Source organism: Bos javanicus, chromosome 25 (assembly GCF_032452875.1).
Source record: "Bos javanicus breed banteng chromosome 25, ARS-OSU_banteng_1.0, whole genome shotgun sequence".
Taxonomy (NCBI): domain Eukaryota; kingdom Metazoa; phylum Chordata; class Mammalia; order Artiodactyla; family Bovidae; genus Bos; species Bos javanicus.
This window is the reverse complement of record NC_083892.1, coordinates 16,418,152-16,562,330: the sequence shown is the minus strand read 5'-3', so window position 1 is coordinate 16,562,330 and position 144,179 is coordinate 16,418,152. Positions and strand designations below refer to the sequence as shown.

General features: G+C 39.2%; 3 protein-coding genes across 7 annotated transcripts in view; all 3 read left to right on the top strand.

The window, feature by feature from the left end:
• The first annotated feature begins 27,288 nt into the window (after positions 1–27,288).
• SMG1 (SMG1 nonsense mediated mRNA decay associated PI3K related kinase) lies at positions 27,289–126,260 on the top strand. Of its 3 annotated transcripts, XM_061401249.1 has the most exons (64): positions 27,289–27,378; positions 50,515–50,573; positions 53,978–54,141; positions 54,654–54,809; positions 56,995–57,131; positions 58,219–58,277; positions 59,492–59,705; positions 61,919–62,044; positions 62,441–62,513; positions 63,583–63,680; positions 64,937–65,110; positions 66,869–67,093; positions 70,345–70,446; positions 71,048–71,317; positions 73,138–73,268; positions 73,453–73,614; positions 74,037–74,155; positions 74,635–74,722; positions 74,817–74,918; positions 75,410–75,550; positions 76,131–76,330; positions 77,917–78,113; positions 78,284–78,445; positions 79,465–79,619; positions 81,032–81,174; positions 81,329–81,530; positions 83,974–84,083; positions 84,813–84,960; positions 85,340–85,499; positions 86,228–86,348; positions 89,154–89,402; positions 89,690–89,974; positions 91,298–91,442; positions 91,561–91,699; positions 92,567–92,797; positions 92,907–93,084; positions 93,747–93,908; positions 94,487–94,704; positions 95,007–95,161; positions 96,665–96,887; positions 100,079–100,325; positions 100,714–100,943; positions 101,798–102,046; positions 102,537–102,675; positions 102,758–102,867; positions 102,991–103,209; positions 103,907–104,097; positions 104,795–104,967; positions 105,103–105,382; positions 106,113–106,385; positions 106,616–106,850; positions 107,013–107,239; positions 109,705–109,855; positions 109,959–110,148; positions 110,328–110,797; positions 113,189–113,326; positions 114,592–114,744; positions 115,459–115,638; positions 116,417–116,644; positions 117,395–117,606; positions 117,766–117,872; positions 119,262–119,441; positions 119,529–119,635; positions 121,668–126,260. In XM_061401249.1, the coding sequence occupies exons 2-64, from the start codon at positions 50,524–50,526 to the stop codon at positions 121,743–121,745; spliced, it is 10,941 nt and encodes a 3,646-aa protein (XP_061257233.1). In that variant the 5' UTR covers positions 27,289–27,378; positions 50,515–50,523; the 3' UTR covers positions 121,746–126,260. The 3 variants fall into 3 exon arrangements, with proteins under 3 accessions (XP_061257233.1, XP_061257232.1, XP_061257234.1); XM_061401248.1 differs by lacking the exon at positions 50,515–50,573 and having other exon boundaries at positions 27,293–27,378; XM_061401250.1 differs by lacking the exons at positions 27,289–27,378; positions 50,515–50,573; positions 53,978–54,141; ... (9 more) ...; positions 70,345–70,446; positions 71,048–71,317 and adding an exon at positions 72,889–72,948.
• Positions 126,261–128,463: 2,203 nt separating this feature from the next.
• On the top strand, positions 128,464–137,222 carry ARL6IP1 (ADP ribosylation factor like GTPase 6 interacting protein 1). Of its 2 annotated transcripts, XM_061401251.1 has the most exons (6): positions 128,464–128,748; positions 131,574–131,707; positions 132,163–132,282; positions 134,496–134,613; positions 135,196–135,280; positions 135,702–137,222. In XM_061401251.1, exons 1-6 carry the CDS (start codon positions 128,713–128,715, stop codon positions 135,818–135,820), a joined length of 612 nt encoding a protein of 203 aa, XP_061257235.1. In that variant the 5' UTR covers positions 128,464–128,712; the 3' UTR covers positions 135,821–137,222. The 2 variants fall into 2 exon arrangements, with proteins under 2 accessions (XP_061257235.1, XP_061257236.1); XM_061401252.1 differs by lacking the exon at positions 132,163–132,282 and having other exon boundaries at positions 128,609–128,748.
• Positions 137,223–139,931: 2,709 nt separating this feature from the next.
• The window catches only part of RPS15A (ribosomal protein S15a), a 7,274-nt gene continuing 3,026 nt past the window's right edge, over positions 139,932–144,179 (top strand). The window contains exons 1-2 of one of the 2 annotated variants that reach the window (XM_061401253.1): positions 142,379–142,540; positions 143,028–143,107. In XM_061401253.1, the coding sequence (XP_061257237.1) occupies positions 142,408–142,540; positions 143,028–143,107 (213 nt within the window). In that variant the 5' untranslated portion in view covers positions 142,379–142,407. Of the gene's footprint in view, positions 141,369–142,378; positions 142,541–143,027; positions 143,108–144,179 lie in introns of those variants that run through there. The other variant, XM_061401254.1, reaches the window with a different exon arrangement.

Genomic DNA, 144,179 nt, shown 5'->3' with positions numbered 1-144,179 from the left:
TAGCGACCCCATGGACTGTAGCCCACCAGGCTCCTCCGTCCATGGGATTTTCCAGGCAAAAGTGCTGGAGTGGGGTGCCATTGCCTTGAACCCTAGCTGCAGTCAAAAGAGCCCCACTCACAGACATAGGCCACCCTTTGGCTCAGGGGCCTTCAGTAGCTTCCTTCATTCTTCACCTTGGCCTTTGTGGTCTGGTCCAAGGTTCAACACACAACCGTATGGGTGATGGGATGAGAGGTTTATCCCAGGAAATAACTCTTACAGAGTGCTAGAAGGAGTGGGGAAAGGACAGTCCAGGAGGGAAGCCACAGGATCAGAGAAGGCACCAGCCAGTCCATTTGGGCAGCCAAGCACCAAAATAGGACAACCGAGGGAAGGCCCTCTGGCAAGCTGCGCCTCTGTGCGGTGCCCCTACCGAGCATCTGGTGGTACAGGGCTGGGGCAGAGCAGAGGCGAGCAAGGTCAAGTGGAACATCCGACGTCTCTGCATCTCATCGTCCACTGCCTCTGACCACAGTACTTTCAGCAATGGCGACTGCCACACTTGCACATTCAAGGTCAATGTTTAATACAGTATTTTGGAGGGGGGAAAAATCCTTTGCCTAATACATGGCTTCATTTTGCTATATAATTTATGGTCAACATACAGCAGAAAAACAAAAATATATATACATTACAGTAAGGCCCCTGCACACAAACAGGTTTCATTCCAAGAGCACATTCGTAAGTCCAGTTTGTTTGTTAAGTCCAACAAAGTTAGCCTAGGTACCCAACTAACACTATCGACTGCATAGTACTGTACTTTGGTGCTTATAATAGGTTTATAATACTTTTCATGCAAGTAATACATAAAAAACCAAACACAAAAAATAAAACGTTTTTAATCCTACAGTACATTGAAAAGTAAGTAGTACAGCACAACAGCTGACATCCAGGGGCTGGCATCAAGAGAACAGGCAGGAAGAGTTACTGACTGGAGGAGGGAGAGGAGGTAGGAGATGGCAGAACTGAAGAATTTTCAGCAAGAAGAGGCGGAGGGCAAGCTGCAGGTTCACTCACACCATGGTGCAGGTTCTGGTTCCTTGCTGGATTCAATTCTATCTACCCCCTTGGAAAAAAAAAAGCAGTGACTCACATTCACATCTTTGAAAGCTTACAACTCGAAGGTTCATATGTAGGGAACTTGCTGTATTTAAAGTTTCTGCCAGCAGGCAAAATAAGCCATCAGTTCAGTTCAGTTGCTCAGTCATGTCCGACTCTTTGTGACCCCATGAATCGCAGCACGCCAGGCCTCCCTGTCCATCACCAACTCCCGGAGTTCACTCAGACTCACGTCCATTGAGTCAGTGATGCCATCCAGCCATCTCATCCTCTGTCGTCCCCTTGTCCTCCTGCCCCCAATCCCTCCCAGCATCAGAGTCTTTTCCAATGAGTCAACTCTTCGCATGAGGTGGCCAAAGTACTGGAGTTTCAGCTTTAGCATCATTCCTTCCAAAGAAATCCCAGGGCTGATCTCCTTCAGAATGGACTGGTTGGATCTCCTTGCAGTCCAAGGGACTCTCAAGAGTCTTCTCCAACACCACAGTTCAAAAGCATCAATTCTTCGGCACTCAGCCTGCTTCACAGTCCAACTCTCACATCCAAAAATAAGCCATACCACCCCCTAATTCTGGGGGACCCCAAAGCCTTGAAAACCCATTAGAAGCAACTGCTAAAACTTTGTTTGTGATATCATTAAACAAGTAGCTCTCAGGACTTCCCTAGTCCAGTGGTTAAGACTCCATGTTTCCACTGCAGGGGGCACAGGTTCCATCCCTGATGGGGGAACTAAGATCTCGCAGGAAAACAAACAAACAAACAAAAACAAGCTCTCAGCAGCAATTTGAATGGTCACCATACAAGGTCCAGAAAGTTTTTGTGGCTTAATGGCCCACATAGATTCAGAGTTCTACATGCTTCTTTAATGTCTATGTTATTTTCTCTATGATAAAGAATGCTTTATCTTTAGTTTGCTTAAAAATTTTTTTCCAAAAAATTCCAGACAATTATAATTCCAGTGATAGCAGAGCTTTCTACTACAATACATGAGTTAATGAACACAAAAAGGTTTGTGGAATCCCTAAAACATAGTAGATGCTTAATAAATGATACTTTCCTTCCCACATCTCTAGGGCTATTTTCTTCTAAGGATTAAACAAACTTGCAATTAAGTAGTAAATAAAGCCAAGAGAGCTAATACATACTATAGTAAATATATACTATAAAGCATTGTATTATAATCACCAGACTAGCTGAGAGACTAGATCTTAAAAGGAAATGATAATTATGTGATGTGAAAGAGGTACTACAATAGCAATCTTATCAACATGTTGTACAATGTACAACGTACACAAAGTTATATATCATATATATTTGTGTTTTTTTTAAACTGCTAAGAATCTGCCTGCCAATGAAGGAGTGTGAATTCAATTCCTAGGCTGAAAAGATCCCCTAGAGAAGGAAATGGCAAGCCACTCCGGTATTCTTGCCTTGGAAATCCCATAGACAGAGGAGCCTGGGATCACATGGGGTGTGATCCCAGGCTCCCAAGTTCATGGGGTCACAAAGAGTCGTACACAACTTAGCAACTCAACACACACAGACTTAACTCAGACTGCTGACTATGAAAACATCCTTGAAAGAAAATACATAGGTAAGTAAAGGAATTTTCTTTGGGAAAGATAAAAGTGAATATTTTAAAAGAGCGGATCAGTCTTACCTCTGCTCTATCTTGAAGTTTGTTACAAATCTATAGCATGCTTCTTTCTTCCTTATTTTTTAATTTAAAAAGCTGGAGAAAACATTAAATATGGAAAATAACTCTTTGGATTTAGGAGCTCAGTGTTTTGGGGAGACAGTCCCGGTCATTGAACGTTCTTATCTGCTACCCATAAGAGAATTCTCTTTTGTTCCACCACATCTCAGCATTCTTGTGGTTATAAGCGAGGTCTTCCACTGTTTGCATAAGAACCAGGATCACTAAAGCATCTCTGTGAAATGGCATCATGGGCTTTTCCTGAGGCAAGGGCGGATGTTCTACCTCCGTCCAGACTCGGTGGGTGATCTGCAGCTTGTCCAAATGCAGCATTCATCCTCCCCAAGAGCATCACCTCTCTGAGGACAAGGCCACCACCCTCTATTCTAGAGGGGCTACTACTGGTCTGAACTGTGGCAAAATGGGTCATCAGCATGGAGTGGGAGAGCTGGCAAGTCTTGTGCCATAAAGTAGGGGCCATAGGCTGGCTGTAATTGGTGGTCAGTCCTTTCCAGGTGGTGAGAGGACAGTCAAGGCAACTTCCAAGCACCGGTAATTTATGCTTCTCTAGGTGCTTGCTTGAGTGAAGATTAATGCCTCCCCTTAGTGACATTGCTGTGTGTTCCTTCTCCTCTTCCCTAGCCCACAGATGGTGCCTCTCAAAGTGAAATCTTCAGACCAACAGCATCAAAAGCACTTTGTTAGATGGAGTATTACTCAGCCATTAAAAAGAGTGAAATAAGGCCATTTGCAGAAACATGAATGGACCTACTGACCATCATACTGAAAGAAGTAAGTCAGAGAAAGGAGGAGAAATGTTGTATGACATCCCTTATATGTGGAATCTAAAAATAAATGATACAAATGAACTTGCAAAACAGACTCATAGACTTTGAAAACAAGCTTATAGTTGCTGGGGGGAAGGGAAAGTTAGGGAGTTTGGGATATGTACACACTGCTGTATTTAAAATGAGTAACCAACAAGGACCTACTGTACAGCATATGGAACTCTGTTCAAAGTTACATGGCAGCCTGTATGGGAGGGGAATTTTGGGGAGAATGGATACATGTATATGTATGACTGAGTTCCTTCTCTGTTCACCTAAAACTATGACAACATTGGTTGTCAATCTGCTATACCCCAATACAAAATAAAAAGTTAAAAAAAATTAAAAAGCACTTCATTAGAAAAGCAGATTCTCTGTCCGGCCCCACCCAGACCCACTGAAACCATGCAGGGTGGGGTCCAGCAATCTGTATGACTTAACAAACCCTCCAGATGACCCTGATGCGCTTTAAAGTGTGAGAACTAACGGCTCTAGTCTAGGGCAGTGAGTCCCCAAATGTGCTTCATACTAGTACCTCTTGGGAAGCTTTGAAAATCCCAATCATGCCCAGGCTTCACCCACACTAATTCAGTCAGAAGCTGACCATAAGGCTTAGGCATCAGGAGTTCTTAAAGATCCTCCAGGTAATTCAAACGGGCAGGTGAGTTTGAAAACCACTGCTCTATCTGGGACCTCGCTGCTCAAGAGTGAGGTCTCCAGACTAGCCATCACAGGGTGGGGAGCTACGGGGGGGAGGCTTGTTAGAAATGCAAGGTCTCAGGCCCCAGTCCAGACCTGCTGAATCAGTCTGTGCTTTAGCAAGATCCCAAGTGACTCATAAGCATATTAAAATGTGACAAGCACTGGCCTGGGGTACAAAAAACACAATCTGAAGCGTGTGTCTGAAACTTTCTGACTTCTGGATCAATGATTTACTGAAACGGGTCCAGAGGTGATTTTGTTTTCTGGTTCTCGGGTGACACTCCCCTCCCCCAAGCCCCGCCCATTTCAATTAGGGAAAGGCTAGTGACCGGAGGAAAATAAATAAATTCAAAGAGCACCTCAAGGGGGCCCTACAGAGTGAGTAAGGGAGGAAGAAACATTTTAATTACCATCTGGATGTATTCTGGACAAATTCTGTTCATCGCGTTATTAGTTACCACCTTGTCTAACAGCTACTCCCAGGAGGCCTCACTAAAAACTAGCTGTTTCTTTCTCCCTCTCCACCCCACCCTCCAGTTTCTTTTCAAGATCTCACCAGACCCACTACTGAATGATTTAGAAAGTGAAACCAAGAATGACTCAGAATTGGAATAAATATGAACCTGGATTTACTATTTTCTTAAAGTGAAAGAGGCCCAGATTAAAATAGGCTGATTTTGTGACCAAAGGCAATAGAACTTTTATGCCTTGCAATGTTTGTAACATATAAGATCTTTTTTTATTAACCCAATCCACTTATTTAGCCTTTTTCCTCATCTCAAAAGGGAGGTGTGGCTGTACACTCATCTCTGTATACATGTGTTTGTGTGTAGTTATGAAAAATACGGGGGACTTCTTTGGTGGTCCAGTGGTTAAGACTCTATTCTTCCAAAGCAGGGGGCACAGGTTCGATCCCTGGTTGGGGAACTAAGATCCCACAGGCAACAGAGCCAAAAAAGAAAAAAAAAACTGGCTCTAGCTACATGACCAACTTCTGTCCAATGCAGTATAGGCAGAAATATTATGTGGCAATATCCAAGAACCATCCTTAAAAAATAATTGGTACATACTTTTAGCTTCTTTTTCTTCTCATTTATTCATTCTCCTGACTGGAACATGACGTGATGGCTGGAGCTGGAGCAGCCACCTCAGACCAGGAGGTAACCTTGGAAATGGAGGCCAAGCACAGCAGAGGGATAGAATAGACAGAGCCTGGATCACTGAGGACTTCATGGAGCAGAACTGGCATAAGAGTTCTGGATTACTTGCTTCTGAACTTCTACTTGAGAGAGAAATAAACTTTTATTTTGTTGAAGGCACGGTTATTTTGGATCATGTTACCAATATAATTCCAACTGATAGACTACTCTGGTTTAAGCAGCCCTCTTTCATGTTTATCTGCTTTTTTTCTTCAAAGCTCTTAGTGACTAAAATTATTTCATATATTTATTTATACTTTGATTTGTATTTTTATTATCTATCTTACCTCCTCTGAAATATAAATTCTTTGAGGCCATGGATTATTTGATATTCAGTGCTATATCCTTATCTCCTGCAAGAATGCCTAGCACATAATAGGTGCTTAATAAATATTTGTGCAGTGAATTGGTGAGTAAATACCTACTAGGTGCCAAGGAGAGAGATAAAAAATTATTAACATATGTTTCCTGCATCCTTGCCTGAAAAGCTCATTATCTAGTGGAAACTGACTCTGTTGAAAGTGCTCATCATCCTCACTGAGTTCATCTAACCATAGTTCTCAGCCAGGGGCAATTTTGCTCCCCAAGGGGCTTTTGTTGGACATATTTTTGATTGTTACAAGTTAGGGGATACCACTGGGATCTAGTGAGTAGAGGCCAGGAAAGTTGCTAAGCATCCTACAGTGCCCAGGACAGCACCCACAACAGGTAATTATCTAGCCCCAAATGCTAGCAGTGCTAACGTTGAGAAAACCTGACCAAGCCAAGGTCAGTGCCAACGACATTAGCCAGAGGCAAAGATGTTTGGGCTGTACAAGAGTAGAAGCCATTGAGTGTGGGGGACACATGCCATGTGGTCTCTTTGATCTTATTAGTGAGAGTCTTAAAATTAAGCCCCAAGTAGAGGTCTACTGAGTTTTCAGAGTCTGTAAAGGTCCCCATTGAGAGGCCAACTTCAGCCATTAACCTTCACTTGTCACAGGGCCCACTTTTGAGGACACTATGCATTTAGAACAGTAAACTTATGTCCAGAGCTCTAGAAATCAAGTCAGAGAAGTTCTTTGACAGGTATCATCATTAGTGTTAAGAACTCTAAGCTCACTTTGCTGGGTTTCCTCAGGAAGGCTAAGGGCTCAAGAAGCTCTCCTGCTCTTTGCTGTAATAAATCTCTCCTCTATTTCTGTTGGGTGAATGGAGTATATCTACCTTCATGACCCTCCCCCAAAATGTAATTTTCTCTTGCAGGTAAACAAATGAAGGATGAGGGTAGTCTAAGGTACAGGAAATTATGGAGATGATAGTTCTGGGCCGCTTCATATTTTGCCTTTTTTTTTTTTTAAAGCTTCCTAATTTGTTAGACACTGATGTGCTTGGTGACTTTGGCTATTGGCACATAATCTCTCTGAGCCTTAGTTTTCTCATTGGCAAACTCAAGGGGTTGAATCAGGCTTACTGATCTTCCACGCTAAATAAACATGATTTATCTATCACCTGTTAACCAGATAAATGATGGCAACAAATGCTTGTGTTTGAAGAAATAAATTTGAAAATAAAAGAGAGATTACAGTGATTCTTACCATCAGTATTCCTGCCTCCCACCCGCCCCTACCATTTTCAAAAACACAGCATCAGCACTAATCTTTGGGATAGTATTTCCTAAAAATATGTGTCTTAAAAAAAAATATGTGTCTTAGAACATAGTTCTCAAGATATGAAAATGGGACTCTACATCAAAAAAATTGGGGAGCGTACTAGATTCCCCTTTTGGAGAGTCACAATAAATCATTTTAACATTTTCTAAACCCAATGTGTCTCACCTACTTGACTAGAGAATTAATTCTTCATTGAATATTTATTAGCATCCTACAGAATTACAGAACTAGTGTTCCATGAAACTCACTTTTGGAGAACCTGACTTGTTATATAATGCCAATACCTTTTGCTCTGTATGTACTTGGAGAGGGAATGATGGAACCTGCTAAAAACTATCTCAAAGAAAATAGACAATGTGCTTTACAACTTCCCCGGGCTTCAGTAGACATATAGGAATTACCCAAACACCTGGTATCAGGCAACAACAACATGCTTGGACACACTATAAATAAAATCCTCTTATTGGCTTCAGTTTGTTGTTATACAGCTTATGGTGCAAAGATCGAAAAGTATTAAACATATGATTCTCTGCTGAATTTACTCTGACAATTCAGTTCACTAGGTGACTATTACAGGGATGGCAAATAGGTTTTTTTCTCTCATGACAGCTTTGATCGGTGGGTGGTAGCTGCCTAGAGTTCTGTATTAAAAAATAAGAAGAAGCCCTTGAATGGGCTTGGAGAGAATATATGCTATGATTGATTCTTAATGTTTGGTTATAGTGCCATAATTGATTGCTGATGTCTGTTGTGATGTTTACTAGGATGTCTACATCCTAGAAGAAGGCACAGGATGCTTGTTGGGTATTTTCTCACCACAAACTACCCACATTGGCTTGGTTGGGGAGTTAAGACTTAATACACTTAAGTGACAACAGGAGTGGTTAAGATCATTCTAGAGGGTCAGAAAAAGAGTTCCTTCAGGTCTTGAGGTAAAGATAAGTTGCATGCAAGAGGTGATTTGGACCATGGAGGTTAGAAAGGTTAGGTCCAGTGAGGAGACCCTGGGAGGTAATTCTCAGCAGAGACTGCAGATGAGCTGCCAAGGCCCCAGGGATAGCCTGTACATCTAGAGGTGCCCAGATATAGTGTCAGCATCCCTTAGACAATGCTCAATAAAAATACATTCTTATCCTTTGTCTAGCACAGTTCTGTCCAATAGAAATATAATTTGAGCCACATATATAATTTCAAATTTTCGAGTAGCCACATTTAAAAAGTAGAGAAAGAATTCTAGTGGTTAGGATTCCACAATTTCACTGCTCAGGGCCCAGGTTTGATCCCTGCTCCACAGGCGATAAAGAATTCGTGTGAACAAGAGATACAGGTTCTATCTTTGTGTTGGAAAGACTCCCTGGAGAAAGAAATGGCAACCCACTCCAGTATTCTTGCCTGGAAAATCTCATGGACAGAGGAGCCTGGTGGGCTACAGTCCATGGGGTCACAAAGAGTCAGAGGCAACTGAGCATGTACACACGCAAGGAACTAAGATCCCACAAGCTGCACAGCACATCCAAAACAAACAAACAGAAAACCAAAACAAACCCAAAAAAAGGTGTAAAGAGACATAAGTGAAATTAATTAAAAAAATAAAGTTTATTTAACCCAATATATCCAAACTACAATCACTTCTTATACTCAATGTAAAAATTATTAATGAGATAGTTTACACTCTCTTTTTGTAATAAGCCTTTGAAAACTGGTGTATATTTTATTTACATCATATATCAAGGGGAATCAGACACATTTCAAGTGCTCAATAGCCCCGAGTGGCTAACGGCTACCATAATGTCAGTACAAACTACCACTCTTATTCACGTGTTCTGTCTTCCAAAATCTCTGAAATTCTATTTTGATACAACTGGTGCTAACAATATTTTTTAATGTAAAAATTATTTCCATAAGTGGCACATAAGAAAAATTCCTTAATCCATTACTTTAAGAATAATTTAATTTTTTTTTAAGTGAGAGATTGTTACTTTTGCTTCCTGTTAATGTTAGGAAGACAGAATTATTAAGTACAGAACAGTAATATTTCCTATGTCTTGTTCTTTTTCTTTCTTTTTTTTTTTTTTTTTACCATTTTTAGCTTGAGATAAAATACACATAACATAAAATCCACCATTTACGTGCAGAGTTCTGTGTCATGAACTATATTCACACTGTTGTTCTACCATTACCACCATCAATTTCCAGAAACTTGTCATCCTCCCAAACTGAAACTTTGCACCCTTTAGAGAGTAACTCCCTGTTCTCCCCCTCCTCCCAGGCCCTGGCAACCACCCTTCTACTTTCTGTCCATACGAATTTGATTACTCTAAGTTCCTCATATAAGTAGAATCATCAGATCAGATCAAATCAGATCAGTCGCTCAGTCGTGTCCGACTCTTTGCGACCCCATGAACTGCAGCACGCCAGGCCTCCCTGTCCATCACCAACTCCCAGAGTTCACCCAGACTCATGTCCATCGAGTCAGTGATGCCATCCAGCCATCTCATCCTCTGTCGTCCCCTTCTCCTCCTGCCCCCAATCCCTCCCAGCATCAGAGTCTTTTCCAATGAGTCAACTCTTTGCATGAGGTGGCCAAAGTACTGGAGTTTCAGCTTTAGCATCATGCCTTCCAAAGAAATCCCAGGGCTGATCTCCTTCAGAATGGACTGGTTGGATCTCCTTGCAGTCCAAGGGACTCTCAAGAGTCTTCTCCAACACCACAGTTCAAAAGCATCAATTCTTCAGCGCTCACCCTTCTTCACAGTCCAACTCTCACATCCATACATGACCACAGGAAAAACCATAGCCTTGACTAGATGAATCTTTGTTGGCAAAGTAATGTCTCTGCTTTTGAATATGCTGTCTAGGTTGGTCATAACTTTCCTTCCAAGGAGTAAGTGTCTTTTAGTTTCATGGCTGCAGTCACCATCTGCAGTGATTTTGGAGCCCCCCAAAATAAAGTCTGACACTGTTTCCACTGTTTCCCCATCTATTTCCCATGAAGTGGTGGGACTGGATGCCATGATCTTCGTTTTCTGAATGTTGAGCTTTAAGCCAACTTTTTCACTCTCCACTTTTACTTTCATCAAGAGGCTTTTGAGTTCCTCTTCACTTTCGGCCATAAGGGTGGTGTCATCTGCATATCTGAGGTTATTGATATTTCTCCCGGCAATCTTGATTTCAGTTTGTGTTTCTTCCAGTCCAGCGTTTCTCATGATGTACTCTGCATATAAGTTAAATAAACAGGGTGACAATATACAGCCTTGACGAACTCCTTTTCCTATTTGGAACCAGTCTGTTGTTCCATGTCCAGTTCTAACTGTTGCTTCCTGACCTGCATACAAATTTCTCAAGAGGCAGATCAGGTGGTGTGGTATTCCCATCTCTCAGAATTTTCCACAATTTATTGTGATCCACACGGTCAAAGGCTTTGGCATCGTCAATAAAGCAGAAATAGATGTTTTTCTGGAACTCTCTTGCTTTTTCTATGATCCAGTGGATATTGGCAATTTGATCTCTGGTTCCTCTGCCTTTTCTAAAACCAGCTTGAGCATCAGGAAGTTCACGGTTCACATATTGCTGAAGCCTGGCTTGGAGAATTTTGAGCATTACTTTACTAGCGTGTGAGATGAGTGCAATTGTGCGGTAGTTTGAGCATTCTTTGGCATTGCCTTTCTTCGGGATTTATTTTTTTGTGTTAGTTTGTTTCATCTAGTATAATGTCTGCAAGCATCTATATTGTAGCATATGTCAGACTTTCTTTTTAAGGGTGAATAGTATTCCATTGTATGGATATACCACATTTTATTTATCCATTCATCCATCAATGGAAAGTTGGATTGCTTCTATCTTTGGCTGTGTGAGTAATGTTGCTATGAGCATGGGTGTGGAAAAACCTGTTTGAGTGCCTGCTTTCAATTCTTTGGGGCATGTACCCAGAAGTAGAATGGATGAATCATATGGTAATTTTATTTTTAAATTTTCTACAGAATTTCCATGCTGTTTTTCACAGTGACAGCACTATTTTACATGCCCACCAGCAACACACAAAGCTTCTATTTTCTCCACATCCTCACCAACACTTACTGGTTTCTGCTTGTTCATTTATAATGACTGTCTTAAAGGGTATACAGTGGTATCTTACTGTGGTTTTGTTTTGAACTTTCCCGACGATTAGTGATGTTGAGCACCTTTTCATGTGTTTATTGGCCATTTGTACATCTTCTTTGGAGAAATGTCTATTCAAGTCCTTTGCCCATTAAAAAAAATATATTTACTTATCTATTTTTGGCCGTGCTGGGTCTTCATTGCTGCACGAACTTTTCTCTCGTTGCAGTGACCAGGGGCTACTCTCTAGTTGCGGTGCATGGGCTTCTCATTGTGGTGGCTTCTCTTGTTGCAGAGCATGGGCTCTTGGGTACAGAGGCTGCAGTAGTTGTGGTTCTCGGGCTCTAGAGCACAGGCTCAATAGTTGTGGCACATGGGCTTAGTTGCACCATGGTATGTGGGATCTTCCTGGACCAGAGATCAAACCCATGTCTCCTGCATTGGCAGGCAGATTCTTTACCACTGAGCCACCAGGGAAGCCCCCTTTACCCATTTTTTAATTGACTAGTTTGTGTTGTTGTTGAGCTGTAGGAGATCTTTATATATTCTGGATTTTAACTCCATTTCAGATACATGATTCACAAATATTTCCTCCCTTTCACTCTGTTGATAGTGTCCTTTGAGGCACATTATTTTGGTACTTTATGGAATGGTCAGAAAAACATTCCCCCATTATACACCCCTCAAGTGGTTTTCAGGTACGGGGTATCTTTGACATCAGATAGCCCAGGATTCAAAACCAGGTTCTGCTATTTACCAGCTGAGTGGCAGGGGGCAAGTTACTCACTAAGCTTTCTGAGTACAGTTTCCTCCTATGTAAAAATCAGGATTTGATAATATTTATCTCCCAGTGTTTGAGGAATGGTGGCAGTTTGAAATAAATATAATTAAAATTCTCTGTAAGTAATCATTATTATTTTAACAAAATAGTGGAAAAGGTGGTTTCTGAGTTTCGGTTGGGGAGCTCAGGGCCAGACTTGGTCTTTTATTAACTCTCTTCCATCCCTGATATTTGCTAGGAATAAACACTTCCAAAACACTAGCTGATAATTTAAGATTAGGCTATTATTTTCCTACAATCCCATTATTTTCATGTTTCTGTTTCCCTTACCAGAGGTGATGTCATATTCGGCCATCTGCTTCCCCTGCATCCAAAAACCACCTCAAGTCATGCTTTTACTGAGAAGCTTCTTCCGGGCCCCAGCAGGAGGGTACCCTGAGAGGTGGTATGCCTGGGGGATGGTCCAAACACCCAGGCCAAGTTGAGTGACCTTCAAATCATTGTAACACAAAAGACCTTCCAGAAAAAGCCTTCATTTGCTCCTTGGCATGGGACGAAGGGATCGTTTCAGTTTCACTTACGACACATACAGCAGTCCACTAAAGAGGTCAAACAGTTCTATTTCAGCAAGAGCTCTGCAGGGAAATATTTATCCCTCCCTTACTTGGTAGGCTCAACTCTTTAACTATAGTAAATTAAATGTGCAATATCTGTTTGCTTTTTGAAAGATGGGTACTTATACAAATTGATACATTGATTTGATTGTTGGCTAAAGTAAATTATAGGGGGAGCATGGGGACAGGAATGTGAATTTAAGCTTCAGCTCTACTATATACTACCTGTGTCGCTTTGGGCAAGTATTGTCCACTGAAAGCCTCTGCTTCTTCATCTGTAAAATGGGAATAAGAAGAGCAACCAACCTCATCTTGAGAATTCCACGGACAATGAATTAGTTATTGTACAGCCTTAGCAGTGGCTTGGAGAGAAGTGAGAGATCAGTAAATGTCAGCTATTGTTATTACCAACTGTATCATCTTCATCACCACCATCATCATCAGACTTGGATGACTTCCAGGCAGTGATAACAGATACTAAAGGTGCCACTCTGCTTTGTCCCAAGTTAGCTTCCATCTGTATACTTCCTCTTCCAACCCTCCACCGCACATTAATATCCTTTCTCTTCAACCCAATCCTGGTGGGCCCTGACCTTAGGCAAAATGTTTGGAAGGCTGAACGTTGGTAAGAGACCAGGAAATGACAGGCGAAGCCATGGATTTAAAAATGAGGGAAAACCAAAGTCTATACTGGTAGGAGCTCCCACTAAAGGCCTGAGACAAAGGAGAATAAACTATCTCTAGCCAGACATTACTTGTCAATTAGCATTAGAAGTGACAAGTTTTGTTCCCTTACAGTCCAGTTCCTCCAAAAGGCATATATTAGATACAGGAGGGCCTTCCCAGGTGGTGCAGTGGTAAAGAATTCGCCTGCAATGCAGGAGTTGCAAGAAACTCAGGTTTGATCCCTGGGTTAGGAAGATCCCCTGGAGGAGGAAATGACAACCCTCTCCACTATTCTTGCCTGGGAAATGGGATGGACAAAGCAGCCCGGTGGACTATATATAGTCTATGTGGTCGCAAAGAGTCAGACATGATTGAGTATGCATGCAATGAGGAATGAGGTAGAGGAAGGAAATATACATAGGATATATATATATTTTTTAATTTAATTTTATTTTTTAACTTTACAATATTGTATTGGTTTTGCCATATATCGAAATGAATCCACCACAGGTATACATGTGTTCCCCATCCTGAACCCTCCTCCCTCCTCCCTCCCCATACCATCCCTCTGGGTCATCCCAGTGCACCAGCCCCAAGCATCCAGTATCATGCATCGAACCTGGACTGGAGACTCGTTTCATATATGATATTATGCATATTTCAATGCCATTCTCCCAAATCATCCCACCCTCTCCCTCTCCCACAGAGTCCAAAAGACTGTTCTATACATCAGTGTCTCTTTTGCTGTCTCGTATACAGGGTTATTGTTACCATTTAAAAGCTTCTGCACAACAAAGGAAACTATCAGCAAGGTGAAAAGACAGCCTTCAGAATGGGAGAAAATAATAGCAAATGAAGCAACTGACAAACAACTAATCTCAAAAATATACAAGCAACTCCTACAGCTCAACTCCAGAAAAATAAATGACCCAATCAAAAAATGGGCCAAAGAACTAAATAGACATTTCTCCAAAGAAGACATACAGATGGCTAACAAACACATGAAAAGATGCTCAACATCACTCATTATCACAGAAATGCAAATCAAAACCACTATGAGGTACCATTTCACGCCAGTCAGAATGGCTGCGATCCAAAAGTCTACAAGCAATAAATGCTGGAGAGGGTGTGGAGAAAAGGGAACCCTCTTACACTGTTGGTGGGAATGCAAACTAGTACAGCCACTATGGAGAACAGTGTGGAGATTCCTTAAAAAACTGGAAATAGAACTGCCTTATGATCCAGCAATCCCACTGCTGGGCATACACACTGAGGAAACCAGAAGGGAAAGAGACACGTGTACCCCAGTGTTCATCGCAGCACTGTTTATAATAGCCAGGACATGGAAGCAACCTAGATGTCCATCAGCAGATGAATGGATAAGAAAGCTGTGGTACATATACACAATGGAGTATTACTCAGCCATTAAAAAGAACACAGGATATATTTAAAATGTTAAAAGGTAACTGTCAAGGGCTTCCCAGGTGGCTCAGTGGTAAAGAATCTGCCTGCCAGTGCAGGAGATACAGATTCCATCCTTGGGCTGGGAAAATCTCACATGTCGCAGAGCAGCTAAGCCCATGCACCACATCTATTGAGCCCAGTGTGTTCTAGAGCCCAGAAACTGCAACTACTGAGCCCACATGCTGCAACTGCTGAAGCCCACTCACTCTAGAGCCTGTGTGCTGCAACAGGAAAAGCCACCGCAATGCGAAGCCTGCGCACTGCAGCTAGAGAAAAGCCCGCACAGCTACAAAGACCCAGCAGAGTCAAAGAAAAAAAAAAGATAACTGTCCAAAAAATGAATGGAAATGGCTTTCTGGGGATATTTTATTTGCATATCTGCATTTTATTTACATTTGTGCCTGTGTGCGTGTGTGCATGCTAACTTGCTTTAGTCATGTCCAACTCTTTGTGACCCTATGGACAGAAGGCAATGGCACCCCACTCCAGTACTCTTGTCTGGAAGATCCCATGGATGGAGGAGCCTGGTAGGCTGCAGACCATGGGGTCATGAAGAGTCAGACACGACTGAACGACTTCACTTTCACTTTTCCCTTTCATGCATTGGAGAAGGAAATGGCAACCCACTCCAGTGTTCTTTCCCGGAGAATCCCAGGGACAGGGGAGCCTGGTGGGCCACCATCTATGGGGTTGCACAGAGTCGGACACGACTGAAGCGACTTAGCAGCAGCAGCAGCAGCAGCAGGACTGTAGCCTACCAGGCTCTTTTGTCCATGGAATTTCCCAGGCAAGAATACTGGAGTGGGTTGCCATGTCCTCCTCCAGGGGATCTTTCCAACCCAAGGATGGAACCTGCCTCTCCTGCAACTCCTGCATTGCAGGCGGATTCTTTACCGCTGAGTGACCTTGGAAGCCCACATATGTGCCCATTATTGTTTAAATTCTAATAAGCAAAGGAGTTGGCTCCTTTAGAATCATCACATAAATTCCTGGGCACCTCAGAGCCAAGCATGTGGGAACCTCATCCTCATGTTTTCCGCACTTTACAAGTCACAAACAGCTTTAGATGGACATCACTGCCCTCCTATTTTATTGTTTGGAGTGTGTGCGAGTCACTGGGCAGCACGTCTTGTGCCCTGATTCATAGAAGCTTGGCTTTGCCTCAAGCTGAGGCAGCTTGAGTGGAGATTTCAAATGTGTCAAGAGGTTTTCCAGCCAAATTCCTTCAGCACCAACTTGAAAACTGGCTACAAAAATAGACCTTACTGAGGGAGCCTGACCTGTGACAAAGCTTTCCTAGCTGGAAGCAGGAATAAGAAGGTTGCTGCTTTTCTTTTTAAAAAATCTGCTTTAATGTCTTTATGATGTGGATTTGCTTTTAAGGCTGTGTTTTAAAAATCACTCTTGTACTCCTGTCTTCTATTTGAATATGAGGTCCCTCGATTTTTGAAGACAAATCAGAGTCAGTCCTGCACCAGGTCTGGGGATTATAGGAAACAAAAGAGAGTGCTTTATCTTTTGTTTACTCAGGATATAAATTTTAGTATCTGTCTAGGAAATCTTGAAGATCTGTCTAGGAAAATCCTAGTGCCTCTGTTCAAATTCTTATACCCTGTATTTCAGAAATTAAAGGTTCAGGTCAACTTACAGCTTTGGAGTTTCTGGGTGTGTTAAAAAAAAAAAGAAATAGCAAACAGGACACAAAATTTGTGGTACATTTTAAGAGCTTTCTTTTTCCATATGACTGTTTTTAATACTAGAGGAAGAAACTACAAGGCAACAGAATTCACCTATTTGCCAGTGAATAATGTAATGCAATTATAAAGGGTTACCTCCAGGTCTGTGGCTGGTAAAGGGACACAATTTTTAAAATCCAGGCTTCTTTCTCATCACTGTGTTTCTGGGACTCTGCGTATAACCTCACTAGGCAATAGCGTCAAGGGTCTAAATTTGAGGGCTTGACGAATGTAAAGTCGGGACCAAATGTCCCTTCTGTCCCTCTTAACGACAGTCCCCTGAGTGTTACCAGCTGGGTGATTTTGGGCACGCTGCTCAGTTACTCTTGGCATCAGAGATAATTACTGCAGAGCATGGTTTTGGAGAATTCTGTGAAGTAAATTAGTAAATTAGACATTAATAAATGCTCAATAAACATTAGCTAGAGTTGGTCACCGTTATTAGAGCTAAGACTCTATGCTTTGGCCAAAGGGTATTTAATTAGTCTATGTGGGTCACTGCCACAGTAGAGTATTCTTTCTTTGTTCATTCACTTAACACATATTTATCAAATGCTTTAGTTTTTTTAAATTGTGCTTTCAAATGCTACTTCTGTATTTTAATTAGAAAGTAGCATTTAGCAGGGGGAAAATCACCTATGATTCCACTTATCCCAGAACATCAATATTAAGTAAATTTAATGCATTTTCTTCTAATTGTTTTTTATATAAAACTGTTTTTAAACAGACTTGAGGTCATAGCACATGTTCATATTTGTATCTCATGCTCTTTTTAATTTATTTTTAATTTGATCTTTATTTTACATTGTAGTTGATTTACAATGTTGTGTTAGTTTCAGCTGTACAGCAAAGTGGTTCAGCTATACATATATTCAATGTTTTTTCCAGATTATTTTCTCATATGGATTATTACAGAATATTGAATAGAGTTCTCTGTGCTACACAGTAGGTCCTTGTTGATTATCTATTTTACATATGTGCTGTGCTTAGTTGCTCAGTCATGTCTGACTCTTTGTGACACCATGGACTGTATGTAGCCCACCAGGTTCCCCTGTCCATGGGGTTCTCCAGGCAAGAATACTGGAGTGGGTTGCCATGCCCTTCTCCAGGGGATCTTCCCAATCCAGGGATCGAATCTAGGTCTCCTGCATTGCAAGTGGATTCTTTACTGTCTGAGACACTAGGGAAGCCCAAGAATACTGCAGTGGGTAGCCTATCCCTTCTCCAGGGGATTGTCCCAACCTGGGAATCAAACCGGGACCTCCTGTATTGCAGGTGGATTCTTTACCAGCTGAGCTACCAGGGAAGCCCATTTTATATATAGTAGTGTGGGTATGTTAATCCCAAACTCCTAATTTATTCTTCCTCCTCGCCTTTCACTTCTGGTGACCATAAGTTTGTCTTCAAAGTCTACAAGTCTGTTTCTCTTTTGTAAATAAGTTCATTTGTATTACTTTTTAAAAGATTCCAAATATAAACAATATCATATGATATTTTCTTTCTCTGTCTGACTGACTTCACTTATCATGATAATCTCTATATCCATTCATGTTTCTGCAAATGGTATTATTTCATTTGTTTTTATGACTGAGTAGTATTGCAACGGGACCCCACTCCAGTACTCTTGCCTGGAAAATCCCATGGATGGAGGAGCCTGGTGGGCTGCAGTCCATGGGGTCACTAGGAGTCGGACACGACTGAGTGACTTCACTTTCACTTTTCACTTTCATGCATTGGAGAAGGAAATGGCAACCCACTCCAGTGTTCTTTCCTGGAGAATCCCAGGGACGGGGGAGCCTGGTGAGCTGCCGTCTATGGGGTCGCACAGAGTCGGACACGACTGAAGCGACTTAGCAGCAGCAGCAGCAGTATTGCATCATATATATGTACCACTTTTCGTTCTTCCTCTTCTTCTTTTTGGTTCTGCCACTTTATTTATTTTATTTACACATTTATCTATTATTTTTCCAATTCTTTTCCCATTTAGGTTGTTACATAGTTTTGAGGAGAGTTCCCTGTGCTATACAGTAGGTCCTTGTTGGTTATCAATTTTAACTATAGCAGTGTGTACATGTCAACCCCAAATTCCTAATTTATCCTTTCTCCTTGGGTAACCATAAATTTGTTCTCTAAGTCTGTGAATTTGTTTCCGTTTTGTAGATAAGTTCCTTTGTATCCCTCTTTTTTTTAGATTCCACATATAAGTGGTAGCATGTCACTTGTCTATCTCTGGTCTGACTTACTACCCTCAGTATGAAAATCTCCAGATCCATCCATGTTGCTGCAAATGGCATTAGTTAAATCTTTTTAATGGCTGAGTAATATTCTACATGTACCACATTTTCTTCATCCACTCCTCTGTTGATTGAGGTCGCTTTCATGTCTTATTGTAAACAGTGCTGCAGTGAACACTGGGGTGTGAGTATCTTTTTGAATTATGGTTTTCTCCAGATACATGCCCAGCACTAGGACTGCTGGATCACTAGTTTTAGTTTTTTAAGGAAATTCCACACTATTCTCCATAATGGTTATACCAGCTCACAGGTGGGCAAGCAAGTGTAGGTGGTTTCCCTTTTCTCCACACCCTTTCCAGCACATATTGTTTATAGGCCTTTTTTGGCTGTGCCATGGGACATGTGGGACCACAGTTTCCCTACCATGGATTGATTTAGTGCCTGTTGCAGTAGAAGCATAGGCTCTTAATCACTGGACCATCAGGGAAGCCCATGTTTGTTGGCTTTTTGATGATGGCCATTCTGACAGGTATGAGATGATACCTCATTTGATTTCCATTTCTCTAATTCATGTTCTTTTTAAAACATGTAAACATAATATTTTCCCAGTTCCATTAAAATGTTTCATAATTATAACTTCTAATGATCTGCAGAAAATTACAAGTACCAATGGGCTATCTCCTAATGCTCCCTGTTGTTGAACATTGAGATAATGCCTCAATTTTTTCTTTTTTTTTGCTTTTTATAAGTAAAACTGAGACCAATACTTTAAAAAATTAATTTTGGTCCATATCTTTACTTCTATTACCAGTCATATCCACAACTGGGCATTATTTTTGCTTTGGCTCCATTTCTTCATTCTTTCTGTAGCTATTTCTCCACTCTTCTCCAGTAGCATATTGGGCACCTACAGACCTGGGGAGTTCACCTTTCAGAGTCCTATCTTTTTGCCTTTTCATACTGTTCATGGGGTTCTCAAGGCAAGAATACTGAAAGGGTTTGTCATTCCCTTCTTTGCTGGATCATATTTTGTCTGAACTCTCCACCATGACCTGTCCATCCTGGGTGGCCCTACATGGCATGGCTTATAGTTTCATTGAGTTAGACAAAGCTGTGGTCCATGTATCACACGGTTTGGTTAGTTTTCTGTGACTGCGGTTTTCATTCTGTCTGCCCTCTGACAGATAAGGGTAAGAATGATCATTCTTACTTAAACTTAAAAAAAAAAAAGGATAAAAAAAGAAATGATATATACTAAAGACTGGCTGGCCGCACATGTACTTTTACTCATGTACAAAAGTTACTGTACACAAATTAGCAACATATATACAAACCACTACCAGTCAGCATGATAGATGGTAATTTGGGGGATCTCTCCTCACTGACACTGATCTACTTGGTTATTTTAACTTCCTGATAAAGTATCAACATGGTCACCAGCCACCAAACAAAAACTATTTAAATACCCCTTAGTCAATATGTTTGCTAATCTATGAAAGTCCCTGAGAGTCTGACTGATACTAAATGAGAGACTGAGAGAAGAAAAGAGGAGTGATGTATAGAACAGTCTTATGGACTCTATGGGAGAGGGAGAGGGTGGGAAGATTTGGGAGAATGGCATTGAAACATGTAAAATATCATGTATGAAATGAGATGCCAGTCCAGGTTCGATGCACGATATTGGATGCTTGGGGCTAGTGCACTGGGACGACCCAGAGGGATGGTATGGGGAGGGAGGAGGGTTCAGGATGGGGAACACATGTATACCTGTGGCGGATTCATTTTGATATTTGGCAAAACTAATACAATTATGTAAAGTTTAAAAATAAAATAAAATTAAAAAAAAAAAGAAAAGAGGAGGCAAAATGAGTCTTTTCCCCATATATCAAGGGGAAGTTATCTCAGGACTGAAAAGGAGAACTGCAACTTATAACTGAATTTTAAGATTAAATATCCAAATAAAAATGTTGGGGGAAAAATTAATCTGATATTACTACAGTAAAAGCACAGATACTATGTCACGTCTTGATTTTTTTTAATCTGCGTAGTGAAATATATTTAATAAACCTTCCATTTGAAAAGTTGGCAAGAATTTGTATTTCTCCACTAGCTGCATAGGAAAAAAAAAAGCATCTATGCTACCCATAATTAAATAATTAACCACAATGGTGTGATCACTCACACCACTCACACAGACATCCTGGAATGTGAAGTCAAGTGGGCCTTAGGAAGCATCACTACAAACAAACTAGAGAAAGTGATGGAATTTCAGCTGAGCTATTCAAATCCTAAAAGATGATGCTGTGAAAGTGCTGCACTCAGTATGCCAGCAAATATGGAAAACTCAGCAGTGGCCACAGGACTGGAAAAGGTCAGTTTTCATTTCAATCCCAGAGAAAGGCAATGCCAAAGAATGTTCAAACTACTGCACAATTGTACTCATCTCACACACTAGCAAGGTAATGCTCAAAATTCTCCAAGCTAGGCTTCAATAGTATATGAACTGAAAACTTTCAGATGTTCAAGCTGGATTTAGAAAAGGCAAAGGAATCAGAGATCAAATTGCCATCATCCATTGGATCACTGAAAGAGCAAAAGACTTCCAGAAAAACATCTACTTCTGCTTTACTGACTATGCCAAAGCCTTTGACTGTGTGGATCACAAGAAACTGTGTAAAATTCTTAAAGAGATGGGAATACTAGACCACTTTACCTGCCTCCTGAGAAATCTGTATGCAGCTCACAATGGAGTGGTTCCAAATTGGTAAGGAGTACGTCAGGGCTGTATATTGTCACCCTGCTTATTTAACTTATATGCAGAGTACATCATGGGAAATGCCGGGCTGGATGAAGCACAAGCTGGAATCAAGATTGCCAGGAGAAATATCAATAACTTCAGATATGGAAATGACACCACCCTTATGGCAGAAAGCGAAGAGGAACTAAAGAGCCTCTTGATGAAAGTAAAGAGGAGAGTGAAAAAGTTGGCTTAAAACTCAACATTCAAAAAACTAAGATCATAGCATCAGTCCCAAAGCATCATGGCAAATAGATGGGGGAACATTGGAAACAGTGAGAGACTTTATTTTTTGGGGCTCCAAAATCACTGCAGATGGTGACTGCATCCATGAAATTAAAAGACACTTGCTCCTTGGAAGAAAAGCTATAACAAATCTAGACAGCATATTAAAAAGCAGAGATGTTTCTTTGCCCCCAAAGGCCCATCTAGTCAAAGCTATGTTTTTTTCCAGTAGTCATGTATGGACATGAGAATTGGACCATAAAGAAAGCTGAGCACTGAAGAATTGATGCTTCTGAACTGTGGTGTTGGAGAAAACTCTTGAGAGTTCCTTGGATTGCAAGGAGATCTAACCAGTCAATCTTAAAATAAATCAACCCTGAGTATTCATTGGAAGGACTGATGCTGAAGCTGAAACTCCAATACCTTGGTCACCTGATGTGAAGAACTGACTCATGAGAAAAGACCCTGATGCTGTGAAAGGTCAACCTTTAAGTAGGAGGAGAAGTGGATGACAGAGGATGAGATGATTGGATGGCATCACTAACTCTATGCACATGAGTTTGAGGAAACTCCAGGAATTGGTGATGGACAGGGAAGTCTGGTGTGCTGCAGTCCGTAGGTTGCATGACTGAAGACATGCAGAGTCAGACATGACTGTGAGGCTGAACTGAATTTGGTCCATATCTTAGCTGATGTTCATTTCATTCCTTCCACTAACAACTATTTTTTTTAATTAATTTTATTTTATTTTTAAACTTTACAATATTGTATTAGTTTTGCCCAACATCGAAATGAATCCACCACAAGTATTCCCGTGCTCCCCATCCTGAACCCTCCTCCCTCCTCCATCCCCATACCCTCCCTCTGGGCCGTCCCAGTGCACCAGCCCCAAGCATCCAGCATCGTGCATCGAACCTGGACTGGCGATTCGTCTCATACATGATATTACACATGTTTCAATGCCATTCTCCACTAACAACTATTTTTTGAGCATTTATTTACTCTAAGCCAACTGCTGTGCTGTTGGCTGGGGATGGGGGAGGTAGAGGTGAGACAGGTATGAGCTTGAATCTCACCCAGTTTGTACCCTAAGGGTGAGACAGATAATAAATATGCAAAGAAACCCAATACTTGCAGATGGCGATGGGTGTTGCCAAGGAAAGAAATGGGGTGTGTGATAGAGCACACCTGGATAGGGTGCTGCTAAGTCACTTCAGTTGTGTCCAACTCTGTGCGACCCGTAGACGGCAGCCCACCAGGCTCCCCTGTCCCTGGGATTCTCCAGGCAAGAACTCTGGAGTGGGTTGCCATTTCCTTCTCCAATGCATGAAAGTGAAAAGTGAAAGTGAAGTCACTCAGTCGTGTCCGACTCTTAGCGACCCCATGGACTGCAGCCTACCAGGCTCCTCAGTCCATGGGATTTTCCAGGCAAGAGTACTGGAGTGGGGTGCCATTGCCTTCTCTGATACTGGCCTGCTTTTTCGAGGAGGGAGGTCAGGGAAAACCTCTCAAAAGAATTGAGATGGCCCAAGGAAAACAGGACTAGGGTGAGACAAAAGAGGTGCCTAGCTGCCCTGATTTAAGGAGGCACTTACTTGCAGGCCTGTGCCAAGTGCAGGGTTGCATTTGGACAGTCTCAAGAGTGAGTACCTCCTTAAATTCAGCACCAGAGGCACTCCACTCTTTACCTTAGTCCCAACTCTAATGGGAGCAAAGTTACGAAAGGCATTCCAGGGAGAGGCAACATCAAGTACAAAAACAAATAAGCAAAAAAAAAAAAACAAAAAAACCACAAAAAACCAGCTCTGGGACTGGAGAGGCTCAGTGTGTTTCAGGAACAGAAATGGTCTCTGTGTTCGGAGTGGAATTAAAAAGTGCTAATGGAACCAGAGAAGCTGAACCACCAAAAGAAGTGAGAAAAAATTTAAAGTTTTGAGCATTGATCATATTTGATGTATATGTATTTTTAAGTATCCACGTAGTCATCATGGGAAAACTGAGCTTTTAAGTCTTTCTTTCCCAGTGGTTTAGAATTTTTATAACCAACGTATATTGGGAGGTAAGGTGGAGGGTGGAGTCCCAAATAGCGTTTTCAGTTCTTAGGTGCTCAAAAATGGTGTTTCTCAGTCGTGTGTGCATATTAGAATCCTCTGGGGAAGTCTAAAAAATATTAATGCCTGAGTCTACATTTAGAGATTCTGATTTTTTAAACTGGGGTACAGCCTAGGTGAGAGGATTTTACTATGAAGAAATTTAGAACCATTATTAGGATCCTGTTCACGGGTATGTGCAGCCCTGGGATATTTACAATGCAGGATAAGCCAGTTTTTACAGACTCTTAGTAATGATGAGTCTAGATTTTATCTAGAGAATGGGAAGCCATTGATGTGTTTCAACCAGGATGGTCACATGATCTGATCTTTATTTGAAGAAAATAACTTTGCAGTGTCGCATATCTTCTTAGGATAGAGTCCTAGGAGAGGAATCTCCTAGGAGGAAAGGGAATTCATTTTAAGTCTTTGGATACACACTCTTAAATTGCTTTCCAGGAAGTGGCTGCTAAATGACACTCACTCACCTTCTGCGTCCTTAAACCTCCTCTGTATCAACACTGTTTTTGAGGGTTAATCATTTCTATGTAAACAGTAGGGGAAAAAACGATAAATAAAAAGCAATTGTTTGAGCAATTGGGAACAACCCCTGCCAGCTACTTTTTTTTTTTTCTCATTCTTCACTGGTCATATATTATCCAAATAGCCATGTGCTTCAGTGAAGTGGAGGATATGATTTTTAGCTAACATTTTTTGATTGCTTACCAAGTGGCAGGCACTGTGAAAAGCACTTTACATGCAAGATTGCTATTAGCCCTCTCAACATCCTGAAGAGGTCAGTCCTAATATTATCATCTATATTTTACAGATGAGAACCTGGGGCACTCAGCCTCCCCTCCTCCCCCGCCCCCCCCCCCCCCCCCGCACTCAGCCTCCCCTCCTCCCCCGCCCCCCCCCCACCCCAGCCCAAGATTTTACAGAGTTGGAATTTGATCCCAGAGCCCTTCCTTGAATTACTCTGCTGGTGTTATGTAATTTGAAAAGGTTAGAGGACTCCCGAAATTTTTCTCAGGGTTCTAAGGTACTGATTAGTCTTTTGGAAATCCTTTTGGAATTTGAACAACTGACATAATTTGGTCACTGAACCACTGTTGCAATCAACTGTTGAAGGAAATCAACATGATTAATTGGCTACATCAGCCATTTGCTCAGGGGTCTGAGAGTCCCATAGAGGAGGAGGGCAGGAACTCACCTGGAGCACAAAAAGAAAACAATCTGAGGAAAACACGTACAAGGAAGCCTCAAAATTTAGAATTAAGAAAAGGCTTTGGGCGAGGGGGCTTTTTTAGTCAGATTGTGAGACAGGCTTGCAGGATGTTGGAGAGAGGGAAGACTGAGCAAACATAGCAATTTTGCTGCTGCTGCTACTGCTGCTGCTAAGTCGCTTCAGTCGTGTCCGACTCTGTGCGACCCTATAGACGGCAGCCCACCAGGCTCCCCCGTCCCTGGGATTCTCCAGGCACGAACACTGGAATGGGTTGCTATTTCCTTCTCCAATGCATGAAAGTGAAAAGTGAAAGGGAAGTCACTCAGTCGTGTCCGACTCTTAGCGACCCCATGGACTGCAGCCTACCAGGCTCCTCCGTCCATGGGATTTTCCAGGCAAGAGTACTGGAGTGGGGTGCCATTGCCTTCTCCGATAGCAATTTTAGCTATTTCTAATAATATTGAATAGATTATCTCTCTGACCCCTACTTCCAGAATTTCTTGGACGGGGGTTGAGTAGGGCCCGCTTTTACAACAGTGGGATCGTTCCTCAAGTAAGTATGGGGGAACCCAGGGCAAATTTCCAGATGTATTTCTTTTCACACAGGTATTTTATTTAGAAAACAACAACAACAACAACATTTTTTTTTACGCATGTGGGTGACCATACTTAGGTCTGACCTAGTGGGAATTTCTGGGTTGAGTCAAACAGCCCCAGTTCAGAGGAGTTTCTTTTTTCCTGGATGGGTGGAGTGGGGGCGGGGGTGAGAAAGTGCATTTGAAAATCTAACTTTCCATCCTCTACAACTGGCAGGATCGTACCTTTATGAGGGGTTGGTGGGCATAAGGAAGGAGCGGAAAGAGGATGAGTAACATCTCATAATCTCAACTTTGTTTGGTAGCCATTTTTAATCACACAAGCAATATATAGACTTTCGTCTTGTAACATAGACTAGGTTAAGACCCTCTGTGCAGAGAGGGGTAAGATCCATTTGAATAACCTCCCCAAATGTAACTCCTGTTACCTGTCTGATGTGCACCTTGCTGAAATTTTATTGTACATGGCATTCGCATTACGTATCAAATGATTTACTGAAGGCTTTCGGAGGACTGTCGCAATGGGGGAGAGAGTGCTTAGGCTGTCCACCACCCCCACCACTCTCCAGTCTCTTTTTGGTGGGGAAAGTGGGCAAGTGTTACCGTGAGAAGATAGGGAATATTTCACGTTTCAGGGGATCGGGGTTGGTGCTCGTTAGTAATTAGCTTTTCCTACTTTTTTTTTCTTGCAATGAGAAGAAATGGTCAGGGTGTCATGACTCTATGGGCACATTTCAGGTAGAGGCAGGGTAGGTGGAGATCAACCCGTTTTAAAAAAATTTGCACTTTTTACCGTAGAAGGTGAGGAACGTGGACACACGTGAACCCTTAAGGCACGTGTGTGTGTGCGTGTGCGTGCACGCGCGCCCCCTAGCTCCCCCCACCCCCTCAAGGGCACCGCAGGTTCTTGACTGGTGGCCGGTTTACACCTGACTGCCTGGTCCTCAGGGGTGTCAGGTGCTTTCCCGGGCGTAAGTGGAGGGTGTGTGTGTGGGGGTGGTGGCGGAGATCCCCTCTCCCGTGATCCCCCGCGGCGGGGCTGGACTTCGGCGCGGTCCGCGGAGAGCTGCAACTAGCGCAGGAAGCCGGAGGACAGTCGGCTCGCCCCGCCGGCCCCGCCCTTCTGATCTGACCCCGCCCCTCTGCCCTGGCTTGGCGGGCGCCGGCACCGCCCCTCTCTCCCAGCATGCCGTGCGGCAGCGGCGGCGCGGCGGGCGGAGCCGGGAGGCGGGGAAGCAGTGGCTGTGTGAACGTGGGGCGCCGTCGCCACCGCCTCCTGCTCGCTGTCCTCCTCCTCCTCCTGGGCCCGGGCGTCGCGGGCCGCAGACGGCCCTGGAAGAGAAGTCGCCTCCCCCTCCTCCGCCTCCCTCGCGCAGCGGCACTCCCGCCTCCTCGTCCTGCGCTGCGGGCTCAGGCGGAACCCGGAACGGCCGTCCGCCTCCCCCGCCCTCCGCCGCCTCCTCCTCCTGCTGGTGCTCGGCTTCCTCCTCAGCCCCGGGCCGGAGCGGAGTGTCGGCGGCGGCCGGTTCGGGCGGCGACTCGCGCTTCTTCGGGCGGCGGCGCTTGGCCATGTCGTGTCGGGGAAGGTAATGAGCCGCAGAGCCCCGGGGTCTCGGCTGAGCAGCGGCGGCGGCGGCACCAAGTATCCGCGGAGCTGGAATGACTGGCAACCCAGGTAGGTGAGCCGGCGCCCAGCCCGCCGCCGCGACCCCGGGCCCCGCCTCGGGCGGGCCGAGGCCTAGGACCGCTGGGGTGGGAGGCGCGGCCTAGGCTCTCCACACCCCCCCCGCCCCCCCACTGAAAACCGGGCGCGGCTTCCTGGGTCCCCTCCCGCCCCGGCCGGGGGAGGAAGGCCGCTGGGAGGCGAGGCCTAAATGCCTCCCCTTTCCCTGCGCTTGAGTTCGGGGGCAGGAGTCGAGAACCCGGTGCTCTGGGAGAAGGCACTGGCCTAGGAATTGGGTTCAGGAGGGTGAAGGAAGGGGGACCAGGTTGTGGGGGTGGGTTGACTTACCACCTTTCCCTCAAGTTGGGCGTTGAGTTTGAGGGATCTTGAGAGCATTGGACCCTGTTTATGCATTAACTTCCCTGATCCCTCACCCTCTCAGCCCCCACGTGAAAGATTTTTCCTTAACAGCGATCTCTATTGTGACCCCCCCCCCCACGTGTTAATCTTAAAATAAAAAAAAACACCCACCACTCCCGAGTCTTTACTCTGACAACAGGGTTAGTTGTGAGACGAGATTGTGACTGTGTTAATGGGGACCGACCGACCCTGGTGCTGAAGAGTGAAGTGCAGGGGCACTTACTTGGGCGAAGAGCAGTTTCTACCTGGACACTTGAGCGGACACTCGTTTGGAGGAGTAGAGAATTTGTTTTGATTTTAGAAAGGTTTGGGGCCTAGCTGGAAGTGGATATTTGGAAAATCGACTGTGTTTTGTTTTTTCCCTGTTTCTTTTTGGCCTCCCCACGCTGGTTGCAGGATCTCAGCTGCCCTACTAGGCATCGAACCTGGGTCTGGGTAGTGAAAGCCGGGAATCCTTACCACGGAACTCCTTAAGGAGCATTGACTTTAAAAAAAAATTAATTTTCATGTCTTTCTGATTAATCATGGAGCAGTTGTACCTTATTTAGGACTGATTTATTCTTACCTCTCTTACTGAATAAGTGCTTGTAATAGACTTTTGGAACTTCGCCCAGTGCCTAGAAGAACTCCCTAAACGTATGTAATATTTTAGGGTTAGTTGATTCATTGTGCTCTCATACTTTGACGCACACATGTATTATGATTACCCAGGAACTCCGCAGATAAATGTTAGACACACGTTGTTGGGATGACTTTTGCTTCTTAATGGTATGTGTAATTCCAGCAGTGTTTGGAAATTAGTAAGATGTTAGAATGTAACACTTAAGACTTGATAGAAAAATAAAAATAATCTTTTGGCTAATGAGTGGTACGCATCTTATTCTGTTTAATATGCCTTTCCAAATCCAGTGTCTGTTGAGAACAGGTGACTTTAAAAGTTAATACTTGAGCCTAGAATTGAGATGTTAAGTAGTTAAAGTTTGGAAAGCATAGTTTTACTCTTTAGGGTTTGTGCATGCTTCACATAAAATCAGTTAACTAGTTTGGTATTTTTTAAAAAAAATCTGTAATTGACGTTCTTAGTTGTTTTATATGCTTGTTGTAATGTGTAAATTTAATTTTTTTTTCACCTATTGACTACATGATAAATGAGTATGATTTGACATTTGAGAGGTCTTTGACAGATCTTCCATTATTTTTCAGTACTCTGGTCAGCATATGTAAAAGAATGTACATGGTATCCCTTTAGAGGACCAAAGTGCCCTTCACAAATACTCCTAGAGTTTCTGGAAAAGAATAAATTGTAGATTGTGGCTCTGAATAAATGCAGTAGCATAGTTGCAGCTATGGGTTGAGATCACCTGGCTTCATTCAACTGATATGAAGCAGGGTGGCTTATATAGTTATGAAATACATACATGGGTTATTAATTATATTCCTATTTTCTTCTTTTAAATACTTTATTTCTTGGCTGTATGTCAGGTAGGCTGTGTATTCTTTGAAGCTGTGCTCTGTTACAAAGTCTCAGAACTTACTGCCTAGGTTACAGTTGATTCTTATTTAGTCCCCACTCCTTTGCGACCCCAGGGACTGTGTCCCTGCCAGGCTATTCTGTCTGTTGGATTTCCCAGGCAAGAATACTAGGGTGGGATGTCATTTCCTTCTCCAAGGGATCTTCCTGACCTAGGGAACAAACCCCTGTCTCCTGTATTGGTGGGTGGATTTTTTTTTTTTTTTTTTTTTACCACTGAGACACCTTGACAGCCCATGAGTTGATTAGGATGTTGAAAATACTTTTTCAGAGGAGAGAACAGAAAAGTACTGACAATATACCTTAGCAAAACTTGATTTCTTTGCACGGTTACCTAGTTGTTTTGTTAAATAGCCAATAAAAAAACTCAGGTGTTTGCCAAGTCATAAATTTTCATGAGTTAAATTTGAGGTTGCTGTTATTCTGTTCCCTCTTCACTTTAGAAGGTGAAAGACTCCAGTTAACCGAGAGAATGGAGGTCAATTTTCCCCCTTGTTTAAATGGGGGTTCGTTTCTCTCAGCACCTTCAAATGCAAGCAGATTCCTTATGGTTCATCAGAATCATTTTGGTTTTAAAAAATTATTTGCCTTTCTGTGCCAGTCCTCTTATTATTTTGGTTCTCTTTCCCTTAATTTAGACTTTTTAAAAAGCAGGATTTTAAAAAGGTGACTTTTGGTTGGTTTCTTTTCAGTGTTCGTCAGTCTGGAAACTGTTCAGTTAGTGATGGCCACACATGATACTTCATACATGTTGACAGGAAGTGTTCCAGGTGGCTGAGTAGACTTGTGTCATGTGGCAACAGAGCAAGCCCACCTTTGCTAAAAGCATACATCTTAGCAGAAAGCATTTTTATAGCTGTGTCTTATAGGGTTCATTTACTGTACTGTTCTTTAACAGTTAAGAATGATTAGGCAAATGGGTGGTCTTATTGCCACTGACCAGTCTCTCCTTTTCTTGACTTTATTTTGGAAAGTAATCTTCTAAGTACACCAGTCAAGATAGAGATCAGAATGATTTGTTTAAAAATTAAGTGTATATAGGACTTTTCTTGCGGTTCAGTGGTTAAGACTCTGGGCTTCCACTGCAGGGAGCATGGATTCCATCTCTGGTCAGGGAACTAAGATCCTGTATATCTTGCGGTACAGCCAAGAAAAAAAAAAAAATTCAATGTATAATTACATTGTTCATTTTAATACTCCAGATGACAAGATTAATTTGACATTGGAGTGAAATACAGAGTAGTTCAACAAACAAGAGGAAGCGTTCAGGTCAACCCAAAACATATAATTTTACTTCCACACTCGGGAGTCTTAAGACTTTATTTAACAGACATATATTGGTGTCTTACTGTGCTCAAACTTAAGATCTTTCTACAATTCTAAAAAGATGAAACTGTATATTAAAAACAGCTTCCACTTTTGGTAAAATGTAGACAGATTGAAGTTCTCACAGTACAAATCCCTTCATTCTCTATTGTCACAGACCAGAAGATAGGGAAGAGGCCTGTGAAAATGGAAAAGCCAGAAACTAGTATGTCTGGCATTGTGAGAAGCTGGATTTTTGAAACTAGAGTTGTCTGTTTCAGCCTTTTATGAACCTGTACTGTCGGATATCCATAGATGCACGATAGACTGAAGTACATTTTACAACTATAAATAGAGCTTTAGTTGGACAGAATTTAAAGATTGCCAGTTCAGTACCACATTTTTTTCAAGGACATTAAGGAGCTTCAGAGATTATGTATGGGTGTTTAATTTAGGGGAAAAGTTTATTTTTTAATTATAGAATAAAATATATTCCTTATGAAATAATTGTGTCTTTAAACTGAACCCTTCTCCCTCTTCTTTTTTGGTCCTTTTTTAAGATGGGAGTATAATTGAAGGGTTTTTTTAAATATTAAGAGACAGAGACTGAAATATTCTAATTCCATGAAAATATTCTGCTTCAGAAAATAGAGATGCTGTAGGGATTTTTATAACTAATAGAGCCACTGTCGTTAAGGAGGTTGTTGGTTGGTATGGGAGATAAGAAAGGGCTTTGTAAAAGGTAGAGCATTATATGGATATTAATTGTGATACAATTCTTGATATAATTCTTTTTACATGTGATTTACAGTTTAAAGCCTGGAGAGTCAGAGGAGGGAAAGCTATACATACAGTTGAGTGGGGGATGGCGGGGCCATGAAATTCATCTGTTCTATTTTGACAGTAAATTTGGAGGGGATCTCAAAAATAGAAGGAGGTAGATAATGGCAAAATACAGGCTGTCTTTGGTAGGGAAAAAAAAAAAAGATTCCCAGATTGGTTAGAAGGATGGGGTATTTGTGAAATGCGATACAAATAAGAAGTGAAGCTTAAGAGCTGGAGTGGGGCTGTATTGTGGCTCTTGAATCATATTGGAAATGTGTTTGGAAAGACTTTAGGGAGCCATTGAAGTTTTACCAGCATGGAAGTGGCATAATTGAGGATTGTTGGTGTGTGTGTGTGTGTGATTGTGTGTATGTAAGTGTAACCCCAGTAGGAGGCAGTTGAACACTAGACAGAGACTGTTAAGGACCTGAATACTCTGTTTATAATTCATGGTTTAAATTCAGACAAAGGTATTCAGCTCAGTATATGGAAATTTCAAAAGCAAAAGCCCCTCATTTGTTATTTGGTGTTGATTGAGGGTGATCACTAGAGTGATCCTTAAACCTGTTCACAATTCAGTTCAGGTTAGGGCAGTTACATTATATGGAATGATCATATATATAAAATGGAGCGTTGTTGATGTTTTTTGTGAACATTGAGTTCTCACAACTTTAAAATTTAGGCTTTCCTGCCTTCATTGCTTGGTACTCGCTTATTTGCATTTCTTTGCCAATCCTAATAATGAAACCTAAAATAAATCCCTGAGACAGTTTTCAGTGGACCTCTCTTTATGGATTCACACAAGCTATCATTTGTTTGGTATCTTTTCATATTGTTTTTTTGGTTACCTGTCTTTGGTTGTCTTAAAGTTTTCTTAAAATCCATTTTATGTTGGGGACTACAAAGTAAAACATACTCTCTCTTGTATAGAGGTCTAACAGTGAAGACTGCAGACATTTTGTGATTTAACTCCTGTATGAAATACTCCAGCTTGTTAATTTTTTTAATGTAGAGTATAACCTCTTAAATTTTTATGGAGATATTTGTGTTTTTCTTGGTTTTTAAAAAATTGAGGTGTGATTGACGTACAGCATATTAGTTTCAGGTGTGTGTACATTTAAAAAATACATTTATTTATTTGGCTGCCTTGGGTCTTAGTTGTGGCATGCAGGATCTTCCTTGCATCATGTGTAATCTTTCATTGTGGCACGTGGATTGTCTACTTGTAGCTCATGGGCTCAGTATTTGCAGGGTGTGGGGTCTCTAGTTGTGGCGTGTTGGCTTGGTTACTCTGTGGCACCTGGGGTCTTAGTCACCTGTATTGTAAGGCAGAGTCTTAACCACTGGACCATGTATGTTTTTATTATGGGAAGTCCCATGTATGTTTTTATTATGTTATTTCTGCTTCATCTTGTATTAGTTGATTGTACTTTTCCTCTCTTAGTTGAATTCTTTTCTGAGCTTCTTACTTTTTTGAGAAAAAATTTATCCGTGTGTAGATTCGGTGAATTTCACAAATGCATACACCTGTGTAACCATGACCCTGATCAAGATACAGATACACAATGACTTTGCAGCTGGATAACTTCCCTTCCCACTGCACCTTGTCCCACCCTCATCACCAGACCAAACCAGAACAGAACCTTGGCAGACTGTACACGTGGATCTTGCCTTAAAGTTATTATAGAAAGGAAATCTTTGAATATTATCTTGTAATTTATTACCAACTTATGGTTTCTTCAGATTGATAACCTTATCATCTTCAATATATTTCTGTTATTCCTCTTTTGCTATAAACAAACTTGGGATCTCTGAAGAGCTTTGTGAAAGTAGTTTCAGATGGATCTACTGTTAACCTTTTCAGGCATTTGAGTCCTGGACACACAGGAGCTCTTCTGAGTTTGTTGGCTAAACATAATTCCTGTGAGGTACAGGTTCACAGACCTCTCTGTGGCAAATTGCACCTACTGTTTCTCGTGCTGTCTCTAATGTAAGCATTGTGCTTCCTTTAAGATCCTTACCCTGCCTCTGCCCTCTGTACTCCTTCTTTCCAAATCTTGCTACGGATCTACAGTGAAAGCTAACTGTGCTAGGCACTTCAATCTTTTTTTTGTTGTTCCCCCAACTAGTTAAATCCCCGAGGGCTGAGTGTGAGTTATTTTCTCTGCTGCTTCTGTGTACTTGCCCCAAAGCACTCCCCAGACTAATTTCTGCCTTATTTAGGGCCTTTGAATATCCTGTTCTTGCGTGTAGCTACTGCATAGATTGCTCTTCTCAGAGTGCCTGACCTGGGTGTTTTCATGCTGTTTCAGCCTAATTGCCACCCCCTCAGTGAGAAGCAGCAGCCTTCTCTAATAACTTCTCTAATAATACTCACTGTATGAGTTTTTTGTGTATCTTGTCCATAATGGTTTTCCCTCTGTATCCCTCCTTCCCTACTAATGCATCAATAAATAGTAAAGGCTCTAAATCTGAGTGTTCTTTCTCATCTAAATATGTGAAAATGGAATTCTGCAAGTTTATTTTTGTGTTCAGAGTTTTACTTCAGGGCTTAGAACACTGTTACTGTAGGAGACATTTTGAGGGAAACTGTTCCTTATACAGTGGCCTGGTTAGCCTGAGGCAGCAACTTCATTAAGTTGATTGAACAAGTTCAAAAGGACAGTGTTCTAGTGGGCTCAGGTGGCCAGATCAGACTAGGGCCATGGAGTTTTATCCATCTTGAAGAAATACTTTGCTCACATATTTATTTATTAAAAAAATATGTTTATTCAGTCGGTTGTCCTGGATCTTAGTTGTTGCATGTGGAATCTAGTACCCCAATCAGGGGTTGAACACGGGGCTTCTGCATTGGGAGTGTATAGCCATAGCCACTGGAACGCCAGGGAAGTCTCTTCTCACGTATTTCAAGTTAGTTTACACACTGACAGTTAGTTTACACACTGACAGTTTATCCCATATCTGTTTATACATTATTTAAGTAGTCTAATCACGAAAAAGTTAAGCACTGGATTGAGCCTCTTTTGGCCTTCCATTAGAAGGCCTGAGAAAACAAACCTCTTGCCAGTTGTATGCCTACTGATTGGGGAATGACTGAAACCCCAAATTCCAAGATCAACAAGTTTCTTTCATAGTAATCTTCACACCTTTTGAAAAAAGGAGATTGTATCCCTATTAGAAATCATTCCTTTGGAAGTTAATGTTGCTATTGATAGTATGTCTGAAATCTCCTGTTTATTATGTAAAAACCTTTTACAGACTTTCTGTGTTTATTAAAATCTTTTTCAAAAGAGGAGTTTCCAGGAAATTTCCTGGCGGTTCAGCAGTTATGGCTCTTTCACAGTTGGGGCTTGGATTCGATCACTGGTAGGGGAACTAAGATCCCACAAGCCTGGAGGCCCCCCCCCCAAAAAAAAATGAGTTTCTGATATCAGAATTGTAATTTGCTTTTTGGTATGGAGTTTCCTAAATTATGCTGTATCTTTAAAAATTAGGAAAGGCATTACTTTTTTTTCCTTTACCTTTTTTAATCAATAAAGAACCTTGACAGTGCTCTTATAGGTCCACGAGAAAGTTATTGTAGGCTCTGCAGTGGCTGAATTATATGTATATTTACAAAGATTAAAAAAAATGTTAAGCTTAGTATTTAGTATATATTTATTTTTGGGTACTATCTATATTAATACCTTCCTGCAGAGTAGTCAAGAGGCTTCAATAGTAAGCGTGTCTTGGTCTATATAGTGATATATTTTAGTTTTTCCTCCATATTTGACAGCAGTGACAACTATTTTATTTTTTTACTGCTGAAGTTCTTTGAATTAAAAAACTTCCCTCTTATTTAAATTTAATTGAAAATTTTTCTTTTTAGTATTTTAATCTGATTTTAAAAGATGTGTGTATATTATGTGTGTGTGATTGGAATTTTAATTTTCAACTTGTAATATTTAGTTCTTTGGAACATCTCATGACTCTTGCTATTTCTGTTTCTTGAAGGTCTTCGTAGTTTATATTCCTGTTAACATGAGACCTGGAATCCTTGTCTAAATTATATCACTTTATTTCTAGTCTCTTTGCTTTGATTCTAATGCTGAAAATTCAGACTCATTGCCCTAATGACAGAGTGTATGTTGACTTCTTGGGATTTGTCAGAAATTAAGCAGAAAAATCTATTAATTTGAGGAAAGATGTCAGACTTTTTTCTGTCCTCTGTATAATGGGACTCTCTTCTGATTAGATGACTAAAAAGATTCAAAGATGATTACCAGTATCACACAGTATGGTAAAGATGAATTAATACATATTTAATCGGAAAGCACATCCTGGATTTTCTTTTCTAAAAAGATTGATGTTCTTGTTGTCCTTCTATTCTTTTGGTAAATGTAAAGAAAAATGAAAATGGTTTCCCAAAAGTAAGGTAATGAAACTTGGGATTTAGTGCCTGGTTTATAGAGAAATCTACCTTGAGGCACTGTTTGTGTTGTTTTTGTAGGACTTGAGTTAGACTTTTGACTGTTAGAAATGATTAATTGTCCTTATTTGAAATATTGAGATCATTTTAATATATGGTATCTTGTTTCTTTTTTTTGAAAATACTGAAATTAAAGATAAATTTGTGTTTAATAAAGATTGTATCTTTTTATTTAGTTAAAGTGGCCTATCTTGCATAGCTTCTATAATGCTAGTATTCCCTGTGTTTTTATTGTAATCTTATTGAAGATATAAAACTTATACTACAGTGTTCTTCTCCCCCATCTTTTAGTCTATTTAAAAATCCACTTGTTAGTACAGTTACACTGGAGGAGTTAAAAATAGAACGAGAGTGTTTTAGATTCTTCTCTAAGATATATTTGCTTTTAAGAATGTGTGCATTTTTAGTTTTTTTTCTTTACAAATATTTGTCTTGAGAGGCTGGTGTCATGAAAACAGCAGTGTACTAAGCATGAGAAGATAGAGGTCTTTTGTACTGACGTTACCAGCTGTCCCTCAGGAGGTAATTCTTGCTTTTCCTAACATAATGGGGTTGTGTGGGTTAAAGATAAAGTTTGGGAAATTACTTTCAAAACTATCAAGTGCTGTACAAATGATACTTATGTTGCCACATCTGAATCAAATTAGGAATTTTAAAGAAAGTCCCTCTTTTCTCTCTTCCTCAAAGAGTTTTAGAATTGACTACGCACATGTACCTAGACTCAAGTTCAAATTTCATTTTTCTCTTCTAATACTCTAAGTACCACAATGTGTATATATGTGTGTAGTTACTTATAAAAATTTCATAAAGGACATTTATGTCAAGTCTCACAGAGGATATATGACTGGAAGCTCATATAATTGTTAAATTTGTTGTTTTTCTCTATATCTTATAAGTCACACTCTTAGAATTTGATACCAGTTGAAATTGTGGGCCAGCAAAAATAATCTAATCTTGATGACCGCATTTATTGTAGAGAAGGTGCAGTGGAATTAAATACAGACGGGGTGGGTTAAAAGGTAGTTTGTACCTTGCTTAACTTTGATTATACAGTTGGAATTTAAGAACTAATTCTTACAAGAACATCAGTTGAATGCTGCATTGTGTTTCTCCCCTATTGTAGTATGCATGTATCTTTGATTTAAAGGGATTGGGGGAATCCTGAAAAGGGTTGACTCTGCCAGTGTAATAGTTTGAAGTATGTAAAAAAAAAAGGACCATATATATCATCTAAACAGATATGAATTAATGAAATTTTGTATCATTATATAATGTATATACTGTATTAAGCTATCATGAAATTTTGGTACTGTTTTAAATTATGGCACTATAAATTTCTCAGAATGGGTCAATGCTCTCTCCTAAGGAACTTCATATCTAAAAACTGATTTTTTTCTATCGTTGTAAGGTTTTTATTTTATACCACTTAAATCAATCTGATACCTGTGTGTTTAGTGTAAAATGTACTAGAAGAAAAAGATAGGGTTTGTATAGGCTTTTTGAGTTTGTATGGGCCTTTTGAGTTTAAAGTGGCTTAAGTGATGATTTTGAACTGTTTCATAGCTTTCTCAAACTTATGGCTACTTTAGATACCTCAGTGTATTTCTGGCTCCTGCTGAGCACAGTGGGAGCAGTGTTTCCTGGCTCTTGATTACTGCTTACTAGTATGTTTCAGTAACTACCCCAAACTGACTTCATTTAATAAATATTTCTACAGTTGAAAGAATAATGTGGTTTTTGTGAAAAGTATCTTCATTTTCCAATTATTTGATTTAGGAGTCCATGTCTTTTGAGATATATCTATGAGACCTTATTTGTTTATGTTTAAGTAGGGGAGGATACTTAAACATAAACTTAACACTCCAGCATTCAAAAAACTATGTAGGGAGGATACTTACACATAAACTTAAAACTCAGCATTCAAAACACTTAAGATTATGGCATCCAGTCCCATCACTTCATGGCAAATAAATGGGGAAACAGTGGAAACAGTGGCAGACTTAATTTTCCTGGGCTCCAGAATCACTGCAGATGGTGATTGCAGCCATGAAATTAAAAGACACTAGCTCCTTGGACAGAGAAGGCAATGGCAACCAACTCCAGTGTTCTTGCCTGGAGCATCCCAGGGATGGGGGAGCCTGGTGGGCTGCCGTCTGTGGGGTCACAGAGTCGGACACGACTGAAGCGACTTAGCAGCAGCAGTAGCAACTCCTTGGAAGAAAAGCTAGACAGCTTGGAAGACAAACCTAGATAGCATATTACAAAGCAGAGACTTTACTGACAAAGGTCCGTCTAGTCAGAGCTATGGTTTTTCCAGTAGTCACGTGTGGGTGTGAGAGTTGGACCATAAAGAAGGCTGAGCGCTGAAGAATTGATGCTTTTAAACTGTGGTGTTGGAGAAGATTCTTGAGAGTCCCCTGGACTGCAAGGAGATCAAACCAATCAATCCTAAAGGAAATCAGTCCTGAATATTCGTTGGAAGGACTGATACTGAAGCTCTAATACTTTGGCCACCTGATTGGAAGAGCTGACTCATTGGAAAAGACCCTGATGCTGGAAAGACTGAAGGCAGGAGAAAGGGATGACAGAGGACGAGATGGTTGGATGGCATCACTGACTCAATGGACATGAGTTTGAGTAAGCTCTGGGGGATGGTAAAGGACTGGGAAGCCTGGCATGCTGCAGTCCACCGGGTCACAAAGAGTCGGACACGACTGAGCGACTGAACAACAAAGGAGAGGATGTGGCTGTTTCAGGAACACTCTGAAAAAGAAGTTCCAGTGTTTAGGTAGGAGGGTTTACCATACATATTTTATCACTGATTACAGGTAGTATGTTTCTTCACCAATTTGGTGTTACTAGTGTATTTCCTACCCCAGGATGCCTAAGACTATAGGTCCTGGAGGAGTTACTGGAGATGTTGAAAGGAATCAGGGTCCATTTAAAAATCCAGTTGCTGTCTTAGTATAGTTGTGTTGGTAAAGTTAAAAGTAAAACCAAGAAGTTTAGGTTTCTCTTAGGTGTATTTATTTTTTAAGAGGGTTGGAGTGGGGGGTCACGTGTTTAATTTGAGAATACGCTAAAGATATTTCTGGTAATATCTCTGTTGAAAATCATGTGTGGAATATGAAACTCAGTGTCTTTTCCATGCTTGCCATTATATTTGAGATATGTGATGCATGTTAAGAGGTGCATGTTAGAATATTGCTCTCTTGTTGCCCAAATCCTTGACTATGTCCAGGACTTGTAGGGTATACCATACCATTACGGCAATAGAGCCTAACTCTATATTGTTTTCTTTAAAAATACCTTTGTCGAATTGCATAATATTTATGTTTTCTTATAAGCAGAGACATTACTTTGCCAACAAAAGTCTGTCTAGTCAAGGCTATGGTTTTTTCAGTAGTCATATATGGATGTGAGAGTTGGACTGTGAAGAAAGCTGAGTGCTGAAGAATTGATGCTTTTGAACTGTGGTGTTGGAGAAGACTCTTGAGAGTCCCTTGCACTGCCAGGAGATTCACCCAGTCCATCCTAAAGGAGATCAGTCCTGAATATTCATTGGAGGGACTGATGTTGAAGCTGAAACTCCAATACTTTGGCTACCTCATGTGAAGTACTGACTCATTGGAAAAGACCCTGGTGCTGGGAAAGATTGAAGGCAGGAGGAGAAGGGGACAACAGAGGATGAGGTGGTTGGATGGCATCACTGACTCAATGGACAGGAGTTTGAGTAAACTCTGGAAATTGGTGATGGACAGGGAAGCCTGGTGTGCTGCAGTCCATGGGGTTGCAAAGAGTTGGATACAACTGAGCGACTGAACTGAACTATGTTTTCTTAATGTGTTATGAGTGATTTTTGACAACCACATCATTTTTCTTGACCTGTAAAAAAAAAAAAAAGTGATGATTTGTTTATACTTTGCTCACCCTTCCCCCAACATCAGTTCTCAGGACTTTTTAAAGATGGTTTCACACATTTCTTATAAAACACTCTGCCTTTTCATGGATTAGAGTCCCAATCTGGTTTCAAGACTTTTCCTTTTAGGATTCCTTTAGTGTTTATCTCTTGGTGGTGGTATAGTCGCTTAGTCATGTCCGACTCTTGCGACCCCATGGACTGTAGCCTGCCAGGCTCCTCTGTCCATAGGAATTCTCCAGGCAAGAATGCTGGAGTGGGCTGCCATTTCCTTCTCCTTAATCTTCTCTATCCTCAGGGGTAGAGGATGAGATGGCTGGATGGCATCACTGACTCGATGGACATGAGTCTGAGTGAACTCCAGGAGTTGGTGATGGACAGGGAGGCCTGGCGTGCTGCGATTCATGGGGTTGCAAAGAGTCGGACACGACTGAGTGACTGATCTCTGATCTCTATGTTTGGCATTTAGTTGAAGAGTTTGGGTGGGGATGAGGGGGTGGGACATGTTTCTTTGTAGACTTTCAGTCTTTTTGTCCTATTCTACTAGGGAGGTCATAGAGTAAGAGATTTCCTTTCAATCTTGGCAATTTCCCAGGCTGAATGGGATGTTTCTAAAGTACTTCCAGGACTTGCTGACAAAAGAGGAAGATAAGCAATGCAAAAATGGTAGCTGAGGCAGGGTTTTATTTAAGGCTGTAAACCAACTTGTGTTAAAAATAAACTTGAGAGTAAGTCAAATTCATGTGCTTTAGATTTGGGAGCCTTCAGGTGAACAATTATTTAGCATTAACAAAATTTTTTTGTTAAATACTGAGAATTGATTTCATATTTGTATAGAAGATTAAAAGCATACCAGATTTTATAGCTATCAGTATTCTTAATGCCTAGTAAGATATGAATTTATGCCAGATGAAGTACATAATACTTAACATACATAAAATGTATCAGAAGTGGATTGCCTGCCTCTCTCTCAAGCAGTGCTTTTTCTGATTTTGCTCGCCATAGTGCTTTGACGCTTGTGTCAAAAATCGATGCTTTTGAACTGTGGTGTTGGAGAAGACTCTTGAGAGTCTCTTGGACTGCAAGGAGATCAAACCAGTCAATCCTAAAGGAAATCAGTCCTGAGTATTCATTGGAAGGACTGATGGTGAAGCTGAAACTCCAGTACTTTGGCCACCTGATGAGAACTGACTCATTGGAAAAGACCCTGGTGCTGGGAAAGATTGAAGGGAGGAGGAGAAAGGAACGTCAGAGGATGAGATGGTTGGATGGCATCACCGACTTGATGGAGATAAATTTGAGCAAGCTCTGAGAGTTGGTGATGGACAGGGAAGCCTGGCACGCTGCAGTCCATGGGGTCACAAAGAGCTGGACACGACTGAGCGACTGAACTGAGTGCTTTGACTCTTTAAAATTTTTTGAAAATGAGTAGGCAATATGAGTAGGTTTCTTTCTGTACCCTGCCTAGGTTAATCCTTCCCAAGCTTAAAGTTTAGACACTAAGAGAAGTTTAGTTAGTGCTAAGTACTATCTGCATTCCTCAAAACTCAAAAGAACTCTAGGGCATGTAAATTATATCTCAGTAAGTCAAACTAAAGGAAATAGTGTATTTCTTTACAGTAAAGGTATAAAAATAAGTAAAAGACCATCGGGCTTTCCAGGTGACACAGTGGTAAAGAATCTGGTAAATTCTTTACTGTTTGGTAAATTTAGACACTAACAGTCTTTGATTTCACTGGAGAGTATCCAGTGTTACATTTTTGCTTTTGCATTGAAAATGACTGCTAAATTTGGTAGGCAATGTAAAACATGAAATATCAAATTATTAAAAATCAGTGGCCTTTTGTGTGCTCAGTTGCGTCCGACTTTGTGTGATCCCATGGACTGGAGCCTACCAGGCTTCTCTGTCCATGGAATTTTCCAGTCAAGGATACTAGAGTGGGTTACCATTTCCTCCTCCAGGGCATCTTCCTAACCCAGGGATGAAACCCACATCTCTTTCATCTCCTGCACTGGCAGGTGGATTCTTTACCACTGTGCCACCTGGGAAGCCTGATGGTCTTTTACTTATTTTTATATCTTTACTGTAAAGAAATATGTAAAGAAAATACTGTAAAGAAAAAAAAAATGACCACCTCAGTCAAGCTATCAATAGTTCCATCATCCCCTCCACCCCACACCCCCAAGTTTCCTTGTTCCCTTTTGTAGTCAAGTTCTCCTAGTCCTTGATAACGACTGGTTTTCCCCCTATAATTTTGTCTTTTCAAGAATGTTATAAATAAGTTTTGAAAAAATTATGGTAAAATACACATAAAATTTGCCATTTTACAATTCAGTGGTATTAAATACATTCACAGTGTGTGCAGCTATGACCAACATCTAGTTCCAGAGCTTCTTGTCATCCCAGATTGAAACCCAGTACCAATTAAGCAATCACTCCCAATTTTCCCCTCTTCCCAGCCCCTTGCAAGCACAAATCTACTTTCTTTTTGGATTTGTCTATTCTGGATATGTCATATAAATGGAATCATGTAATATGTAGCCTTTTATGTCAGACCTCTTTGACTTATATAACATTTTCAAGGGTCATCCATGTTGTAGTAGGTATGGCTGAGTAATCTTCCATTGTATAGATTTACACATTTTGTTTATCCATTCATTGTTTGATATGCATTTGAGTTTCTGCCTTTTTCTACTGTAAATAGTGTTGTGGTGGACATTGATGTGTAAGTTTTTGTTTGAACATTTTTCAGTTCTTTGGGGCATATACTTGGGAGTCAATTGGAGTCGATTTGCTGAATCATGTGGTATTTCTGTTTAACTTTTTGAGGAAATGCCAAACTGTTTCTGAAGTGGTTTCTAGCATTTTACATTCTCATAAGTAATGTATGAGGGCTCCAAATTTTCCACCTCTCACATTAGTTATTTACTATTAACAAATTTTTTGACTCTTCTGATGGGTGCTTTCTCTCTGTGGTTTTGATTTGCATTATCCTCCAGGTGGCGCTAGTGTTAAAAGAACCCACTTGCTAATGCAGGAGACATAAGAGGCTTGGTTTCAGCCCTGCATCAGGAAGATCCCCTGGAGAAGGAAATGGCAACCCACTCCAGTGTTCTTGCCTGGGAAATCTCAAGGACAGAGAAACCTGGTGGTCTGCCGTCCGTAGGGTCGCAGAGTCGGACAGTCGGACAGAATTGAAGCGATTTAGCATGCATTTGCCAGTGAAGTTGAGCAACTTTTCATGTGCTAATTGGCCGTATGTATATCTTTGGAGACATGTATCTATTCAGGTCTTTTGCCCATTTTTAAATTTGATTGTTTTCTTGCTTAGTTATAGGAGTTCTTTATATACTAGATTCTTAAGAGATACATGATTTGCAAGTATTTTCTCTGGTTTTGTGAGTGGTCTTTTCACTTGATAGTATGCTTTGCACAAAAATGAGACTTGTAATATGCATTTAAGTAGATTTTAAAAATTCAGAATTCATTTAAATGTATTACTGAATCCATCCCTTTCTATTACTGGATTCTTTTTTGTATTACAAGACAAAGTTTTTACTTAAATAATCATAATGGATTTTGATCCAAGGTCGTCATCTAGTTTCCCTCCACTCTTCTTGCAGCATCATGCTGTTCTCCTTTCCCTATGAAAGGTGTGTGGTGTTAGATAATACAGTACATCTGCCTTCAATGCTGACATCTCAAACTAGTGAACAACTTGAAGCTAGTATAGAACTACTAAAGTGCAAGCTAGTGTGGTACTCTGAGTGCTGTAAGAGTTTAAAGAAGGTACTGAATCATAGGATTTTTTTTTCTCAAATCACAGAATATTTTATATTCCTAATTGGAATTGATAACTAACCGTTCTTTTCTTTCTAGATTGTAAATTAGTTCATCTTTTGGAGTTATTACTCTTAATTAGTGCTCTTGTAGAAAATAACCAAGAAAACATTGTTGATTTTTAATAGAACATATGGGAGAGGGAGTATGGGTTCTGGGTTGAATCTGGAAGAAAAATTAGTGTTGGGTTAAGTTAGGGGACTGCACTCTAGAGTAAAGAGAAAGACCTTGATTGTGAGAAGAGGCAGTCATAGGAAATAATTTTTTGCTCTCTAGGCAATGGGAATACAGTGATAAGCAACACTGACAGGCTCCTGCTCTTCTAGACTTTACAGTCTCCTGGCAGAACACAATTAAATAAGGTTCTCCAGTGGGGTAAGAGTTAAGGAACTGTTAGGTTTCGGGTAGTACTTACGTAACAGGGATTCCTAGTCAGTCTCAGGGGAATCAGAAACTTTGCAAAGGAAAGCTAAAGCTTAAAGGACATTGAGAGATTAATGAGGGCCAAGGAGAAGGCTGTTCCATGCAGACAGGCTTTAGCAAGGTGACTGGGGCACTGAAAGAATGGGATGAATGGGGCACAGAATGTAAAAGGATTACAAGAGTGTGGAGAGTTAGCTGAAAAGGGAAGTAAGGTCCATAAGATGAAAATGGCAGTGGGAGGACAAAACATTTGTGTTTTATTAGAATTGTTTTTGTTGTAGTGTGGGGAGAAATGGAATAGAGGTGAGAACTAGTGGTGGAAAACATACTATTAGGTAGGTGTAAATGTAATTACAGTTACAGACTGTGAATTTTAAGTCATTATAACTAGGCTCAAACACATCTTTACTTACCAAAATAGGAACCATTGCAATCAACACATTTTTGCCAATGAGACATAAGTTTGTTTATTCCTGTAGTGTAAAAATTTGGGATTTGATGAACTCTTGGAAAGCATTTTCTGCTTCCTGCTGGTTGTGGAAACATTTTCCCTGCAAAAAGTGGTTGAGATGCTTGAAGAAAGTGGTAGTTGGTTGGTGAGAGGTTAGGTGAAGATGGCGGATGAGGCAAAACTTCGTAGCTTAATTCATTCAACTTTTGAAGCATTGGTTGTGCAACATGCGGTCAGATGTTGTTGTGGAGAAGAAGTGGATCCTTTCTCTTGACCGATGCTGGCTGCAGGCATCGCAGTATTTGGTGCATCTCATCAATTTGCTGAGCATACTCTCAGATATAATCGTTTCGCTGGGATTCAGAAAACTGTAGTGGATCATCCTGGCAGCAGACCACCCAAGCAGTGACCATGACATTTTTTGGTGCATGTTTGACTTTGGAAAGTGCTTTGGAGCTGTCTCTAGGTTCAGCCACTAAGCTGGTCATTGCTGGTTGTCATATAAAATTCACTTTGCATCACACGTCCCAGTCCGATTGAGAAATGGTTCATTGTTGCGTAGAATAAAAGATGACACTTCAAAATGACAGTTTTTTAAAATTTTTGGTCAGCTCATGCGACACCCACTTATTGAGCTTTTTCACCTTTCCAATTTGTTTCCAATGCTAAATGACCGTAGAATGGTTGATGTTGAGTTCTTTGGCAACTTCTTGTGTAGTTCTAAGAGGATCAGCTTTGATGATCTTCTCAGTGGGTCTTTGTCACCTTCTGGTGGCACTCCTCATCTTCAAGGCTCTGGTCTCCTTTGCAAAACTTTTTGAACCACTGCTGCACTGTATGTTCGTTAGCAGTTCCTGAGCCAGATGTGTTGTTGATGTTGGGATGCCTCCGCTGCTCTGTGGCACATTTTGAACTCGAATAAGAAAGTCACTTGGATTTGCTTTTTGTCTAACATAATTTCCCTAGTCTAAAATAAATATAAACAGCTAGTTTGTGTCTACTTTGGCCACCTGATGAAAGTATAAACTTTGGCCACCTGATGCGAAGTACTGACTCATTGGAAAAGACCCTGATGCTGGGAAGGATTGAAGGCAGGAGGAGAAGGGGACGACAGAGGATGAGATGATTGGATGGCATCACGGACTAGATGGACATGAGTTTGAGCAAGCTCCGGGAGTTGTTGATGGATTGGGAAGCCTGGTGTGCTGCAGTCCATGGGGTAGCAAAGGCTCAGAAACGACTGAACAACTGAACTGAGCTGAAACAGCTAATAATAAGTAATTAGCAAAAAATCATAAAGCGAGAAATGCGCTTTAAAATGATGTATAACATAATCACATTTAAGAATGTGTTCCAATATCAAATGGCCAATTTCAACAATGTGAGACTGCAGTTTCTTTTGTACCAACGTAATATGTCTGTCTGACCAAATAGTGCCATTTATTGGAAAATGCCCACATTTATTAAAGTGGGAGTTCTGGGAAGAAACGAGCCAGTTATTGTGTTTGCGGCATTAGAACATTAAAAGTGCTTTTTTGTTTTGTTTTGTTAAACACTTGGGTATATAGATCTGCACGTGCACGTCTTTGATGGAGGCCTAGATTTGGGAATCGATGTCATGCAGGTGATAAGTATTGCCATCAGCATAGTTTGCAGAAGAGATGAATAGAAGGCCTGTGGTCAAGCTTTGAGAAACTCCAAGGCTTAGTGGTTTGGTAGAAGAGGCTGAGTAAGCCTTCAGAGGTGCCTGAAAAAGCAGAAGTGGAGAGATAGGAAGAACTGCAGAGTATAACATTCTATAAGCCAAAGGAAGGAAAGAATCTAGTTACTTTGAATTATCAGGATCTGAGCCCAGGTTATTGTAAGGATTTTAAAAAGAAGTTTTCATTCAGCCCACTTCATTCTCTGTAAGGCACCTTTGTGCAGGCCATAGCCCGATCAGCCCTGCTCAGCAGCCTTGTGAAAGCCTGCTTTGAGAGGATGAGTAAAGAGCAACCTGAAATATATCTTGCTTTTAGCAACCTGGAGGTCTTAGTTGGTTTTGCCAAAAGTGATAGAACAGAAGTTGGATTGGTGTAGACAGAGGAGCTAATAGAGGTAAAGAAACAATATGGGGAAGAGAGAGAATTCTGTTTGACTGCAAAGAGCAAAGGTAGGTTGGTTGGTTGGAGGGATGTGGGATTGATGGAGTTTTTGTGTGTGTGTGTGTGTGTGTGTGTGTGTTTAATTTGTTTTTATATTTTTAAGTGGGAGATATTGGAAAATTTTACATGTTTAAGAAGATTCAGTTTGGTGGAAAAGGTTGAGTCCACAGGAGAAAGATTATTTGAAAAGTTACGAGAAGGTAGAAATAGATGGGATCCCATAAAGTTCTAGAGTTGGGTGTGTGTGTGTTATCGTATCTTTATTTTTCCTCTTGGTCAAGTAAAGAGAATGTTAGAGAAGGAAGGAGCGAAGGGAGTAGGGAATTTGGGAGAGTGTTTGGAATCTGAAGAGAATGGGGAACAGATAGTGCGTGTGGAAGATGAACTTTGAAAGAACCTGGGAATGTGGTACTTCCTGATGGATGATGGGTAATTGATAATTGGATTTATGCAGGATTAGGATTTTGCCAGGTTGCTGCTAAGTCACTTCAGTCATGTCCGACTCTGTGTGACCCCACGGACGGCAGCCCACTAGGCACTGCCCCCCGCCCCGCCCCGCCCCCCGGTCCCTGGGATTCTCCAGGCAAGAACACTGGAGTGGGTTGCCATTCCCTTCTCCAATGCATGAAAGTGAAAAGTGAAAGTGAAGTCACTCAGTCATGTCTGACCCTCAGCAACCCCATGGACTGCAGCCTTCCAGGCTCCTCCGTCCATGGGATTTTCCAGGCAAGAGTACTGGGGTTGGGGTGCCATTGCCTTCTCCTTTGCCAGGTTGGTGTGAGGGAAATATTAAGGGAAGTTAAAGGAAGAGTTACTGAAATGAAAGACCATGAAATCTAAACTGATTAAAGAAGGAAGTTCAAAAGAAGATACTTGGATTGGGAAAAGTAGAGTAAGTCACAGGAATTAAAGTTACTAAAAACTTTTATAGTGGTACAGAGAAAATGTGAATAGAAAGTTGTCAAAAGCAACGCAAGTCTTCGGGGGTATTGAGCAAGATGAACTGAAAAACTTAGGGGATTTGAAGGACAAGTAACCACCAGTGGCAGTTGCTACTTTGGCAGGAACCATTTCTGTGGAGCCCTTTGGAGCATTCAGGGTGTGATTCTGGTTTCAGCAAGTTGAAAAGTAAGTGAAGGCAAGGATGGTAATTTTTTTCCCAGAGGTTTGGCTGTGAAAAGTCTATCTATACAATTAGCTTTAGAAGGAGAAAGAGAGCTGAGGGTTTTTTTTTTTTTTTTTTTGAAGAGGAAAGACCTGATTGTGTTTGTTGATGATGTGATGAGCAGTAGGAAAGTTGGAGATGCAAGGCATACCTCAGAAGATAGGGGAATGTATGGATCCAGACGGTTCTGTAGATAGGAGGTTTACTTGTTCCATTGTGTGAGTGTGATGGGAAGAAAGGCTCTGTGTGAGACCCAGGTAAACTTGTGGATTGTTGGAAGGAGGTTGGCAGGCAGTGGTGGAGTGTTGAAGAACTTAGACTGAGTTTGCATTCTTACTCTGCCTTTAATTAGCTAATTAGCTGTGCTGCTTTAGATCACTCATGGAATCTTTATCAGTGGTAGTACTGGGGGAAAGAGAAAGGTGCAGAAAGTTTGACAGCTGTTTTGGAAAAGCAGAACCCCAGCCAGGGAGTCATGGGCTGCATTGAAGACTCAGTTGCAGGCAGAAGGCTACATAGGAATGGCGTATTCAGCAACGTTTACACTGAAGACAGAGTGTAGATGCACATGAAGCAAAGGCTGAACTCTGATGGAGTACCTACGTAGTTACTTACTTTGTCCTTTTTGGTTAATATGGTTTAGAGGTCTGTCACATAGATGGTGTTTGAGATTCCTTGGAAGGGATATAAACTATATTGAAGTTGAAAACTATATTTTGCTAAAGATATTACATAAAAACAAAATTAACAACGTTTTAAATTTTGCATTAGAGTATATTCAGTGATTTTAAGTATAGGTGCAGAGTTAGAAGGAACATGTCCATAAGACCACCCTTACTTCTGATAGCAGTTGCAAGTTTGGGGGTCCTCTAGACCACTCTTGGGTTGGATGGTTCACTAGAAGGGCTTAAAGTCTCATTGAAAGCTGTTGTACTCATGGTTGCAGTTTATTGTGGCTAAAGGATACAGATTAAAATCAACAAGGGTAAAGGTACATAGGGCAGAGTCTCAGTTACTTCCAAACTCACAGCTTCTCCCTGTTTCCTGGTATTGATTTGTGATAATACGTATGGAATGTTACCAAACATGGAAGCCCAGCCCAACCTTGGTGTCCAGAGTTCTCATGGGGTCCATGATCAGTTGCTCACATGCATGAACTTAGGTTTTCAGCCCTACTAAAGGTTGAGTTGATCCATGTGATTCAAAGGCCTTACCATAAATCCCATAGTTTTACTTTCTGGTGTGACCCAGTTTCCAGGTGGACAGGGACACTCTTACTAGGCATTATATTCCAAGTGTTTAGACTTCTTCCAGCAGTTGAGGGGTAAGCTCAGGCCTCTCTTTGGGCAAGGTGAAATTCTTTACACTTTTACGACAGTAAATATATTTTTGTATTTTGAGACTGCAAAAACTAATTAAGGTTTGATTGATATTAAAAGTTGATTACTAAAGAACCCATAAATAGGTAATTAAAATTTGGTATTTAATACTTAATTCTTATTAAGTACCTAAGGAAGTTTCATCAAGAAATATTAACTGTTAATATTTCATTATAGTAAAACTGAGGTAAACTCATTTATAATTTTTAATTTTGGCATGGTGGTTCAATTCTGTTTTATTAAATTTGAACTTAACTATTTTCTCCTGTGGCATTTCATATAATGAAGTCCCTGAGCCTGCCAACTTAATTTTTTAGCCACAGATTCATATTTCAGAGCATTGTCTCTCATGTGAAAGTGTGATGTACTCAAGTCTCAGAGTTATGCATAGTTTCATATTTTCTCTTAAAAGTATGTCTGAATCCAGGTGAGTAAGAGACATCACAGGGATAACCTTGAATTTATTTTCAAAAGGTAAATTTTTAGTGGTATGAACTGTTAGTATGAAAAACAGCATATTCTGCAACTTCTTTGTGATAGTGATGCTCTCTGTCTTTGAGTGCCACTGCTTCAGAGAATTAATGCATTCCCACCTCATTGGCTTTAGTGCAGATCTCATTTCCTACTTGATCCTCACTACAAATTAGATCTCACCATTCGAGTGAAATCCCTTAATAAGCCTGGTTAAAAACTACCTGAAGCAGTATCATGCTCTTCCTGGGGGCACCGCTAGGTGTGGTGTTTGCATCAAGTCATTTTGGGGTGCTTTATGGAGACATTTTCTGATAGAGAATTCCTTGACTTCACCTTTCCAGGCTGATTCCCCCCCACCTTAGTTGCTTTTCATAATGCTTACAAGAACTGGACTATAAAACCACATTTAGGGGTGACACTATCCCTAACACTCGGTAGTTTGTTGATGTGAGATCTCAGGGCTGGGGTCAGTGAAAATGAATAATCTCTCTGATTTATTACATTTTCTGTATATTGATAATAGGTAACTAAAATGAGTGGTAACTGTATTTGCATGTGATTTGTATGTTATAGTTAACATTTAAATTCTCTTTGGTTCTAAAAATTTTTTCGCTGCCACCTCAAGCCTCTGTCCTCTAAGGCAGAGAGTGGCATTCCATCTCAGTTTTTGCTTCAGCATATGAACCCTAGAAGGCCGCAGTGCAACTAAAAGCACCTAACCCATGAATGATCTTTGCTTCATGTTTGGAAAACAAATGTTTTAACCCAGTGTCCTCACTAATATTGTAACTACTGTCTTACAGATTGACTTGATGCAAAAACATCACAAAGGCTCCATATTATACAGTATGCGATTTTTGAGGTATGAGCTTTAGAAACTTACCTCTCATGTGGCATGTACATCAGGCTTTAACTTCAGTTTAATCATTTTGGGGAATTTATGCATTTCTTTTTTTTTTTTTTTTCCCTCTCTCTCCATAATATTTTTAGAGTATTAAAGGGGCTGTGGAGGTATTTTTGGGTCCTAGCTAGGTTACTTAGTCTTAACAAATACATTTTCTTTTATCACTAAATTGAGATACTAATTCTGGCAGATGATAGTTTTTTCAGCCCTTACAACTAGCTTAACATTTATGCCTGCCTCTTTGAGATCAATCTGCATTTTCTTTTTAGCTCCCTTTGATTGCCTCATTTTAAGTGCTTATTTCCATTCTTAACAGTTTTCTATTTATTGGACTGGGATGATCCTGTTGATGCTAACTGCCTGATATTGACTTTTTGAGAACTAAGCTGTCTAGATCTTACAAAAAGAAAGATTTCATATAAATGCTGAACCATTTTTTGTCTTTGGGTTCAGAATATCTATAACTTGCATTCTGGTTAGAAGTAGTTTGATCGGTTTATATTTAAAGAACCTGGAAACCAGGGAGTTTTTAGACATTTCTGAGACAGTAGTTCTACTCTAGTGAATTTTTCATTATATTTCTGAAAACTCAAATTCTGGGGAGAAAAGTCTCTGTGTTTATTTGTGTATATACTCTGTGTATATACTAATGAGATTTTGTTTCTAACAAATTGGGAGATTTGGTCTGTTTTTTTGTTTGTTTGTATGATTCCTAAGTAGAAATGGATTTCTTTTCTTGGTAGCAGTAGATTGCTTAATTTTTTCAATGAAGAAGTTAAAATCAGTTTATTGTATACTGAGTATAAAAACTTGTTTTGATTGTATTCATATGTTCATTAATGATTTATATTTATCTGTTAGACTGGAAACCTTGAATATATTTAGTATTATGGACCTATTGACTTTGAGTGTACCTTGTAAGCTACTTAGCTTTAAGAACTTGTTATCTTTCATAAGTCTTATAAAAACATCACATAATCTATAGGTATTATCCCCATTTTATGCAGCAGACATCAGAGGCTTGGAAGTTAACTTCCTTGTGCAAAGTCACATGTACCTTTCCAGTGCTGGAGCTGAGATTGGAGCCTCGATCTTTTTTTAACCCATATTCTCTATTGCTTTGTGTTTACTGCTGTGTCACCAGAAAGAGATACAAATATTTAACTCTTCATAGTAAGAGTAGTATATGTAATCTATATTAAGCATAATGGACACTAGAAATCCAGAGTATTTTAATATTTATTTATATATTGATAAGGCTTTAATTATCTTGATGTTTCAGAATTGTTTTATTCATTTGCGAGTTTCCTTTTCTAGGTTGTGTTAGGTGCCATACATACAGACAAGTTTAAAGTCTGCCCAAATCATTAAAGCTTATTGATTCTCTTATTTTTCAATTCCCTTTTAGAAGTGGTATGTTATAGTTTGTTATAGGTGCTCATTGAGTATGCTACTTTTAGATACATGGGGCAGGTCATTATGTAAGTTTTAAGGAGTTCTTATGCTTCATTTAGTGGTAAAGGCATTTAAATGCTTGTAGACTTACTACACTTACAAAATATTCTCATACATTTTAAAAAAATTCCATAGATTTGATTTTTTCATATGTTGGAAGTTCTAAGCTTTGTTGAGTGAACTCTGAATGTTTGAAGAATATACTGCATTATGGAACCTTAGTTATATGTTTAGTTAGTATGCTAGTGTTATAAATTTTTATCAAGTTTCAGATTCAGAGCCTCCAGTGTTCTTGCCTGGAGAATCCCAGGGATGGAAGAGCCTGGCGGGCTGCCGTCTATGGGGTCGCACAGAGTTGGACACGACTGATGCGACTTAGCAGCAGCAGCAGGAATGATTTAGACTTGTGTGCCATGGAGGTGTCCAATTTTAATTGAACCTATTTGTCTACAGTCTATAGTGACAGTGGTTGCAGTAGGTTCAGATCAGGATGTATGAGCCTATGCAACTTTTTCATATTTAGTATTCTTGTGGGTGGGGACAAGGAAAGGATGATAAACTCTAGATAAAATACACAGACACTGGGTCCTTTTTTATACATGGGGAGGGGAATGGGGTTGAGAAACAGCTAAGTTTCTGCTCTTGCCAGTGTCCTTAATGTCCTCAGATAATGTCACCAAAAAGTTATAGTGCAGAAGTGTTTTAGTAAGTACCATAAGAATAATTTATTTTTTCCCCAAGAAGGTCGTTCCTGTCCGAACAAATATCAGTATTAGAGGAGCATTTTTCTTCATATTTTTCATATGTTGCCATGATACCTTATTTCTTGATAGTTGATTGAAGAAAGAATAAGATTCATGAGAAATTACAGAGTTTAGCTTCCTATTTTACTGATAGGGCCATTGTGGCATAGAGATGATCCTTAGATAAGCATACTGATTTTACCTTGGAACTGTGCCACTTATTTATTAATACCCAGATACCTGGGATTATTCTAGGTAGCATTTGAATTTTAAATAGATTATGGACTGCAACCTTCAACTTTATTGGATTCCTTGGATACCTTGCTTTTATTTTCCTCACTTTTTATAATTTTAATAGATAAAATATTAGATAAAATAGATATTATATATATTATATAAAATTAGATAAAATGGATAAAATAATAGATAAAATCAGTCTTTATTACTAATAGATATTGCTTATATAAAGAATATCTATTAATAATGAAATCCTCAGTATTACCATACATTAAAATAATCTTATTTTTCAGCTGTGTTCTTTCCTAATACCCTACTGAGCATGCTTTCAGATTTCGTGCTGTAATCTATTTTGCCACCAAATAATCAAGTTACTAATTTAGGTGAGAGAGACAGAGTGCCACATTGCCATTAGGCAGTAGTTTAAAAATAATTTGGTAACACTTTGCTCCTGCCTGATATGTTGCTAGTGTTTTTTATTTTTATGACTGAGAAGACTAACTTTCCACTGGTTAACCTTCTTATGAGAGAAGGCGATTTAGAAACAACTATTCCTTTTATCAAGTTACATGAAAAGAACGCTGGACCACCATGGTGACCAGCTACCTCAGTTTTCCTGGGACTAAGGGGGTTCACAGGACATGGAACTCTCAGTGCTAAAACCAGTTTAGGTGTTGAGTTGGCCACCCTATTCCTGGAAGTTATTCATATTTCTGAATGAATCTTTAGATAGTAGAAGGGACTGAAAAGCTGGTGTTTCACCCATTTTTCCATCTCTTCCTGGTTGAAAGGCTTCTTACTAGATGTTGGAGTGCTTTTGTATAATAGCAATGAGAAGATAGAGGCTTGTATAGAAGAAAGATTGTCGATTTGCGTTATCAAAATGTTTTTTTAAAGTTGTAACTTTATACCCTTCTCTCTTTGCAGAACTGATAGTGCATCAGCCGACCCAGATAATTTAAAATACTCTTCATCCAGAGATAGGGGTGGGTCTTCCTCTTATGGACTGCAGCCTTCAAATTCAGCTGTGGTGTCTCGGCAAAGGCATGATGATACCAGAATCCATGCTGACATACAGAATGACGAAAAGGGTATATATTATATGTTTCCTTATTGCCAGAGGCATGCTTTTGTGTGTGTGTGTGTGTGTTTTAACGTACCTATTTCTCCTTTTCCTCCTCCTTCCCTTTCTTTCCCTCTCTCCCCTTCTTTTCTTCTAATATGTTTATAATTACTAAATACAGTGCTGTTCTTGAAACATTTTTTTGAAAGTTTACCCCTTAATTATAAATTTAAATATACTTTTTACACATGCAGTAAAATACATAAGTGCAATTTTCTTGCCCCCAAAATACAGTATTATCACTGAGGCTAAAGTCTTTCCTGACTACTGTCTCTCCTCTGGACTTCTAAAAAGTTTTCAAGTGCAAAATCTGATCTTCCACTGAAGATAACAAAATGAAATCAAGGCATGCATCACAGAGAAAGAGTAGAAGCAAAGGCTGGTTGAGCTGCAGATTGAGTCAGAAGGACCTGAACTATCAGGAATTGATGGAGTGAAACAAAGAGCCCATTGAAATAATGTAAATGTTGCTATTTTTAGGTGGCTACAATGTCAATGGAGGATCTGGGGAAAATACTTATGGTCGGAAGTCGTTGGGGCAAGAGCTGAGGGTTAACAATGTGACCAGCCCTGAGTTTACCAGTATTCAGCATGGCAGTCGTGCGTTAGCCATCAAAGACATGAGGAAATCACAGGGTAAGACTGGGTGACCTGGGACCATCGCACATGCCTCCCCTGAGACATCTCCTAAATGCCTCGTTTCCTGCCAGTGCCTTGCGCATCTGTGACTTGGTCAGCTTACTGAGTTGAGAAACATGTGTTGGTGATAATTATTTGCATTCTTTTTCCTCTCAACTGTTCCCTAACATAAATTCCTACCAGAAAGGTTTTTAATACTTTAAAAAATAATTCTCTTAAAATTAGGAGACTGGATAAGATTTTTAAGAAAGGATTTTCCTGGTTACAGTAGATATTGAACATATAGTGTATAATAGACTCTTCTGCAGCAAGTCCTTCAACTCTAGGGTGAGGGTAGGCCCCTAGAGTTCTAGAGTTCTGTTTGACTCTAGTAAAGGGACTGGGCCCTTTTCTAAAGTTAAGCACACAGTTACTGCTTCGTGCTTTAAAACACAAGCCTCATTGAATGGGTAAAGTGTCTTGAACATTCATAGGATTAGAGGTAATGGTCTTTTTTCTGAAAGAGAAATTTATTTTCTTGGTAAAGCTGATTAAGAAGTCAAGATTTCTGATTTATACTCTTTGTTGGATATAATTACTGTTTGGACCTTTACTTTATAACCATTTTTTCCCAGTGAGGGGAGTGTGTGTGTATGTTGTGTATCTTGGTGAACATTTTTGTATAGAGCTTTTTTATTTTGCATGCAGCTTAAAAAAAAAGTGATTTCTTTTAGATAAATTTTTCTAAAGTGGAATGACTAAGTCATAGGCTGAAATTATCTCTTAAAAGTATTTGAAGTCTTTTTTTTTCATTGTTCAAATTTTTTTAATTTAAATTTATTTATTTTAATTGGAGGCTAATTACAGTGGTATTTAAAGTCTTAAGAATTAGGTATGGTAGAGTTAAGAAGTGACTCTAAAGTTAATTTAGTCTAGCTCCCCCTCGCAGGCTCAGAGTTGTACAGTTTGCTAGTGGCAGCATTGTAAATACAGCCTAGATTTCTTGACTAGTAACCTAAAGACATTTTAGCAGTCATCCTTGCTGACTCTATAGGCTAAGGCTTTTTAAAAAATCTTCCTTCTCTCAGATGTTACAATTTCTTTATTATCATTTTTCCTTTCATTCCTTAGAAATGGAACTGTCAGACTGTTTAATGTGGTTTGTGTTAATGTACGTTCATTAATTATGATGAATTGCACAGTTGAAAATTTAAAAAGAAAAATTTAACACTTTATTTAAAGCCATCTTGGTTAGTAGTGTTCAACATTGTTTGAGCATTCCTGCTTGTTCTTGTCATTAAAAAAGGGAAGAAAAGTTTTGATTTGCCACTTTCCTTGTGGCAGCATGCCTTGCACATGATAGGTGGTAATTTTTGTTGAACTGAATATGTGATTGAAGTTCACCAAACCTTTGTCCTAGGCAACTGATGATGTAACAAGAGGCTCCCTTCCAATGGGAGACTTAGGTGAGAAAGAGAAGCATGTAATCTCTTTCTGGCTGATAGTGACTTTATCTCTAAACCTGTTGAAGTTTCTTACCTGTGCTCTTTACCTGGATGTTGAAAACAGTTTGGAACAGATCTAAAGAGAATAATTTCTAAGCCTTTCTTTTTTCTCTGTCAGTTGGTTCTCTGGAATGAGGTGTCTGTGTAGGTTTATCTTTTTGGGGGGTCTGCTGTGTGCCTGGCAGTCTGCTGGGGCTGGGTTTACAGTGATGAACAGAAATGTTACGGCTGGGCCTAGTGGTAAAGAATCCACCTGCCAGTGCAGGAGACATGGGTTTGATCCTTGGTCTGGGAAGATTGCATGTGCTGCGGAGCAACTAAGCCCTTGTGCCACAACTGCTGAGCCTGTGCTCTAGAGCCTGGGAGCCGCAAGTACTGAGCCCATGTGGAGCCCACATGCCACAGCGACTGAAACTTGTGCCCCTAGCCCAAGCTCTACACCGAGAGGCCACTGTAACGAGAAGCCCACACACCACAGCTCGAGAGTTGCCTCTGCTCTCTGAAACTAGAGAAAAAGCCCCTGTCAGCAAAGACCCAGCACAGCCAAAAATAAATAGTTATTAAAAAAAATGTTATACGACTTAACATTCATTGAGCTTTGTTTCAATTGTCTGGTGTACTGTGATTATTAATATACTTTAAAATATTTGGGCTATTAAGTTTCTGTGCTGATTCATCCTCAATGTTGATGTTCACAGAGCGATCGATGTCTTATTCTGATGAGTCTCGACTGTCGAATCTTCTTCGGAGGATCACCCGGGAAGATGACAGAGACCGAAGACTGGCTACTGTTAAGCAGTTGAAAGAATTTATTCAGCAACCAGAAAATAAGCTGGTCAGTATAGTATGTTTGGAAATATTGATCAGTTTTACATATCCTTAGTACACTAGATAACGTTATCTGAAGTAGTTTAAGAAGGGAAAAGGTTTGCTTCTAAGGAAAAATAATAGGGAATTCCAGATTATTTGGCCTATATTATGATCATCTTGAACTTAATGCCCCTAATGTGTAACTTAGCCACAAATGTTGGATCCGTGTTGGTTCCTTCTGTGATAAAGTATTTTTGACCTTTTACGTATTTATTCTGTTGTCCTTGGAACTTTTTTATCCTGTGTTCTGGGACAGAATATCTCTCTGTTTTCATAAGTGAAACTGGAGTAGGAGGTACATAATTTGCTCATGGGTAAGTTTGGCCAGGGCTAAATAAATGGAAAAACTCTTTAAAGTACAGAAGGGAGTTCCCTGGTGGCCTAATGGTTAGGATTCTGGGCTTTCATTGCCTTGACCTGAGTTTAGTCCCTGGTTAGGGAACTGAGATTCTGCAAGCTACTTGGCCTGGCCAGAAAAAAAGAATAAAGTACAGGAGCAGTTGCAAATTTCTTTGCCCTACAACTAAGTCTCCTACTGTTAAAAACATGATACAGAACAGGAGGCAGTTAATGAAAATGGTGTAGTGAGTCAAATGACATTTGGTTCAAAGCAGGTTTCCTCCAGGCCCCCCTGCCTGATTTTATTATGAAAAATTTCAAATAGTAAATTGAAAGAATTTTACAGTGAATATCATAGCATCTAAATTCTGTCATTAACACTGTAACACTTTATGACTTTATCATATATGTCTCTACCTCTTCTTCTATCCATCAGTTCACCTTTTGTTCTAAAAATGCATTTCAGAGTAAATAAAAGAGTTGTTGGTTTTTTCCCCCATTGATGATCATGGCTGTATATTTCCTATGGATAAATTTCTTTCAGAATCTGAAAGGAAACTTATGACCCTCCTGATATAATTGGGACCTGGGAATAATAAGAAAAGTAAGGTGTGGTCCAGTTACAATTTGGAGGGAACCAGAAGTAAGAAAAAGTACATAATGTTATTCTTAAAAGTATAGAAATCTGAAGTTTTTATTAAATTTTTTTTAAGGTGCTAGTTAAGCAGTTGGATAATATCTTGGCTGCTGTACATGATGTGCTTAATGAAAGGTAAGTAAGAGAAATTTTAAAAGTATACAGGAAGATAAACTTACTGACTTCATTTATAACATTTTTAATGTTTCACTGGGTTCTCTTGCCATCTTTTTTTGTGTTAAAGTATTTAAACCTTAATTACCACTGAAATAGAATCCAGGTAGGTTACAGTCTGTGGGGGTGCAAAGAGTCAGACAGGACTTAGCAAATGAGCACACACACACACAAATGGAACCCACTTGAAAGGGAGAGCCATTCTTTTTTTTTAATTTGTCAACATGACTAAATAATTGAGCACTGACTTGTAGAATGACATAAACTCTGAATGCAAGCATGAATGCATCCAGTTAACTTTTGTAAACTAGAGCATTTTGAAACTGCTTCGAGAGTAGAGGTGAAAGGGTGTGTCCTTTGGGCAACAGTGGATTAAAGCCATCTAGTCTCCAGGGCTGCTGGGGTTCCCCAGAGGTGTGCAGTCATTTCTTCATATGGTGATTCCCAAAGACTTGCAGTGTTAGAAAGCATCCAAAACTCATCTCAGTATGTCATGAATCTTATTGCTTTTGGATGGTTTTATTTTGTATAGTTACTGATTAATATAATACTTAAATCAGTGTTAATCTTCTAAGTTTATTATATTTAACTATTACTGTTCCCTATTTTATAGTTCTCAGATACTGAATATTAGGGCTTCCCTGGTGGCTCAGAGGTTAAAGCCTCTGCCTGCAATGTGGTAGACCTGGGTTCGATCCCTGGATTGGGAAGATCCCCTGGAGAAGGAAATGGCAACCCACTCCAGTATTCTTGCCTGGAAAATCCCATGGACGGAGGAGCCTGGTAGGCTACCGTCCATGGGGTCGCAAAGAGTCGGACACTACTGAGCGACTTCACTTTGTCTGATCATTTGTTGCTGCCTTTTTCTATGGATCAGTTAGTATAGTTTGAGATCGAATTCAAAGTCTGAATTTTAGTATATTTAAACCTTTCTTTACTATTTGTAAATAATCGATTCTAAAATAAAAGAAAATTTAAAGTTTTAACAAAGGTACCATGGGAGAGAGAAGATAGAATACTTAGAATGGATAAAACTTAAACCTTTTGTGTAGTCTGAATAAAAATTAAATCATTTAACACATTCTGTTGTAAGATATGTTATTCTTGTCATCTTTGAAAGCTTAAGCCTCTTGTGTATTTTGTTTGTTTTGTTTTGTTTGCATTAAAATAAACAGTAGCAAATTGCTTCAGGAGTTGAGACAGGAGGGAGCTTGTTGTCTTGGCCTTCTTTGTGCATCTCTGAGCTATGAGGCTGAGAAGATCTTCAAATGGATTTTTAGCAAATTTAGCTCATCTGCAAAAGATGAAGTTAAACTCCTCTACTTATGTGCCACCTACAAAGCACTAGAGACTGTAGGAGAAAAGAAAGCCTTTTCATCTGTAATGCAGGTAAGAATATGGAGGATGGGGAGTGATGATGCGCTTGGGAAGAACGGTGTCTGTAACACATCTTTGGTGGAGTGCTTGAAGAAAGGAATCTTAGGGTAGGGGTTATCTACTGATAGTACATGTAATGTAAATAAAATGCCTCTTTCTGAATGTGAGTAAAGAATATAAAGAATACACTTTATGGGTAGATATAAAATAAGTTACTTAAAATTTTATGTCTTCACTTTTTAGAAGCTTTCTTTTGAATTTGCCTAGTACTAGAATCATTTACAGATTTAGACATTGGAGCTGCATGAGGAAAGCCAGGTCAAAGGGGGCTTCACATTTTTTGAGGGAGATAAAAATTAAACATCACAACTTACTTTGGGTTTTTTTTAGGTTTGATAATATGTTAAAAATTATTATTCCAAGTTATATAAAATAATAGTATATCTGAATTATTAAAAGATAATTCCCAATTTAATTTAGAGCCAAATTATAAATAATTCAATTTTTGTTGTTTAAAAATTTAGAATTTGATGGTTTTGGAATATTTGATATCTTTATTTTTACTTTTCCTAAAAAGTTGATTTTGTGTTTTATTTTGGCCAATTAGTAAGAAAAAAAAAAAAAAAGTGAGAAATCTATTCTGTCTTAAAATTTTTATTTTCCCTTAATTGTAGAGGTTATGAAAAGAATTTGGGAAAAGATTTAGAAAATTATTTGTAACTAACCAGCATAACACCAAATTTGACTTATTCTGCATATAGTTTATATAGTGGATGCTTCCCCGGTTATTTATTTTGAAAAATTTTCAATCCACAGGTAAACACATTGGCTAGTACAGTAAACACCCATGTATCTTTTACCTAGATTTGTCACTTATTAATATTTTGCTCCAGTTTTGTTTTTACACACATGCACACACACACATGATTTTTTATTAAAGCATTTGAAAATAAATTACATCATGATGGTTTACCCTGTGATACTTGAGCATACATATACATCTCCAGAGATTAAGGCTAATCTTCTATATAACAACAATATTATAATCATAGTTAAGAAAATTAGTTCTGTTGCATAATAAAATCCATGTTCAAATCGTGCTGTTGCCACTGAGATGTCTTTTGTCTTACTCAGAATTCCATCAAGATTCATGTTTTTGATGAATCTTTAATCTCTTGAAGATGGTGGTGTGCCTCTTTAATCTTTCTTAAGCGTAACAATTTGCTGCACTTTTTTTGTCCCCCTTCTTTTGTAGAATGTTCTACGTCTTGGGCTTGTCTGATTATTCCTTGCTGGTTAGATTCAGTTCAAATAGTTTGGTCATGAATACCTCATGGGTTCACACTTAGCTTTGTGTCACGCTAGCAGGTACATAACTTGAGATTCACATACCTCTTAGATGAAGAGTTTCATTGCTTAGTTAAGGTGAAGACCAACCAGATTTTTCCTTTGTGAAGGCTTGTTTTTCTCCCTTTGTAATTAGTTAGTAATCTGTACATAATACCATGAGACCTTCTGAATATCCTGTTTTTCATAATATTTCACTTGATTTTAGCATTCATTCATATGCTGTGCATTGTATAGGTTATAGTACTAGCTGTTGCAAAATGGTGGTTTTTCTCATTCTAGCATTTTTTCTATATTTATAACTTAATTCTTTTATAGAGAAGAGCCTTCGTTTAGGGGAAAGAATGGGTTTTAACAAAAAATTCAGCTGCAAAATATTCTATAAATAGTATGCCATATGTTTATTTAATATATATATGCACATGTAATAGTGGTAACATAATATGTCATTCTTGTGTTGGAGCCATGTTAATCTTCTCTAAATCATTCCAGTTTGAAGCAAGTGTTTATATTTTTAAGTATAAACTGTACAACATTTGCTCTATCTTCTGAATTTTAAAATCATACATCTTAGTTTTTGTTCTTGAAATTTTAATCACACCCATAATATTGAAGAAAGCACTTAGGAACAGAGTAAACATGTTACTTAGAAATATGTTAACAGACGTTAAAGAAGGGAAAAACAGTATTTGTTTTCAGCCTTTAATATCTTAGTGGATTGAAATGTTTTCAAATTTTTTGGAAACTAAAACTACAGAGTTTATTTTCTCTGATGTCATAGTCAGTTTTGGCTATGTCACTATTAAATAATGAAGCTAATTTGCTTGTTTTCTCCCTATTTTATTAAATGTTCATGGTTTGTAATTTTTATTTTTCAGCTTGTAATGACCAGCCTGCAGTCCATTCTTGAAAATGTGGATACACCAGAATTACTTTGCAAGTGTGTTAAGTGCATTCTTTTGGTAGCTCGATGTTACCCTCATATTTTCAGCACAAATTTTAGGGTGAGTTCCCTGACTCCCTCTTTTCATATGATGGGGTGAGGGATTGGCTGCGTACATGAGGAATTGAGAAATTAGATAGAAAACAGAGTTTCTGCTCCTTTGAGTATAGTCAGTTTTAAGGGCCAGGATTGAATGATACAGTAATGCAGTTTTATAAAAAATACCATCTGTACTTGCCAACACTAGTGCCTTAAGATACTTAAATATTTCATCAATGTCACAAACAAAGGTCCGTTATTCTCCTGCCCTGTCCCTCTCACCCCCCTCTTAAGTTAGTATGATCTCAAGTAGGTAGGACATAAGATGTTCTAGAATCTCCTACTCTTATATGGTCCACAGGTGGAATAGCAATAAGACCTTAAAATGATTAGTCCCCTTTTCTTTGTCTCCATCCAGGATACAGTTGATATATTAGTTGGATGGCATATAGATCATACTCAGAAGCCTTCACTTACACAACAGGTGTCTGGTGAGTCATTCAGGATATACCAGTTATTTAAATATTGTGGGAAGGAGTGTTGGTTCCTCAAAGACCAGCTGTTAATACTAGTTCTTTTGATAATAGAAGAAACACAATTACTTCAGAGAATATTTTGGTGAAGATTACTTGTTAGCTACCTTTATCTTTTCAAAGGAAAAGTGTGTACTTTTGTAGTAAGTAGGGAGAGTAAATGCAGATTGTAGTGTTGCACCTATGACTTGTCTCAAGTCATTTGTTGCATGTGTTGGTTGGAAGATAACCATAGTGGCAGTACTCTGAAGGGTAGAATGGAAGGAGCATCCTGGATATTTATGATTTTTTTTGTTTTTCTAGTGATTAAACAGTCAAACAAATGGATTAATTTGGATGATTGTCATAAATTGTGGGAAAAAGCCACCTTTTTTTTCCAGTTAAATGAATGACTAGTAGGACTCACTTGAACTTGTTCCAGGTGCTGTAGTTTTTCATAGCTTGTTTGGTACAATAAAGTTCTGAAGTTAAGATACACAGGTAAGAATAGTTCTCTCAGTTCCACTGGCGAGTGGTCCCATTTCTCCCCTGGAGATGAAGGTACACTTTCAGTGGCCAGGTGTGGCCCTGGAGGAGAAAACCAGTGTGGTCTTAGATTGGGGCAGTATAGTCTCAGCCATGTGTGTGGTGATACTATGGATATTAAATCTACTTAAAAAAAAAAAAAAGGACAGATTAGATTTTAATTTCTGTAGCATTTTTATTTCTGCAGCATTAAAAGAGGTAGCTGTTAATCATTAGTATATTTAATAGTTCATGGGAATTTCCCTGGTGTCCAATGGTTAGAACTCTGCACTTCCACGGGGCAAAGAGGGATGGGAGAGTGGTTTGATCCTTGGTGTGGGAACTAAGATCCCATAAGTCATGTGGCACAGCAAAAAAAACAAACAAACAACAGTTTATAGTGCTAATTTTATGATATAGGGCTTGTTTCAAGAGTGAGCAACTTGAAAGTCTTTTAAAAGTCTCTTTTATTTGGACCTAGATTTTTTTCCTACTCTTTCAAAATTTTTTACGTGCTTCCTAGGGTGGTTGCAGAGTTTGGAGCCATTCTGGGTAGCTGACCTTGCATTTTCTACCACTCTTCTTGGTCAGTTTTTAGAGGACATGGAGGCATATGCTGAGGTGAGTGTATAAAAAACTAAGTTATTTCCTAAAATTTCAGTTAAGAAAAAAAACAAAACAAAAATCTAAAGCAATGCTAGATTTATTTTAAAATAATTCTGATCACCTGACATTTAAGCAAAAATTATGAGACCATTGCTTCAGATGCTTTTAGGTTGCCAGCAGAATTACTGGAAAGATTGCAGACCTAATTTCCCAAAGCTTGAAATAATTTTGGTGGCTGGTAATTTTCCAAAAACATTTTCTTCAGTTGTAGTTTACTCTTTTTTTTGTTATGAAAAAGCTGAATTGATGTTGTGAATTGATGATGAAAAAGGCTTTCCTCTTACTTGTATCAGCAATCTTGGCTTGTGCTTCAGAGGACAAGGCTTGGTTTCAGTTACCTTTTGAGTATGACACTTTTAAGTCAAGTGTCCATTACTGGTTCTCGGATTTCCTGGCCACTGTCATGATTTAAACCTGCCGTCTTTGAATTTGTCTCTTATTGTTTCTTTCCTGCTTAGTTGGTAATTACCATGATTCTTATTTGGTGGTCAAGGCTTCCATAAAGATGTAATTTCATTTTTTCTTTATACCTTTGCTCTTTCTGGCAAACGGTTAATTCACTACTTGTAACTGTACCAATATGTTTTCTCCCTTTCAGAGAAAAATGAGAGAATATTTTGCTTCCCTATGTTTCTTTACCCCCACAGCTAGGATGTCTTGCTTCCTAGCACAGCTTTAAAGCTGATCTGCTTCTCATAAGCCACCCATTCTTTTTTGTAGAGACTTGCCTTTTGCTATCCCTAGAGATCTAGTTTTCTTCAGTTATTTTGGTGCTTAATTATATGTGGGTATAATGGTTTTCATATTCCATTTTTTGCTAATCTTTTCCTTTGAGTATATCTAATTTCCTCAACTGACTTTAAATCTGTAGATTAGGTATTACAAGTTCTTATAATTTTTTGAACCAGCCTCCTCTAAACTCCCCCATCCCCCTTCCTCTTCATGTGCATGATATTGGCTTATCTTACTGTTGGAGTTGCTCAAAGAATCTATTGAGGTTAATATTTGCTTTTTAAATAATTGGAGAAGTAAAGTCTACTTTTGTATTTAAGATTCGTGTTTCCTTTTCTGTCATAGGCCAAACTTCCTCTTCATTTGTACAGATCTGTTATAAAGTTTAAAAATTGGGATTTAAAAATTGGGAGTTGCTTTTTGTTTGTTTTTAAAAACAATGTCCTTCTTAAATAAGAATGCTGTGAATTCACATCCAGGACCTCAGCCATGTAGCCTCTGGGGAGTCAGTGGATGAAGACGTTCCTCCTCCATCAGTGTCCTTACCAAAGCTGGCAGCACTTCTCCGGGTATTCAGTACTGTGGTGAGAAGCATTGGGGAACGTTTCAGCCCAATTCGAGGTCCTCCAATTACTGAGGCATATGTAACAGATGTAAGTTTTAGTAGTCTTAGGTATCATTCAATAATAATTGCTTTTTATTTTAAATGGTTCTCTTTACCTAGTGAAATATGTTATTAATCTCTCATTTGTTTAGCATGTATCTATGTGTCTGACTACTTTCTTAAATAGCCAGAAAGGTAGGGAATTCTATATTCCATTCCCCCTCACCCCATGATAAAAGGTCCACTGTGTATTTTTAAATGCTGTGAACTTTTAGGAGATTCTCTGTAGGTCCATTTAGTCTTGTTTTTCATATATAACTTTAAAAACATTCTGTAGTTTTTTAATAATTTAAAGTTTTGATTTAAAATTATTGTGTCTCCTTTTAGTTTTTCAACATACTAAGAAGTTTTTCAACATACTTCTCATTTATAAATAAGGCTTTGAAAAGTAATTTTTGCTAAGCATGACAGGATGAAACAATTTGATAGCTTGACATCAAAGGATATAAAGACATAGAATCTAAAATATGTAATAGCCTGAGACCAATTAAAAAAGGTAGCTAGATTGCTACATTTTAGCCCCAGACATCAGCTGTGTTGTGTTACAGTCCAGTGAGTGGTTCAGTGTAATGGATGTGAGAAGTGAATCCCTATCATTATACTCTGCTTGAACAAGAAGGGAGAAACTTGTGTGATAAACTCTTAAAAGACCTAACCTAAATGATTAAAACTTTACTGTTAGTATGAATTTCTGGCTTTCATTAGCATTTACTTTTGTTGAACACATTGCTAGATAAAATAGGACATTAATTACATATTTAATTCTTAGTAAGTTAATTGTGTATTTGAGCAGACATGTCAGCTCCTGAAGATAATTACAACCAGTATGTTAATATTTTAAAACTGAGCAAAGTAGTTTAATTTTTTTTAATTGTCTAAAAGGGTGGTTGATGACTGTCAGTGTTGAAATAAAAGCAGTTAACTCAGATATAAAACAAAGGACAAGCACATATCATTTTCCAGGATAGTTCTATATTAATGTAGTCTTTAATGAGAGTCTTTTAGGTCTTTGCCAAAAACGGTATTTTAGGCCTTTTAAACCTATTGTTGGTTTAAAAAAAAACCCTGTATGTAGTAGTTGTTGAATATTACATAAAAATTTGAGAAGTATTATTCTGTATCAATTTCCTCTGTATCTGTTTTTTCCTAAGTTATTTTTATTAAAAATTTAGTATGTTAATATTGACTACTATAGTTTAGTGGAGTTTGTTTGGAAATGATATGATTTTCATAATACTTAAATAGGTATTATATGTTATGAATGAGAATATCTTTACAAAGAGGCCGCCAATACATGAACTTTCATAAGCTAAACTATCTTGGATATTTAGTTTTATAAAAAAGTCCAAGTGCTAGATTATGGAAAGTTATTCTCATGGTAGGTTATTTCCATGTTGTTAATACTGTTATTAAGTTCTTGTGTGTTTTATGATTATTAAAAAGATTTTGAACTTCAGCTATTTAGTGACTTTGGTTGGGGGGTAGGAATTGGGTATAAGGGAAATAGAGGATGGCAAATTCCATTTCCTGTCACAGTAGTACTTTAGATACTTAGGCAAGATCCTTTCTGTGTATTGTACCAGAGATACTCTTACTATTATTCAACCATTGAGAACTGGAATATTGAGACTACTGACAAGGCAGGCAGTTAATTTTCCATTGAAACTGCATTAGAAAGAAAATATTTTCTTGCTCTGTGGAAGAATATGAATTTTTTTAAAAAGCTGCTTGTTTTCCCCATTTGCAGGTTCTGTACAGAGTAATGAGATGTGTGACGGCTGCAAACCAAGTGTTTTTTTCTGAGGCTGTGTTGACAGCTGCTAATGAGTGTGTTGGTGTTTTGCTCGGCAGCTTGGATCCTAGCATGACTATACATTGTGACATGGTTATTACATATGGATTAGATCAACTGGAGAATTGCCAGACTTGTGGTACAGATTATATCATCTCAGTCTTGAATTTACTCACATTGGTATGTGAATTCTTTTTTGTTGCTTTTTAATATGTTTATTTAGGTTGTTAAGTGTAAATTGATGTGGAAGAAATTAAGTCCTTGTTTGCCTGTGGGGCTTTTAAAATTTTTTTTGTATTAGTCTTTTAAAATCTAGTTTGCTTTTGCTCTTGTATCTGTTTACTTTTAGTGTTTGAGATCTTATCTTAGTGTAGCTTCACTCTTTTTTCTTGTTTTTGATGAAATAGCATGCTTCATATGAGACTTATCTAGCACTCCTGATAAATTTTGTGTAGAGGAGGTACTTGATACTTATTTTGAAAGACCCTGTTATGTTTTGCTTCTGAAACATGTGAAAGCTTCTTTGATAGATTTTCTTTTCTTAATCATAAATATTCCCTCTTTCTTCACCTTTTATTATGGAATTTTGAAGCATATTTTTTAAAAAGTAGAGTAGTATAATGAATCTCTGCATACTTAATACTTGGTTTCTGTAATTAGAAACACATGGCCCATCTGGTTTCATCTAGGCCTCCTACTCTCTGCCTCCTCCTTGCCATCCCTCCATCCCCAACTGGATTATTTCAGAACAAATTCTAGATGACATTCTGCTGAACATTGCTGCCATAGTTGTACTTTCCTTTGCCAATGTAAAAATTTACCCTTAAGTGTAAATACATGTATCCTATTTAGATAGCTAAACATTTAATGTCACAGTGTTAAGGCCTAAAAATACAGCTTAGATATATTACCTTTTTCTTTCATAGATTACTTTTCAGAGCAGTTTTTAGGTTAACAGAAAAGCAGAATGTACAGAGTTCCCCTACAGCCTCTTTCCCCAGTAGTTCCCTCTTGTTACTGATGAGCCAGACCAACACATTATGATTAACTAAAGTCCATAGAGTTCAGTCTCTGTATTGTCCATTCTGTGGTTTTTGACAAATGTGTAATGCCATGTGTTCACCATTGTAGTATCATATGGAAGGGTTTTACTGCCCTGAAAATCCCTCCTGTTCCACCTATTTTCTCCCCTCTTCTACCTGGCAACCACTGATCCTTTTTCTGTCTCCATCAGATCAGATCACTCACTCAGTCGTGTCCGACTCTTTGCGACCCCATGAATCGCAACACGCCAGGCCTCGCTGTCCATCACCAACTCCCAGAGTTCACTGAGACTCACGTCCATTGAGTCAGTGATGCTATCCAGCTATCTCATCCTCTGTCGTCACCTTCTCTTCTTGCCCCCAGTCCCTCCCAGCATCAGAGTCTTTTCCAATGAGTCAACTCTTCGCATGAGGTGGCCAAAGTACTGGAGTTTCAGCTTTAGCATCATTCCTTCCAAAGAAATCCCAGGGCTGATCTCCTTCAGAATGGACTGGTTGGATCTCCTTGCAGTCCAAGGGACTCTCAGGTGTCTTCTCCAACACCACAGTTCAAAAGCATCAATTCTTCGGCGCTCAGCCTTCTTCACAGTCCAACTCTCACATCCATACATGACCACAGGAAAAACCATAGCCTTGACTAGACGGACCTTTGTTGGCAAAGTAATGTCTGTGCTTTTGAATATGCTATCTAGGTTGGTCATAACTTTCCTTCCAAGGAGTAAGCATCTTTTAATTTCATGGCTGCAGTTACCATCTGCAGTGATTTTGGAGCCCAGAAAAATAAAGTCTGACACTGTTTCCACTGTTTCCCCATGTATTTCCCATGAAGTGATGGGACCGGATGCCATGATCTTCGTTTTCTGAATGTTGAGCTTTAAGCCAACTTTTTCACTCTCCACTTTCACTTTCATCAAGAGGCTTTTGAGTTCCTCTTCACTTTCTGCCATAAGGGTGGTGTCATCTGCATATCTGAGGTTATTGATATTTCTCCCGGCAATCTTGATTCCAGCTTGTGTTTCTTCCAGTCCAGCGTTTCTCATGATGTATTCTGCATATAAGTTAAATAAACAGGGTGACAATATACAGCCTTGATGAACTCCTTTTCCTATTTGGAACCAGTCTGTTGTTCCATGTCCAGTTCTAACTGTTGCTTCCTGACCTGCATACAAATTTCTCAAGAGGCAGATCAGGTGGTGTGGTATTCCCATCTCTTTCAGAATTTTCCACAGTTGATTGTGATCCACACAGTCAAAGGCTTTGGCATTGTCAATAAAGCAGAAATAGATGCTTTTCTGGAACTCTCTTGCTTTTTCTATGATCTAGTGGATGTTGGCAATTTGATCTCTGGTTCCTCTGCCTTTTCTAAAACCAGCTTGAGCATCAGGAAGTTCATGGTTCACATATTGCTGAAGCCTGGCTTGGAGAATTTTGAGCATTACTTTACTAGCGTGTGAGATGAGTGCAATTGTACAGTAGTTTGAGCATTCTTTGGCAGTGCCTTTCTTTGGGATTGGAATGAAAACTGACCTTTTCCAGTCCTGTGGCCACTGCTGAGTTTTCCAAATTTGCTGGCATATTGAGTGCAGCACTTTCACAGCATCATCTTTCAGGATTTGGAACAGCTCAACTGGAATTCCATCACCTCTACTCTCTTTGTTCGTAGTGATGCTTTCTAAGGCCCACTTGACTTCACATTCCAGGATGTCTGGCTCTAGGTCAGTGATCACACCATCGTGATTATCTGGGTCGTGAAGATCTTTTTTTGTACGGTTCTTCTGTGTATTCTTGCCACCTCTTCTTAATATCTTCTGCTTCTGTTAGGTCCATACCATTTCTGTCCTTTATCGAGCCCATCTTTGCATGAAATGTTCTTTTGGTATCTCTGATTTTCTTGAAGAGATCACTAGTCTTTCCCATTTTGTTGTTTTCCTCTATTTCTTTGCATTGATTGGTGAAGAAGGCTTTCTTATCTCTCCTTACTATTCTTTGGAACTCGGCATTCAGATGTTTATATCTTTCCTTTTCTCCTTTGCTTTTTGCTTCTCTTCTTTTCACAGCTATTCGTAAGGCCTCCCCAGACAGCCATTTTGCTTTTTTGCATTTCTTTTCCATGGGGATGGTCTTGATCCATGTCTCCTGTACAATGTCACAAACCTCATTCCATAGTTCATCAGGCACTCTATCAGATCTAGGCCCTTAAATCTATTTCTCACTTCCACTGTATAATCATAAGGGATTTGATTTAGGTAGTTTTGCCTTTTCCAGAGTGTCAGAATTATATCATATGTAGCCTTTTCATATTGGTTTTTCTCCCTTAGGAATATGTATTTAAGGTTCCTCTATGTTCTTTTGTGAATTGATAACTCATTTCTTACTTTATTCTTTTAGATTGTTGAACAGATAAATACAAAACTGCCATCATCATTTGTAGAAAAACTGTTTATACCATCATCTAAACTACTATTTTTGCGTTATCATAAAGAAAAAGAGGTAAGTGATTGACTGATCAGGCTTTTGCTAACTTAGGTCATTAAAAAGTTTGACTCATGTTCATTACTTAGTAGGTACATAAATGAAATATTAAAATGATAAATATTTGATTTAGAATATTAGAAATTATAATAATTCACTTAATATTTGTTGAGTTTCATACTGTATACCTTGATGAATGATAGTTTTCTCAGGTTTCCATTAAATTTATTAAAATTTATATATATGTCAAATGTTTATTGTTAGCTTCCTAACTGACTCCCAAGTCAAAGCCAATATAGACTTTCTAAGTAGATGTAGGAAAACCTGTCTCTATAAATTGCTGCTTGTATTTTTTCTGATACTGGCTTAAAAAACAGAAGGCCTTTTAAGAAATTCCACATTGTCATTTTTAGAGAATACTTTTTTGATAATAAAGCTTTATAGATTTTTAAATAGCTTACTGATACTGTGTAGGTTTCCTAAATTTTTTTTTGAAAAATTAAAGTCTTTGGTGTTTTAGACAGTGAATTTATCAGTCTTAAACTGATTTGTATCATCATTTTGCAGATAGTAATATGCTTTCCATTTAATTATTACTTTCCTGAATTCTCTCTTTAAGGTTGTTGCTGTAGCCCATGCTGTTTATCAAGCAGTGCTCAGTCTGAAGAATATTCCTGTTTTAGAGACTGCCTATAAATTAATTTTGGGAGAAATGACTTGTGCCCTAAACAATCTGCTACATAGTCTACAACTTCCTGATGCCTGTTCTGAAATAAAACATGAGGCTTTTAAGAATCATGTTTTCAATGTAGACAATGCAAAATTTGTAGTTATATTTGACCTTAGTGCTCTGACTACAATTGGAAATGCTAAAAACTCACTAATTGGGGTGAGTATTTACTTGTAATGGCTTTGTTTTATCCACATTTGAGCCTCTCCTCATTGCATGTTAACATGTTTCATTAACTACAAGGCGGTGTGTCTGCAGCATCACACAGAACAAACGGCCATATTTTGGATATGCTTGGATAATTAAAATTGACAGGAATATTTTCATGCTGTTATGTTTAGCTCTTGCCTTCCTTGATAAGTTTTTTATATCCTTTTTATTTTTTGAACTTGTATTTTAATGCTCTCTCCCATTTACTCTAGCATGCTTTTAGTAAACTTGTCAACATTTTCCGCAGGACAAGTTTGTGTAGTTCTAAAATGCAACCCTTTCTTCCCCTGGTACTCTTTTCCTTTTCCCACTAGAGTTAGTGCTTCCATATGTCCCTTAGTTTTTGACTACCCACTTTACTTTGGGAACATTCACATATTATTTTGGAAGAAGAAGAAAGATTTCATTCCTTTTAAGAAATCTGAAGTGACTGCTTCTGATTTATAATAATTGCTGTGCGTCATTGAAGTGAAAGTCACTCAGTGGTGTCCGACTCTTTGCAAGCCCATGGACTATACAGTCCATAGAGTTCTCCAGGCCAGAATACTGGGGTGGGTAGCCTTTCCCTTCTCCAGGAGATCTTCCCAACCCAGGAATCGAATCCAGATCTCCCGCATTGCAGGCGGATTCTTTACCAGCTGAGCCACAAGGGAAGACCAAGAATACTGGAGTGGGTAGCCTATCCCTTCTCCAGCGGCTATTCCCGACCCAGGAATCGAACCGGGGTCTCCTGCATTGCAGGTGGATTCTTTACCAACTGAGCTATCAGGGTATATTTCTCCCTCCTGTGGTACTTAGCAAAATTGAAAAGCATTGTTTACAGTGAAAAGTAATGGAATATGATTAAGGGGTTAGTGTTTCTAAGAGAGAAGAGAGGGAAAACTCAAGATTTGGTACTTGTATTTGCATGCTGTCCATATTAGATCAGGTGCCCTGTGTCCCCTGCAGTGACTGTTCTTTCCCTCACTGCTGGGCTGCAGCTGACTCCTCTTTCGCATTCTAAAAGTTGATTGTTGAGAAATTCACATTGTGTTCAGATTTGAGGTTTATATTCTACACTCTGAAAGTGAGAGGAAGTGGGGACAGAGTGGTCAGGTGAAAGGAGTATCTTAGCAATGGAAAGAAAGGGAAGAATGGTAAAGGCTTAGAGTGGCAGGATTTGCCCTTTTTTCATACTGGAGAGGGCAACTTGCCATTTATGGTATATGGAAAACTGAGGTAATCTACTACACTGAAGAGTGCAGGGGCTTTTGTTTAGACCAGGGATCAGCAAATTACAGTTCATGGACCAAATCTAGCTGCCCACTGCTTTTTTTTTCTTTCCTTTTTTTTTCTTTTAATTATTGAGATATAATTCACATAGTGTACAGTACCCATTTAAAGTGTACAATTCAGTGATTTTTAATATGTTCACAGAATTGTGCAACCATCACCAAACATCACCTCTTTTTGTAAAGACTTTTTATTGGAACATAGCCACTTTGATTCCTATTTTTTGTCTGTAACTTTTCTCACTGCAGTGGCAAAGTTGAGGAGTTGGACATTGTAACAGAGGTGTCACATAACCTGCAGAGGCTGAGGTATTTACTCTCTTATCTTCTCAAGAAGTATTTGCTGATCCCAGGTTTAGTGTACTAGCTTATTTCCAAATTTAAATCTGTCATTTTAATTTTTAAAAATGTGCAGACATATTCTGAAAGATAAACATTTTGTATGGTCATGTATGTCCTGGAGGAGCCAAACATTTACTTTCTTTGGTACATCATCAGATGTGGGCCCTGTCTCCAACTGTGTTTGCACTTCTGAGTAAGAATCTGATGATTGTGCATGGCGACCTGGCTGTTCATTTCCCTGCCATTCAGTATGCAGTGCTCTACACATTGTATTCTCATTGTACCAGGTAATGTATTTACACATACTTCTTAAGAATTGTCTGTTTAAAAAAAAAAAGTTAGTTTGTTTTTAAAGGGAAGATGGACCCTTTAGAGTATACAGTGTAAAATAAAAATGTGTTGATTTAACTTTGGATTTGCTTTTTTTTTTTTAATGAGATATGACAAGATGATCCAAATTTTGTCTTCTAGGCATGACCACTTTATATCTAGTAGTCTTAGTTCATCATCCCCGTCCTTGTTTGATGGTGCCGTTATTAGTACTGTAACTACAGCTACAAAAAAACATTTCTCAATTATCTTAAATCTCCTGGGAATATTGCTTAAGAAAGATAATCTTAACCAGGACACAAGGTAACTAATATTTTATAATGTTTCTAACTTTTGGTTAATTTGAGAAAAAGAAATGAAGACTATCATTAGGGATAGGGCAGCTTCTTCATTATGAAACACTTTAAATTTTGTTTCATTATTTAGTCTAGCATTTCTTGTTTCCTGAAAGAATTACATGAAACCTTTCCTTCCTGCAGTATTTTATAGATGAATGTATTTGTAGAGATTTTAGAATTTTTTTTGCTACAATTTATGCTAGTTTGGGGAGATTTTCTTAAAAGACAGTTTTGTCAGAGGAATTTCTATAGTTTTAGTATTTCTTATTTCTTGAAGTATTAAAAAAACCAAAAGAAAATTAATGTTAAAAGAATAGATTTTTCAAGTTGTTTTTCTATTTTTAGTTTTTATTAATGTTGAAATCAGCTGTGTATTTTATGTTTCAGGAAACTGTTAATGACCTGGGCTTTGGAAGTGGCTGTTTTAATGAAGAAGTCTGAAACATATGCACCTTTATTCTCTCTTCCATCTTTCCATAAATTTTGCAAAGGCCTTTTAGCCAACAGTAAGATTCTGTGATGATTTAATTTTTGTTAATCAGTGCTTAAAAGAGATCTTTGATAATGAGAGAAAGATAGTCACTTGAGTGCCTTTCATGAGTGGAAATGTCTCATCCCCATTTTAATGACAAAGGTGTAATCTGTCTTAATTTTTTTGCCAGTCTTAATATGTGAAAAAAGGTTGTTTTAAAATGATTGTTAACATTTTTAAGCTTATGTGATTGTTGATACATTCCATGTACTTTTAAAATTTCCTTCAGAGAAAAGGTTTGGGTGAAGACTAGTCACCCTAAGTAGATTTTTGTTGAGTGTTAGCGTTTTCCCAAATGTTACTACTGCCAGTGAGAGAGGGTTCCAGGCAGGAACAACCCCTCATTCATAGTAGTCACTCACTGTTTATTGAAGTGAATGTGTTCAGAAATTTATGATGTACTGGCATAGAATTTCTTCTGGCAAGCTGAAAGTGTCTTTAAATTTTTAACAGCTCTGGTCGAAGATGTGAATATCTGTCTGCAAGCATGCAGCAGTCTACATGCACTGTCCTCTTCCTTACCAGATGATCTTTTACAGAGGTATGGATTAAATTAGATCCACTCTTTTGACCCTGGACCTAATAACTTAGAAATATTGCCACACTTGTATTATCTATTTCATTTTTTTTTGTAGGTGTGTTGATGTTTGCCGTGTTCAGCTAGTCCATAGTGGAACTCGTATTCGACAAGCATTTGGAAAGCTATTGAAGTCAATCCCTTTAGATGTTGTCTTGAGGTATAACAATTGTATCAATACAAAGACATCCCACAATGTTTAATTTAGGAAAAGACAAATTGTCTCTTAGTGAATTAATATCACATCTTTTGTGGTACTTCTTAATGATTGAAGAGATGGCAAAGGATCAAATCATGCAGGTCTAGAAGAAAATAACAAAAATTTGTAATTTTTATAAAGCTTATGATGATTGCTACAGAATAATACTTAAAGTGCCAAAATGTGTTTCTCAGTAGTTATTATTTGTAAAACTAAATTGCATTCTTTTATAGTTTTTAATTGGGTTAATTTTGGTGATTTAAGAACTTTAAATTTCAAAAAAAAAAAAGAACTTTAAATTTCAAAGTTGTAGTAACCTTTATTTTTAATGTCTTAATTTTATCTGTTTTTACTGTCAGATTTAGTTAACAAGGAAGTATTTCATTTACAGCAGGAGGTAACCTTTTAACTAAAGGATTTTGTGTAACAGTGACTTTATTTTCTGTCTACAGCAATAACAATCACACAGAAATTCAAGAAATTTCTTTAGCATTAAGAAGTCACATGAGTAAAGCACCAAGTAACACATTCCACCCACAAGATTTCTCTGATGTTATTAGTTTTATTTTGTATGGAAACTCTCATAGAATAGGGTAAGACCTTTCTTTGACTCTTTCATCTGGGAAAAGTACTTTAAATATATTTGAATATCTTAACCCTGTGCCCAATTTAGAGGAGAAAATACATCAGGGGTGGCAGAATAGAAAGTAATGTTCTTTTCAAATGAGTTGTTTTAAGTTTTCAATAGTAGGAGGAATTGCTTTGAAGATGGCACCTGAAGAGATAAAAATGAGCTTTACACTTGATAGTAAAGGTGAAGTGTGGTTCACATGTAACTGATGTGTCCTAGTCATCAGTGCTTTGGGGAGGGGCCTGAGGGTGTAGACATTCTGGAGACTTTTACTTGCAGTGAATATTTTATCCTGATGGCCAAACTGTCATGAGCCTTTTACCCTAATAATCTGTCCACACTATACCCTACTCTATTTCAGCCGTAAAAGACTTTAAAATGAGAGGTGGGGATATAATTAATGCTTCCCAGTTTTATAGGTTTGCCTTTTTGAAGTAGGGGAAAAGTCCCATATTCCCATTTCCCTTGCAGTTTGTTTTTTTGTTATTGTCTGTTTTTTCTTCAAATGAAATTGTCATTAAATATGAAACTTCTTTTTCCAGGAAGGACAATTGGTTAGAAAGATTGTTCTATAGCTGCCAGAGACTGGATAAACGTGACCAATCAACGATTCCCCGCAATCTGCTAAAGACAGATGCTGTCCTCTGGCAGTGGGCTATTTGGGAAGCAGCACAGTTCACTGTCCTTTCTAAGCTGAGGACCCCACTCGGCAGAGCTCAGGATACCTTCCAAACAATTGAAGGTAATTGACTCTGCACTGTTTCAGACTTTGCAATGTAAATACTTTCAAGCTTGCGTTAAGAAATAATGGATTTTTTATCTTCATTAAAACAGAACTTTGAGAGTACACAGTTTTTTCATTTAATACTTTATCAGTTAATCTAGATATGTTCGTTAGAATAAGCTTTTATTAAATAATTGTGTCATGTGTGTTCATTCACAAAGTTGCTAGCAAATTTGGAAAACTCAGCAGTGGCCACAGGACTGGAAAAGGTCAGTTTTTATTCCAATTCCAAAGAAAGGCAATACCAGAGAATGCTCAGACTACCGCACAATTGCACTTGTGTCACATGCTAGCAAAGTGATACTCAAAATTCGGCAAGCCAGGCTTCAACAGTACGTGAACTGTGAACTTCCAGATGTCCAAACTGGATTTAGAAAAGGCAGAGGAACCGGAGATCAAATTGCCAATGTCCGTTGGATCATTGAAAAAGCAAGAGAGTTTCAGAAAAACATATACTTTTGCTTCATTGACTATGCCAAAGCCTTTGACTGTGTGGATCACAACAAACTGTGGAAAATTCTTAGAGATGGAAATGCCAGACCACCTGCCCTGCCTCCTGAGAAATCTGTATGCAGGTCAAGAAGCAACAGTTAGAGCTGGACATGGAACAACAGACTGGTTCCAAATCGGGAAAGGAGTACAAGGCTGTATGTTGTCACCCTGCTTATTTAACTTATATGCAGAGTACATCCTGAGAAATGCTGGACTGGATGAAGCACAAGCTGGAATCAAGATTGCCAGGAAAAATATCAGTAACCTCAGATGCGCAGATGACACCACTGTAATGGCAGAAAGTGAAGAACTAAAGAGCCTCTTGATGAAAGTGAAAGAGGAGAGTGAAAAAGTTGGCTTAAAGCTCAGCATTCAGAAAACGAAGATCATGGCATCTGGTCCCATCACTTCGTGGCAAATAGATCAGGAAACAGTGGAAGCAGTGACAGACTTTATTTTTGGGGCTCCAGAATCACTGCAGATGGTGACTGCAGCCATGAAATTAAAAGACGCTTGCTCTTGGACAGCAAGGAGATCCAACCAGTTTATCCTAAAGGAAATCAGTCCTGAGTATTCATTGGAGACTGATGTTGAAGCTGAAACTCTAATACGTTGGTTAACTGATGCAAAGAAACGACTTATTTGAAAAGACCCTGATGCTGGGAAAATTGAAGGTGGGAGAAGGGGGTGACAGAGGATGAGATGGTTGGATGGCATCACTGCCTCAATGGATATGAGTTTGATTAAACTCTGAGAGTTGGTATGGACAGGGAGGCCTGGTGTGCTGCAGTCCATGGGTTCACAAAGAGTTGGACACAACTGAGCGACTGAACTGAACTGAAATAATTGTGTCGTATGTGTTTGTTCGCGAACTTAGGGAATTTGTGTGGAGAAGACATTTTTTTCCTTCTAAAAATGGAAAGATCACTTTGTTTTTAAGTGACGGATATGCAGAGGATACTTGCTAAATGTGAATTTGTGAAATTATGTCCAAGAACTTCTAGAATCTTTGAAGACTCCTTTTAAATGTGGAATGTTGTCTTTGGTTGTAGGTATCATTAGAAGTCTTGCAGCTCACACATTAAACCCCGATCAAGATGTTAGTCAGTGGACAACTGCAGACAATGACGAAGGCCACAGTAGCAACCAGCTTAGACTTGTGCTGCTTCTGCAGTATCTGGAAAACCTGGAGAAGTTAATGTATAATGCATATGAAGGATGTGCCAATGCATTAACATCGCCTCCCAAGGTTGGTTTCAGTGGGCTGGATGTTGATTTACAGCAGTTTTGTGGTCAAACCTGGCAGCGTGAGCAGAGCTGAAATCACAGTAGACTTGTATATATGCTTTATGTGTATTTCAGACGTTTCTGCCTGTAATTTGTCAGAACCAGTCCTGAGCTCTTCTTTCTCTTCTAAAGGTCATTAGGACTTTTTTCTATACCAATCGCCAAACTTGTCAAGACTGGCTGACTCGGATCCGACTCTCCATCATGAGGGTTGGATTGTTGGCAGGCCAGCCTGCTGTGACAGTGAGACACGGCTTCGATTTGCTTACAGAAATGAAGACAAATCCGTCTCAGGTAAAGTGGTGTGTGTGGAGTTAGTTAAATCTGTTAATTAGAAAAACTTGGGGGTAATTCCTTTGCTATGATCTAATCTATGGATAGGGGCTTCCCAGGTGGTACTGGTGGTAAAGAATCTGCCTGCCAGTGCAGGAGATGCAAGAGACTAGGGTTCGATCCCTGGGTTGGGAAGATCCCCTGGAGTAGGAAATGGCAACCCACTCTAGTATTCTTGAGTGGGAAATCCCATGGACAGAGGATTTTGGGGCTCCAGTCCATGGGTCTGCAAAGAGTCAGATGCAACTGAGCACACAGTCTGTGGATAAAATAAAGGTTCTATTGATATTTAAAACTTTTCATCCAATATTTTTATACAAGCAATAACTTCCAAAGTTGCCTATTTATATTTTTTACTTAGAGTATGTGAAAATATTCATTACTTAGGCTTAAAGATTGGAACTTCTAAGAAATTCATGTATATAAGAAAACTTTTATAATCACTTGTAATGATTATATAGTATATAGGAAAGTATAATTTATAATATGTGTAAAAATATAATATTGATAACATTATAATATGTGGGGAAAGTGCTGACTTGTAGGTGGGGTTACTAAATAAATAGAATCCAAAAATTGCAAATGTCTACTAGTTAATATCAATAGGCAATATGCAAAAACATAAAATTAGGCATTCTTTGATTCATGGTTATTTAAATTTTTGCTTTGTATTTACTTCATGTATTACTCCTAAAGATGCCACAGCTGAAATGGTAAAGTTTTTTTTTTTATTTTGTAAAGATTAACACCCAAGTGCTATTTATTACAGTCCATCAGCACCCCCTCCCCCTCGTATCTACAGTATACATGACGTTTTAGGAAATTCTAATAATGTAATTTTATCATTGTAAAAGCAATTGTTAAATAAATTTGACTTTAAATAGGCTTTAGATTGTGATCAGTAGTTGTAAATTTAGTAGAGATTTGAATTTTGAGGGTATTGACGTCTTTGATTTTTTTTTTTGAATGGCCACTTTCAGGGAAATGAATTGGAAGTAACTATCATGATGGTGGTAGAAGCATTGTGTGAACTTCATTGTCCTGAAGCTATACAGGGAATTGCTGTCTGGTCGTCTTCGGTTGTTGGAAAAAATCTTCTCTGGATTAATTCAGTGGCCCAACAGGCTGAAGGGAGGTAAGTTAGAAGGAAGGAAACGGGTGATAGGAGTTCTTTATGTTAAGTTTTTTTGTGTTACTCACTGACTCTGTAATTAAATGTTAATTACATTTAATGTTGATTCTTAATTGATAACTTTTCGTGTCAGAATCTGATACAAATTCCCCTTGATAGCCAGAGTTCTCACTTATTAGCTCTAAACTTACTCGATTCCTGTAGGCAAACTCTTTGCATACCTTGGATTCCTCTGTATATGTTCAAGTGAGTTTTATCAAATATGGAAAATGTAGGGAAAATAAAAGAAGGGTCATAATTCCATCTCTTATTGGTAACTTGTTTTGTTGTACATGCTTTTCTATTTCTTTTTCTTTTATATCCAGTTTTCTATCCTCTTTTCACAGAAATAGCAGTGTTTCTGCTGGTTACATGATTTTGCTTTTTCTACTCAGCAGGATTTAAAAAAAAATATTTTGCCCTGTTAAATTTTCTACAGTGTGATTTTTAACAATACATATTTTTTTTTTTTGAGTGCACCATAATTTAACATTCTTTATTGTTGGACAGCAGAATTATTTGGGATTTTCTTTTTACTAATCTTAATGCACCACGGCATTTAATTCTTTGCTCATGTTTGTGATTGTTTTCTTTGAATGCATTCCTGAAGGTTGATTTACTGTTAATAGAAGAAAGGCTACAGACCATCAGGCTTATGATACATACTGTTGCTAATTTACCCTATGTAAAAGATGGTTCCCACCTGTATTCCTAACAACAAAAATAACCTTTTCCCTTCTCCTTTGTGTATATAGAGGGCCACTGCGAAACAAGAACTCTGCCATCATTTAATGAAAATGCTTGTTTTAATATAAATTTCTTTATTACTAATTAATAGTAGAGGTTTCCCCATATGTTACTGACCATTTGTGATTATTGAAAACATAGATGATGTCTTTATGGCCTCTTGGTTTTTTGGTTACTGATCTGTGAGATTTTATTATACACCAGGATTATTGATGCTGTCTATCTTCTTGATTGGTAATTTGTTTTTAATATTCATTTTGGGGGGGTTTTGTTCTTGTTTTTCTTTTTTTGATGCCCAAAGTTTCAAATTATGGTGTCATTAGATCTGTTAACTTTCATGTGTTTTAGTGTTTATTTTTCTGTTGAGTCTCTGCATACATTGAGATCAGATACTTACTGATATTTTCTGTTAGTTTATACCTTCTCTTTTCTTAAACATTTAATGATCTTTGGATTTATTTTCATTTTTTTGTGAGTAAGAAGTCTAATTTTGTGCCTGCTCAGGCCCACACAAAAAAATCAACTTATTGTCTCCACTCAATTTATTGAATAACTCATTCTTTCCAGTGTTTTTAGAAATGAAATATGTGGATAATTAAAAAATAAGACTGTTTGAACTTGTGTTGAAGGTTTGAAAAGGCCTCTGTGGAGTACCAGGAGCACCTGTGTGCCATGACAGGTGTCGATTGCTGCATCTCTAGCTTCGACAAATCCGTTCTCACATTGGCTAATACTGGGCGTAATAGTGCCAGCCCCAAGCATTCTTTGAATGGTGAGCATTCCAAGTTTAAACAAACAGTTGTAGTCAAATAATTTGTACTCATGATCTTACTATACATTTTTAGATATCTCTGCTCTTTGAAATATTTATAACTGCTTTGGATCTCTCTTGCTGTCTCTTTATTTTATGAAATGTTTTCACTTAGGTGAATCCAGAAAAACTGTGCTTTCCAAACCAACTGATTCTTCTCCTGAGGTTATAAATTATTTGGGAAATAAAGCATGTGAGTGCTACATTTCAATAGCTGATTGGGCTGCTGTACAGGAGTGGCAGAATGCTATCCATGACTTGAAAAAGAGTACCAGTAGTACTTCTCTCAACCTAAAGGCTGATTTCAACTACATAAAGTAAGGATTTCTTTTCAGTTATGAATTATACTTAACCCCATTAAAAATTTTTTCAGTAACTTTATTTAAAGTCTTATTTTATGGCAGAAAAATATTAAAATCATTTATTATGACAAGATGCTTGTAGTTCTAATAATACTGCCATTCTTAAAATGACTACAATGAGAAACCAACATTAGAGGTGAGGAGGATATTCATGTAGAGGGAAAACATATTTGTATGTTGAAATAGTCATTTGGGATTGAGTCTCAGAACCTGTTCTAAAATCTTAATGAAATAAATTGGTCACTGCTTTAGAAAGGATAATACTTGATGGCATTATTTCTAAATTAAAAGTCAAAGTGAAGTCGCTCAGTCGTGTCTGACTCTTTGCGACCCCATGGACTGTAGCCTGTCAGGCTCCTCCATCAATGGGATTTTCCAGACAAGAGTGCTGGAGTGGATTGCCATTTACTTCTCCAGGGGATCTTCCCGACCCAGGAATCGAACCTGGGTCTCCCTCATTGCAGGCAGATGCTTTACCGTCTGAGCCACCAGGGAAGCCCCATTTCTAAATTAGGTGTGACTATATCAAAAACATTTTTTTAAAGAGGACAGAGTTTATGACATTTGTAAATTAAACTCCCTTTCTTATTTTCTCTTCTTCCTTTCATTCCTTTGAGCATTTATTAATATCTTAATTTGAAATTTGAGTACAAGCTGTGTCCCAGACCCTTGGCTGAGATGATAAGGGTTGTTCGTCTTGCCATCAAGGAGCTCTCTAGTGAGTAAATGAGTTAGTGGGTAATTTCTCCATTGAACATGTACTGAGTGCCGGCCAGTGGGGTGCAACACTGTGTACAACAGACACGCATTCTCACCCTTGAGGAGCTGACCTTCTAGTGAGGAGTAGACACAGGCAGACTAGCTTGGGAAAAACCATCAGCATGTCATTTGAGCACAGGCTTGAGGAAGCAGATCTCTTGCAAAGATGATAGACTTGGAGTGTTCTGGAAATGCCTGGGAGGCCACTATGGTTGGAGCTGAGTGAATAATAGGCCATAAGGGTAGAGAAGTAAGATTTTGAGTCCCAGTAAGATAGAAAATCTTAGGTGGGATTTGAAGAAGTATCTGACCTACTGGCTTTCTTTGCTAGGTTGTCAGCAGGCTGGAGGTGAGGGGCTAGGGTGGGAACGTTTGGCCATTGAACTGTGGGTTGAAGGTACAGAGAGAAAAAAGATGCTATTAATTGAAATAAGAACACACAGAAGACAATGAAATTTTTTCTGAGGTGTCAGTTATTAGCTGAAAGTACAAGGCATAGTGGGGACACAGCAAACCTACCTTTGGAGAGGACTTGGACTCTGTGGTGGCAGAAATAATAAGTGTGTTGGTCAGCACATCAAGACAGTTCATTAATGCCAGGTGATCGCAGCTCACCCAAGAAGCTGGGATTTGTTAAGGTAGAAGCAGGCACAATCATTTCCAGTGCTGTATTATGGCTGGGTTGTGACGGAAGTGACACGGTGAGAGGGATAGGAAAAGAAGAGAGAAGTAGAGAAGAGGAAATTGAGAAACTGTAACCCTGAAGCTGGGAGGGATTTGGGGGCAGGAGGAGAAGCGGACGACAGAGGATGAGATGGCTGGATGGCATCAGCGACTCGATGGACGTGAGTCTGGGTGAACTCCGGGAGTTGGTGACGGACAGGGAGGCCTGGCGTGCTGCGATTCATGGGGTCGCAAAGAGTCGGACACGACTGAGCGACTGAACTGAACTGAACTGAAGTCCTCTTGTTGGTTCGATAGCAGCTGTAATAGGAATGGGAATGGAGTGAAAATAGATCTGAAAGTGGCAGTGGATTGCTGGGATGTAAGGCCCTCATCCTGGCCTTGAAGCTACAGATAGACTATTGGAAAGAGCTCGGGTATACCATGTTCAGGTCAGGTGAGGAGAAGGGAAGGAAAAATTCTTTGAAAGAAGAGGAACAGGTTCTGTAAAACAGTGGAAAAGTGAGCAAAGGAGGGAGGCCAGCAAAGAAGGTAGAACTAGGATATCAGATTGAGGCAGTAAGACAGGAGGCCTACTGGGGCTTATGCTTTAGATGAGCAGTGAGGTGAGGCAGGGGATTTAGTGGTAGCTCGGGAAGAACTGGACGTTGAAGTTGCCCCCGCAGAGCTCTGCTGTTAGTGTTTTGGTCGGGCCCTCAAAGATAACATGCTGCAAAAAGAGGAAGGAAATGTGGAGTGTTGGGTATGCTAAACTGAGTATCTGTAGCTGTGAGTTTGTGGTTTGCACTCTAATTAAGATGGTAGTTGCATCTTCAATGGTGGCCTATGTGGAAGGAACTTCATCACAGGAATTCTGTGTAACTGCTCCCTTTTCCTATAATTTGTTCTATTTTTTTGAATGGCTCCACAGCCTGGAGAGAGTATAATACAAGCTAACCCAGTATTTTAATTACAGATCACTAAGCAGTTTTGAATCTGGAGAATTTATTGAATGCACTGAACAATTAGAATTGTTACCAGGAGAAAATATCAGTCTACTTGCTGGTGGATCAAAAGAAAAAATAGGTATTAGATAATTTTAAAATTAAGTATTTTAATGAACAAATTGTTTAAAATGTTTGGCTTAGTATACTTTAGTGGAAAATCTGAAAGTTTTTGTACATTTATTGGGGCAGAGTGTGAAGCAATAAATTAGGTCTGTTCTCTTTACATCTGGCAAATATAAAACAGTTTAATTCAAATAAAACAGTTTAATTCAAATTAAGCAAACTAAAAAAGATTATTGTAATACTTAGAGATCTATCTAGCCATTTTCTTTGAAAAAGTGCAAGTGTTTAAATATTTTTCTTGCTTCACATCTTAATATGGTCGATTAATTAAACTCTTTATTATAACTAGAACATTTTAAAGAGTGTAGTACTGAAATTAAATATTGTGAATATTTTATGTGTTAACATTGATCTGCTGAATTCATTGTTTGCCCCATTAAATAGTAGGTTGACTTACTGATTTTTGAGTCTTTGAAAATGAACTCATTTTGGGAGGTCTGAGGTATTATGTGAAGTATTTTTATACTTTTTAAAATACTTTTTTTTATGCTTCACATAGAGTAATACCTCAGACCTCCCAAAATGCTATCAGAAATGCTTGATCATAGTGTCTGAACTTAAATATGAACTTAAACATGAAAGGAGGTATTCATTGGTGATTGTTTTTTTAATACTATCAAGATATCTTGTCATTCTTACACATTAAAAATGAATTAACTGAGTGGAACCTGTTTGATTTCTGTAGATATGAAAAAACTGCTTCCTAACATGTTAAGTCCGGATCCAAGAGAACTTCAGAAATCCATTGAAGTTCAGTTGTTAAGAAGTTCTGTTTGTTTGGCAACTGCTTTAAACCACATAGAACAAGATCAGAAGTGGCAGTCTATTACCGAGTAAGTTTAATCCTAAGGAGGTAAATATGTATTACGTGTGCCATATGGTAAATGTGTGTAGTTTGGTGGGGGTGAGGCAGTCACCGGATCACTGCAATGGTAGTCATCATAGCTTCATTTTAGTTGTAGGAGTTGTAGGTTGTGTAAATGCCGCTTGCAAATATACAGAGGTTGAAACTAAAGAACGTCAAAAATTCCATATCCCCAAACACAAATAGCTTGACTTGATTATGTCATTTTACTTAAAAGCAGGCGGTTCCTTTTTCTTTCCCCACTTTGGATGCCAGTGTGGTAGCATCTTATCACACTGCTTTATCCCTTTAGCGGTTACAAGTTGGAAAATCTTTTTTGTTAATTAGCAGCAAATATTTTGTTTCAGAAATGTGGTGAAGTACCTGAAGCAAACCTCCCGCATAGCTGTTGGACCCCTGAGACTTTCTACTCTAACGGTTTCCCAGTCTCTGCCAGTCCTAAGTACTTTACAGCTGTATTGCTCTTCTGCTTTGGAGAACACAGTTTCCAACAGACTTTCCACAGAGGTGCGTATGTATACATTTTTAACCAGGATATTCTTTTGACCATTAATAGGCATTAGTGTGGACAAGAGCTGTTTCTCAAGTTTTTAAAAAAAGTTTTAAAAATAACATTTGTAGCATTTTTGGACAAGCTATTAATATTAAATCCAGAAATCTAAAATGCCATTTTTCAGGCAGATTTTCACTGGAGAACTATGTGAGGAAGATGGAACATAAGAATGGCTAGTTGCTTAATTTTTCTTCTTCCTTCCTTTCCTCCTTTCCTCCTTCCTTTTTTTGCACGAGGAGTTGATTATGAAAATATATACCAGATTGTATAAATTTCAGATTTGACTGAAAAGACGACACAGTGCCTCCTCCTTCAAACAGGATAAAGTTTAACCAAAAGTGAACCCTTCCCAAGGGAAATAATCCTTGAGAATCTTTTTATGAAGTGGTTGTTTTATGTTTTTCTGTAACTTAGCTTTTGCTTTATAGAAAATAACCCTTTTTTAATTAAAATATGACCACTTTATTGTAAATGCATTGATAAATTGGACTTAATATTCTGAAAAAAATATTTTTGCTTTTGGAAAAACAAAGGTTTTTGTCTTTTTCCCTTGTGATTAGAAGATACAGTGAAGGTAGAGGAAAGTTTAATAGATAAATCTAGAATAGATCTGAAGTAGCTGACCTGTGGGGTCATATAAGGATTCTTTTTACATTAAGTGGTTTTGACTTTTCTCTGGCAGGACTGTCTTATTCCACTCTTTAGTGAAGCTTTGCGTTCATGTAAACAGCATGATGTCAGGCCATGGATGCAAGCATTAAGATACACGATGTACCAGAGTCAGTTGTTGGAGAAAATAAAAGGTAACTAGTTGTTGTTTTTAATAGCTTTTTTGAGGTATAGTTACACATTTTGAATGTGTAGTTCATCAGTTTTGACATTTCTTCACGTGTGTAGCCACCAATACAGTCAAGATGCAGAACATTTATGTCACCCTCAAAGGTTTCCTTATGCTTCTTCCCAGGTATTTCTCCTGTCTGTCCTGTCTTGGGCAACTGCTTATTTGTTTCCCATCACTGTAGATTAGACTTGTCTTTACTAAATTTTTTTATGAATTGTACAGTGTGTTCTGTGTCTGGCTTCTCTTGCTCGCATTTTATTTTTTAAGGTTCCCTGTGTTGCATGTGTCAGTATTGCCATCCTTCCAACAGTTGAGTATATCCATTGTATGAATTCACCATAGTTTATCTGTTGATCCTTTAACAGATACTTGAGTTGTTTTCAAATTCAGGCTATTATGTATAAAGTTGCTATGATATTCATGTATAGGTCTTTGGTTGGGTATACATTTGCCTTTCTCTTAAATAAATACCTAGGATTAGAGTTGTTGGGTCATATGGTTTAACTTTTGAAATAGTTCACCAGTTTCTTATAAAGTGGTTGTATATTTTACATTACTTCTGACATCTATGTACTTGCAATAGTGGGTCTTTAGTTTTAGTCACTGGAGTGAATCTACAATAGTATCTCATTGTGGTTTTATTTGCATTTTCCAGATGATTAATGATATTGAGCATCTTTTCATTTGTATAGTGGCCATGTATAAGTACTCAACTCTTGCCTATTTTTAATGAAGACTTATATGTTCTGGATATTCAGATTCTTTGTCAGCTGTACTATACTGTGAATGCTTTAAATAATTCAAATGAATACAGAATTAGCATTTGTATAAATATTTCTCATTTTTAAGAAAGAAATGTCATGTTGAATGGATATTAGAAATTTCCTTTTGCTGTAAAACAGAAAAGTTGCCAGAATTCTGTAAAATTTGTCAAAAATGTGGTCGTCAGAGTTACTGAGTAAGTTTGCTACTAAATCTTAAGTCAGCTAATGCTGGGATAGGGACTTGTGCTGCCAGGTGATGACTGGCAACTCTGATTCACCAGGACCTCAGTGCCAGATAGACCTAGTTTTGGATCATTTGCCCAACACTTGCAAATCGAGGAACCTCATGGCAAGTCATAAACTGCTGAATCACTTTGCTTATCAGTTATGGGGATTGCCCTGCTCAGATTCTTGAAAGGATTGACAAGGTATATAAAAGCCTTAGCACAGAGCGTGACATATAGTAGGGCTACAAGTATCATCTCCTTTCTCATCCTTCCTATACTGAATAAGTTTTAAAATTGAGAAGGAAATGTCAGTAACCTAACACGGAACTTCACTCTTCCTCACATTTCTTTTTTTATTTAGCAAACCCTTATCAAAATAATGTGCTTTGTGCCAGGTACTGTGCTGTAAGTTGGGATGTAATGGTGAACAAGAGAAGCCTGTTTTCTGCATTCCTAGGACCAAAGGGATTCTGAAGTCTAGCAGGGAAAATTGTCATCAAGCTAGGAACAGCAACATGGTGTGCTGACTGGAGGTGCATGTACATGGTGCTTAAAATAATGCAACAGGGCCACTAATTTAATCGTAGGAATCAGAAAAGGACTTGGGGAGGAAGTAACATTTAAGCTGAGAAAGAAGGCAGACTGATTTAGAGAAAACACCATGTGTGAAGGCCACCAGCAGTAATAAAAGATTCTTAGAGGACTCAGTTCTCATCTAAGGGAGAATGGGAAGAGATGAAGCTGGATGAGATTGAGATTAGAGTGGAATGCAAGCATCAATGCCTTACAAGCCAAATTTAGGAGTTAGGGAAGGGATGAAAGGGAAATTAAGTATTCAGATTTACCTTTGTATAAGATCAGTTCAGTTGCAGGTTGAAGAATAAATTAGAGCCTAAGGCAGAGCAGCAGAAGTCCCTGTGAAAGGTAACCAAAATAGTGACAGTAGGGACAGAAAAAAGCTGATGTGACGTGAGGATTGACAGTAAAGTCTTAAGATTTAAGATGACTGCCAGATTCCTTCTCAGGTAGCCAGGTTGATCATGTGCCTTTACCCAAGAACGAAAACAGAGAAGGAAGTAAGAGATCTGTTGGAGGGTGGTGGGAAATGGATTCCATGTGACACAGGTTAAAGTGCCTTTGAAATACCCGAGTATAGGTGACTAGACTGGTAGGCAGGTGGGACTCAGATGTCAGATCTGCTCTAGAGATAAGATTCAAGCATCATCAGCATTTGTATGGTAATTGAAGCCCCAGGAGCAGATGATATTGTCTAGGGAGAGTATGCAGAGTGAGAAGAGTAGAGAGCCTAGGCTTGACCCCAGGAGCCCCAGTTATAGCGGATGGGTAGTGGACGAGAAGGAGACTGAGAAGCTGATTCTTCAGAAAGGTAGGAGTAAACCAGAAGGAAATGGCATGGTAGAAGGGCAGAGGGTACTTATTCAAGAAGTGGGGATGGTCTAGCCTTATCCTCATCCCCTGCCCATTGGCCTAGGCTCTTCACTAGGTGCAGAAACTTAAAAAGTTAATTTCTTAGACTGGACAATTTTTACTTTCATCTACTCCATTGTATACATTCATTTTAACAAACATTTATTGTTCATTGTGTGCCAGGCACTATGCTAACTTCTAGGGATTTGAAGATGATGAAAAATGAATTATCTTTATTTAGGGAGGCAGTGGTAAAGAGAATAATTGGGGAAGGAATTTTTGGCCATGTTTTTGTGCTCTCTGGGATTAGACCAATCTGGGACTAATAAAACATTTTCTTCTCTGCAGAACAAACAGTTCCAATTAGAAGCCATCTCATGGAATTAGGTCTAACAGCAGCAAAATTTGCTAGAAAACGGGGGAATGTGTCACTTGCAACAAGATTGCTGGCACAGTGTAGCGAGGTTCAGCTGGGAAAGACTACCACTGCACAGGATTTAGTCCAGCACTTTAAAAAACTATCAACTCAAGGTCAAGTGGATGAAAAATGGGGTCCTGAACTTGACATTGAAAAAACGAAACTGCTATATACAGCAGGTTAGTAAAATAATACGTGACTATATACTAAAAATCATGTGTATGAATGTTACTGTGTATGGTAATAGAAAAGTTGATTTTTTTTCAACTTTTGCAGAACATTTGCGTCCTGAATAAGTTTTGTGTAATTGAGTTATCTATATAGTTTGGTGCTTTTGATTTTGTTATTATTATAGTAAGAAATATTTCCAGAAATCGTTGATTATCACTGAATTTACAATATTACTTTACCCTGAAAGAATATCATTTGTTTACTGCTAAGAGATGGTGTTTTGATCTTTTTATAGGCCAGTCAACACATGCAATGGAGATGTTGAGTTCCTGTGCCATCTCTTTCTGCAAGTCTGCCAAAGCTGAGCATGCTGTTGCCAAGTCAATTTTGACATTGGCTAAATGGATCCAGGCAGAATGGAAAGAAATCTCAGGACAGCTGAAACAGGTTTACAGAGCTCAGCAGCAGCAGAACTTCACGGGTCTTTCTACTTTGTCTAAAAACATACTCACTCTAATTGAACTACCATCTGTTAATACGATGGAGGAAGAGTATCCTCGGATAGAGAGTGAATCTACAGGTAGAATTTGTTTTAATGGCTTTAAAATGTTAATTTTAGAGGTTATTTCCCCTGTTTTAAAGTTTACAATGTTGTGTGCGTGCTCAGTTGCGTCTTGACTCTTTGTGACCCCATGAACTGTAACCCCCCTGGCGTCTCTGTCCATGGGATTTCTCACGCACGAATACTGGAGTGGGTTGCCATTTCTTACTCCAGGGGATCTTCCCAAACTAGGGATTGAACCTGCGTCTCTTGTATGTCCTGCATTGGCAAATGGGTTATAGGCTGACTATAATTTGCCACAAAAACTATCTGTGGAAATTTAGTATATTATATTGCCCAGAAGTGACTCAAGCACATTTCTTTAGTATCTGACACCAACCATGTGGAAGTCACTGAACTCAAGCCTCCCAGGCCATACTTCCCAACTCCCCAGTTCATGGTGCTTTTATGGACTTAGATGTTTTTGCTGGCAGAAAGGTCCTACCTGTGATATTTAAAATTCTTCCTCATACTGGGAAGAACTTAACATAGATATAGAATAGTGGCCTCTGATCCTATTGACTGGTGAAGCACAAAAACTACAGAAAGGTTCAAGTTTCACGTCCTGACACTAATGTATGTTCCTTACAGAAAGGTACTCGACAGATGGACTAGTTAATTCATTCAGTGTTTGGGTGCCTGTTGTGGTAGGCACCATTGTCCAGGTTTTACAGATTGAGAGATAACTAGACGTTTTGCTAAAACATTAGAATTTTGTTTATGTTGTTCATTTTGATGTTGTGAATCCTAGAACTGTAGTTACTTAGATTAGTCTAAGTAATTCTAATCTATGTACTATAGGTGTCTTTATTTGTAAGGCATATGGCTTGTTACCATTATAAATCTTCATATTGGCAAGTGGCACTATAGCAGGAGATTTCTTCATTTCTAAATTGGGGATAAAGATATTACTTCATGATTCTCTCATTGAATGAAATTGTCTACTTATCACATATTATTTTTGCCAGAATTTTTAAGCTGAATCTAATTGTGAGGAAATGGCCAATCATATCCAAAATACAAGACACTCTACTACACGTCTGACACCTGAACTGTTTGTAAAGTTCGGTGTCATGAAAAACATTGATGTGTTTTACAGGCTTACTTGAGAAGCTGAGTGATTGATTTCAACATATTAGCCTTTCAGAAAAGCATAATACAAATGTGTGCTTTATCAAATTATGTACCATTATAATGTTATAGGACTTACTGACCGATAGCAAATTCCTAAAATGTAAATGAAAATGCTGTTAGAAATTTATGAATGTGACATTGTTATTTTTTTTTTTCCCATCATGGCAGTACATATTGGAGTTGGGGAACCTGACTTCATCTTGGGACAGCTGTATCATCTGTCTTCAGTACAGGCACCTGAAGTAGCCAAATCTTGGGCCGCATTGGCTAGTTGGGCTTACAGGTGGGGCAGAAAGGTGGTTGACAATGCCAGGTATGTATGTTAAAATGTGTAATTTATTTAATGCATTGCAAAATAGAGATTTAAAATGTCTACTGACATGGCAAAGCTTTGGTAGCTGAAATACTGATGATTTGTTTTATTTTTATAGTCAGGGAGAAGGTGTTCGTCTGTTGCCTAGAGAAAAATCTGAAGTTCAGAATCTGCTCCCAGACACCATAACCGAAGAAGAAAAAGAGAGAATATATGGTATTCTTGGTCAGGCTGTGTGTCGCCCAGCGGGGATTCAGGCAAGAAAAACCTGATACAGTATTTTGGGGGAAATAGTGTTCTAAATAGCATATAACTGATTAAATATTTCAGATGAAACTTCGATAAGATGAAAGTGAATTAAAATATTTTTCTAAGAAGAATGTGATTTGAGAAATCAAGTCATTTCCTTAGGGTTCTGTTAAAAAAGGTGAAGTTCTTTTTATGTAAAATAGATTTCTCTTTTCACTGCTCTTATCAGATATTAGCTTCTTATCACTAGCTTAGAAGCTTTTTAAAATATGCTTATGTCTAAGCACTACCCCACATATTCTAAATGGAATGTTTGTGTATGTGTTGGGCATAGGAGGGTTTGTGTAAGTTTACTAGGTGATATTTATACAGCCATAGCTGAAAACCAGTCGACTAGATAGTCTGTATGATTTATTCCCTTCTGTCTCAAAATTCTATTAGTTCTAGAATGTTATAAGTCTAATTTGGTTGTAGACTTTAGACATGTGAATTTTATTTGCTGAGCTAAAACTGTTGACTTCTTGTTCTAGACTTTGGCATATATCAGTGTCTGCCAAAGCTGGTCTTAGGTACGTGTGCAGTACTGTAGAGGGTCAGGTAATTCTCTGCAGGAAGAATATTATATTGTAACTGAAGCATTTAAATTCCCCAAATCAAAATCTTTAATCTTTGCTAAATGCCTATATCCTTCTTCATTAGCTACATTGGTAAGAGAAGCATGGTAACATTTATTTAGCATGCATAGCACTAAATGTGGAATATTTTGATCTTTCATAAATGAGAAAATGCTTGCATATATTAGGAAAATCATGTACCTTTCTCCTTTTTAAAATTTGTGTCCCCAAATAGCATTTTTTTGCCCTGTTTTTCTTTAGGATGAAGATATAACGCTTCAGATCACAGAAAGTGAAGATAATGAGGAAGATGACATGGTTGATGTTATCTGGCGTCAGTTAATATCAAGTTGCCCATGGCTTTCAGAACTTGATGAAAGTGCAACAGAAGGAGTCATTAAAGTGTGGAGGAAAGTTGTGGACAGAATCTTCAGCCTGTATAAACTGTCCTGCAGCGCATATTTTACTTTCCTTAAACTCAATGCTGGGCAGGTAGGTAGCACAGTATTCTTTTATGAAAGTTTATTTGAAATTTCTTTTCTAGTAGATGAAAACAGCATTTGGAATTGTTTAATTGTATCCTCTTGTCTCTCATCCTTAGATTCCTTTAGATGAAGATGACCCTCGGCTCCATTTAAGCCACAGAGTGGAGCAGAGCACAGATGACATGATTGTGATGGCCACACTGCGGTTGCTCAGGTTGCTCGTGAAGCACGCTGGGGAGCTTCGGCAGTATCTGGAACATGGCTTGGAAACAACACCTACTGCGCCTTGGAGAGGTGGTGGTCTAAATAAAATGTTTCAGGGAAAAGTACTTCTGGGTAGAATGTAGTAAGACAGTTGAAACATAATAGTTCCTTGGATTTCCCTGGCAGGCCAGTGGTTGAAACTATACTTTCACTGCAGGGGGTGTGGGTTCGATTCCTGGTTGGGGAACTGAGATCCTACGTGCTTCATGGTGTGGCCAAAAAAAAAGTTCCTATATGTTTACTGTTTGAATGTGTTATGAAATAGCTAAATTAGTTCAGACGACACTGTAGACTGCTTGTTATACCACTTCCCTCCCACCTTTCAGAGAAATGGAAGGCTGAGAGGCAAAAAGCTTTTAATATAGAAAAGGAATTTTGGAGAGAGTGATAAGAATGTTTCAAAAAATTTCATATCCCTTTGAAAAAATTGTCTATATCTGCCTTCTTTTACAGGCATTCACAGACAATATATTTCTGTGTAACGTTTGAATCAAGATTTTGATTACAGCTGTGTACCCTTACTAAACCTGCAAATCAAGAGCTATTATGTATATAGTTCTTTGTTATCCCAGGGAGAAATTTGAGGCTCCTAGAACTAATGGCTGACATATATCAAGTTTTATCCTTTTGCCTCCACCATGTTAACTGTTTTTCTTTAATAACTTTAAAGTATTTTTCTTCTTATCCTAAAGGAATTATTCCGCAGCTTTTCTCACGCTTAAACCACCCTGAAGTGTATGTGCGCCAGAGTATTTGTAACCTCCTCTGCCGCGTGGCTCAGGATTCCCCGCATCTCATACTGTATCCTGCAATAGTGGGCACCATATCGCTTAGTAGTGAGTCACAGGCTTCAGGTAAGGAAGGTTAAAATACTGCTACTTTAAATTAGTTTGCAAACACTGTTTATTAGGTAAAATTTTTTGAGCTTTATGTTCCATAGTTGATAAGAGTTTGTGACTTTTTTTTCCCCAACAAAAATAATAATAGTATCAATAGTAATACCACTTACTGAGTGAGTAGCTGCCATGTCTGGCAGTAGGATGTATGCTTTACACTGTATCTTCAGTCTCAAAATAACTCGCCAGGGCTTGGAGAAACTGAGTCACCCTCAGTTCACTGAGCTGAATTATCTGGTAGATAAGGATTGAAACCAAGTTCTGAACTCTGGCTAGGCAAGCTTTACTTTATTTGTTGAGACTCACCTATTATCATTTCCCCCACTTATCTTTTATTAGCTTATAATATTAATAAGTATGGAAGCTCAACTTGTAAAAAGGCATAATATCCATGATCCTTGGTCAACTTAGTGCACATGTGCAAGATGAGTTAAATGAGTGCTCTGGAATCAAATACATTATAGATATTTTCCCTAACTCAACGTATGCACATGAGAGAAACAGCCAATGTATACTTTTTTCCCATTTCATTATAGGAAATAAATTTTCCTCTGCAATTCCAACTTTACTTGGCAATATTCAAGGAGAAGAACTGCTGGTTTCTGAATGTGAGGGAGGAAGTCCTCCTGCTTCTCAAGATAGCAATAAGGATGAACCTAAAAGTGGACTGAATGAAGACCAAGCCATGATGCAGGACTGCTACAGCAAAATTGTAGATAAACTGTCCTCGGCAAACCCAACTATGGTGTTACAGGTATAGAACAGTTCACATGTTTTAAAATAAATTTGTATTATAACCACTCCCCTCTCCTCCCAAAAAAAGCCACCTAAAAACAAAACCTCTAAAGTTGTTATGGAAATGATAGTTAAGGAGCAAAGCCTTTAAAATAATCAAAATTGGTTTTATAAATCTGTACTGGTAGAATCACTGATTGAGGTTCTGTAATTGGATAATGAACAAAAGATGTGCCCATTTTGCTTGAAGTTTGCAGTGTTAGCAGAACTGAGCTGTGTGTAGACTTAGAGATGAGCATGTTGGATGTGCCCTGTGTGCAGGTTCAGATGCTTGTGGCTGAGCTGCGCAGGGTCACTGTTCTCTGGGATGAGCTCTGGTTGGGAGTTCTGTTACAGCAGCACATGTATGTCCTGAGACGAATTCAGCAGTTGGAAGACGAGGTGAAGAGAGTCCAGAACAACAACACCTTACGCAAGTATGTTTTTATCAAACGTCAAAAACATAGCTGCCCCTTTTTATTAATGTAAAATACATATAAAGTTTGCCATTTTAACCAGTTTTAAGTGTACAATTCAGTTGCAGCAAGTACATTTACAGTGTTGTGTCCAGCTCCAGAACTTACCCATCCTCCCGAACAGCAGCTCTGTACCCACAGCAGCTCTGTACCCATTTAATAGTACTTCCCCATCCTCCACCTCAGCCCCTGCTCACCACTTGTCTACTTTCTGCCTGTATGAATTTGACTATTCTGAGTACCTTGTGTGACTAGAAACATACAGTATTTGTCATTTTGTATCTGGTTTCTTTGACTTACCATGTTTTGAAGGTTCATTCCATGTTGTAGCATGTGTCAGAATTTCCTTCCTTTTTATTGCTGAATCACATTTCATTGTATGGATGTGGGTGTGTGTGCGCGTGCGCTAAGTCGTTTCAGTCCTGATCAACTCTTTGCGACCCTGTGGACTGTAGCCCATCAGGCTCTTCTGTTCATGGGATTCTTCAGGCAAAAATACTGGAATGGGTTGCCATGCTCTCTTCCAGGGGATCTTAATGACCCAAGGATCAAATCTGCGTCTCTTATATCTTCTGCGTTGGCAGGGGGCTTCTTTATCACATTTTATTCATGCACTCTTCTGTCAGTGGACACTTGAGTTGCTCCTATCTTTTAGCTCTTGTAACCAGTGCTTCTATCAGCATTGATTTACAAGTATCTGAGTCCCTGCTTTTAATTATTTTGTGTGTGAGCCAGTGAATTTGCTGTGTCTTATGTTAATTCTATGTTTAACTTGTAGAGGAACTGGTAAACTGTGCTCTAGGATTTCAGTTTCTCCATATCCTCGCTAACATGTATTGTTTTCTGTCTTACTGATAGTGACATCCTAATGGGTGTGGAATGGTATCTTTTCATGTGCTTATTGACCATTTGTATATCTCCTTTGTCTGTTTGAATCTTTTGCTCATTTTTGAATTGGGTTGTTTTATTGTTGTTGGAAATTTAGGAGCTCTCTAAATATTCTGGATTTTAATCCCTTTATCAGATACATTGATTTGCAAATATTTTTTCCTGTTTTGTGTATTTTTCACTCTTGAATGAAGATCTCTTTTGATGCACAAAAGTTTTTAGTTTTATGTAGCCCAGTTTATCTGTTTTTTCTTTTGTTTTCTTCTAAGAGTTTTAAATGAAGTCTTAGCTTTTATGTTTAGGTCTTTGATCCATTTGACTTTTTTTTTTGCATGTTAGTATCAGGTAACACTCCAGCTTCATTCTTTTGTAAGCAGGTATCCAGCTTTCCTAGCACCATTTGTTAAAAGGAGAAGCTGCGTCTTTTATATGCTGGATTTTTTACAGTGCTGTTGTGGTCAGTTACTTTGCAAACATTTTAGTAATTTATTTTGAGTATTCTTTTATGCTGTTTACTTACACTTGACAATTTAAATTCTTCCTTGTTTGTATTGAACTCTGTGTCTTTCTGGTCAGAGAAGAGAAAATCGCAATCATGCGGGAGAAGCACACAGCTTTGATGAAGCCCATCGTATTTGCTTTGGAGCACGTTAGGAGCATCACAGCGGCCCCTGCAGAAACACCTCATGAAAAGTGGTTTCAGGATAACTATGGTGATGCCATTGAAAATGCTCTAGAAAAGCTGAAAACACCGTCAAACCCTGCAAAGCCTGGAAGCAGCTGGATTCCATTTAAAGAGGTATAGAAAAATCTCAAGAATGCTACTGAAATGGGAAATTCTGTGAGATAAACTTAAGTAAGGGGTCTCTTTTTACTTAGAACACAGAGAGAAGACTTTCTAAACCCATGGAATACAGCCAGTGTTCAGTTGCTATAAAGAATATAGAGAAAGGTATTTTCTTCATTTTTGAGAATTGGAGGTTAACTGGTCCTAGGGTGGCAAACTGCATCTACTGAGGGTTCCCACCAAGGAAGAATATTCTGTAAGGTGTTAGGGAAGGGGCTTGACTGCCTGCTGTATTCTTCTCATAAAAGATTAACAAATTTAATCTTGTACCTATGTAGTTTTTCTTAGTGGAGGGGTATTCAGTATTTCTAACAGACAAAATATTCACATATAACAGCATCAATTTTTATAAGTAATTTTTTTGACAGCAGTTCTGCATAGGCTGAAGAATGATTAGTATGTTTAAATATTTGAGAATCCTTATCTTTCATGATTTGATCCACTTAATTCTGTATTTGGTTTGCATCTGTTTTAGCAATAGCACCATTAGTTGGGGGATCCTATTTATTACTTTATATCTTTTTCTTATCCCTTCTTTCTCTGTCCCATTCCTATAATTGATCTTAACTGATTCCCTTACTTTAGTAATGAAAAAACTGTTAAAAGCTAGACAGTGTAGAGACAAAGTACACCTGACTTTAAGGAGAAAATGTGAACAAGAGGAAATGCTACATTCAGAGGAAATGCCTTAGGAGCTCAAGACAAGAGCACTAACATGAAGGATGAAGTTTATTTGTGTAACTTAGCCAAAACTTATTTTTCTCATGTTCCAGCAGTAATTTCTTGCTTTGCGTTCTTCTCAGTAAATCAACCAGGAAACCCAGAGGAGATAGGAAGGATACTTTTTTTTATTTGGCCACAGTGCTTGGCTTGTGGGATCTCAGTTCCCCAATCAGGGGCCCTGCGTGTGCCCCCTGCAGTGGAGTCTTAACCTTTGGACCTCCCAGGAAGTCCCACTTTTAAAAAATTGATATATAGTTGATTTACAATGTTGTATTAACTTCAACTGTATAGCAAAGTGACTTTTTTAATATATATTTATTTTTCATATTCTTTTCTATTGTGGTTTATCATAGGTTATTGAGTATAATTCCCTGTGCTATACAGTAGTTCCTTGTTTATCCATCCTGTATATGCTAGTTTGCATCTGCTAATACTGATCTTTCCCTCTCCTGCACTCCTCCCATAGGGAATATTTTTTTAAAAAACCCTCTGTGTGTGTGTGTGAGATAAGTCATAAAGAAAACTTTTTGAAGTACTGTGTCCCTCCATAATTATATCTTCCTCTCCACAACCACTGCTCTGAATTTTGAATTAATCCTTATTAAAGAAAATAGTTTTTATTGATACATTTCTAAATGGTATAGTTTAGCCTCTCCTGTTTTTGAATTTCATATAAATGAGATTATATTTTATGTGTATTGTATGTGTTTTACCACTTCCATAAATGATTCGTCAGCATTAGGTTTTTGCTTTTTTTTTTTAAAAATAATTCATCCATATTTTGTATACAGCTGAACATGAATAGATTATTGAACAGTACCACAGTTTATCTTTTGTCCCGTCAGTGAATACTTGAGGTGTTTCCAGTTACCTTTTTCCTTTTATGGACAAATGTTGCTAAGGATTGATTAAAATGTTTCACGTGAAAGCAGAGCCCAGAGTTCATTAATTCTGGTGTAGATTATTGAGTTAGCTAAGTAGGGATACAGCTATACATGATTCTCTCTCTGTGAGTTATTAGAAAGATTGTGTGTTTTCTGCATACTTCAAATAGTCTGAGCTCTAAATTATTACTAAATTTTCAGGTGGCTTTTTTTGTGTGTGTGATTTTTTTTTTTTTAATTTTTTAACTTTACAATATTGTATTGGTTTTGCCATATATCAACATGAATCTGCCACAGGTATACATGTGTTCGCCATCCTGAACCCTCCCTCCTCCTTCCCTGTACCATCCCTCTGAGTTGTCCCAGTGCACCAGCCCCAAGCATCCAGTATCGTTCATCGAACCTGGACTGGCGACTCATTTCATATATGATATTCATGTTTCAATGCCATTCTCCCAAATCATCCCACCCTCTCCCTCTCCCACAGAGTCCACAAGACTGTTCTATACATCAGTGTCTCTTTTGCTGTCTCGTATACAGGGTAAAATGTTACCATCTTTCTAAATTCCATATATATGACTTAGTATACTGTATTGGTGTTTTTCTTTCTGGCTTACTTCACTCTGTATAATAGGCTCCAGTTTCATCCACCTCATTAGAACTGATTCAAAGGTATTCTTTGTAATGGCTGAGTAATACTCCATTGTGTATATGTACCACAGCTTTCTTATCCATTCATCTGCTGATGGACATCTAGGTTGCTTCCATGTCCTGGCTATTATAAACAGTGCTGCAGTGAACATTGGGGTACACGTGTCTCTTTCCCTTCTGGTTTCCTCAGTGTGTATGCCCAGCAGTGGGATTGCTGGGTCATAAGGCAGTTCTATTTCCAGTTTTTTAAGGAATCTCCACACTGTTCTCCACAGTGGCTGTACTAGTTTGCATTCCCACCAACAGTGTAAGAGGGTTCCCTTTTCTCCACACGCTCTCCAGCATTTATTGCTTGTAGACTTTTGGATCGCAGCCATTCTGACTGGCATGAAATGGTACCTCATAGTGGTTTTGATTTGCATTTCTGTGATAATGAGTGATGTTGAACATCTTTTCATGTGTTTGTTAGCCCAGATGGCTTTCTTAAAGGTGTGTGCCACCTTTAAGTTACCTGCCAGTAACTTGCTATATCTTTTGTTCTTTTGCTAGGACTGAATTGATCTGTTTGGATGTTGATTGGGCATAGCTTAACACTGGGGAATTAGTTCGCTACAAGCCTTGAATTTTGTGATCACAGCAGTTATTGTTTTTCCATCTGCTATGATTTCATTGCTTATTTGGGAGAGGTCTGAACAAAGTAGAAATCACCGAGAGCATATCAGCACATCAGTGTTTCCCTTCCCAGGAAGGCCCAAATATGTAACAGCAAATTAAATGAACTAGACAAGAGGTGTTTGTATTTTAAATTTATCTTTAAGCCAGATTAAATGTAGAGGAAAGTAAGTGTGGTAATGATTATGTAAACTTTTCCTACCTTAAATATAGATAATGCTGAGTTTGCAACAGAGAGCACAGAAACGTGCAAGTTACATCTTGCGTCTTGAAGAAATCAGCCCATGGCTGGCTGCCATGACTAACACTGAAATTGCTCTTCCCGGAGAAGTCTCAGCCAGAGATACCGTCACAATCCACAGTGTTGGTGGAACCATCACAATCTTACCTACTAAAACCAAGCCAAAGAAACTTCTCTTTCTAGGATCAGATGGGAAGAGCTATCCTTATCTTTTCAAAGGTGGGATTTAAAAGAGCATTAATCTGATTATTAATGTTTTAATGCTGTGTGTGTTGTTTAAGTGAATTTCTGTATGTCATGAATAGCCTGGAGTATCATGTATTTTGATGGAAGTTGTTGGAAGCTGTGTAGTGTGATTTTCTGTTGTTTCCTCTGTTCTTGCTTATTTATGCAAGCTGGGCAACTGAGATACAGCTAATAATGCTGTATCTAATACCTTGTGACTGAATAGAATGTTCTTTAATACTGTCATTATGCCCTTTTGACTGTCAGTTCTTGACTGCTATTGCTAATTGAGAGGGACACGAAAAAGTGGTATATTTCCAGTCCCATTCCATTGTACTTCACCCTATTTGGTTATCTGTCCTAACTAATTTTGTTTCCACAGGATTGGAGGACTTACATCTGGATGAGAGAATAATGCAATTTCTGTCTATTGTAAATACCATGTTTGCAACAATCAATCGCCAGGAAACACCTCGTTTCCATGCTCGCCACTATTCTGTAACACCACTGGGAACTCGCTCAGGCCTAATCCAGTGGGTGGATGGAGCCACGCCCTTATTTGGTCTTTACAAACGATGGCAACAACGGGAAGCCGCCTTGCAAGCACAAAAGGTTGATTCCAATTAAAATACGTACTTTTATTTGAATGTTGATAAACAAGTATATGTATTAGTTTGTTCTCTGTTACGTGTGAAATATGTCTAGGCTTACTGCCCTTGAGCATTTTTTCAACTTTATGAGAGTTAAAGAAGGAATAAACATAATTTTAAATTTGGAGTTAATCACTATGGCATCCTGTTTTGTACCTGTGAAATTTATACTTTGATTTAGAACAGTTTTTTAGAATTCATTTTAGCTGAGTATCTGAGTGCTTAGTATGTGAAAGAAATAGTTCTAAGTACTTCATATAAAAAAGGTAAATTTTTAAACAGTCACAACTTTAAGTTCCAACATCTAGACAAATAAAATGATTCTAAGTAGGATAGGTATGGGAAGGAGCAAGAGTTTGAACAAAGGAGACCGTAGAACAGTTACTGAAGGGTAGATCTCTGGAATTAGGAAAGGGACATCTAAATTTTTGTCTAACATGTTCCTGAATATGTGTTATTAATTTTGATTATGATTAAATCATATTGGTGAAGAATGAAATATGTGCATAAATGAATGATAAATTTTTTAAACAGAATTACATGTTATAAAGAAAAGTGGAACTTGGATGTTGAGCTTGAATTGAACCTCAAGAAAATATAACAGTAAACCAAGTTTTCAATAAAGTGATAATACCTAATTAAGAAAAAGATAACGTAGATTGCAGTCCAGAAGAATTGGCTATTTGATGTGTGAGATTTACCTAGCTAGGTGGAGAATGCTGCTGAAAAACCAATTTTTAAAATACTACTTTATAGTTAAGGTAATGTTTATCCTTATTGAAGCAAAGTTAATCTTGTCTTAAAATTTTTTCAAAGGCCCAAGATTCCTACCAAACTCCTCAGAATCCTGGAATCGTACCCCGTCCTAGTGAACTCTATTATAGTAAAATTGGTCCTGCTTTGAAAGCAGTTGGGCTTAGTCTGGATGTGTCCCGCCGGGATTGGCCTCTTCATGTGATGAAGGCAGTGTTAGAAGAGTTAATGGAGGCCACGCCCCCAAATCTCCTTGCTAAAGAGCTTTGGTCATCATGTACCACCCCTGATGAGTGGTGGAGAGTCACACAGGTATGTGTTTTGTTTTGGGCTTGGTCATCAGTATTATTCTTTGCCTGCGTCCTGTCTTGTCTTGTTCACCCTCTTCCTGCTGCCCCTCTAGAATTGGTAGTTTGAGACCTGCATTTGAATCTTATATTACATTTATTTTTATGAGGCATGGCCATGACTGTATGAAGGCAGAATGAAGGGGATTATGGATGAAATGAAAAGTGGAATAAAAACTTTAGAAAGGGAAAAACTAGAGAGACTGAAGAATAGTTGTTTTTTTAAGTCCTGCATTCTGTTGATGATTAAGTAGAACAACAAGGACCTCAGTGTTGTATGCTGCTGCTCACTATAGTCTGTGATCACATGCAGCATCCCTGAAGAGTGCCAGCTATTTATTCAGAAATAAGGGAGTAGGACTGTGGAGGCTTGTAAATTTTAGAGGATAAAGACCGTGTTGGAAGGAAATTTGCTAATAATGCCTAACTTGCTCCCCCCACCCCCTCTTCTTTAGTCTTATGCCAGATCTACTGCAGTCATGTCTATGGTCGGATACATAATTGGCCTTGGAGATAGACATCTGGATAATGTTCTCATAGATATGACGACTGGAGAGGTTGTTCACATAGATTACAATGTTTGCTTTGAAAAAGGTAAAATTAAAGTGGACTTTTTATATAAGGGTCGAATATATTTTGGTGAAAGGACAAAAATATAATGATTTGTCTTTTCAAGGTAAAAGCCTTAGAGTTCCTGAGAAAGTACCTTTTCGAATGACACAGAACATTGAAACAGCACTGGGTGTAACTGGAGTAGAAGGTGTTTTTAGGCTTTCATGTGAGCAGGTATGTGATTTTCTCTTATACCTCTCAGTATACCTGTTACATTAACAAGTCCTTTGGAATGAAAAACTACATTTTAATGAGGAAGCTTGTGGCAAAACTTAATTAAAAGTTTTCTGAAAACAGGTTCTACACATTATGCGGCGTGGCAGAGAGACTCTGCTGACGCTGCTGGAGGCCTTTGTATATGACCCCCTGGTGGACTGGACAGCTGGGGGCGAGGCTGGGTTTGCTGGTGCGGTCTATGGTGGAGGGGGCCAGCAGGCTGAGAGCAAGCAGAGCAAGAGAGAGATGGAACGAGAGATCACTCGCAGCCTTTTTTCTTCGAGAGTAGCTGAAATTAAGGTGAGACCAGTAATAATAAGTCATTGTCCCTTTTTTGTTAATAGTTAACAAGACCAGGGAATTCCTTGGTGGTCCAGTGGTTAGGACCTGGTGCTTTCACTGCCAGGGCCTGGGTTCCAGCCCTCCTCAGGGACCTAAGATCCTGCAAGCTGTGTAATGCCACCAAAAAAAGAAAAAGGTTAACAGGTCCATAAAAAAAAAGACTGTCATGTATAATATTGAAATGGTCACAAAGTATGGCAGTTTGCTGTGATCGTTTGCTAAGAAATGCTCACATGAAAAGACACAGTCACACTCCCACGTGGGAGGTGGGTTAATGATTTGAAAAATATACCTTTTTTAGTAGACTGAATGTGTTTGCCAGTGACTATTTTAAGTGTTCTTTAACTGGATTGTCTCCTTGGTTTTGATTGGATAGTCTTCTCCTCCATGGTAGCCAGTGGTGCTGATCTTGCTTTGTGTGGCATGGTGGTAACTGCATGTTATTGTGTATTGTGGAATTGAGTCTTCATTTATGGCCATGTGAATTGATTGCATTAGTTATCTTTATAAAAATGAGGGTGATCCACACTGGCTTTGTTGAGATTTAAGTATAATAGCATGTGCAGAACATCCTTCTAACATGATCCTTTTGGCATACATCCTCATACCTCACAGTCGGCCTTATAAGAATCTTCCTAATTATGTCTTTTTACAGGTGAACTGGTTTAAAAACAGAGATGAGATGCTGGTTGTACTTCCCAAGCTGGACAGCAGCTTAGATGAATACCTGAGCTTGCAAGAGCAACTAACAGATGTGGAGAAACTGCAGGGCAAACTGCTGGAAGAAATTGAGTTTCTAGAAGGAGCTGAAGGAGTGGATCATCCTTCTCATACTCTGCAACACAGGTTTAAAACAAGTGTTGAACTCTTAATTTATCTTTATTCCATTAAGGAGAACTTTTTATTTGTGTGAACATTATCAACTTGAATTAGAATTGTTGCAGCAACTCACATGAATAATCAAAGCTCTCGCAAGAACTGCAGTTTTGAAGTATTAATAGAATTCACTTAAATTTTCAGCTTCATTGTATTTAGACATTTGAGTTACTGTGGGAGATGGTGGACATAGTGGTTAGAACCGTGAACTTGGATTCAGAAAACCTGGGATTTTGGTTTTTTCCTCTGCAGTTTATGTCTGAATCCTTATTCATTTGTATGGTGGGTTTTGTCCACATGGCCAAGTTTTTCTGAGCTTTGATCTAAGTGAGTGAACCTCACATAGAGTGGGTGCCTGGCTCAGTGAAGGGTGGTTAAATGTGCAAGTGCCAGACACTGCAGGAGATGCTGAGATTACAGAGATCTTCTGATCTCAGTCTTCCACACTTCAAATAACTCTGGTAAATGTGGTAGAATTTTGTTTAAAATGTTGCGAGTATAGTTAGGGGACTATAGCCTCAGGAAAAAAACCAGAGGAGAAAAGGACATTTGAGTGGTGTCCTCAAGATTAAAAAGGAGCTTACCAGGCAGTCCAAGTATGAGCAAAATGTACTTTTAGAGTGATGAAAATTCCCAGCAGTCAATTAAAATTTTTTCCTTCCATTAGGTATTCTGAACACACTCAACTACAGACTCAGCAGAGAGCTGTTCAGGAAGCAATCCAGGTGAAGCTGAATGAATTTGAACAGTGGATAACACACTATCAGGCTGCGTTCAGTAATTTGGAAGCGACACAGCTGGCCAGTTTGCTTCAGGAGATAAGCACACAGATGGACCTTGGTATGTTAGATGTACATGTGAGCATGTGAGTTTTGTTGTTATGTGTTTTTGTGTGGAGTTCTGGTTTGTACTCCTTTCAATGACTGCTGATTTGAAACGGCTTCACTGTAATGGATAATTATCTTTTACCAAAAGGTCCTCCCAGCTACGTGCCGGCAACAGCCTTTCTGCAGAATGCTGGCCAGGCCCACTTGATTAGCCAGTGTGAGCAGCTAGAAGGGGAGGTTGGTGCCCTCCTGCAGCAGAGGCGCTCGGTGCTGCGAGGCTGTCTGGAGCAGCTGCATCACTACGCAACTGTTGCTCTGCAGTATCCAAAGGCCATATTTCAGAAACATCGAATTGAGCAGTGGAAGACCTGGATGGAAGAGCTCATCTGTAATACCACAGTAGAACGCTGTCAGGAACTTTACAGGAAGTAAGTTGATCACTCTCGATTTTCTTTACTTCTCATTGGGACTGGAAGCAAACTTGTGTTCATATTTTCAGTTGCATAGTATTTCATAGAAATCATTTCATAGAAATGATTGATAGATGGAATTTGAATGGAGTCACTTTCTTGTGGTTTTAAGAGGGTTTAAACTCCTGTTTTGGAGAAGGCAATGGCACCCCACTCCAGTACTCTTGCCTGGAAAATCCCATGGACGGAGGAGCCTGGTAGGCTGCAGTCCATGGAGTCGCTAAGAGACACGACTGAGCGACTTCACTTTCACTTTTCACTTTCATGCATTGGAGAAGGAAATGGCAACCCACTCTAGTGTTCTTGCCTGGAGAATCCCAGGGACGGGGGAGCCTGGTGGGCTGCTGTTTATGGGGTTGCACAGAGTCGGACATGACTGAAGAGACTTAGCAGCAGCAGCAAACTCTTGTTTTCCTTTATAAGACAGTGTTTTCTGTAATTAGTTAACATGTATCTCACTCTTAGATAAAATGTATCTAAGAGTGATATGATCAGGTAAAGAGAGCTGAATTCACACTGTTTCTGTTACTCAAATCATTTTTAGAAGTTACTTTTGCTCTTGAAACCTTCTCTGTAAATGGAAATAATGATTTCTGCTCTGTATCAAATACAGTAGTCCATCTTGTCTTTTTTAGTATTTTGTAAGGTGTGAACTTTCTTTTCAAGCACCTCTTTCTCTTTTTTAAAGATATGAAATGCAGTATGCGCCCCAGCCACCCCCAACAGTGTGTCAGTTCATCACGGCCACTGAGATGACCCTGCAGCGGTACGCAGCCGACATCAACAGCCGACTTATCAGACAGGTGGAACGCTTGAAACAGGAAGCTGTCACTGTACCGGTTTGTGAAGATCAGTTGAAAGAAATTGAACGTTGTATCAAAGTTTTTCTTCACGAGAATGGAGAGGAAGGATCTTTGAGTCTAGCAAGTGTTATTATTTCTGCCCTTTGTACTCTCACAAGGTGAGTCAGCTGACATATCATTGAGACTGTTTCGTTGTCCTGCAAACATTAGTGCTTATTGAGAGTTCATGTGTTTTTTGTTTAATCCCAAAATTAAGGTATCCTTGTACTTTGTTAGTCTTGCCCAGTGTAAGACTGCTTTATTTTTTTTTTCTCCCAGATTTTGAGGTATCCTATTTGTGTGGGTTCCACTAAGTCAGTTTCACTGTACAAATATTTATCTCATTCAGGCGTAACCTAATGATGGAAGGTGCAGCGTCGAGTGCTGGAGAGCAGCTGGTTGATCTGACTTCTCGGGATGGAGCCTGGTTCTTGGAGGAACTCTGCAGTATGAGCGGAAATGTCACATGTCTGGTTCAGTTACTGAAGCAGTGTCATTTAGTGCCACAAGACTTAGACATTCCTAACCCCATGGAAGCATCTGAGGCCGTTCATTTGGCTAATGGTGTATACACCTCACTTCAGGTGAGCACTTCTAAATTAGCTTAAATTTTGTAAGTTTGTTTTAAATGTTGAGCGTTGTATTTTTCATCTCTGGTTCTGAAAAGCAGTTTGACTTCCTCAACCTTTAATGTTGCTTTATCTAAACTCAGGAAGCATTAAAATAGGTTTCTTACATATTTACAGGAATTAAATTCAAATTTCCGGCAAATCATATTTCCAGAAGCACTGAGATGTTTAATGAAAGGAGAATACACGTTAGAAAATATGCTTCATGAGCTGGACACTCTTATTGAGCAGACAACTGATGGTGTTCCTCTGCAGACTCTAGTTGAATCTCTTCAAGCCTATTTAAGAAATGCAGCTATGGGACTTGAGGAAGAAACACATGCTCATTACATCGATGTTGCCAGGCAAGTGAATGCTAAGCTGTGCTGTTTTCTTGTGAAAGAGTTGGGAAGCCAGATACATTTTAAGTTTTATCTATCTTGGGCCATGCTGGGTCTTCATTGCTGCTCAGGCTTTCTCTAGTTGTGGGAGCAGGGGCTGTTGTGCAGCTGCAGTGGCTCCAGCTTTTCATTGCGGTGGCTTCCCTTGCTGTGGCTCCTGGGCTCTAGGGCACATGGGCTTCCGTAGTCGTGGCTTGTAGGCTCAGCAGTTGCAGTTCCTGGGCTCTGGAGCACAGGCTCAATAGTTGTGGTACACGGGCGTAGTTGCTCCAAGGCGTGTGGAATCTTGACAGATCAGGCATGCAACCCGTATCTCCTTTATTAGCAGGTGGATTCCTTATCACTGAGCCACTAGGGAAGCCTCAGTAGTATCTTTTTAAAAAAACTTTCATTTGGGGGAATTCCTTGGTGATGCAGTGGTTAGGATTCTGCACTTGGAAAGGGTGCAGTTTCAGTCCCTGGTAGATTCTGCAAGCCGTATGGCATGGCTGAAACAAACAAAATCAAAACAACATTTCCCGTCCCCACCCCCACCCCCAAAGCAAAAAAAACCCGTTTATTTGGAAATAATTACAGATTCATAGGAAGTTGTGTTTTTAAAAAAAAAACATTGCTCAGGGATGTCTTATGTAGCCTTCATCCCTCCTTCATTGTAGCATCTTGCATACCTGTGGTACAGTAGCAACACCATGAAGTTGACTTTGGTACAGTCCACAGAGCTTACTCAGGTTTTACCAGTTACATGTGTGCGCGCGCGTGTGTGTGTGTGTGTATGTGTGGTTTTATTACATACACATACGTATTCTTTAAGGGCTGTAGTTTTTACCATACTTGTGCTCACACACAAAGTGGAATGTGGTATTTTTTAAGCCAGCACTTGGAATTCAATGGGAGCATCTGAGCCAGTTTAGTTTGCTAATGGAGTATACATGTCACTTCAAGTGAACACTTGTTAGCTTAAGTTTTATAAGTTTGTTTTAGGTATTGAACTTTGTATTTCTCAACTCTTAAATCTAGGAAAACAGTTTGACTTTTTGAAACATGTAGAGCTTGAACAGTTTCTTCAGCCATGCAGTGTACCTAAAGCTAAACCCTAAGCCCCTTTGTGCCTTGTGATTCAGGACCCCTTTCTTTGGCATTCTGTCCAGTTACTGTCAGAAAATATAATTGAGAGAGTAGCAATGAATTGACCCAATACTTCCTCCCATGGGAAAATTACAAGATATAAGAAAGCAGAGAGAACAGTATAATGAACTCCCATTTTACCACCTTCAGTAATTATCTACACTGTGATTAATCCTGCCCCCCTCATCCCCCCCCCCCTTTTTTTTGCTTCTGGTTAATCTTGTTTAAATTGTACTTCTCTGGTTACTTTGAATCAAATACCTTTTCATTCTTAAACTGCAGGAGAAATGTATATCTAAAATGTAGACTTACTTTCTTAAGAGGCCCTTATTTCATAAGAAAGGGTAACAACTCCTTGATGTTTTCTTTTATCCTGCATTCAAATTTTTCCTATTTTCTCATGTTTCTTTTAGTTTTATCATAAAATTTAAAAAACAACTGTAATTAGTATAGCATAAACATTTGCCAGCTAAATAATGAGATTATTTGTGCAGGAGCTTTATCATAAAGTTCCTAGCATTATTTTAAAAGTTAGATGCTAAGTCTGTACACTTTTCTTTGTCACAAAAGTTCAACCCTTACTTTCCCTTGATGTCTAATCTAGATTCCCTTTACTCTCAAATGGAGGAATGTTTACTTCATGTATGCACTGGGTGACAGACTTCATGTTTGATTCTGCTACAGCCTGTTTGTATCTTGTGTTAGAGAAACTTTTTGGTAATTTAAATGAAAATTTTATACCATCATATAGCTCTTTTTCCATTATAAATTTCTCTGATAGCCTAAATTTACATAAAATGTTTAACATGGTACTTGGATACATAAACACAATGCAAGTCTTCAGTTAATTATAATGTGAGAGCAAATTTCTCAAGACCTACCTTCAAACTATGCATTATTCAAAACTCAGCATGCGAAAAAGGATAGCTATTTCCATTCATTGTCTGTAGCTGACTCTGTCATGTGACAGTAGTGTGAAGATACTTGACAACTTTTGCTGGGTCCACCAGCTTTAGAATTGTGTGCCTCTTGATTTTTTTTTTTTAATATTGGAAGTGTAGATTATCTTACGTTCTGTATATAAAGAGATACTATAATATTTTGTATAGTTCTTTTTAAATTGTCATAACTTCAGTTTGCATAAAATTTAATCACATGAACAATGGCTAATAACACTCCTTCCTTCATAAAAAGACTTTTTCCTAGACTCTGCATACTAGCTGTAAGACTTGTTGATCTTAACGTTTCCCCCCAAATATATTACTGTTTAGGAATGGTTTTAACTCCTTTTTCTTTTCCTCTAGAATGCTTCATGCTCAGTATGGTGAATTAATCCAACCAAGAAATGGTTCAGTTGATGAAACACCAAAAATGTCAGCTGGCCAGATGCTTTTGGTAGCATTTGATGGCATGTTTGCCCAAGTTGAGACTGCTTTTGGCTTATTGGTTGAAAAGGTAAATAATTGACCTGGTTTGATGAATAATGCAAGTGTAGTAAAGTAGTTGCTCCGTGTTTGAAGAGTGGAGAAGTGAACTTTCTTTTCTTTCATTTACATAGCTAAATAAGATGGAAATTCCTATAGCTTGGCGAAAGATTGACATAATACGGGAAGCCAGGAGCACTCAGGTCAATTTTTTTGATGATGATAATCACCGACAGGTGCTGGAAGAGATCTTCTTTCTAAAACGACTACAGACAATTAAGGAGTTCTTTCGGCTCTGTGGTACCTTTTCTAAAACTTTGTCAGGTAATATTTCACACTTAAGCCAGATTTAGTTGTACTTTGGAGGGAAATGGGATAGAGTAGGCTTAATTTAACTGTAAATTAAAATCTTAAGTTCATGGAAGTCTTCAAATTCTTAAGTTAGCATTATCACCTTATTTTAGTATTGTATGAAATACTTAAAGAAAAATTTCCTTTTTTAGGATCAAGCTCACTTGAAGATCAGAATACTGTAAATGGGCCTGTACAGATTGTCAATGTGAAAACCCTTTTTAGAAACTCTTGTTTCAGTGAAGACCAGATGGCCAAACCAATAAAGGCATTCACAGCTGACTTTGTGCGGCAGCTCCTGATTGGACTCCCGAACCAAGCCCTGGGCCTCACACTGTGCAGCTTCATCAGTGCTCTAGGGGTAGACATCATTGCGCAGGTGGAGGCGAAGGATTTTGGTGCTGAAAGCAAAGTTTCTGTTGACGATCTGTGTAAGAAGGCGGTGGAGCACAACATCCAGATTGGGAAGTTCTCTCAGCTGGTCATGAACAGGGCGACTGTGCTGGCGAGCTCCTACGACACTGCCTGGAAGAAGCACGACTTGGTGCGCAGGCTGGAGACCAGCATCGCCTCCTGCAAGACAAGCCTGCAGCGTGTCCAGCTGCACATCGCCATGTTTCAGGTAAGTATTTCCCTTCATAACGGGGTAAGCCGGGAGATTACTGTAGAACAATATAAAGAGGAGAACATTTTAAACTTGCCAAATTGTGCCAACCCGGAACAAACACAGCTTTAACATTGCTGTAACATTTCTCGGTTACAGAGTTGTGATCATTTTATGTTTATAGTTTGTGTCCTTTTAATTAGTTTCCATCAGTGTTTTATGGTTAGTGTTATCATTAAATATTATTTGTAAATGTAATTTCTTGTTCTTTTAATTGGAGTATAATTGCTTTACAACGTTGTGTTCATTTCTGCTGTACAACAGAGTGAATTAACTGTGCATATACACATATCCCCTCCCTACTGAGCCTCCCTGTCCCCCACCCTGTATATGTAATTTCTAACAATTAAATTTATTTGTTAGGTGTATATATTCCTTGTGTACTGCCTAACTCAATTATTTCCAAAGTGACATCTGTTTTCCTGAATCTCTAAGCTCTCTACATACATCCTGTCATCATTTGGCAACTGTTTTTAAGAAGCCTGTTTTTGTCCTTCTTTGTTTCGGGGCAGTACAGGCTTTGGGAGTGAGACAGATTTGGATTTGGGTATATGAACTTACCTTTAACCTCCCTTAAGATCTGATTTCCTTACCTGTAGAATGGGGACAGTACTCTCTTAAAGGTTGATGACTGTGTGGATTAAAAATGATGATCTGGGACTTCCCTGGTGACACGGCGGATAAGTATCCGCCTGCTAATGCAGGGAACACAGATTTGATCCCTGGTCTGGGAAGATTCCACATGCCTTGGAGTAAGTAACTACTGAGCAACTACCTACTGTGCGCCACAACTACTGAGCCCATGTGCTGCAACTTCTGAAGCTTGCGTGCACTGGAACCTGTGCTCTGCAACAAGGGAAGCCACTGCAGCGAGAAGCCCACGCACTGCAACAAGAGTAGCCCCACTCTGAGCAGCTAGAAAAAGCCCACACAGCAGCAAAGACCCAGCACTGCCAAAAACACTTTTTTAAAAGAAGAAAAAAAAAATGGTGATCTGTATAAGATAATAAGCACAGTATAAATTATAGATTTTTTTCTTATTTCTTTACTTCAGTATATTGTCAGTAGCTTCAGACAGGTGGACTCATGGAGTAGCACTGGGGCTGTAGTATCAGGGGTTCTGGTTTGGCCCAAACGTTGTTTACTTTGTATCATTTATATTGAAGCCGCTTCCCAAGAGTGAGTTGGTGGGACATGGAACCAGTGTATTTTTCTCTTTGCAGTTTTATCAATTTGCTGGTTTCTTAGGTCATAAGTTAAGAAAAGTAATTTATTCAGATTCTGAAGTTACATTTATTATAGGTTAGCAGTCCATCTAGCACATTGGGATTTTTTTTTTTAATAACATCTATTTAAAAAAATCTTTTATTTACTGGCTGTTTTGGGTCTTTGTTGGCTGTACGCTAGTTGTGAAGAGTAGGGACTGCTCTCCATTTGTGGTGCACAGGCTTCTCATTGCGGTGGCTTCCCTTGTTGTAGAGTACAGGCTCTAGGCACACAGGCTTCAGTAACTATGGTGCACAGGCTCAGTACTTGTGGCGCACAGGTTTAGTTGCTTCACAGCATGTGGGATCTTCCCAGACCAGTGTCCCTTGTATTGCAAAGTGGATTCTTAACCACTAGACCACCAGGGAAAGCCCCATGTTGGGCTTTTCTTGGCATTTATTTTACTTCAAAAAAATAATGTTGAAAGGTTTATTTAATACATTTTAGAGTTTATTCATTGAAAAAGTTGACAACTACATGGAAAATATTATAAAAGTTCTTCCAGTTTTGTTCATCTGAACATATTGTAAGCTAGCACAATATATAACTTTAAAATTTCAGCTCAGATGTCCCTTGGCCTTCTGGGGCCACCGTACAGTGTACAGGATGCACGCGTAAGATGGCTTGATCCCCTGTCAGCACTTGCCTGCACCTTTCTGTTATTCTGCCACTTGTAGGTTCACTGGAGAATTCCTCCTCCTCTGACTGCTGCCATTGTCTCTCTCAGTTACTTGCTTAGCTCCCATGCTGGGCAACTCTTCTACCTACTGTGCTTGTTCCAGCCTCTGAACTGGAGATTATTTTCGGGGGTTTGTGTAGGAAACTTTTACTAGGAAATGCCTTCAGAATTGCTGTTTAAATACTGCATATCCGTGATCCAAGAAATTTATCAGCCATTCTCTACCTCAGGAAATTTTCCATCTGGTTAATTCTTTTACTGAGTTTCTGTTACTCTTCCCTGCCCACCCTGCCCTGCTGCACCTGGACTTTTTACCACCTCCCCCAGTCCTTCCCCTAATGTCACTTCCCCTCTCTTGGTTTTTTCCCCTGCTTACTTTGTTACATTTCTTTTTCTTTGAACAGTGGCAGCATGAAGATCTCCTTATCAATAGACCACAAGCCATGTCTGTCACACCTCCCCCTCGTTCTGCCATATTAACCAGCATGAAAAAGAAACTCCATACTCTGAGCCAGATTGAAACTTCAATTGCAACAGTTCAGGTACGTTTTGTCATTTCCTCCTTCTGGCACATCTTACTTTTAGAAATGGTCTCTACTGTGGTGAAGTGCTCTGTTCAGTCTGTCCTTGGCTTTTAAGTCACAGGAACTTTAATACCTTTTTCACTTTTATTTTTAATTTGTGTCTTTTTTTTCTTATCTTCCAAAGTAACTGAATCTTAGCAGTATATTTTGAACCAAGAATACAGACATACTAAATATTTCAAATTTTTAATGAACTATTTAAGAATTTTTAATGGCTATTACTGTGCCATTATACATTAACGTTGGTAATGGTAAAAACTTGAATACCAAATTTGTTTTCTGAAAGTTTGGCATATTATTAATATCCATGAAGTTTAGTTCTATCTTCCTTCTATTGTGTAGTTAATGGAATTTTGTGATATCAAAAGCAGCAGAACATTTTTCTAAACCATCATTTTTGACTATTTTTGGGTCACATCAGCAAAATATTTAATCTCACCTTTTTTTCAACAAGAGAAACTGGTCTTGATGATGGTTTTATATACATCTCTGGTATTCTTATATATTCAGTAGTAACTGACATTTTTCTGTTTTTATAGTTTAATATTAGTATAATTACAATCACTGTAATAATATTTTTTAAATTTTTAATAGAACTTTTCTTGAGCTCACTTCTTTGAAGATTGAAATACCTTTTCTCTACAGCATATTAGTCCTAGTTTTCACTTTAGAGATTGAACTCATGCCCTTTCTGATTCTAGAGGTGTCTGTGTGTGAGCGGGTGGGGGGCGAAAAGTATGAATGGAAACTCCGCCACTTGAAATGTTGAGTACATAATGAAGCAACTTTGTTATGTAAAACCTTTGTATTGTGATAATCTGGCTGGATTTTTTACCATTATTCATGAATGTTTCCATTTGTGGGAATCTGATTTTCATCTTTTACAATCAAAGATATAAATGGACTTTCTCATAGATAGCATATATAGTACAGTGGGAATTTGGTATGACAGGGTTTTGTTTTTTTTTAAAGACTATTTAGAAATGAAAATGAAACTTCTTTCTGCAAAATAAACTGAAAGCCAGTCCTTGCCTTCTCAGATATGTTTAGTCTTAAATACTCTATATGAAGTCAAGATTAATTCCAAAAGGTGACAGTTTGTTAAAGATGTTTTCTAAGTTACTTATGCCATCCTATTTCTTTTGAATCTCTCTTATTCATATAAAATGCTCAACAGATAGGAAGTGGAATCCTATTCACTGAGATTCTGCTGGCTTTTATAGGAGAAACTGGCAGCACTTGAAGCAAGTATTGAACAGCGACTCAAATGGGCAGGTGGTGCCAACCCTGCACTGGCACCTGTACTACAGGATTTTGAAGCAACAATAGCTGAAAGAAGAAATCTTGTCCTTAAGGAGAGCCAAAGAGCAAGTCAGGTATGGGCACCTGTGTGTGCCATCTTATTTTCAGTTACAGGATAATATAACTCATTATATAATCAGGCACAACATTGAACTAATATGATTCCCATATCCCATATATCCATTACCAGAATTTAATAATTGTCAACTTAAGTCCTACTTTATTTTCTGTGTACTCCCTACCCTAAATTTAATGGTAATCTCAAATATTATATCATTTTATCTGTAAATATTTCAGTATGTATATATAAGATGAGAACTAGTTAGTAACATAATCACAATACTATTACTGTACCTTGAAAGATGTCCTTAATATTGTCAAATAAGCAGTTAGTGTTTTCTGATCTAAATGGTAAAATTATGTAGGAGTAGAAGCAGAAGGGGGGAGCATTTCAGATTGGAATTTAGATATAGCACAAACAAATTTAAGCTGAATATGATAACAGTTTTTTTATGGAGTAAAATTTGTGTTAAAAAAGAATCATGCAGAAGATGTGTTTACCTAACTTTACTTAGGTGCTTTTTGGCCTTCTCAGACTTGACAGCATCAACCTAAAAGTGTTAATTTATTTACAGCTTTTATAAGAAGTGGGTCTGAGAGTCATACATTCATACATTTTCAGGACCTGGTCCTAAATTCTGGAAATGAATAGGTAGTATTATTTTTCTTTCATTAATTGCAATTTTTTTTCCTCATTGTGATGGTTCCACTCTTTTTCCTCTTCACAGGTCACTTTCCTCTGCAGCAATATCATTCATTTTGAAAGTTTACGAACTAGAACTGCAGAAGCCTTAAACCTGGATGCTGCATTATTTGAACTAATCAAACGGTGTCAGCAAATGTGTTCATTTGCATCACAGTTTAACAGTTCAGTCTCTGAGTTAGAGCTTCGTTTATTACAGAGGGTGGTAAGTCTTGATTCTTGGGAGTGAATAGATTTGGTAATTTAAATAAGACCAACTATATGCTCTCAAAATCAATATATTCACTAGTCTACATTTATTGAGCATGTACTGTATATGAGATATTGTGAAGAATTCAAGGATGACTAAATCTTTCTTTTATCCCCAAAGGAACTTATTTATACAAATAATACAGTGAATGAAATGAAAAAGTGAAAAGAACTCTCAGAGCTATAAGTAGAGCTATAAATAGAATCACTGTAGGGGTTCCTAGGGAAGGAGAGAGCTAATGTGTAGCAAATGACTCAGATGCACTTTGGAAAGTAGGATAGCAGACAGAGGGCTAGTGGAGGACGAATGCTGGAATATCAAGTTAATAAATTCAGCATTTCTACTTTGTGGGAAGGCTTTAGACTATGTATTAGGACGCCCTGGTTTTATTTTAAAGAGTTACTTACAGTGCCTGGGGTCCTAGCTGTGTGTCATGTTTGTTACTCCAAATATATTTTCTTAGGTTTTAAACTTTAAGCGTTTGTTCCCTGTATAATTAGGCAGAAAAGTAAAAATCTTAGTTTGTATTTTGTAGATTGTTTAAATTATCAAGTATTTCTAAAAATTTATTTAAATTTTTAAGAAAACACTTTTCTAGTGAATTAATTCATGACTCAGCAACTAAGGTTCTTTGTATCAACTTGAGTTACGATTATCTTTTGATATGATGTTGAGGAAAAGAATCTTATATTTTTCTGGCTGATTCTTAAAATCAAACCCTTATTCTCTTTAGGACACGACTCTTGAACATCCTATTGGCAGCTCTGAGTGGCTTTTGTCAGCACACAAACAACTGACCCAGGATATGTCTACTCAGAGAGCAATTCAGACAGAGAAAGAGCAACAAATAGAAACAGTCTGTGAAACAATTCAGAATCTGGTTGATAATATAAAGACTGTGCTCACTGGCCATAACCGGCAGCTTGGAGATGTCAAACATCTCCTGAAAGCAATGGCCAAGGTAAGATTAATACCATTGACACATAATTACTCTCCCCCCTTTTATAAAATTACAAAAGAGTTTTATTCATGAGAAAAAAACCTAATTTCTCCGGGGTCATATTTCTGGTTTGTCACTGAGTTTATTTGTGTTTTCATCAGCTGTCAACTGTTTTTTTTTAAGCAGGTAGTAAATAGTATTCTGATTCTGTACACAGAGAAACTGGGGCTTAGAGAAACTAATTTATACAAAGTCACATAACTTATAGAAGAGCTGAAACTTGAACTTAGTCTCACAGAGTATTTAGATTTCTAACTTCTCTTCTGGCTCCCAACTCAAATCATATAGTTTGCTTCCAAAATAAATGAAATATTGCCTCTTCTCTCCAGTATTGTATAGAATCTAGATAGTAAGGAAACAGTCCTCAGAAAAGGCTTTATTATCACAAAACAGTAGATCATTTACTTTTTGAGTTTTTTTGTTTTTGGTTGTATCATATGGCTTGTGGGACCTCAACCAGGGATCAAACCCATGTTCCCCCCTGCAGTGGAAGCATGGAGTCCTAACCACTGGACTGCCAGGGAAGTCCCTGGATTTCTTTTTAGTTGGAGTTTTTATTTGTGCTGGAAACAAGATTCCTATTGAAAAGAAGTTATTAATAAATTGTAATAAGCAGATTAAATACATTGATACTAAAAAGCCACTTATTAGTCTGAAGAGTAATACTAAAACAAATACCATTTTTCTTAATCATTAACATGTTGATTCTAGGATGAAGAAGCCGCTCTGGCAGATGGTGAAGATGTTCCCTATGAGAACAGTGTTAGGCAGTTCTTGGGTGAATATAAATCATGGCAAGACAACATTCAGACAGTGCTGTTTACATTAGTCCAAGCCATGGGTCAGGTTCGAAGTCAAGAACATGTTGAAATGCTCCAGGAAATAACTCCCACCTTGAAAGAACTGAAAACGCAAAGTCAGAGGTAAGAATGCTTTCAGGCCTGAATTTAAAATGTAAGCAAAACATGTGGTAAAGTAAGTTTTGTATATTTAATTTAATATTTTTTTCAGTTTTGTTTGTACTTATAAATAGCTATTTGCTGAAGCATTTCATAAATGAGTCATTTTATTTTGTATTTCAGTGTGTATAATAATTTAGTGAGTTTTGCATCACCCTTAGTCACCGATGCAACAAATGAATGTTCGAGTCCAACATCGTCTGCTACTTATCAACCATCCTTTGCTGCAGGTAAGACTCCTGTATTCAGAAAAACCTGTATCTTGACCTGTTGATAATCTACACATACATGCTAAGATGTTAAAGAGCATCTAATATGTTTATTGGGCTTCCCTGGTGGCTCAGGCGGTAAAGAATCCACCTGCCAATGCAGGAGAAGCAGGAGACATGGGTTCTATCCCTGGGTCAGGAAGATCCCTTGGAGAAGGGAATGGCAGTGCACTCCAATATTCTTGCCTGGGAAATCCCATGGACAGAGGCCTCTGACAGGCTTTAGACTGTGGGGTCGCAAAAGAGTCAGACAGGACTTAGAAAATAAACAACAACAAACATGTTTATAGTCATCATCTTTTAAAGGTTTTCCCTAATAAACCTATTTAGAAAAACAAATTATGTCACAGATGTAAAACAAACTTATAGTTACCAAGGAGGGGGTAAATTGGGAGATTGGGGTTGACATATACACACTACTGTACATAAAATAGATAACAAGAACCTACTGTATAGCACAGGGACCTCTATTCAGCACTGTGTAATGACCTATATGGGAACAGAACCTAAAGAAGAGTGGTATAACTGATTCACTTTGCTGTACAGCAGAAACTAACACAACATTGTAAATCAACTATACTCCCATAAAACATTAATTATCTAAGTAAATAAAGGGTTTCCCTAATTTCTTGTCATATTTCAAACTGAACAGATTTTGCCTGAATTTTAAAAGTATTTATGTTAGAGATTAGAGGAAAAAAATACTGTGTGTTTAAATACTGTCTATGATTACAAAATACATGTCTGTTAGGGAAATACGGAAAATTAATTAATAGAAAAATCTGTAGTTGCTTTCCAACTAGAGACAAAACCACTGTGTATTTGTTGACTTCTCTGTGTGCATGCACACATGTATGCAAATGTATCATTCTGTGAATGTAACTTTCCTCGCCTTTTGCCACATCTAGCTGTTTAAATGGGAGAAGGCAATGGCACCCCACTCCAGTACTCTTGCCTGGAAAATCCTATGGATGGAGGAGCCTGGTGGGCTGCAATCCATGGGGTTGCTAAGAGTCAGACACAACTAAGCGACTTCACTTTCACGCATTGGAGAAGGAAATGGCAACCCACTCCAGTGTTCTTGCCTGGAGAATCCCAGGGACAGAGGAGCCTGGTGGGCTGCCGTCTGTGGGGTCACACAGAGTCGGACACAACTGAAGCGACTTAGCAGCTGTTTAAACTGTCTTTTTAGGTGAAGAGCTTTCATTTTAAGGGATAAGGACTTTAAGGTTGTAATGTCACATCTAGTATCAGGGCTTGTCCATTTGCAGTTGATGATTGAAACAGAACTGCCCTGCTTGCCCGTTTGCTGTTTACCTGTACATTGAGCTACCAACTTGCTCTCTGTAGCAGTCCGAAGCAACACTGGCCAGAAGACTCAGCCTGATGTCATGTCACAGAACGCTAGAAAGCTGATTCAGAAAAACCTAGCTACATCAGCAGATACCCCACCGAGCACCGTTCCGGGAACTGGCAAGAGTGTTGCTTGTAGTCCTAAAAAGGCCGTCAGAGACCCTAAGACTGGAAAAGGTAATTAGTTAAAATAAGGACACCTTAAATATTAAATATTAATACTCAGTGGTGGCTTGACTTATACATGTCTCCATTGCTTCACAGCTGTGCAGGAGAGAAACTCGTATGCGGTGAGTGTGTGGAAGAGAGTGAAAGCCAAGCTAGAGGGCCGAGATGTTGATCCGAATAGGAGGATGTCAGTTGCTGAACAGGTGACCATCTTTTAAACTTGAGCTACATATTTTAATGCTGCTGAAGCAGTATAGGTTTAAAGATTCCATCATCCCCATCTTCGGTGGCATATCGAGAAATAAGGAATTTAAATCTATTTTCAGGCCTCAGAAGATTTTGAATAACACAGCTCCTAGATTGTCAACTCTAACTCTAGCCTGTTAACACTTTCCTTTCAACCCAGTCCTCTTTTAACCAAAATTTGAGGTGTTGCTTGACCCTTTCTCTTCCAACAGAAGACTATTAGTTTGCGTGTTAGAGAGAGCTATGTGAAGGTTTCTAATGATATGAGGGTGACACTGTCGGTGTCAGTAGTATCTATAAATAATCTGTAAAGTGTTCCTGGGTGTCAGTTGGTCTGAAGTTATTACTCTGAAATTTTATCATTATTATTAAAATTGTATATATAAATTCAGGAATGAATTCTTTTGCCCACAGCTGTTTATTTTGAAAAGTTTCAAACTTCAGAAATGTTATAGGAATGCTCATGTATTACATATTCCTTGCCTAGAATTGGCAAGTCAGTTATTAATATTCTTATATTTGCCTAATCTTTCTGTGTAACACTTCTTGCCCTAAGTACTTTGTCTCCCAAACAAAACATTGTAATAATATATAGCCATGATATATAGCTACGATACAATTATAAAATTATCAGCTTCAGAAAACTTAACACTGGTGTTAACGTTGACTGCTATCCACCATTGAGTCCATATTTAGGTTTCTCCAGTTATCTTCAGATATCCTTTTTTACTTAGCCACCCTCACCCATACAGAATTTAGTCAAAGCTTATCCTGAAGTTTATATACTTGTTCCAGTTTTAATTTCCTTTTAATGTCTAGAACAGTTCCTGAGCCTTTTCTTTTATGACATTTAAATTTTTTATGTGTCCAGACCACTTGGTTTGCAGAATGTGCCTCAGTTTATATTTGTCTGATATTTTCCTTATATCATAGCATTTTTGGCAAGACTACTTTGCCAGTGATGTGTTCTTAGAATTTTACATCATTGAATGTGTGTCTGTTTGTGCCATCTTTGTTATTAAGTTAGAGCACTTAGTCAAGGGTAATGTTCTCCTGAATTCTCCATTACACATTTGCTTTTTCTTCTGTGGGGTAGGGTAAAAATCTGAGACTTGTGAATACCCTATTTTCTAATGGCTTGGCATCCACAATTCACATCAGCAATTTTTTTTAAAGTTTTAAACACTGTTAGATCTCTATATTGGATCTGAGCTTAAGCTCTTCCTGGTTAAGAGTCATTCTTTAGAGAGGGTGTGTCAAATTTGTCAAAAATCCTGGACAGTGTTCTGGGCCTAGGGGTATCTTTGCTTCAGAAATTTTCTGGTAGGTTAATGGGTTGTGTGTTTTCATGACTACATCTTAGGTCTCTGTCCATTTTTTTTTGAAGGATGCTTAGCTATTGTGCTTTTTATTCTGATAGTTAAGTTTTATATAAAAAAATGTTAAGTGGCTCACAGGAGTAGGGAAAGTATAGAGTTCTTTGCACACAAAGAACTGTTGTAAGTTATAATTCAGCAGCCATAGAGTGAGCATTTACTATATAATTGGACCCTGATGGATGCTCTGGATAGAGAAATGATCATATCTCTTACTGTAAAAGAATATTTAACTGCGTCAGAATCAGCAGATGTTTGCTGAGTATGAAACTGTTCCAGAATCTTCTGGGCACTTTTCAATTCACCTAAGCATTTGTCCAGTGAATTCACATGGTTAATCCCAAGAACACCTGTATGGTCAGTGGCACTCTCTCTCCATCTAAGGATTTGTAAGGCTCAAAGGGGATTGTGACTTTCCCAAGGCACACATTTGTAAGTTACAGAATTAGGAGGGAAGCTCAGATTATTTAACTTCTTCCCACCATGACAACTGCACATCTTTGGGTAATTAATTTGGGTGATTAGAAACTTAAACAGTTCATGTAACTCAGATATGAATCATGCTGTTTCAAGTTTTAAATGGCTTTAAATTCTGTCCTGCCCATTTTTACAGGTTGACTATGTCATTAAGGAAGCAACTAATCTAGATAACTTGGCTCAGCTGTATGAAGGTTGGACAGCCTGGGTATGAATGGCAAGACAGTAGATGAGTCTGGTTAAGCGAGGTCAGACATCCACCAGAATCAACTCAGCCTCAGGCATCCAAAGCCACACCACAGTCGGTGGTGATGCAACTGGGGGCTTACTCTGAGGAAACCTAGGAAATCTCGGTGCGCTAGGGAAGTGAATCCTGCAGGACAGCTGCACTCAGGGATACGCCCAACACCATGGCCTGCAACCCCAGGGTCAAGGGTGAAAGAAAGCAAGCAAGCTCACCGCCTGAACACGGAGATTGTCTTTCTGCCACAGAACAGCTGCAGACGTGTCAGGAGGTTAGCTGCAGAAAGAGATCGGGATGCCGCGGAGCACAGTGATTTGGAACTCCATTCCACCTGACCCCGTGTGTACAATCCAGGAAAAAAACCCAGCTCAGAAACAAGAGGAAACTGGGGCCGCGAAGAAATCACAGCTAAGGAAGATTTGATGCATTCAGATTCTTGCATAACACTTGTTGCTTAGCAACAGTACTGGTCGGGTTGACCAGTAAGTACAAAAAAAGGCTATGAGATATGAATTTCAGAAATGGACTGAAGAAGGAGAGCTATGTAACAGATACACTACATTGGAAGAACTTACTTCTGAAATGAAGGGAAAAAAACCCACCCCATCGTCGTCCTCCCCATCCCCCTCCATCTGCCCATTTCCCCCTTTACCTGATCTAGTAGATTAGCCATCTTTCGCATTCACTTTTATTTCAATCCTTATATTTCATATACTTCATCTCGATGCTGTTAACTTATATTTGGAGTGATAAACAGAAAATTTTCCAAAACCACTGATAACACGGAAAATGCAAGGATTGTTTAAAGGTCTGATGATCACATACAAAATGTAATTCTGGTTATTTAAGTCATTTCTGTGATTCTATCATGTACAGTTTCCAGAATTGTCACTGTGCATTCAAAAGTAATGAATCTAACAGACATTTGATTTAATGTACACTCCCCTTTGCTTATAGTGTACATTTTTGGGAGGTCATTCAAATTTCCCTCTTCTGTGATTGCTGTAGTATCTTCATAGAAAGTAGCTAATCCAATGTAATCTTTTACCTTTTTAAAAACCAGGATAGAGTACCTATTAAGAGTTTTACATTGTTGATGGCAGATTAACAATAAAGTGATGTTCTGGTGGAGGTAGAGTGAAATGTTTTTTTAATTCAGTTTTCTCATTTGATACTTTTAATTTACAGTTTACAAGGTGTAAATTAAAAGTGCTTTAGTTTACCTGGCCTTTTAGGACATATACATGAAACATCAGCAAAAAGTAAGAACCAACATCTTTTATTAAGTTCCATTATTAGTGTGTGAAGTACTTTAATTTTTGCACAGTTTTAATAGTTCAGTAGTGAATTCATGATCAAGGTTTCCTTAAATTTAGCATTGCATTTCAGTACTGTGTAAGCTCAACTGTTGATCCAAAATAAAAATCCAGACTAGAATAGGATTCCTAAAATCACGTATCAACACAGAGTAGAAGAGGATTAAAATCTTGATCGAGTACATTTTCCCTGCAATTTAGAGATTAGGGCTATGATCACTTTCTAGTTGCCAGTCTTCACAGACAAACTTGAAAGAAATTAAGGAAAAATTTCACATAGTTCTGGCCTTTGCTGTATTCTGATTGCCACATTAATCTGTAATCCTTAAATACTCATGGGAGAATGCATTTCAGTATCAGTGCTCTTTTAATACTTTGACAGGTATTATAAGAAAGGTGATATTTTTGAGTACCCATGTGTCTAATGGCAAGTTAAGGAAACTAGTGCATCAAATTTTACTTTCTTCATTCATTTTGAACCTTATTTTCACAATCAAAACAACCTAACTGAATAATAATGCCATACTGTGTTTTGCACACTGCTTTATTTCCTAGAGGCTGTTGCACTCATCACTTGATTACCTCTGCTGTTTCAAGATTAGTCTTTCAACAACATTCTTTGTCACAAGGAAAAACTTTTATTACAATGATAAAACCAGTTCACACTAGTTTATCCTTATAGACAGTAATCAGAAATTGCCTTTTTGTTGGTAAAGAAGAAAAATGAAATAGGTGAATTTTATTGCCTGTGAATTTCAGACTTCAGAGGTACCTGGCACCTTATCCTAGCAAAAAAAAACAGCTTTACATAAAAAAACATGTGCCTCTGCTAAATTATCCATCACTTTTATTTTAAAATGATCCCTCAGAGAATAGTGTGACATATACATATTTGGTTGTAGGGCAGATATGATTGATGACTTCAAAGCTTGCTCTTTGCTGCATTCTGGACAATAAGACCTCAGTCTGTACTCTGGCTGCTTCTGGGGAAGTCATTTGACAAGTAGCCTTGTCATTTTGAACTGTTTACAAGAGAACTCAACAGTTAAGAGATTTAATCAGGAGTAAAAAGCTTTGGTCATACAGCAGATTCAGAAGACAGGTCTGTATTTTGGTGATTATCTTTTAAAATGTGAAGTTCAGAGTGCTATGGTTATGAAGTCATGCATTTTTGATAATACAGAAATACCTGTGGCAAACCAGGGGTCTGCTCCACCCTCCCTCCTCCTGTCCCCCATCCCCTCTCCCACCTTCCTTCTCCCTCTTCCTCCCCATCCGACTTCTGTACTCTCACACTCTCGTGCTCCCCCCACCCTTCTTAAGATTCAGGGGTACAGAATAACTTAAAACTTCTACAATTTGAAGTACCCTTGGAAACGGAAGTTTATCGTAAGTGTTTTGCTGTCTATAATTTTCTAGAATTGCCTGAATTTTAGTTGATTTCTCTATAAAGCTGTGGAGGCTTAGTAGTCTATGGAGCTGTCTGTATTTCTCTTTTACTCTGTTTCTTTGATGTGTCTTGCAGTATCTCTTTATTTCTGGTCATGAGTTCTTCACATAGTTTGTTAGATGATTATTCTTCTGTGCCTGACACTTGTGAGTTGTTTGAGATATGTGACGTTTCTGTGTGAGAACTGATAATCAAGCTCTTGATCTGCTCCCCTAAATTGCTCTTTTAGAGCCCAAACCCCAGGTTCAGGGTTGAGGGTTTGTAATACAAAGAAAAACTTCCATCACTTCTGCCCTTAACACTTGCCTCTATTCTGTCGTATGTAGTGTTCTTAATGTCCAGTGTTTGGTGTTATCTGCATTGTTTTTGTTTTTAATTGTGGTTGTTCTGATGTGTGAAATTTAAGGAAAGAGCCATTAAAAAATTCCAAGCAGGGCAATGCAAGTACAGCCAAATATTAGAGTTGATGTGCAATCTTAGGTCTTTTAAATCTGTTGTGATATAGGCAGTACTTTGAATTGAAAAGTCTTCCTGGCCTATTTTCCTCTACATATTTGTAATTACTCTGGGGGCTTACTTGTTTTGGCAGTACTAAAATCAAAGGAGCTGGTTCTTCTTTTCTCCCAGTTCTTTTCCTATTAAAGAAGGCATCCACAATTAGCTTGTTAGCTTTTGTTCATATACATAAAAAAATCAATGAATGTTTTTCTGTTAGCACATTGAAGGTACCTTTGTTTTACATAAAACCAGATATATATGAAAACCAGTGCCCTTCCATTCTGTATCTTGAGCTTGTAAATGCCAGTAATTTAGAGCTAGGACTTTTCCCCTCTTAACTCTAGGAGGTAGACTATGTTAATTAAAGGATCGCTTAAAGAAGGCAGATTTTTTTCACTATTTGGGTTGTATTAGAAAGATTCCTCCTATGGGGAAAAACTAGCATTATAAATTTTCCAAACACTGAGGAAGAAAATCCACTGTATTATGAACCCAGAAGGGTTTGTTGCACTTTTCCTGCTTTTTTTTAAGGCCTGGGTAACAATATCACCATCTCTTTTTTACAAAAGGGCAAATGAACTGCAATTGAGAGAAGCTTTATAGGTTCAGTGGTTAGTTGTACAACATGAACCATTTAGCCTCTTGCTTTCCATGGGAATTTGGGCTTACTAGGGAAAAAGCTGTTTGTTGTGCTATTGTAAAAATGTCATAAAATTAGCTTGACTTTGGAAGATGATAAATTTAACTGAATGTTCTGAAATGCAGACTTGCAGAATGTATGTCTTTCAAAACAGGCTTTTTTTTTTCCTTGACAGTCCAAGTTTCAGCTCCTGTTTAAAGTTCTTTTATTTTCTGGTTTAAATTTTCCTTGTATTTCCACCTGTAATGTCAATGGCAACATCATACTTCACTTGTTAATTTACTTTACCCTTATTATATAAGAGCAAATTGAGTTGAACTGAATCTTCCTTGTTCTTAGTAACACTGTATAAATAAAAGTGGCTTCTCTGTACAAAAGGTTGCAATGCCTCCTGATGGATATAATTTTGTGATTGTATTTAAGATTAAAAGTTGAATAAATCACACCAGCTTCCTGAAAATGCTCATAATGCATCTTTTGGAAAACAAAAGTACATGGCCTACTTTGTGCGTATCTGCATTAACATGGCAAAGATTGTATGAAATATCTGTTTTTCAGAAAATAAAGTCTTAAAAGACGTAGCATTTAAGCTCTGAATTTGTTGAAGTAGTTTCCGGAAAACTTAGTTTTGGAGTATGGATAGCTTTTTTAAAGCATTAATACCTCCAAAAGTTTAAAAAGTTGATTCTAAAAAAATTTATTTTACATGTTCTAATATTTTTGAATAGAAGTGGAAATTTTACTTCAGAGTTCTTAGTATTAAGGCACAATTTATTAAGCTTCGTTTTGTATATCTTTAAAAACTTCTGTAGATTATTATTGACATATTTCCTGGTGTGTGGTGTGCAAAAGCTCTGAGGGAAAACAATATCCAGCTTGTTTGAATATCTGGAAATCAGATTGCATTTGTTGCTGCCAGATTCTGTAGGAGGATCTGTTCAGTCATCTGATATATTTCAAAAGTTCACATCCTGCCTTTGTAGTACCAAAAAAAAAAAAACACACAACCAACCCAAAACTCCAAAGGAAGCTACACCAAGGGCGGGCTGGGATTTTTAATAATTAGGGCAATTGGAAATTTAGTTAAGGACCTTATTTCAGTGCCTTAGGCTGTTAAGTTGTAAATAAGTCTGGGAACATGTTCCTTGAGTAACAAGGGACTGTGGAGAACTGTGCTATTTTAAATCAGTTTCTTTAGTTTTTTTCACCCACTTCAATTTCACAAGCTGATGTTGAAGTCTTTCTTCTGAAGTTGTACTTAGAACTTGGGTGAAAACCAGGCACATTCTGTAATAAAAACTGATTTCCTAAAGTACAAAGGGCAGGTTTTAAAGTCTAATAACCCCACACTTCTCCTTCGGAAGAGGATATTACTGTGCCAGTAGCAAGATTTTGCACACAGCGCTCTATATATTCACTAATTATGTGGCTGCTGATTGATTGGGACCTTTTTTCTTTTGAATAGGTAGAGGAGGGGCTGCTCCTCACAGTTCATAACTTATATAAAGTCTCCCGAAATGGGGTATATCTTGGCTGCATTTTCCCTACATAAACTTGTTTCCCCAGCATTTCCCAAAGGGGCACTTGACTGAAAAGTCTCCTTCCCTTATGAAGCCCCCCACCCTGCCCTGCCCCACAGGGTTTATACCTGATCAGATGCTTAATTTTTTTCAAAGTTCAATGGCAAATTTCATGCCTTTTTATGATACAATGCTTCTGCCCCCCTAGTTTTCTTAGGGGCAGCATGTGGTCTGTAGCTGTGTTGGCTCACATTTCTTTATGCCTTCCCTGAACTTTTTATGAACCTGGTAGTTATTTAAGGGACGTTTTTAAAATAAACTTGATGGCATAATATAGATGAATGCAAAAGGATAAAAGACTGGAAGTTGAAAGCTATGGCATGTTTTTCTGAAAGAGACATCTGACCAGGTCAACATTTGGCATTATTTTGTGTTAAGTAATGAAAACGTTAATGCATTTTGAAATCCTGGAGAGACAATGTGTCTCACATTGATCATCTAGTTCTTAAATTGCAGTGAATTCCACTCAGGATGGTTTACATCTTTCCTTACATGAAAGGATCTGTCAAAACCAGCTCCTTTTTGCAGGGGAACCATGCGGTTTCAAGTGAGGTGTTCTATCAATAACTTCCCCAAAGAACCCATGAAAATAAACCAGTTTTATAAAGTGGTTCCTTTTTTCACAAGCTCTCAAACTATGCCCAGATGTCCACACCCTCTCTGCCTCCCCCCGCCCCCTCCATGTAAGGCCTTATTCCTAATGAGTAGGGGAGGAAAAATTGAGGAAAACCTACAATTTATGCCCTTTTCCCTTGTCCACAAAGCTCATGAGATGGGCACGAGTCTCCAAGTCACATATCTAGGCTAAACTGCTCAGTAGCCTGACGAGGGCTGCCAAAGCAGGGATTAGAAGAAATGCGGGTCCAACTCGGGGCACAGCCGGGCCCAGGGCCACCCGCTGGATCTGGTAGAAGATCCCAGCCCGCCCCCTTAAGGAGGTTACTGTCACATGCCCATCTCTGCCCTCCGCCTGATTACTGCATGGCGTATTTCCTTAAGGACTCAATTCCAGAGAGCTGTGCTTAGCTGCTTTGAAGTCTACTGGAAGATCGTCCGAGAGCCATCTGGCGGCCCGCCTCGGGAATACTGAAGCCAGGCCTGGCCCCCGGCAGCGGCCGTTGAACCGCTTAGGAGGGGCCTGGGCGGGGCGTCTCCCACCTACTGGGCGCTGATTGGCCACCCCATGGCCCCGCCCCCGGAGCCCCGGCGAGGTCTCACTTTCCTTTGACCTCGGTTTCAAGTCATGCGCTGGACAGCGGTTGGTCCGGTCTGCTCAAGCTTGATCTCGATTTGCCCAATGAAGAACGAGCTTCGCAGGGTTTGTCGGGAAAGGCCGCCGGCCTATATAAGCGGGCTGCGGGGCGTATCCTCGCGCTAGGGGTGCGGCGAGGGAGTCTGCGGAGGATTTGATTTGGTGGCGTCCTGTTCTCGCTGATACGGCACGTCGAGAACTATGGCGGAAGGAGATAATCGCAGCACCAATCTGCTGGTGAGTCCCAGCGCCTAGTCGCCAGACGACAGAGCGGAGCCTCCGGACTTCGGTGTGCTCCGTGGGACTGAGCTGCGGCCTTGTTCTTATCACCCGCGGCGGGCCCGGCCCTCCTCTCCCTTTCCGGGTGTAGGCGATGACGCTTGCCCTTTTGGCTTCTTGGTTAGCCTCTGCTTGGTAGTGACTAGTCGTGGCGACTCCTAACACCCCCTTGGGGAAGGTGCGCGATGGAGCGAAGAGGGCGCTTGATCATTCACTGCGAATAGAGGTTGAGGAGGAAGCTGGAGAAGGGGGCTGTGACCAGTCTGGGTTGCAGTCAGTGTTAGAGGGCCTCGAGGGGCCTGTCGAGCGCTTTGGGGGCCCAGACTCCAGCCGTATCTGTGTCTCCCCCTTCTTGATCTTAATCAGAATGTCCCTTCGCCCTTTATCCTAATGATTGGGCAGGAGTGGAGGGTCAAAGGGCTCTTCCCGAGCGTTTCTGTTAGAGCCTGGCACGGCTTAAAACGGCAAGGAGGCTTCAAGCTCATGGCTGGAAAATGGAGGTGGGATCCAGCTGGAAGACAATGGGAGGTTCCTGGCGTTTGTCTGGAACTTTTAAGTCTGGGAGGGGGTGTCACAGGACGATTTTAGAGTAAGCAGGGGTCGAAGGGAACTGCAGTGAGCTTGTATCAAAGGCAGACAATTATAACCTCAGCCCGAATCTCACCGCAGGATCTAGACAAAAAGCGAGAGAAATCTGTCCATCTTCTCCATGGCCTTTCCCCAGGAAAAGACAAGCCACACACCATCACCACAGTGAATAGAGAAACAGAATAATTAAATTTTGGCGTTTGATTTTCCAAGAGCCCAGGTTCTAACGAATCAAATTATTTTATTGGGCAGTTTTGATTGTGGTGATTTTCATTTTGTGTTGACTTTTAAATATGCATGACCTTTGCCCCTTTTCTATGGTTAGCCTAGTTAGCCCCAACACACAAACCCCCCCACCCCCACCCACCCACCCAAGATCGAATAGCTATTGAAATAACTGGTCTTGGCCTCGAGCTGGTCTGCTTTTTGCACAGACACACACACACACACACACACATACACACCCACCCAAGATCGAACAGCTATTGAAACAACTGATCTTGGCCATGAGTCGCTTTAGTCGTGTCCGACTGTGTGCGACCCTATAGACGGCAGCCCACCAGGCTCCCCCGTCCCTGGGATTCTCCAGGCAAGAACGCTGGAGTGGGTTGCCATTTCCTTCTCCAATGGATGAAAGTGAAAAGTGAAAGTGAAGTCGCTGAATCGTGTCCGACTCTTCGCAGTGTGATTTAATTTAATGAGAACAAGACCTTTGGCCTTGGCTTTGCTGCATTCAGATCTGTAAACCTCTGTGTGTCTCAGTTTCCTTATCTGTAGAATGAGAATAGTAAGGATACCTTCCTTTCAGCTTGTTGGGAGGTGTAAGTATAGAAAATATTTATGTATATAAGTATATAAAATATATATACTTACACCTTAAAGTATAAATATATAAAATATTTAACAGAGTTTCTGTCACATGGTACTCTTTTAAGGAAATATGGATTTTTCTAGTTTTTTTTCTTTCTCGACTCTTGCAAAACTTAGCTTGCTGCTGAGTCACTTGAGTCATGCCCGACTCTGTGCGACCCCACGGACTGCAGCCTACCAGGCTCCCCCATCCCTGGGATTCTCCAGGCAAGAACACTGGAGTGGGTTGCCATTTCCTTCTCCAATGCATGAGAGTGAAAAGTGAAAGTGAAGTCGCTCAGTCATGTCCGACTCTTTGCAACCCCATGGACTGCAGCCTAGCAGGCTCTTCCGTCCATGGGAGTTTCCAGGCAAGAGTACTACTGGAGTGGGGTGCCATTGCCTTCTCCGAAACTTAGCTTACATGCAAGGAAAAAACCAACCAAACAACAACAAAATCAACTTAAAGGTTTTTTGCCACAGTAGCTCATCTGAGAAGTCTACTTAGCTCATCTGAGAAGTCTACTTGCAGCTGATTGTCAGATTTGCAGAGAAATTTGACATCTAACCAAAGCATCCTGATAAGTGTAAGGAGCGTTTTATTGAGATATATTGGGGTTAATATTAATAAGTCATTTATAATTCGGTGAAAGCACAGTAGTTTTCCTTAGTTGTGCAAGTGATGCCAATATATAGATTATTCCAGTACACAAAGAGCTATTTTGGAAATTGAATGCTGTTCAGGGAGAGGCTTTCCTCATGTATTCAGGAGTAGGGGGTTAAATCAATGAAATAATAAAAGAAGAGATCGATTGTAACAACCTGAAATGAGCAAACCTCAGGTGATCTTATTTTATACTTGGGGCAGTGCCACTTAGCAGTGCCTAGTGAAGGGAAGTCGCTCAGTCGTGTCCAACTCTTTGGGATCCCATGGACGGAGTAGCCTGCACCAGGCTACTCCATCCATGGGATTTTCTAGGCAAGAGTACTGGAGTGGGTTGCCATTTCCTTCTCCAGGGAATCTTCCCGACCCAGGGATCGAACCCAGGTCTCCCGCATTGTAGACAGATGATTTACTGTCTGAGCCACCAGGGAAGCCTGCAGCTAGCAGTGCATGGCTTTGGGAAAATAACCATTCTGAACTCACTTTAATTGTAAAGGGGTCTGATTATCCCTATCTTAAGGAGTCTTATAAGGATTGTGTTACATAACCCCAGTGCTTGGGCTTGGAAAGTGACCGTTACATGATAATTTTCCCCCCATTGATTTCTGACTTTGGTATCTCTAGGAGTTACAGAAATGTTGACATTAGTAAAATGATTGCTTTAAATGTTGCTCATATGTAGGCTGCAGAGACTGCAAGTCTGGAAGAGCAGCTGCAAGGATGGGGAGAAGTGATGCTGATGGCAGATAAAGTCCTCCGATGGGAAAGAGCCTGGTTTCCACCTGCCATCATGGGTGTGGTTTCTTTGGTGTTTCTGTAAGTGAGCTATTAAATTACAATAGATTTATGCTTGTTACTAATAATGGTTCAGGTTTCATTTATGGAAGTGCCTGAAGTCTTGTAATTTTAAAATCTGTAAAAAATGCCTTTCCTTAGAGCCATCTGCCTGGTTTTCAGAATCCATAGTACTATGTAAACTCAGTAACCAGTGCAGTGAAATAAATCTGTGGCTCAAACCTAGGACTGTTTATACTCCAAGAAGGTGCCGAGGACCCCAAAGGGCTTTTGCCTCTTGATGTTTACATTAACTGTTATGCCTGGGATGTCATCATGTCACAAAACTTCCGGAAAACCACTTGTGAGAAAATGAGAATAGGAAGGGCAGATAACATCTTTTAAGAACCAGAGGACTGACTGAATAAACATCTTCAGCTAGCACTAATAAAGACCATATTTTTCTAACCTTTGTTACTTTTTTTTTTTTTAAACAGGACTATCTACTATCTAGATCCATCTGTTCTATCTGGTGTTTCCTGTTTTGTTATGTTTTTGTGCTTGGCTGACTACCTTGTTCCCATTCTAGCACCTAGAATTTTTGGCTCCAATAAATGGTAGGTGGCATAATGATGTGGCATTCAAATTTCTGAGAACCTGATAACTGTGACTAGGGTGCTGTAATTACAGAGAACTGCCTTAATTAACAGATAGCTAGGGATTAGACTTATTGTTTGATGTAAAGAATTTCTTAGCTGATTCACATATAAATCATGAATTTCCAGTACTTATATCTCCATAGTTCTTTTAGACTCTAGCATTTATTTTGACTTTTTTCTTTCTAGACCTTTGTATTGAAGTGAGGCTTTTTTCGGTAATGATTTCTCAGCGATTGAATTCATAATGAGCTTTCCATAAAAGTAGTATGTCTGCTTTACATTTTTTACCATCGATATTTAAGATAATACTAATTTCATAAATAACATGAATAATTGAAAACAGTAAACATAGTTGTTTTTTTTTTTTTTTTTGCCTGTTCATTTAGCAACTGTTTATTGAATGTCTACTTTTATGTTAGGTGTACTCTTCTGGGTGCTGTGAAGTATTTTGATTTTTAAGATTGATCTTGTGTTTCAGGCTGAGACATTGAGGGAGTGCAGTATGGTTAGCAAAAGTGCTTAAGAATAGATTCAAGCTTATACAGAAGTGGGTTGTTTATTTCATTTATACCATTCTTTGTACGAGTTACTTATGGGTTCCCAAGATAAGGTTAAGTGGCTTCGGATCCTATTAAAGTAATTGCTTAACTTTCCTCTGGAATGTTGGATTTCTCACTTTTGATCCAAATAGTGAACAAAACTAGATAGAGGAATGGGATTGTTTTTCTCCTGGATGTTTTTCTTCCTTGGTTGTTTATTTTAATTTGATTAGTAGTCTACTTGTGCCTATAGTTTTTTGTTCTCCTGATAATAACAAATGATAAAAATAATTCTGTAAAAATAATTTTAAATGTAGGAATTGCTTGAATTATGGGATAAGTAAGCATGTTTGTTTGTATAAACATGTTTCTATCATATCAGAACGGTTAGTGTTAGGAAATGCCCTCTGAATTGTTTTTCATGTGCAGTAATAAATTATGCTGCTGTTTGGGAGCCAAATTCTTTTTTTTTTTTAATGTTTAAACTTTATTTTTAATTTATTTGGCTGTGCCCACTCTTTGTTGTGGCATGCGGGATCTAGTTTGCTGACCAGGGATCAAACCTGGGCCCCCTGCATTTGGGAGCTCAGAGTCTTAACCACTGGACCACCGAGTCCCTGGGGGCAAGTTTGTGACTATGCAGTGTAACAATTTAACAGACTCAACGTCATACCCTGATTTTATTAGCCAGATAACATTCTAATCTGCTAATCCTTAAATCCTGGAGAAAAAATTTCAGAAGTAAACACATGAAGTTTCTTGGTAGTTGGTACGTTATCACTGGCGCAGTTTTGTTTTTTGACCTTTATGAGGAAGGAAGAACACTGTCGCGTAGCCACAGGGCAGCCTTGACTGTGGGCAGCATATGAATGTCTGCTTACAAGAAGTCCCAGGGCTCCGCAGAAGGCCTTCCGCTGTATCTGTCACTGCAGATGTACAAGGACAAGGACTAGCGGAGAGAGAGCAACACACCCCAGCAGAGGGCTTGCTTTTTATATCAGCCATTGTGTCTGTGTGGCAAAGACAGTACAAAGACAAAATTATAAAAAAAAACCAGAACCTAAAATACATTATAAATGAAAACAGACTTTTTTGGAGTATCTTTTTGTATTTATTCTTATTGCTGTTTTGTTTGTGATTTGTGATTGGATCTGAACTGTTCGTGGCTGCCTTGGCATCAAATGTATGAAGCCCAGTTGAGGTACTTTGAATGCCAGTAGTTACTGTTTGGTAGAAATGTCACATCCTCCTCAAAATCGTGGGACTCTGGTGGCCACAACTCAGGATTCACTGGGATCTGCCAAATGATATAGGAAGTTTGGGGGTTTTTTTTTGTTTCTGTCTTTTGTCTGCTTTTTGGCCATGCTGCACAGCTGTGGGATTTAGTTCCCTGACCAGGGATTGCACCTGGGCCCTCAGAAGTTAGAGCTTGGAGTCCTAAACCACTGGACCAAAAAGGAATTCCCCAAAGAGTCTTAATGGTTCAAGAGCGCTTTTTTTTTTTTAATGAGATAATATGCATTGTTTTCTTTAGATTTTCTTTGGAAAGTAGCTTTTGAAATTTGAGAGGATGGTATACTTCTGTTTAATATTTAGATTTGTCTATAGTAAAGAGGAAAATTCTTTTTCTAGGACCACCGAGCAACAGCAAAGATTCCATGAAATTTGCAGCAATCTAGTAAAAACTCGACGCAGAGCTGTGGGCTGGTGGAAACGCCTCTTTACACTAAAGGAAGAAAAGCCTAAAATGGTACTTTTTTGGTTTTGACTTATTTAAGTAGAGCAACATTTTAAGATTGTGTCAGATTTTACTTCATCATAGTCTAAAGCCTTTCTTTTTTACTCTAGTTGTAGTTGGATGTTTATCATTGTGTGTTGGTTTAACTCCTCTGAGTACATGCATAAATATTTATCTGTATCAGTTATACTGAAAGTTAGATTTACATTTTGCATTTAATTTTTCATTGTAGAATGAATTTTTTCTGGTTCTTTTTACTTACTGAAATAAATATAAAAGATACATCTCTTTTCTCTTAGTTTCACTTGAGGTTACTATGTGAAGTTATGAATTGCGAAAGTAGTGTAATTTATATTATAAACTACTTAATTTACATATAGAAATAGTTATTCTAGGAGAGAATGTATCTAAATTCTATAAAGTAGACCTAGGGAGTTTTCTGTAGGTTTTATATAATACATAGATGCTAAATATTTTAAAAGAAAAATGAGAGTAAAAACTGAGTTATTTTCCAACCTTTGAAACAACCTCCTAAAGTTTCAGTTCTTAGTCTGTTCCGAGGAGTTGATAAGTTCTTGTTATTTTCATTATTAGTACTTCATGACCATGATCATTTCTCTTGCTGCGGTTGCTTGGGTGGGACAGCAAGTCCACAACCTCCTTCTCACCTACCTGATAGGTAAGTCTCTGGGGAAGGACTGCAGGCATGTCCTAGCCAGTTTAACTGGAATTTGGTAAACAGTATGTTCCTGCTTACTGAGTTCGAGGCAGTGATTAAGGAACTGTGTGAACATAGAAAGATGACTAAAAGCTGGGTCCTTGTTTTCAATGAGTTTGTGGTCTTATCAGAAGTAAGACAAAGAATCGATAACCAAGGTAGAAAGTATTGTGCACAAGGTAAAAATAGGCAGTGTGTGTTACCTGAGGTTGGGAGGTGTGAGAGCAGACGCTTCTAGGGATAATTGTCATCGGGAATAATGGGTATCATGTTGCTTCTTCTCATTAGAGTGTGTCTTAGTCTGAGGAACTAGCTTCTGTAAAATGTTGTAGTCTTTAGAAAGTTAATTGTTGCCTCTGTAACTTTTTTTTTTTCCTTTAAGTGACTTTCTTACTTTTGCTTCCTGGACTGAACCAACATGGGATCATTTCGAAGTACATTGGAATGGCCAAAAGAGAGATAAACAAGCTTCTCAAACAAAAAGAAAAGAAAAATGAATAAAGCATTTGCTTTATTCAGTGTGATTAATGGAGTATACATTGTCCTTGGGAACAGTGTCTGTTATGCTGTTTGGATACTAAAATGTTACAGAAGTAGCTCTCTGCTGTCCCTCACTCTGCCCTTAGTACACATTCTGACTTGCTAAGCAAGGCTTTATGCCCAGTGTCTTCATGGGTGTGTTCTTAGCAGCTGGCCTTATATGGACAACTCTTTCTTCAGTTCCTCATCTTGGTTTTTTGTCACCCAGGGTTAACTGAACTCTTACTTTTAAAATAAAATAGTGGTGAACTTCACCCTTTAGTACAGTTAACAGTGACTCGGGGTAACTGTTCAAGTTGATCTTTTTTTTAGCTGGATACAGGATAGTGGTCTGTGACTTCAGGAAGCTTATTCTATCGTCTGCTTCCATGGTCTGCTTAAAAAACTGGCTTCATGAGTATAGACCAAGTTTACCACTTCTGATGAACAGACCAATTGAGATTCATTCCTCATTCTGTTTCGATAGTGTGGGAGCAGAAGCCTCATGGAATAAGATGAAGCTAATTTCATGCCTTAGCGTGTGTTTTCTCCCTTGTGCAGAATTTAGCAGTTTGTAGGAAACTCAGTGTTTCCTAAATGTTTCCTTCCTCCCAAATGGGGAATCTGGCAGGAACTTTTAGAACTCTTGTTCCCTTGCACTTAAACTTGAAGTTAGTACGTCCTTAAACGCTTTTTAGTAGCAGGCTTACACAAGTTGGTAGTTAGGACTTTTAATTTCAGACTTTCAGTTAATTGGAACTAAAGTCCATAATAGGTTAAGAGTCACGTCCATGATCTTCACTCCAAGACCAGCCAATAAAGGACAAAAGTCTTCCTGTGTTGAGTCAAGATTCATTTCAGTAGAAAATAGCCTTATCCTACCAATTTTTCAAGACCAGAATAAGCCTTTAAAGATAAGTCTCAAGAGTCTCCTTTTATGGTAACACTGGCTGCTTTTGGTCCCCATAGATGGAGTAGTTGAAATCTGTAGGAATGGACCTCTGAGGGCTGGAAATGTGATATACTTGGGAACAATTCTTAAACTGATTAACTAGTTGTAATATAGTTTTGTGAATTTATTGCACTGATGCTGTGAAACCTGGACCTTGTGGTATATCAGTCCCTAAATTAGTGTTATTTTCTCCCCTTCAATATTGCTGTAAACAGTGGCACCGTGTAGCATGTTTGACTTTTTAAATGTTTCGTATACAACCTACAAACTACCATAATTTACGTGTGTTTCCTCATTGTATATAAGCTTGTCTTCCTATCCAGATTTTTTGTGTGAATGTGTGTTCTACCAATTAACTACTTTTGCAGTTTTAATCCTGTATTATTTCTTCTACTTTGTTAAAAGGGGAATAAATAAAAAAGCTGGAATCCCTCCTTGTGTCCTTTCTTTATAGCTTAACCAATAAGTGTTTCCATGATTGGATTTACATACCCAGTTAATGAACTACCCTGGGTGATCATTCCACTGCTGTAGCGGGCTCTTTGGATTTCCCAGGAGGCGCAGTGGTAAAGAACCTGCAAATGCAGGAGATGCTGGAGAAGCCATCCCTGCGTTGGGAAGGTCCCTTAAGAACAGAATGAACTAAAAGGTTTAAATTCTTTCAGTAAACATCTAGGCACCACCCTAGATGGAAAAGGAGGTAAAATGAATAAATGATGGCCAAAAGTGGTATGTGAGGGTGTGGCTGGGAGGTCAGGCAGCAGAAGGATGCAGGAGAGAGGGCCACACACCTCTACCCTAGGACCTAGCTCAGAATTTTGTACCTGACGTGCCCAGTAACATTTGTTTGTACTTAGAGTTTTTTTAAAATAGAGCCCAAATTGGGTATTTTATCACTGGGTCTCACTATCCTTTGTGGGTACTGGGAACAGATTCAGTGTCAAACCTCTTGCTTTCCCTACCTGCCAAATGTATGGATCCTTCCTTGAAGCCTCCTGGAGGCTTGATGTCCAGAAAAGGGAAGTTTCTACCTAGTCACCATAGGTCTCTTGGTCACTCAGTGCTCTGGAATGCAGCCACGCGCAGCTGTGATGAGTCTCCAGGCCAGCTTGGATACTACTGTGCCAGCTCTGGCCACAGCACAAGTCGACTTTTGAGTTCTTTGCACCACCTCTAGCAGAGTTATTCCAGAATTAACAGGATGTCAAGAGGCGATCTATACACAGTCTTCTGCTCCATTTCCACTCCTCTCCCCTTCCCCCAGTCCCAACCATTCCAAGATTTCTGGATATCTTTATATGCCTTATATGCCCTCCTAGCTCTTCAAAGTGAAAGTGAAAGTCGCTCAGCTGTGTCCGACTGTTTGTGATCCCATGGACTATACAGGCCAGAATACTGGAGTGGGTAGCTGTTCCCTTCTCCAAAGGATCTTCCCAACCCAGGGATCAAACCCAGGTCTTCTGCATTGCAGACGGATTCTATACCAACTGAGCTATGAGGGAAGCCCCTAGCTCTTAGAGCCACTCAAAAACCCATAGGCCACACACCCTTCCTAATGTTTGGGAATAAAACCCCACAAGTAATTTATATATGACCACTGTCTTTGACTTTTTAACTTACAGCAAAATTTTAAGACTGAGTTAAGCCTGAATTTAGTTTGCTTCCTCATTTGTGAGGTGGAGATAATACAGATCTCAAAGGGGCATTATGTAACTCCATGTGTTTTGAGGATTCAGAGTTAATCTACAGGATTAACTGCTTAGTGGCAGTTAGGAATTAGCTGTTAGAAGCCTTCAGACAGATTAAATGGCACTTCCTCCTGGCAAAGCTTTAGCAACTTCGCAGGCCACCTCTCCGTTCCCACGTGCTTCATATTGGCATGGAAACAGCACACTGCCTGGTACTGTTATTTAGAGATTTGTCTCTGCTGGGATCTGCACCTCTTAAGGCCTGGAACTGATGTTTGTCGTGCTACAACTGGCATATGATAGGCACTCATTAGATGTTTGCTGAATGAAGGGATGAAAGAATGAATGAAGTGTATAAACAGAGGTTGAGTGGTGCTAGTTTTCTATTGATGGAGGCTCTTGAAGGAAAGTGGGTTTATTAACTCCCCACTGTTGCTAAGTCCCTCAAGTTGAGTACCACAGTTTTAGTCAACATCTTGCATTCAGGCAACCAGTTTTTAAAGGAAATATTTCTTAGAAAAGCCAATGCCTATGTTGGGAGCTTGGCACTCCTCAAGGTTCACTTAGGATTTGAGAAGTGGTGACGGTGGGTGAGGTGGGCTGTGATGCTAATAACAAATGCTGGTCTTTTATCTGGATTATTTCATTTATCTTAACAGCAACTTCGAGTAGTTAGTATATCATTCCCTTTTACAGACGGGGAAACTGATTTGCCCATTCATTTATTCATTACACATGTATTAGGGACCTACCATGTGGAGTTAACTTATCTAGAAGCTGTGGGTACAGTGGTGAACAAAGCCAACCATATCCCTGCCTGCTTAACGGAGACAGTAAATACACTTCCAAAATCTCAAGCGGTAAACCCTATGGAGAAGAGTTAAACAGGGCAATGAGATTGGGAGGCAGGGAGGATGAGGAGGACGCTGTGTGATTGAACAGAGACCTGACAAACTGGGGGAGGAAAAGTTAAAGGGAAAAGCAAATGCAAAGGCCCTGAGGCAGAGTGTGCTTGGAGTATCTGAAGAAAAGTCAGCAAGGGAGATGGCTGGGAGATGGTGTTCCTATGTAAGGAGGCAGATATTACAAGAAGGACTTTTTAAGTTTTTGTAAGGAATCTGGATTTTACTGACAGGAATCCTTGGAGAGTCCGAGGTCTGTCAAGTTTTAAAATGATCATTCTGGCAGCCTTGTGGGAAACACAGGGAAGGGGGTGGAAAATACAGGGAAGGGTAAGAAGGGAGGGTAAGGGTGAAAGCGGTGAGGAAGTTAAGTCCTGAGCAGAAGCTTAGCCTAAGGTCACTCAGCTCCAGAGAGGGCGGAGCCAGAATTCCCTGTCTCCCAGGCAGCCGGACCTCGAGCAGTAACTGCTGAGCATTTATTTAACGCGTGCCAGAGATTTTGCGAGCCCTTTGTCACCATTATGTCATCTGACCCTTGCAACAAACTTTAAGAGGCCGAGCGTTTATTTCTAAAGATTTGTGGCTTTCTTTGCAACTGTGTCTGTATTTCAGAACTTAAAAGAAAAGTCTGGAACTCCAGTAAATAATTTCTAATACTTCAGTTCAGTCGCTCAGTCCTGTCCGACTCTTTGCGAACCCATGAATTGCAGCACCCGCCAGGCCTCCCTGTCCATCACCAACTCTCGGAGTTCACTCAAACTCACGTCCATCGAGTCGGTGATGCCATCCAGCCATCTCATCCTCTGTCATCCCCTTCTCCTCCTGCCCCCAATCCCTCCCAGCATCAGAGTCTTTTTCGCATGAGGTGGCCAAAGTATTGGAGTTTCAGCTTTAGCATCAGTCCTTCCAATGAACACTCAGGACTGATGTTTAGGATGGACTGGTTGGATCTCCTTGCAGTCCAAGGGACTCTCAAGAGTCTTCTCCAACACCACAGTTCAAAAGCATCAATTCTTCGGCGCTCAGCCTTCTTCACAGTCCAACTCTCACATCCATACATGACCACTGGAAAAACCATAGCCTTGACTAGACGAACCTTTGTTGGTAAAGTAATGTCTCTGCTTTTGAATATGCTATCTAGGTTGGTCATAACTTTCCTTCCAAGGAGTAAGCATCTTTTAATTTCATGGCTGCAATCACCATCTGCAGTGATTTTGAAGCCCAAAAAAACAGCGTCAAAAAAGAAGCATCGATTAAGAAAAATATTTTTTACTGTTTTGAAAAAGTATAAACAAATTTCAAAAAACAGAAATTGTACAGGGAGAAAGCTCTACCCTGGTGGCTCAGTGGTAAAGAAGTCGCCAACGCAGGAAACCCATGTTCGATTCCCGGATGGGAAAGATCCCCTGGAGAAGGAAATGGCAACTCACCCATCTTTGCCTGGGAAATCCCATGAACAAAGGAGCCTTGCCGGCTACAATCCATAGAGTCACAAAGAGTCCGATACGACTTAGCGACTAAGCAACAAAAATAGGGAGAAAAGCATGACTCCCATCCCAGTTTCTAACGCCCTTCTCAGAGGCAATTGCCGATTTCTTGTGGGTCCTTCCAGAGATACTGTAAATACGCACGTATCAAAATTCTTTCTAAATAGTCAACAGTTACTGCAATAAAAATCAGTAAATATCTAGGCCCTCGTCAGCTTTTCGTTTTTACCGATTAGCTGCTAGAAAGGAGTTCAAAACTACGCAAATGCCCCACTTCTTGCCAGCTGTCTGCCCTATGCCGCGCCGGGGATGTTCGATTCCATCGACTCTCTGCTACCTACCCCGCGGGAGGCTCCGCCCCTTCACCCGCCTCCTTCCAGTAGGCAATCCTTTTTTCTTTGTTTTTGGCGGGGCTTTAAAAGTCTCGCGATAGCCCGACCCGTAACCCATAATTCCGTGCGCTCGCCCCTCCCATCCTCTTTCCGCCATCTTTCCGTGCCGGTGAGTATCTCTCTCTGAGCTATCCAATATCATCCGTCGGTTATCGGTGCCATCCTGTGGTGTGGGATTCGCGCTCCGTGTCCTGCGAGGATGTTGGAGGCCTCTTAGGCCGGAGATGCTAGCCTTTCGAGGGTCTGGGCAGGCAGAGGGGAGAGTCATGCCGAGCTATCCCATGCTTTGAACCCCGGAGAGCCCGGCCTCTGGGACGCAGGCCGCCGCCCTTGGGAACAGGGAGCTTTGGACCGTTCCGGGGGGGCGGCAGCTCCGAATCTTTCGGCGGCGCCAGGACCTCCCGTTAGTGGTTGAAGCAGCTCGTTGGCTCTGAGAAGCACCGGGGGGCCATGGAATTGGTGGGCCGTGCAGCTTCCCATTACTTTGGGTGCGCCGGGAGCTTGGGAGATGAGGACCGTCGGGAGGGGAAACTGCATCCTGCCTGTGGTGGCCGTTTGCTGGGAACGAGTCTGGTTTCCTCTCAAGACACTTGAGCTGGAGGAAGTAGGTTGGCGTCCTGCTGTCGTGGTTTGAGACATGCCTCTGTTCCTAACTTTCAAAACTTTATTAGATGAAGTTTGTGCCCTTTGAGGTAAGAGACCCGTCTGGTGATACATGTGAAATGTTTCAGTTTATTACTTCGGTACTTGCCGTTGGGCATAGTTTTAGATGGCACAGGGACGGACATGTTATGTTAATGCAGCAGTTCTGAGTGTTAGGTGAAAGTTGAGTAGTATCTTTGGGTTATTGGGAAAAGTCTGACACTGAGTTAGTAGGTTTAAAGGACCGTGTTAATAGTACAGATGCTGCCGAATTCCACAAGTTTGAGTACTAACTGCCATTTCGAATAACACCTACCATGGCTGGTGTTTTTATTTTAGTAGTTGACATCCTTCTGGGGTTACCGGGGAACCAGTCTGCTTAGAAATGGGGAAGCTTCCACATGATTGAGGCAGAAAGGAAAGGATGTGTTTGTAGGGAAATGATAGGGTGCCTGGTAATGGCAGTGCCGGTAAAACGCCTGTTTTGTCTTCCCTGAACAGCCAGAATGGTGCGCATGAATGTCCTGGCCGATGCTCTCAAGAGTATCAACAATGCCGAAAAGAGAGGCAAACGCCAGGTCCTTATTAGGCCGTGCTCCAAAGTCATCGTCAGGTTTCTAACAGTGATGATGAAGCATGGTAAGTGTCTTGCTGTTTTATGTTTTGGGATAAACATGCTATGGAATGGGTCCTGTAGAAATTTAACTGTGGAGAGAGGCCTGGAAAGGGAAAATGGGGAACAAAGTGGCAGTCAGACATGGTAACTAATGCAGTTGACTTGGGCTGTGGACAGGGTAGTCCTGGAGAAGTGATGCTGTTTAAGAAATGCTGAGTGGGATAGGACTGTTGAAAGGAGGAGGTTTGTGACTGTTCAGGTGTTTGGCAGCTAAAATGGCCTTTCTTGATAATAACATCACCCCACAACATGTCATTGAAAGGACCCTGAGCTCTTCTCAGAGCTGCATGGGATGTAAAGGATTGTTGAACGTCCTGGACACTAGGTAGCTTTTGGGAGTGGGAAGGTATGAAAAGGCAAGGAGGAAAGTATCCCCCTTTTAAAATTGCAGGGTGGATTACTGTCTTCATTTTAAAATTATTTTTTAATACAGTCAGTTGTGTTCTACAGGTTACATTGGCGAATTTGAAATCATTGATGATCACAGGGCTGGGAAAATTGTTGTGAACCTCACAGGCAGGCTAAATAAGGTAAGAATTGACTATCTTTCACATTTTAGAATCTTGAGAATGGTCTAAGGTGGTATATTGCCTTTGTAAAATCAGATAATGTCGTGCTTGCTTTACCTAGTTAGGTTAAGAAGAATGAGAATTGATTAAAATCATTAAATTTTATGTAACTTCTTCCTGATAGAATTGTCAGTTGACCTAGTGTTCGGAGTATAAGGTTATCTGAAGGGAGATGTGGAGGCTTGAGACTGGTGGTACTGGTTTTGAATCCTGGATGGTTCAAGGCCAGTAGTCCTGTTAGTGTAAATAACTTGTGAGGTCTGTTTTTCCTGTCAGTTTGTAGGCATAATCTACTGAATGTGTTTGATGTTTTTGACTTTGGATTGCATGAATTTGGGGGCTAGGTATTAGTCTGTAAGTCAGTTGGGGGTCTCATCGTTGCTGCTTTGCTTTCTGTGTCAGATTTGTAGCTTTCAGATTTGCAAGGGATCTGAGATCCTGTAATCCAAAGTGTGAGTCGCTCAGTGGTGTCCAACTCTTTGCAACCCCAAAGATGACAGCCCGCCAGGCTCCTCTGTCAGTGGGATTCTCCAGGGTATCTTCCCAACCCAGGGATTGAGCCTGGGTCTCCTATATTGCAGGCAGGTTCCTGTAATCCAGCACTAGGGCAGGTGGGCCAAGAAAGTGGTTAGTGGCAGGGGCCAGACTGATTAATAAGGTCATTCCCTAGTCCTGCCGTTGTTTAGTTACAAAGCTGCTTTCTTACGTAGTGAATTTGCTTCTGGTGTGGATAGATTCTTAATGTCAGATGAAAATTACTGGATATGAAGCCTTTGAAGAGTTTTTGAAGGACATTTTGGGTCTGTCTTGTTTTATTTTATTGTAACCATTAGATTCCAATCCCAAGGAAGGATTTGAATTCACTTTTCTCACTCTGATCCTCACAGTGTGTTGAAGTAGAAGAGGGTGTGTTTATTTTCCCCTCTATTTTTAAGAATTAGGAAACTGAGAATTAGGAAATCTGAGTCCTGCTCAGGGACAGTGAAAGACTAATTCTGGTGTATAGCTTATAGCACATTTTAAAGCTGTCCCG

Bases quoted from the DNA above. Each gene is read 5' to 3' on its own strand.
- SMG1 (XM_061401248.1), top strand. From the start codon at position 27,293: ATGAGCCGCAGAGCCCCGGGGTCTCGGCTGAGCAGCGGCGGCGGCGGC. The intron at 74,919-75,409 runs GTATAACAATTG...TTCTGTCTACAG, and splicing joins CCTTTAGATGTTGTCTTGAG to CAATAACAATCACACAGAAA. The intron at 96,888-100,078 runs GTATAGAAAAAT...CCTTAAATATAG, and splicing joins GCTGGATTCCATTTAAAGAG to ATAATGCTGAGTTTGCAACA.
- ARL6IP1 (XM_061401251.1), top strand. From the start codon at position 128,713: ATGGCGGAAGGAGATAATCGCAGCACCAATCTGCTG. The intron at 134,614-135,195 runs GTACTTTTTTGG...TTTCATTATTAG, and splicing joins AGGAAGAAAAGCCTAAAATG to TACTTCATGACCATGATCAT. The intron at 135,281-135,701 runs GTAAGTCTCTGG...TTTTCCTTTAAG, and splicing joins CCTTCTCACCTACCTGATAG to TGACTTTCTTACTTTTGCTT.